Source organism: Taurulus bubalis (assembly GCF_910589615.1).
Source record: "Taurulus bubalis genome assembly, chromosome: 4".
Lineage (NCBI taxonomy): Eukaryota > Metazoa > Chordata > Actinopteri > Perciformes > Cottidae > Taurulus > Taurulus bubalis.
Genome location: NC_136592.1, coordinates 16,896,846 through 17,041,024, shown reverse-complemented (window position 1 = coordinate 17,041,024; position 144,179 = coordinate 16,896,846). Strand labels below are relative to the sequence as shown.

The 144,179-nt window shown below is 39.9% G+C and overlaps 3 protein-coding genes across 3 annotated transcripts in view; all 3 read left to right on the top strand.

Moving 5' to 3' along the window:
• Window positions 1–18,499, top strand: part of kiaa1549lb (KIAA1549-like b) — a gene marked incomplete at both ends in the record, with an annotated part of 52,352 nt that extends 33,853 nt beyond the window's left edge. Inside the window, 15 exons of the mRNA XM_079216601.1 lie at window positions 1,430–1,489; window positions 2,359–2,510; window positions 3,008–3,179; window positions 3,652–3,815; window positions 4,708–4,743; window positions 6,576–6,766; window positions 9,770–9,900; window positions 10,806–10,930; window positions 11,491–11,720; window positions 12,771–12,903; window positions 15,316–15,690; window positions 15,776–15,870; window positions 16,194–16,342; window positions 16,883–17,034; window positions 18,236–18,499. Coding sequence (XP_079072727.1) covers window positions 1,430–1,489; window positions 2,359–2,510; window positions 3,008–3,179; window positions 3,652–3,815; window positions 4,708–4,743; window positions 6,576–6,766; window positions 9,770–9,900; window positions 10,806–10,930; window positions 11,491–11,720; window positions 12,771–12,903; window positions 15,316–15,690; window positions 15,776–15,870; window positions 16,194–16,342; window positions 16,883–17,034; window positions 18,236–18,499 — 2,429 coding nt within the window. The remainder of the gene's footprint in view (window positions 1–1,429; window positions 1,490–2,358; window positions 2,511–3,007; window positions 3,180–3,651; window positions 3,816–4,707; window positions 4,744–6,575; window positions 6,767–9,769; window positions 9,901–10,805; window positions 10,931–11,490; window positions 11,721–12,770; window positions 12,904–15,315; window positions 15,691–15,775; window positions 15,871–16,193; window positions 16,343–16,882; window positions 17,035–18,235) is intronic.
• Window positions 18,500–53,459: 34,960 nt separating this feature from the next.
• On the top strand, window positions 53,460–115,450 carry spon1a (spondin 1a; the record flags this gene model as incomplete). Its single annotated transcript, XM_079217116.1, has 16 exons — window positions 53,460–53,694; window positions 54,840–54,946; window positions 61,152–61,285; window positions 72,422–72,495; window positions 72,962–73,084; window positions 77,862–78,010; window positions 91,700–91,764; window positions 102,818–103,019; window positions 105,166–105,306; window positions 106,265–106,340; window positions 106,442–106,624; window positions 107,461–107,631; window positions 107,732–107,899; window positions 108,217–108,381; window positions 111,068–111,334; window positions 115,287–115,450. 16 exons carry the CDS (start codon window positions 53,460–53,462, stop codon window positions 115,448–115,450), a joined length of 2,424 nt encoding a protein of 807 aa, XP_079073242.1.
• Window positions 115,451–141,280: 25,830 nt separating this feature from the next.
• Window positions 141,281–144,179, top strand: part of syt9a (synaptotagmin IXa) — a gene marked incomplete at both ends in the record, with an annotated part of 18,983 nt that continues 16,084 nt past the window's right edge. The window contains one exon of the mRNA XM_079217357.1: window positions 141,281–141,428. Coding sequence (XP_079073483.1) covers window positions 141,281–141,428 — 148 coding nt within the window. The remainder of the gene's footprint in view (window positions 141,429–144,179) is intronic.

Here is a 144,179-nt window from a genome sequence, read left to right as displayed (position 1 = left end):
ATTCAGTTAAGGAACAGAGAAAGGATTCCAAGAGAGCATAAATTGGCACAGATAAAAATCCAGGAAGACAGCAGCGTAAAAGAATGAGAGTGTGTGAGTGTGATTTTGCTCTGTTAGTTTAGCAGGCTTGCCATTTGTAGTATTACACTGTTCACAGGAGGTGTGGGCATATGCTGGCAGCGGCTGCCGCCTCACTTCAAAAGCAATTACCGCCGCAAAAAAGGAATAGTGGGGGATTCTCATGCCACCTTGGGCTTTGCGCTGACAGAAAAGGCCAGGGATCTCGCACCACTCTGCAGTGTCCGTTTGCAGCACAGAGTACTGCGTTGTTCCTGTGGCGTTTGTGTAGGTCGGACGGCTGCACTCAGCTGTTTTACTCCCCCTCTGCTCTTCAACAATTTATCTCAGGTGGCATATGAGTGGAGCTGTTTGCAAAATGTTTCTCATTAGACCATGAGTCTATTAACATAATATTTATGTAAAATATGCAATATACTTTTAATAATAGCTTTTTGTCATGGAATTGTATGCTTTTTCCCCTTTTTGGAATGCCTTATGAATGCTGGACACATGTATCTCCCAGCTTGTCATCACACAACAGCACAGGCTCATGTGAAACCTCCTCGCCGACTAATATTCCACTTATGGAGAGACAATGTTGGACTGATTTTGCTGACAGCCCCGCAGCCCTCTCCGTAAGCACTGCTAAAGTCCTTACTGTTCCTTTCACCCTGCTCTCCTGTCATGCCTGAGTGTACATTTCTGTAGTAAGCCTGTTTTCACAGGCTAGTGATGCCGCCTTCCCCCAAACACTGCACCAGCCTCCAGCACAAGAGCTTAATCGAGCAGGAAATAGATGTAAAAAAGACAGAGACAACCAGCGTTCAGACAGCTGAAATCTCACCTTGCTTTTGTATTTGTCTGACATTTAGTGGTAATGAGGATTTCAACTGAGATTTCAACCACACACAACTGTCCCCCCTCTCCACAATAAGTTTCAGAAGCTTTTATAAATTTAGTCCAGGTTTATAAGCACTGATTTGTCAAATAACACATTTCTGGCTCGTAAGATGTGGCATTGATAACAGTTGCAGCAGTAGAAATACAATTATTGTTGCACTGACTGTTAGAAAGGCTGCAGCTCTTTGTTGACATGCTTCTTAAAATTGGAAAAGACATATGTAAGCAAAGCTGAAGTGTGAGAAGAGAATCCTGGATTTGGAATAAACTGTGCTTTTAGTTTGGCTTATGTCTTTTTTGTTTAATTTCACTTTGTAACAACTATTTTTTTTGCATTTAAATATTTAATGAAAATGTCTCCATACAATATACTTCAAGGAAATACAAGTTTTGTGAAGATTGAAAGTCAAGTTTTAAGTCATGGAGATTAATGATCGGGCAAAAATTATTATGTTTTATGTCCTCACAGCACTGGAGTATCACAATCTGAACACCTCCATTGCTACGAGAGAGTTCTGGGTTATTACAGGTAGGTGCATCATTGTTTTTTTTACTTTTTTACTTACTATTTACTATCTACTCATTAATCTCAAAAGTACACATTATTACACTGCAACAGGATGTACTGTATGTGAAATAAATGTATTTTTACAATTGGGAATTTCATACAGTGCACTATTCATGGAAAGTTTAACACATCTGCTTATGTTTATAATCTTAACTGTCTTCTTTCACTGGAGCAATTAGATGCACCTGACTCATGGATTGTTTATTGCTACAAATTTCCATATATTTCCAGCAACATTAATACATTTCACAGTTTTCAAGGGCGCACACACTTCTTTACTGTATAATGGATGGGCTTTTCAGATCAGGCAGAGTCAGTTCAAGGTCATCCCCTATATAATGGGATTTACTCACACTGAACAAGATGTACAACCAGGATTATAGCTTTTCAACTGTTGATAACACCAAACAGATTAAAGTTGCATTAGGGGATGTTTGACTAATAGGGGACAGGAAGACTCCAAAACAAGCTTTCAGGAAGCACAGGCCGGATTTGCCGTTAGTTTATCAAGTTGGTCTGGCTTATAACAACTTGCCATCAGACACAGAACAACATCAGCTTCCCATAAGGCTCCTACAGCCTGCTGTACTGCTACTGCTCAGTTGGATGGCATAGTTATTGTCCACCGTAGCTATTCTTTTACATTAAATGGGGACATATACTAGAATATGAAAACAGACGATGCTCAAATGTGTTTTCGTCTCACACACGCACATTTCTAATTTTGCCTCCAGCTTTTCTTTCGTTGTGTGACTCTCTTTCCTCCCCAACAATGTATTTTCTCTCTTAGCAACCATATGGCCATCCTCTTTTTTTGTATACATTTGCAGTGATCCAGGATGTGGATAACGCCAGCCTGGAGGGACAGTACCAAAGCTTTGCCAGTCTAATGGAGCAGCGTCTGGCAGAGCTGTTTGTGTTGGCAGGTCAGCAAGGCACTCGCTTCAGACGAGCCACGGCTGTAGGCAGCTACACTGTTCAGGTAAGAAACTGGCACGGCAGCCCATGAGGAATGCCAAGTTTAACTTTCTCTGGAAGACCAAATAGTCTGCGATGCTAAAGGTTAAAGGATGAAAACAGTAAATCATTCTTATTATGATGTTTTGCCCGAGCGCCCTGGCTTGTTCGTCAGAAGTCTAATGAACACAATAATCCAATAGTTTTGTTGGCTTATGTTTTACAGTATAAACATTTCATGAGATGTACACTTTGATGTGCCCTCATCTGCACACACTTGCATGATTACTTTTGGTCAGCCCTTGTTAATTGGGGAGCTTCTCAGCTCATCATCTGCTAATTGCTCATCAAAACAAGCCAGAGGGTGAATGTTTTACTAAACAAGTACTTTCTTCTGCCCATGTAGCTTTTCCTCTCATGAGACTCCACTCCTAAATGCATGGTTTTTGCTTTTGTTTTCTGAAATGTAAGCCTCTTCATTACAATGAAATAACAGCTGATATTGACTTCTTATCTAATCAGATGGTGAGTATCCGTAAGTTGTCAGTGTTGAAGAATCCAGCAGAGATGACCTACTACGTCCAGCACAATGGCGTTCCGCTATCAGGGGCGTCAGCTGCCAAGGTCCTGAACACAGTGGATTCTCAGACTATGGCGCTCACCCTCGGCTACTTTGTCCAGCTGCAAGCAGAACGTAAGTACTGAATCTTTCCAGCATTTGACAAGGAGGCAAATAGACAACAATGACGGACAGACATGCAAACGAAAACACATGACTGGGCTGAGGGGAGAAGAAGAAAAGGTTGAGAAAGCTCTCTGCTCTCTAATCTCTCTGAAATGCTCCAGGCAGGACCCTGTTAGTTTGGGCTGCAGTCGGCTCACTGCTAAGAGACAGGGAGGAAGGGGCAGAGGGGGAGACCGAGCTGGTCAGGAAAGAGGGTGTGCTTGTAGATTGCTGCCTACAATAGCTGAATCAGGCCCACTGTATATCAGGTTGAGCTGTTTGCAGTGTCACTTGGCATGTGTGTGACGGATGCTTATGCATGCATTAGCAGGACAGGTGTGCTGTGTATTATACTTCCAAATGGAACTGTTATCATGTAGTGTTAAGAGTCCACTGGATATGTAATGAAGTGATAATGGTGAAAATGTATTTCTGTTTTCAGCTGTGGTCAAGAACCCTCCTAATAACCTTTGGATAATCGCTGCAGTGTTGGCCCCCATCGCCGTAGTAACACTCATTATCATCATCATCACAGCTGTGCTGTGCAGGAAGAATAAAAATGACTTTAAAGCTGATGCCATCGGAAACTTAAATCCCAGAGCTAAGGTATCCATCTTTCTTTGTATATATACTGTGTATGTATTCATCTGTCTGCATCGAAGGAGGTTGTAATTGATGATCAATTCATTGTTTCAATAATTTTTCAAGCTTCTCATTTATAATAATTAAAGCTTTTCTTGGTTTTAAATCAGTGTAAACTGAATATTTTTGGATTTGGACAGGTCACTTGGAGCTCCGGGAAATTATATTTTGCATATTTCACTAGTTAATTTATAATTAAAAGGATCAATAGTAATACTTTATTATTCAAGTACTCGTAATAAGTGTTAATTGATAAGTAAGGCCCTCATAAGTCAGTATAAGCTTCTTATTAACATCATTATGTGTTAATACACATATACTATACATATTGGCTATGAAGATGCAACCTCGTTAGCTATGCTCTTCGCACCTCTCCCATCTTGAAAACACACTACATGTTGTCAAGGTTGATACAATGTGAATAAAGAAGGACATATAAATACAACAACATGTCCTAAGCAGTCTATAAACCATTAACAAGTATTTATAAAGTAAAGTAACAAGTGCTTATAAATGTCTTATAATCCAACAATAAACCTGTTTATGAGGCTATTATTAATATGTATATACCACATACAGTATGTTGTTAATAAGCATGTCTTATCACCTATTCACTTTTGATTAACATTTATTACACAGGCCTTACATAAAGGGTGAAGGACGGTATAGTGTGTAAACTGTGGTTCAGTGAGTGATGAAGATCTGCAATGATGAATGTGCAAATTACCTTTGTATACAGATTTTTTGTTGTGTTGTATTCTGATTTTTCGGCATAATGCCGTCTGTGTGACCTGTATTAACGCATTGGTAGAATCCTGAAACACACACTGTGTAAAACATTTTCTTTTGTTTTCAGATGGCATATCGGAGAGATGTGGGCTATTATCACCAGGTATCTCCCTTTCTGTATTTCCTCTCATTACCGCTCTGTGTTTTCATCTTCAGGGCTTAACTGTGCCAACAGGGGGATTTGAATGGGATTCTGGGCAGACATCACCTATGATACATTTCAATAAATCCTGCTGTGCTGATGAAAACTAATGAGTAACAAACCTTTCACAATGAGATTTTCTTGAACGAAAGGCTAGTGTAGCCTATTCTTCTTATAGTAGTCTCCAGATAGCAGACGACTAAGGTTTACAGAGAATGGTTATAATGGAGCTTGTTTTCAGTGTGTGTACCGCCACTTGTCTGTTATGTGTAGATTGAAAATAGTTTCCACCATTATTGCATCAAGGATTTCATCACAATCAAAGTTCTCTCCATCTTCATGTCTGATGTTTTTTTTCTTCTACCCAGCAGTTCTCTGCACTGTTTCATCAATATAGATAAGGGGAAATGCAAAGTATAGCATCATTTATTTATGGAATTTAATTTGAGAGAAAGTAATATAATCTTCTATATTAAGCTGTGTAAGCCACTTCGGTGATACTTTCTGAGCAGTTATGACTACTAAACATCTACAATCTTAATTTAATTTTAAAGCTTGATTTAATCAGATATGAAATATGGTTGGGTTGCTTCTGACAAACCTTCACATTATATGTGAATATCTAGCCAATTCTTCCAATAAGTAATGTAAAAGCTAAGAAAGAATTCTTGAAATGCTCAAAGATAGTGACTTCTAAAAATGTAAATGAGGCTCTTGCATTGCCTCGTCTATGTTACATTCCCTGTCTGTAAGCCTAACACTTTCATCACACTCCCTTGTTAGAGTTTCCACTTTTGAGAACAGCTAGAATAGCACCTTCACTTAGTGAGAAAACTGGATCCAAAGAAAATCTTTTCTCTATATGTGTGTGCTATAGGAAGCGAGAGGATGCATGTTCTTCAGTCAGGGGAGTTTCACATATGGAATTTTCTTCACGATTTGGCTGCATTGAGGCCGTGATGCGTGTCTGACAATTTATGAGAGTGGTCTTAAATATTTCATTGTGTCTGTATGTATTACGACTGTGGCTCAGTGGTGAGCAGGGTTGTCCTTCAGTCAGAGGATCGGCGCTTTGATCCCCGGCTCCGCTAGCCCATGTCGATGTGTCCTTGGGCAAGACACTTAACCCCAAATTGCTCCCGTAGATGTTCCTACGGTGTGTGAATGTGTGTGTGAATGTTAGCTACTCCTGATGGGCAGGTGACTCTTTAGCCACTGCCATCAGTGTATGAATTATGTCATGTAGTGCTTTGAGTGGTCGGAAGACTAGAAAAGCATCATACAAGTACAGGACTATTTGTTAGTTTGGGGGTTTTAACTCTTTTGGCCCTTTCGATAAATCCACTATAAAACACTGTTAGGTAGAACACCATGAATCGTCTTCCATCTTCTTCCTCCTCCCTGTTATCCTCAAATGTTTAACTTCACTACAATGTTTCTGTGGCAGTTGGTAGATCTTATCTTGTCACCGTCCACTGCGATTCATTTATTTGACAAGAATTTGGATGAAAATTAAAAACAGCCGCCGCTGAATCTGTGCATATCTATTTAAAGGCACAGTAGAGCAGTAATCCCAGTTCAAGTCCTTAAATCCTTCGGACATCTTCTAAAAAGATACACGTTTGAGCTATTTTGAGATGTGTTTCTACGTGACACTTCTGGTTGGCAAACATAAATATGTTTTTGTTTCTCCTCTCAACTTTATTGTACTGCAGGAATGTGAATAGAAACGAATCTTACATAAAACTGTCTCCTTTGTCTTTCTCTATTTTTACCCAACACTTGTTCATCAGCCGGTCCAGGGTTTTGACTATGCCAAGCAGCACTTGGGCCAACAGGGAGGAGATGAGGAGACCCTGCCTGCCAGTCAGGATACCTTAGTAATGTCTCTACAAATTCGGGACACACCACTTTCACTAGAAAAGGCCTTGCAGCAAGACGGAACTGCCAATAAGAAAAGCCTCACCTCTGACAAACACAAGAGGTATCATTATATTTACACGTTCTGACTTTTTCATGTTGTAATTTGTGTCACCAAAACTTACAAAAATTGTGAATTTAATCAGCCACAACAAATGTCCTATTTTCAGGTACAAAAGATTTAAATGGAGATCAAAAATACAATACTTGTATTATAAATAAAAACATATTTTGAGATTATTTTGCTGATGTTGGTCTCAGAATAAAAATGAAAGATTAGTATCTGGATGTACTATAGGTGAAGCAATAACATAATGATATTCAGTCAAACAGAGGCTGTGATTCATTTTACTTTGGTGGTAAGATTAAACTCTGTGCATGAATATAGTTTAGATGGTACACAGTTGTGTGGTGACGAGCACTGTCGCCTCGCATCAAGAGGGACCTGGGTTCGCTTCCCAGGCTGAATTTTGCATGTTCTCCCTGTGTCAGCGAGGATTGTCTTTCCAAAGACAGGTCAATTGGATGTGAGCCTGAATGGTGGTCTCCCTCTGTAAATTAGCCCTCTGATAGTCTGGCGACCTTTACAGGGTGTACCCTCCCTCCGCCCAATGTCAGCTGGGATTGGCTCCAGCCCCCCGCGTCCCTAAACAGGATTACGATTATGGATAATGCTATCAAGGACACAAAAAACATTAAACACAAGGAGACAGTTTGAATGTGTGTGTGTGTGTGTGTGTGTGTGTGTGCGTGTGTGTGTGTGTGTGTGTGTGTGTGTGTGTGTGTGTGTGTGTGTGTGTGTGTGTGTGTGTGTGTGTGTGGCGAACATCTGACTATAAATAATCCCAATATTAATTGTCTAACTTGGCATCATCGTTCCCTTTCATAACGCTATTTTCTGCATTGCTTGAAATTTGAATGGATTCATGAATAAAAGATTTAAAAAAGCTTAAATCCTTTAACATGAGGGTGGCACAGAGGTAAAGCCATGTTTTTCCCGAAATCAAAAGTATTTATCCTCACCAATTAGGATATCTCAACCTCAGTTTACCAGGCTCAGCTAAGATTGTCATGCTCAGTTTTCCTTAGTCTGAGTTGTATTTGTCTTAATACGTTAGCATGTTTCTTCAGATCGGCTGAATTATCTCAATGCATTCAAACATATTTCAAAGTTTATACTTCGGGCAATATAGTAGTACATGCTTACAGTATGTGTGTGTGTGTGTGTGTGTGTGTGTGTGTGTGTGTGTGTGTGTGTGTGTGTGTGTGTGTGTGTGTGTGTGTGTGTGTGTGTGTGTGTGTGTGTGTGTTCAACAATTGCACCACTGCTCTGTCAGAAAGCTCCTGGGTCGCATAGAGAGAGGCAGGACGATAAAACACAAAGATCCCTCAGCCCTATTGTTTGTCCTCATTCTACCCTGATGCTGAGTGATAGGCGGTAATGAACAGAGTTCTCTGTGTGGGCAGGTGAAACGGACCATTTTCCTTATCTGACAGTCAGTAGCGCTGTTTCAGGAATGAATTGCCATGTTAAATCATGCCAAATAATTTAATCGAGGAACGCAAAAGGGCGTAATTTTTTAAAGCCCTATTAGATAATGAGATCAAAATTAAATGTATGTGACAGAATAGGAAATCTATATACTGGAGGTCCTGCAGTAATGATTTTGCAGAGCCCTGAGGCAGCAAAAGTTTTTAATTTGTTATTCATCAAACTGTTGGTCCTAACGGTTCTCTTCTTGTTATGACACCAAGTCTCAAGTCATCATTCATTAGTTTATCCGGTTTTCAACCAGCCATGTGCTATTATCCCAGGACACAACTGGTGTATTCTCTTTTTCCTGAATTTTCAGAAAGCACACCGAGATCGTAACATCGTAAATGAAAACCAAGTTATAAGTTAGATATTCTGCAACATAGTATGTAGTTTAAAAAAAGCTTCAGCCTGGTTGACTTTAACTAGCTGCACACAAGTAGCCTACATCTCAAAACCTCAGATCTCATTATGAGATGATAAATAGCTTGTGGAAAAGCCGCTTTCCTGCAAGTGCAACTTCATTTTGCTGAAGTAAAGTGCTGAATCCAAGACCATTGGCAGACGAGTGAATCATTTAATCAGGTAGGCTCACAGTTCTCGTTGACATTAGAGTAAAGGTGTGACGTTATTCACCTGTTGAAATTACATCTGTCCCAAAATGCCTCTTGAGTTCTGCAAGACCGGGGAAGTTGTGGGATGATGCCGTGAGGTTACATTTTCACAAGTTAGTTTTATTCATCTTCAAAAAGATTTAGAAAAAATGACTTATGAATTCAGGGTGAGAATGCTGGTATGCAAGTTGGATGCAAACACATTTAAAAACATACATGCAGATATGTGGTACCCAAGCTTGTCTAATTTGCTTCTTCCCCTTGGAAATCCCTTCAGTTTAACACACAGGTTACACATCTGTTAGACTCTAAACAACAACATTGGATCAAACATACAATGCTCTCAAAGAGCCAATGTAAATGTAGCATTCTGTACACCTCAATTCATTATTACACATAACACGTCTTTGACTGGAGCATGCTACTAGCGCTCTGCAGCGCTGCCTCTCCGAGTGCAGGGGGAGCAGCCGCTGTTCCGCTGTCTCTCTTTGCTGTTATCATTTTTACCAGACAATTAGGGGATAGACCACGATGCTTTGATGTCACTGTCAGCCTTGTGGTCCTCTGAGCCGCTGCTTGATCAGCTCTAATTCCAACTACAGTACAGCTTTTGAAGCTAGTGAAACAAGAATTGGATAAAGCAATTGTTTGTCCAATTAATGCAAGAACTAGTTTTGCTTCACACTAGACATGAACGCACACTGGTTTTGAAACATACGACACATACGTCAGAGTACAGAATGTAGTAGAGACAAACAAAATTATGAATGAAAACTTGCAGGTAAATGTACAACATACACACACAAAAGGGAGGGAGAGGGGGAAGGTGAGGTTGTTTAAGGGGGGATGACATAACCTGGCTGAGAGCCCAGCTTCCGGAGAGCTCACCGCCTTTTTCTGTTGCTATGGTTACTTGCAGCAAGTTGCCGAGTGAGGACGGTTCCGTCATCAGCAACGAATCAGAGAAGCTGTATTCCAGCAGGGGCTTGACAGTGCTGAAAGTCACAGCACAGCAGAAACTGACAAAGGAGGAGACGCGCATGAGGGACGGTGAGAGTCACACACTGATGAAAATACAAATATTGTTTTCTCCAGCTCCTTTGCAGACGAGGTCAGATGTTTCACAAATGCCAAAAAAATCTTCTCCCTTTCTCTTTGTGTGAAACCTTTTCCTGTCTTTGTTTCTCATGGACACAGGTACCCTAAGAGAAATGCACTGCAGCTATATTTTTTTTACAGTCAGAAAGGTAGCCACTCAGCAGTAAGCAGAGATGGTACCGATGAATATGCATAAGACAGACACTCTGCTGATACAGTATATCAGATTAGTTGATGCTGTGACACTCACTCACACATTCACCAATGCAAAAAAGCAGAAAGAACATATGAAGTTAAACGTCTTGTGCCCATCTAAGATGCAAAAGCAGTTTAAGTAAAAGATGTTCAGACGTTCAACTATACTGTTTCATTATTGTTCACTGTCACTAAATGTTCCACATGTGTTGGGTGTGACTTATTAATGTATATACCCTGCTTGTAAATTGGATCGAGTTTACTAGATTAGGATTAACTTAATGGATGGATTTGAATAATTCATCAGCTGAGTTAAAGGAAACTAGAATTGAATCCAGCTTGTCTGATGTCAGATAAGAAATGAAAGTGCAAAGTCTGTTCCTTTCATCTATCACAGAGATATGTTGCCACAAGCGTTTGAAGCCAACTATCTTTGTGATCTATCTTCTCCGTCCACTACTTAATTTGCTGACACAGACGACGGATGTTTGACATAACCCCACATTGTCAGCCACAGAGAGACAAGGTGATGAGGGAGGAGGAGGGTGGGGGGAGCAGAGACAAAGAGGGAGTGTGACAGTTTGTTCCCCTTTTGACTGACAGTGCAATGATTAGAGGTATTTGTAATCTCTTTGTGAGTGAACTCCCTCTCTGTTCTTCAGATCCATATGACACCTCCTCTGGCTCCCTGCAGCTCATCTCCATAAAGCCTGTGGCGGCTCAGCCCCACAACACACACCCTGCATCCTCTGACCGCAGCCAGGACTCAGCCATCGTCAATGGAGAGGTGATGCACATGCACAAATCCATCCAGAGAGATACACAGACTAGTTGAACATTACATGGCTCATGGCATTGTATGATTTCATCTGATGAAGCTCTGAGCTCTAATGACCACATAAGGATCCAATCAGGTGTTTAAAAAGTGTTTAAGTCTCAAAATTGGCATTTCCTTGTGGTACTGTAATTATAAGCATATTCCTGCAGCTTCCTTATTTAAAATATAATATTTTTTATATATTATAAGCTCCTTCAAGTGTTATTCTCCAGAACATGATATAAAACAATCTGTACAGTCAAATGACCATTGATCACTTGATCAATGCGCAAGTGTAAACAAATTGGCTCAATACAAAATGTAATAAACATGAAAAATAACAATAGTTCTGCCTGTGATCACTGTGAACAGTTTCATTTCCAGAGCTTTTTTTTCATGTGAACCCTCTGATCTTTTATATCCTTTTTCAGACAAAGCATGATAATGCCATGCTGCAACAAGAACCATGTGCCTGTTTGTGTTCTGGTCTCCTCATGTTTGATTGCATCATGCACTTTTTCTCTCTGCAGGTGAACTTGGCTCTGAAGCAGAAGTCAGACATTGAGCACTACAGAAACAAGCTGAGACTGAAGGCTAAGAGGAAGGGCTATTATGATTTCCCCTCCACAGACGGCAGCAGCAGTGGTCGAGCTGTGGTGCAGAGACAGCGGCACGGCCATGAGAGGGCAGCCGGTGAGCATGGCAGACCACTGGAGCCTGATGATGAGCGAGGTTCCACTTATGTCAAGTCTTACAGGAGGTGAGGGGGGAAAAGCAAGTGGAACCTGGGTTTGGCTGAGGGTAAACAAGACTGAGGATACAATTTGAGCAAGAACTAAGAGATGCAAGTGACATGACAGTTCATATTGGTGGGTTGGGTTTTGAACCATGGCCAGTTATCCATCCCTGCTGCCCCCTTGCTGTGCCTAATTAACTTATAGATTATGTAACTCTGTCTCCTTTAATGCTGTCATTATCCTGTCTTATCAGTCTTGGCAGTGAGCAACCCATCAGGCCTGTCTGATTAATTTTATCCAAGTTCTGGCTAATAATGGAGATAAGAGGATTGGCATGGTGTTGGTCCTACATGCTGGTTCTGCCCTGCTTCTGCTTCACAGATGCACATACAAATGGAAAGAGTCGTTGGTTATTAGACTCAGATCAACATGCAGCTGAAAGAGATGCCATCAGAGGGGAAAGCAAGATTTTAATGTTGGCATATGTGTTGACTCAGAGTAACGAAGGGATGAGAGCGTATTTTTATATCCCACCATTGTGGGCAAGATAAAGATTTTTAGCAACTATTTGCTGTTGAAAATAGTGTGTGGCTGATCACTTACACCAACATGCTTTGCCTAACTAAGTGATCATTTCAAAGCAGGTTTGCTGAAATGCTTCTTGTCCTTTGTCATTGAGTGTACATTGTAGTTTTGTTTTACTAGATGCTTTATCAGTATTGAATTTGCTTTGCAACACCTCACGGATATCCTCATAGCTGGCATATGGTACACCATTATTATTTAAACTGTTGATTCAGCTCTCTTACTTGATGTCCTTATGAGATATCCTAACATATTGTGTGTATTTGGTCTGCACAGCAATTTTATGGACCTTTTTTGGTAACAGAGAATCAGTCAAATACATTCCCCCACCCTGTTCTCCACCCCTCCACTCCCACTTTTCCTTCACTAGCCGGCACTCTAAAACTATGGCTGAAAAGTAAGAAAGCTGAATTGAAATAATATCAAATTATAATAACTATACCCCAAGTTCGATTTGTATAAAATCCACCCTTCACTCCAATTGACAGGCACTCCCAAGTAGGGCAGCCGGCCTATCGCAGCAGACAGAGTCTGAGCAGTCCCAGTCCGGGAGGAACAGAGATGGACCTGCTTGTTATGAGGGAGAGACCCAGGAGAGGCATCCGCAACAGTGGCTACGATGTGAGTCACATGTCCTCACCAACTGACCCTGTCTCCCAACAAGATGCCAAAATAATTAACGTTTACCATTTTAAAAACATAGCACCTACTCGAGCAAAGTGATTGACAGAGACCACCTTGTTGGTGCTTTTTAAATTATATGAGGTAACATTAGATTGGTTAAGAAGTTATTATCAAATATTAATGAAGTGCTGGGGATGTAATATTCAAATACAACTATATTTATATGTTTGGTATCAAATTCAGATGACAATAAAAATAAAAAAAACTAATGCCATGGTTTTAAATCTAGTATGATGGAATATAAAAATAGAAAAGATCATTTTCAGTCAGAGCTTGTCAGTTCTATATCTGTGCCTTATTGCCCTATTTAAGTCACTGTGTAGACACTGAGCTAGAAATCAAACATATTCTACTCAGGTGTGGTAAAAACTATGCCACAGCAAGAAGGGAAGTGGTTCATTCATAATTAAGAGTTAAGATTTATACGGTCCTGTCGTTTTGATATGTAATGCGTCTTAGGATGGCTGGTTTATGCCGCCACTCTTTCATTGTTCCATTAGGGCTCTGTGTATGGCTCTTTCTGTCAAGAAGCCAGAATACTATTATGTGAGCTCACGAGAGTAATCGAGCAGACCGTTCTTAAAAAGTGTTTTCATTCTGAGCTGTCCTTTTGTAAAAAATATGAGCAGAGGTAGAAATATTTCATTGAACTGCCACTGACCTGTCAGCCATTTTGACCAGTCACAGCAGAAAAATAGCATGTCTAACTGGCTATGGTATTGTTGTGCTGGCTCATTGGCATGGCTTACTGGGACACTTAGGTGGTAAATAGATAAGTTATTACATGGTCTCGTGCTTATACCATTGCAAGTCAAATGTCTGCTGTGAAAATCTACTGCTTTTGATACAGATGTGTCAGACTCTTGGGATGATAGGGTGGTGCCATGAGCAAAAGGCCACATGTTTAAACATGACAAACGTCAGAGTCTTGACAAGCTCTACAAATGTATATTATCCAGACAAATAGTTGTTCCTTTATTCGGACCTCCGATTGTCATGACTCTCCGTTTGTATGTGCTGTAATCAGACTCTGTCCAGCTCAGTTTAAAATATGGCACAATAGCCAGTACAAGCTACAAAGTCCTTTTTCAGAAGTACTGGCCCTGTTGATTACAATGGGACTAGTGTGGCTGCAGGCCCCATCACTGCAGATGCTAGCCTCTGCCGTTCCGTGTTGCGGGGCGGGCTGATTTATGAGGTGCACTACACTAGGGCTCCTGTGGCTACCCTCTATTCACACAGGAAGTAGGGCAGCCTCAATTTGTATTAATGTATCACTAAATATAAGGACTAAATAGATGGAGAAAGAGTCCATGTTATGGAAAGATGAAGACAAAAATGTGAGAAAGAGGATGGAAAAATAGAGTGAGATAACAGGCAAATAATGAGGGAAATGTAATGATTTTATGTGGGAGACATAATGGCGTTTATACCTTATGTACTGTAGTGTAGATAAGAAAAGAGAGACAAAAAGGAAATAGATAGAATAGCATTAGCACACTGTAACGATCCCTGTTACCCCACGAGTATCGGGCAGCACACTGTAGTTGGCAGGTCCGTAACCAGCTTTATTTTTGACAGGTAAAGTGCAGGTATGTCTGGGTCGTCGTCGTTTCCTCGACTGTCAGCCGTTCCACCGTCTCTGCTACCTGTCTCTCCACTCCACCTCAGCCACTGCTTATATGAGAGACACAGCCCCCCACACCCACACACACAAACAATTGCACCCAGCTGAGGCTGATCACACTGATCACACCTCATCCTGGCACCTGTTCCCTGAGTCGCTTCTCCCCTCCCCCTCTGCAGCTGCCCTAACCACGCCCCTGCCACCACACACACATATAATAGACCTCCAGCAACTGCTTAAATAGTGTTAGAATGCATACAAAAGGATATCGGTTAGCACTCACTGAATTAAAAACTGCCTGGTTCTGGCTAAACCCACTGTGACCAAGCTGGATCAAACTCTTCCAGCTGACGTATCTGAAAAAGTCTGCGCTACATGAAGCAGCCTCTTCTAGCTCAGCCATCACATTGTCAACAACCCACTGAGAGAATGACAGGAGATATTATCGAACTTGTGTTCTGTTGATATCCTGCTAATTCACTGAGGAGAGATTTAATATTCTAATATTGATCCAGGTGTAAATCAGAACATGCCTCCCCATGTGACTGCTGCTGCAGATTTACACACACAATCCATCACTATAAAACTGCAATGAAATGTGGGTGCTTTCCTTAAAATCCTGTCTAAGTTTCATATCCTTTTTTCTTGTATCCTAAAAAATGTCTTATACTGTTTCTGTGTATTGTGTGTGTTGAGTCTCAATGTCTTTGTATACGTTTTAGACTGAGCCTGAATTGATTGAGGAGACGAATGTTGACCGACTAATGGGGCCACGGGGATTTATGTATGGCCAGGGCTTGAAAGGCCACTCGGAGACATCCACTCTGAGCTCACAGCCGTCCATTGATGAAGTGCGACAGCAGATGCACCTGCTGCTGGAGGAAGCATTCAGCCTGGCTTCAGGGGGGCAGTCCACATCCGGAAGGCACTCCCATCACCACCACCCACCTCCTGACCACTACAGTCCTGCGCCGCCTCCCCTCCCCTACGCAGACGTGGTGACCAGCGCCCCGGGTACAATGAACTATGGACGGGGAGGCTTGCAGTGGGTACCATCCTACGGTGCAGAAATGTATCAATGCAGCCTGCCCAAACCGGTAAATGGGATGAGATTATTTCCCCTCTCTTAACAACTGTGTTAGAGTTTTTGTAACCTTAAATGCCTTTCGCTATCTGTTTAAGGCCTTTCGCTTCACCCAGCTTCCTGAGATGGCCATGGGCTCTCCTCCCCCTTTACCGCCTCGTAATGGACCCCCTCCTGGGACCTCCTTAAGACGGTAAGTCTGAGTCGACCTCACACACACAGATTCAGACAGACACAAGCACACACACACTGTTTGTAGCATCTCAAAGCCCATCAAAAAGTCGTAATTTTTTCACATTCAAATTCATGTTCAGGGACTAGATATTCACCAGGTAATGTGCTGTGGCCAGGGTGATTTAAGGCCTTGTTTAAATTTGAATATTGAACTAGTGCAATGTGAAATGGCAAGAATGTTAATAAGGTACTGACTTTTCTGCGTAGAGAGTGTCTGCCATCTAGTGGTAATAATCAAGTATTTTAGTAACTCTATGTTTGTCAAATCTCTGTCCAACTTAGTTCCTCTTCTGACTTGGGGCCTAAGGCAAGGAGATCAATGACATCTGTCACGGAAATAAAGAGTCAACATGACGACAACCCATATGGGCCGACAACTAGAGCAGCACTTCCATCTATCACTGCAGAGCAGCCTGTGTCCAACTACTCAGGTAAGCATATGAAGAGATAATAATAGTAATTTATTTTATTTGTACACCTTTCATACAAGAAAAGCAGCACAAAGTGCTTGACAATAAAGCAAATAGACATAGAATGAACATAATTAATGAAAAATAAAACAAACTTGATTAAATAAGATACAAAATATGAAAAATAATACATTAATATGGAATATGGAAAATAAAACCCACTGAATAGTTATAATATTATGAAGACTAGTACCCATATGTGCAGCTTTTATAAACATCCATAAACACTACAGCAGCATCAAATGGGCTCCATTTTCTTCTAATTCTTCAGTGGTGGTGATTTTATTTTTTAGGGACAAAAACTCAAATTCCCTCCCATTTGGCACCTAGGCCTCTGAGAATGAATGAATGAACACAGAAAAAAACTTCGACGAACTCACTAGGGGTCTTGACTTTGCATTTTAAAAGAAACCCACAATGTGCTTTGCTTCCATGCCAACATACATTTTTCAAGAGTAGTAATAAATGCATCCCCTAAAGCCTCTCTTCTTTTCTCTGTAGGAAACCCAATAACAGCCGTCTATGCCATCCCAGCCACAAGGTCTGGCTACTCAGAATACTTTGTCTCAACACCAGCCACCTCCTACCACAGTCCCTCCTGGATGTCCTATCCACCTGAACCTGAGGATGTGCCGCCACAGTGGGCAGACTCTGTAAGAAAGCCTATTTTGCTTGTTTTAGGAAGCCGGCAATCCCAATAAAATAAAAGAACAGATAAATAACTGAAAAGGTAACATGACCAGATATCTGGATTAAACTAAAACAGTTCTAGTTTTGAAGCATTTGTCCCCATGCACCAACAACTCTTTGCCCTAATAATCAAACCTCAGAAAATAAACTACTCTAAGTCAGTATTGTGAAAGGTCTTGTAGAAATAGAAGTAGAAGAGCATAAAAGTGTTGTATACAGAACATACGTTATTGTCGTAAGAATAGACTCTTGCAGAAAGTCTTGTCGGGTGTTATTGAAATACCACACCCTTACATCCTCGTTGTCAGGCTATATTTCTTATAACTTCTGCTCACCCCAAGGAGCCAGAATGTGTGCTACATTACTGCAACAGCCAGGGCTAGAAAATAATAATTACTCAGAAAAATCAGTCGGGGAAATATATCTGTCATGCGTAGGTGAGATTGCCTCTCTGTATCTAAACAACGTGTTTTGCAGACCATCTCACCATGGCACTGACACAAGTATGTTTGTGCTCATGTGCCTATCTACCTTCAAACAGGACAGGGCCTCATTAAATAATAATCATCCTGCCTCCTCCTCTGTTTTTCATTCAAATAGGTTCCATTCATCCTGTCAAATCTGTTATAACCCATGTGTCCTCCCCTCCCCTGCACAGGAGTCTCCTTGTTTGGATGGAATGTTCTCCTTTTTTGTATCCCTGTCTGTTTTGCCTGTTTCAACCAGACGCCTTCACGCGGTGTCTTTTTGCAGAACCATTTAGAAACCATTTGCTGATCTGAATTGAAGGCTGGCATTGAGTGGACACAACAAAATACACATTTCCTAAATGAACACCTATTTATTTGTATTTATTTTCTTGTTATTTAAATCTGACACTTGAAGATGTGAGTAGTCTATTTCAGTATTATACACTCACTCACACAGTAGTGTCTCATTCATAAGAATCTTTCCGAGGTCCAATTGTGTATATTTTTATTTATCACCCATTTATTTTTATAATTTTATAATCTGTCTAAAATAGTGGTGCAAGAGAAAATGTTCACTCAGCAAAATAAAAAGAGATATAGTTGGATATACTGTATCCTTCTAACTAATCGGTTAGTAATTAGTAATGTTATGAAGTTGCTTTATAACTGATTTCACCTCTTCCCTGTCTTCCAGGTTCCCCTGCCTGGGTATGTAGAGGCTTTTCCTCATCCTCGCTACCCACAGGGGAGCCCCACAAGGCTGCCCCTGCAGTATAACCAGGGGCTGGAGCAGCCACCCACTGCCCCGAGCCCAGCATCCCAGCAAAGGCTGCCTCAGGTGGTGAAGGACATGGACAGCATGCCCCTGAGCAGCCTCTCCACCTCTGCACTCGTGCAGGCTATCCGGCTGGAGGTGGCCAAGCTGGCAAAGAAGCAGAACGACGTGTTTGAGTTTTAGTTTTAATTCTCCCCTCTTGTATGCAGGATATGGTTAACTGTGCATTGGTCTTCAATATAGGTACACAAAGGCAGTGCTCCTCCAGACAGTTTTTTGATGTTTGTACTGTAAAATTACCCACTGATTGATTTGTCTTCACACACCCTTGGCGTATTGCAGTTCCTGAAAAAATGCCATCCTCTATTGATGATGTCCCACGTAACTACATGCATTTCTTCTTTGTAGATATGTCAATATGGAGAATATTATTTTTTCCAATAATTCTAATTTCTTTTTTCTGAATCAGAATCAATTTAGAAGAGGAAAAAAGTAGCATTACTGTCTGTACTGAGAAGACCAACAACTTCCTGTCAGATGGTATAAGTATAAACCACAGTGTATATGAGCATGTACAGTATTTGGACATCATCTATCTTTTTTTCTTTTATGGATCGTTTGCTTCAACAAAACGATCTAAATCAATATCACTTCATTCAGGCATCCGTACCACATGAATCTACCACAAATTATTCACTTTATTTTCACATCATATACAAACACCATAATAGTTAGTTCCTGCTCATTAACAAATGCATTCAATTGAGAATATATGTATCTGTCTTTTTAGTTGAACCCAATTGAACATGAAATCTTAAATTGCATCTATGATGATGTCACAAATAGATGGACATGTTTGCATTTATATATCTGAAAATAAAGGAAAGCATTTATCTCATATATTAGTTTGGGTGTGCACAAGGTACATTGACTTGATTGACATTGCGAGAATACTTAAAAACATGAACTTTTAGAAACCCAAATGAAACAGTAAAGTTATTTAATATTTGCACAGAGTAGCAGTATTATAAATAGCCCAGGGGCGTTAGGATGCACAGATGATTTAATGCACTTTCAACTCCAAAACCTGTGTCAAAACACAATTTTCTTTGCTCTTGTTAAGTTAAGTTATAAACAAGGTTAGCATGTGTTTGTCTACTAGCCTTAAGACATCTTAATGGTCTCAATGGGTGCATTTCATGAATAAAGACAACGTTCATGTAAACTACTGACCTAATGAGAGGTCTTACATCAGTACTCCTGTTCTAAGAAGTTTTAAGTGCACAAACCATTGTGTAACATTGTGAATGTCTGCCTGAGTGTCGACTCAGATTCAGTGTACAGTACAGTACTTGTTATTTTCCCAAGAACTGTTCCAGAAGCACTATGTGTTCAGTGTGAACGCATCGTTGTAGAGCGTCAACGTGCCCTGGAATCATCCAGTTTGTAAGGTGCAAAGTTCAAATATGCTGAGGTAGACATTTACCTTCAAAAGCAAATTGATTATTGCTTCTTCACATTAGGGATCAATAATAATTATGTTTTAAATCATCTACAAAGGACATGATAGTATCAACATGTAAGAAGTGGTCAAATTAGATTAAACAAAAGACTGTAAACCTAAATAAATGCCAATGAGCCTTTCGGTAGCTATATTGGAATTAAGGAAACTCGTGCTTGCTAGTATTATTCCAGCAGCGACAAAAGCGAAGGAGGTCAACTCTTTAATTAGTGGAAGATCGGGACAGTCTTGATCCAATTAAGCTTTTTGATGACATGATTCAATTAATATCTTGAAGCTGCAAATCTTAATCAGCTTTGTCACCCTATTTTAGTTTGTCTGTTTTTGAAGTCAGACTAAAGCCCCACCATACCAGCGCAGTGCACAAAACAAGACTATAAATTATTCAATGGAACAAAAAGTCGTTAAATCACATGAAAGACTTGTATTTCACAGTGGCATACATGCCTTCAATGGTTCAAGATGAATTCTTATTGCAGAATTGCTGGCTTGGGAATGGAAAGTTGTACTGACTGCAGATGAGTACCTGTAAGCCTGTAGCAGAGTGCTGTCATGTGTTTGCATAAACATTGAGATGCTTTAGATACCTACTTTTACTATATTATTGAAAATCACATGGAATGCTTTGCTGATTAGTAAAGTCCATGCTGTCATACGATAGATGGCAGTTGTGACATAAGAAAGACAACGATGTGTGAAAATGCCTTTATATAATTTCCTTCCATGGGACAGTATTGTTGTTGCAGCAATCCTGGATGAATTTTAAACAAACCCTTGCCCTCTTCCAAGAAATGTTATTTTATACTCATGCCTGTTGGTGTCTCAGTATAAGGAATTACTGTATGTCTTAAACACAACAAGAACTTTGTTGTTGCTTGTTTTCCCAATATTCCTTTTACCCATTTTTCAGAGGAGCACGTAATGTCTTAAGAACTGTACTTAATACAGTGCATCCATTGTTGTGTATACCAGAACACCTTTCCACATTCTCATGCTGGATAATTGAGAATACTTGGCGATATTAAATAAAAGGGTTTTATTTAGATTATTGGTTTCAAAAAATGTATTTATTCTATAAAATGATACATAAAGTGAGCTAACCCTATCAAAATCAATGTCCTTTTTTGTCTTCCTGTTTCTCATTTCCTTTTTTTCATGTGCTTGATCTTGTTATGTTTGATGTTCCTCTGAAGATTGATTTAAAAGTGAGACAAATGGAGAATGAAAGAAATATTAGCCTACATGATTGAAATTAAATAAAAGATTTTCTTAGAAGAATCAATCATCAATCTGTGTCTTAAATACCTCTTTTACTTTCTGCATGTCATTTTTCCTGATAAGCAATATCAAAAGAATTGAAACAATTGCTGTGCTGATGCTCCACTTCTTAGTCTTCTCTGGTGTTTCAGTTTGCCACTTTATCATTTTGGACCTAATTAGTAGTAGAGGTGATTATTATTACCATCTATTTACACCACAGAGCCTCTACCCTTGCTCCATGAGGCAGATTAGTGGTTGAAGGTGAAGGGTTTCAGAGGTTGGTATTTGTGCACCGTTAAATGACCTGCTGTCAGCCATGATGCCAGAGCTTTAATTGAACTCTAGGCTTATATCTGTCTCTGACCCAAATGCAGAGACTGACATACTCAGTGATGGTATTGCAAAAGCATAAAGAACAAAGGAACTGCGGTTATTAGTCACTGACTAACAAGGGAAGCAAGAACAGGTGGTAAGATGAATGCATCTCATGAGGTACAGGTGAAACTGGTCAAGGTGGAGCAGACAATCAAAAAAGTGCTCAAACCAAAAGACAAGAAATTAATCCAAACACGACCTCTACATCCTACATCAATACGTTCCTATTAAAAGAAAACGGTCATCGTGGACAGCTCAGGCCTGTATTGAAGGAGAATGTCTTGGAATGAGTGCAGTAAGTAACGTTTCCCCACAAAATGACAACGTAGACCATGTTTTCACATAGAAGGCTGGGTAGACTGTTCAAGGCTGGAGGTAGGAGTCACTGCAGTTGTCCTATGCCATGAAAAGAGTGAGCTCTTGAATCAGACCTCTTGAATCAAATCAAAAGGATCCAGGGACATCAGAGCAGCTTTTTGCAGGAACATAACTTTTGTTAACAAAACAGCAAAGGGAAGACATCATTTATGGATATGGCTGTATATAGGGTAGTTCTTTTTTTGTCTGTTCTTTGGCTGCTGGTTCATTAAGTAGCAAAATCACTAGCACCACATGTGTGAACGCACTGTTAGCATGTTTTGATTATGTGCTCATTTAGTTGCCAGGTGTTAGAATTGTGTTTCATTTAAGGACAAATTGTTATCATGAGCTTTCAGATGAGTTTCTTCCAGTTTTGTGGGTGTGCAGGATAAATATGTTGCTACATGTTTAACACGTCCTTATCTAGTGTGGTTGCCATGTGCTCAAATGCCCCGGTGGGGCACAAGGGTTCATGACAATAGAGACGTCTTTTTGGTGTACTGTAATGAATAGAGGGGAAATCATTTAATGGTCAAATTGTGTATTCATAATAATCACTCTGTCCTTTGTTCTTTTGGTTAAAAATAAGCATAATTCATACACATTGATACATACTGCAGCTTCCATGTTGTAGACTGGACTGCCAGGACGACGTGGATAACCTGAGTGATTCTGATCCCTCAGGAATCTTTACTCTCAAGGAACATTGATACAGTCGCTGTCAACGCAAGCACCGCACATTTTGTTGACTTAGCTGCTGCATAACGTGTCAGCATATAATGTTAGCATGATCTTATATCAGTATGCACATGTGTTCCCTGTGTAGACCAACTCAGGCCCCGTATCAAACCTCTGACACATATTCAGAAGCTGACATCAAGAATTCTCATGTTGATTACTACTGTTAACAGTAACAAAGCAAACAAATCTGAATATCTGGCTTGACACTCCTGCAGTTCTTTGTGGATCTAATCCGTGTATCTTCTCAAATCGGAATGATGAGTTCTTTTTAAAATGGCATGTCAACTAAGTTGCTGCTGCTAACCCTCAAGGTCGCCGCTGATCTCGCCTCTACAAGGTCCTCTTTTGTACTGTAAGGTCTCAACGTAAGGAGATAATTTGACTCTTCCAATTTTGATTTAATATCAAGGTACAATCACCTGCAAGCTCAGTGCTTCATTGGTATTTTCTGAACTCTTAGTTCTTTCTGCAGTTTCACCATTTTTCTAAAGGGATTGCAGAAAATCTAGTGGAACTAATTTGACATTATCATATTTGAGAAATACCCATGAATGTCACCTCCACACTTAATATGCTAGTAATTGGGTTATTTTTTTTAATGCCCCGATATTAAAAAAGATAAATAAATACCATATAGATGAAATGATGAGGAGAAATCACTTAAAAGCTCAACATTTTTTCGAAATTTGAAACTAACCAGCCAGCCTTCAGGGGATTTTTATGTATCACAAGATCAAATTATATATGTATAAATAACAGATTTTTACAAGTGACCGACATGTGTTGTCAATACCAATGCCAGGATCAGATTGCCCCATCTTTGTTTGTCTTTTATCCGTGTCTGTGTACAAATAGAGCAGTAAATCTGTAGTTCAGCCTTTTCCCACCAGGGCTCAGCCTAAAGCCATGCAGACATGCCTTGTGAAGGCAATGATACATTATTGTTACAGCATTGCTTTCCAGTCATCTATAGTTTACACTCCTCCACTGTTGTCGACTCTTTTAACTTTGTGCTCCTTATATCTCCCTATAAGTCCTCGTTTTAAATCGTCTGTTTGTACAACACTTAAAACGACTCGTACTTTTTTCTGATAGTGTCTTTTTTCTAATAATTTCTGAAGGAGTTAGATGTGATCTAACTCTTGAGTGCCTATTATCTCTAGTAACAAATAATTAAAGTAAGTACAGTCTTCTCTTGTGCAGCAAAGGGATTAGATAATCACCACAATGGTCAGTGCAAGGACAGGTCAAGAAAAACCTACACAGAGCAAATTAAACTGACACTAAAAGTGATGTTTCCACACTCTGCATTTCTCCACACCTCTCAAACTGGATTTAGACTGAGGTGTTTCTTGGAAGTATGGGTAATCAAACAAGATTTGTGAAATGTGTCATCACACATTCTCTGTTCAGACGGTCTTGGTGAGACAAATGATGAATTACTTCACCCTTAAAGGATCGTATAATAGGTATGCCAAATGATAGCATTTTCCTCTTCTATCCAATAATTTGACATAGATGAAATTGACACCTTGTTTTCTACCGACCGAACCCTTTTAATATGTGAACTCACTGGGTGGTGGATTGAAAGTCAGACTCCAAACAAGACTGACTGAATCTCATTAGATGAGGCGCCTCTGAACTGCACAGTGGAATAAAACATTAAGATTATCTTATTCCCTGTTGTGTCTCTGCAACAGATGCTTATTTCAAATGAATCATGTGTGTACAGTAAATAAAGTGTTCCAAGTTGGTCTGTGTCAGGGCAGTTGAGCTTTAAATAGACAAACCTTAAGGGTTTTCACAACAGCAGTTGTGTGGTTCAGCCTGCTATTTGATGTAATTCTATTGATTATTTCTCTGGCTACTGCAGTTGGTGCATCTCAGCAAATTCCATTCCACATAACCTCTCCACCTCAAAAAATCATCAGACCACTGCTATGACATGATTACTGTGTAGATTCTCAGTTCTACTGCACAAAAGGAAGATAACTGTATGTACCCCTCATATGCTGCTCCCTCTCCTCACATGTGTTGCACTGGCTGTTTAAAGACACTAGATGGTCCAAGATACATTTTTTTATTTTTTTTTCAGTAGCTTTTTATATACAATTTTTACCCACCTGTCTGTTTTAGTTTTACTGTCTATTAAAAACAAGCTCTGTAGCATAACCTTTAAAAGAATTCAGTAACAAATGGGTGCTCTCTCCCCATAAAGCAATTCACTCTGGGTTTGTTGACAGGAAAGTTAAAATGTAACTGATTTCTCACAGCAGATTTGCCTTTGAACCCACTCTTTACTGAGGCTTGAAGTAGTATATGCCATTTTTGCAGAACAATATGGATGGATTATTATTGGATCATGTTGCTTAGGAAAGTGTTCACAGTTTAACATCTGGTGGTGTGGGTTGGTTAGTTAGTGGGTGGGTGGGTTTTTGTTTTTTTTAGCTTCTGACGGCGAGGGACACGGAAGGAGGCGAGGACGAAAGGGCGGGGCAGAAGAAGGTGAGTACGAGAAAACTCATTAGAGACAGTTTAAGCCTGACGTTTAGTGCAAAGAGAACCTGATCCAGATTAGTTGTATAGGTTTATACTAAAACGGAATGAAATCAAGGTGTCACACAATGTGTTTAAAATATAAATGTTGACATGACATCTGACAGCTTGGGTGGACCAATATTACAAATCCTTGTGGTTGCTGCTGAGCAGTTTGGGGTAGGACAAGTATAGACAACCAGCTCCCGCACCAACTTGTTCACTTTCACCACCACAGATGTCCTCTTCTGAGTCGACATGACGAAGATGATGGTGAAGAGAGACAGATGGCTTCTTTCCAGCTGAACTACAGGCTCATAGTCATCTTCATCAGGCTGTAAAACAATGATGAAAAAAGCTTGTTAATTTTCTGCTCAGTGTGTTCAGTTGCTTTATAAGCCACATGATGACACAGCATTCTCTTGTATCTTTGTAGTCTCTTGCTTTGTAGCCTTTGTAATTAACATGGTTGTGTTTTTCCTGCAGGTAGAACTGGACACAGATATATATTTATATTTTTCAAAGATTGGTTTGTTATGTCTCCATGTATGGCTTCATTCATCCTGAGATTAGAACTTGATGTCCTCTTATCTTCTGTGTTTTATTTGCTGACGAGATAAAACAATAAAGGTAACACAATGGGACTCTCTTTTGAAGAAGCAGTTGAACATCAAATTAATGGAAATTCATACATTTTTCATACATTTACATATTTATCTTCAAATGATGCCTGAAGAGTGAAAATTGTGGAATTGGTGGCAAACATTAAAAAAGTCACAAGATTCTGATCTCTCCACGCTCTGAGCTGCGCAATACACACCCATTATAAAGTCTGAAAAAAGCATAAAAGATAAACAGTGACAGTTCAAAAAGTATTAAAGATTTAAAACAGCTGAATCATACAGTAATAGCTGAAGGTTGTGTCAACATTTACAAGTTGAAATGCTGTCTGTAGCTGTATGCAGAACTTTTAAGCTTTTTAAAGTTGAAGAATTTTAGCAGGATTTGAAGATTTCCTCCAGTCCGGAGAAATATAAGCACAAGTATTTAGTCAGCATTGATTTAGGATGGTTGCAATTGATAACAGTGACAACCCAGTTTAATCACAACACCAATAGAAATGTTGTCATAGTATGGTGTTATACATTTATTTTCTCTTAACCTTTGTGTGTTGTTCGGGTCTGTGTTGACACGTGTCAAGCCCGCCACCTGTCTGCTCTCACGTTCCCGCACATTGTAGCCTCTGTCTAAGTTACGGGAACCAGTCTTTATTTGCTCATACTCTATCCCAGCTGCAAATTGGCTGCGGAACACAATAAATATAGCTTTGCCTGTGTGGTTCCTTATCACAACTGATCAAGGTGGCCAAAAGATTCTCTGCTCAGAGGGCCTTGCAATTGATTTTGGAAGAGAGAGAAGCTTTTGATGATGATGTTGTAGAGGAAGAGGCTTCAGAATGTGAGGATCACATTTATGAAAAGGGTTCTTTGTTCTGACCTCAAGGTTCTATGCTCTGATATTAACCATATATGTTTGTATCGCTTGTAATTGGGATGAAGTAAACATCTGTTGAGTATTTTAACATACAATTGTGTGTTTGTGTTGAATTAAAAATGAAGCGAGTCAACCAGACCCACGAACACTGGCTGAATAACAAAAAATAACCTGATTCCTGTTAACCCACTGAAAATCAAATCTAAATTTCATTTAATTTTGTTGGCAAGTAGTGTGTGACAACCAGGGACTGTGTCCGGTATAAGAAAAAGACTGATTGATGGAAGCTGATTAACTGTTCATGTACACACACACACACACACACATGATGAGGCAATTTATAATTCCTCCCGAGTTCAAACCTCTATAAAACTAGGTAAGCCCATTCTCCCAAACTTCAAATATCTGATTTGGCTCAATAGACAGTGAGACAGATGTGCATGGGCTCAAGTATTAAAAAGCTCCTGCTGGTGAAGCTATCATGTAAAGACCCTTTAATCCAGGTCCTGGTCATTACTCTTCTCCATCATTTACTTACTGTTTTTACAACTTATCCCTGCTCTGGGATTTTAACTTTTTGGCCAAACTGCAAACAGCACAGATCTATAGTTCAATAGATCAGAGGCCAGTGAGGTTACATTTTGGATTCATTTTAGAACTAGGTTGGAAGCTATTTCGTGGTGTAGCAGGCTTGGTTTCTCCTTTGCAGTATGGACATTAAATTACAACTCTGCCTCGGTTTTAATTGAAAGCATCTTTGGCTGTGTGGGATATGCAGAGCTTTGGCTAGAGCAGGAACAGAAAAGCGTAGCTCTCTTATTTAAACTAATATCTCCAACACCTGTCTTTGGAGAAATTAATGGATGTTACTGTAAGCAGCTTTCTTTCTTCCTCAAACATTTCTGCTGATTTCTTATTTTCTTGACCCCTTCTGCTAGCTCCTTTTCCGTCTCTCTGTTGTCCCTCCCATACTCGCCCTCTGTAGATGAATTGCTCAGTGATACCGTATGTTAAGGACTGCTGTGAGTTTCCCTACCCATCTGTTTGAAAGTGCAGGAGTCAGCAGGATTTGGCTGCTTGGTCCTCACTTGCTACTTCTTATGCACGCCCTCCTCTGCTAGAATTCTCCTTTAAGGCTCCTCTTCTTGTCCTTTACCCTCTCACTTTTTTGCCGGCTTTCAGTTCAATGTTCCCTGTTAGCACTGTCGTGACGTGGGGAAAAAAGGAAAGACTAAAAAAGCCCTTCAATTTGACTTTAATATTGTCACACGGATGTGTCAGGGAAGACGCCCTTCTTCAGCGTGTATTCTGGCCATTTTACAAACAAGATACACATGTGGGGTTCATTATTGGTGACCACGACAAGTACATCAAAACAAGGTCTGCCCCAACCTCTCCAGGAGCAGATTCTCATGATGTAAGACACTTAAACATGAAAATCCCAAGAAAACAACACAAATTCACCTGGATCTGATTTCCCCATGTGTATTAATCATCATCATGTGACATCACCAAAACTGTCTTCAATGAATGAGTTCATGATGTCGGTCCATATGCATTCATGCTTTACAGCTCTTGTTTGTTTTTAACAAGCCAGTGTCAACACTAACCACATCAAATATAAAAGGCAACGATGATAATGCTTTTTTGGGTCAGGACCAAATTAACAACAGTTTAGAATTTTTAAGAACACTGCATACATTTTTTTTTTTTAAAGCAATCAATACATTATTAATTATTAATGAAGCAGCTTCCTCTTCCTGATGTTCTGTGTTTCAAGTCAAAATCTGTTACTTTGAGTGTTTGCTGCCTTGCAGCCTTTTTTCTTAACCCACTGTAAAGCTGAACAACTTTGCGTGTTAAAGGTGCAAAGCCACCAAAGCAAGCTACCATTACATCAGGTTCATGGTGCAGTTGTAGTCTCACCTCCACAGGACACTTTGCTTGGCAGATTCCACTTCCCACACTGACTTTTGTCACTGCTGCTGTCAAGAATAAGGAAGTGAAATAAGGTGAAGGAGGGAATGAAAGCCAGAGAGGCTTATTGAATACATAAATCACTTCCTGGATAGAGGGTATGTTGTTTCATTGCTAATGGATCTCTGCCACTGCTCCGTAAATCACACTACACACAGCCAGACATAGTACTAGGAGGCAGGACTCTGATGATAGAAGACATTATTCTGTTGCTTTCTATTTAGTTTCCCTCCTTTCTTCTCATCCTCTTTCAGATTTTGAGTTTTCCGCAAAACAAGGAGTATTTAGGTAACTGCTATGACTCCTGCATCTCTCTTCTCTCTGGACACTGCTGGGGGCTGCAATAATCCATGATATTGAACAAGTATGGAAGCAAATAAGGGTCATACATATTTTTGTGAAAGGATTTTCTGAAGTTGTATATTATATTTTGTTTGCTAATTTAAAAAAATGCAACTATGACACCGATTGTAATAAATGCACAATGTGCATTTATTACAATCAGTGTCATAAAATGATAAAGAACTGTGTGAATTATCTGTGTGCATTGCACACAGATAATTTGCATGTGTAGATGTAGAATTATTTTGTGCATGTGAAATACAAATTTGTGCAAAAATAATTTCAACCGTGAGGTTTCCCAGAGTCTTCTCTTAGTCTGCGGCGTGTATGCGACACCAACATATCAAACTACAGGGCCCTATTCTTCGAACGTGGTTCAACAAAGTCAAGCAAATGTCCTATTATCCACCTTAAATTAGCGAGATGATTGACATCAGGCTAACTCGGTGTAACAACTCTGCGTTACCCCGTGAGTTCTGGGCGGCACACAAGGCAACACACTCGGGATGGGGTTAGTAACAAGCTTTATTGTCTGACTCGGGTGCGCTCTCGGCCTCGCCCCTGAGCGCACCTGCCTGCTTGTCTCGGGTCCTGTCGCGTCTGCGCCGTCGCCTCAGCTTACTGCTCTTCAATCAGCTGCGTCGCCTCCGCTCCTCCTTCGCTACTGCTGTTTTTTAAACAGGGAGAGACACAGACACCAATTGCTCCCAGCTGAGCCTGATTATCCCGGCACCTGTTCTCTGAATCGCTCCCGCCCTCTCTCCCTCTGCACCTGAGCATAACCGCGCCCCCGCCACCACACTCGGTTTTCTCAGATCCGTGCTGAAACTGTCTCGTTAATTTGAACCAGACGTCTGTCATCTGGATAAATGCGCGCGCGTTCCTCTTCAGAAGGGATAATAATCGAGCACTGACACCATAATGTTCGAACAGTACAATGGCAAATTAACTCAGGCATGCAGCAGGTGATAGTCTATGCAGTATGTGAGAAGGGCAATGGCCAATGTTCAATGTTCAATGTTCGTGGCTCGAGAAGCTCTTGTAAATAAGTGAGTCCTTGTCGGCAGAATCGATAGCGTTCGTATAGGTATTCATCATGATGTGAGAACGGATCTTGGCGATCTGAAAAAAAACCCCAATATAACTAATATCGCAGATTTTCCATTCCAATTAGGGCTCAAAAGGTTAAGACATATAATTTAACTTTAGATTACATTTTGGACGCCACTCAATTTTGTAAAAATAGGGACAACTTTATCATTATACCCTTTTCTTTAACTTTTAAAAGTGCATACTTTTGGAAAACCAATGTTCAATAAATAGGTCTTTGTCTTAGTGGCTTTAAGGTTTAGGTGGTAACTTAACACCAATCTGTTGTGTTTTACGCACCTGTTTGAAAGTTTCATGTCTATTGCACCTCTGACTACAACCGACAGTGATGACACGGTGTACTGACACATCATTGAGTACACTAGAGCTTTTTTGACATGCACATTTTCTTTAATCAACTTATGGCTGTGTCTGCAGTAGGGATGTAAGGAGTCTGATTCAATCGGATGTGCATAGTTGCTGCTTTTTTAAGTTTGTTGTTGACCCAGTCTGTGTACTTCTGTGAGGAGTGACTTTGGCTTTGTGCTCCTGGGCTCCTGACACCTCATGCTTCACAAGCCTTACTGCAGTGATTGCTAAAATCTCTCAGCTGAAAAAAAAGCTTCATTAGAAGAGGAAGATAGTTAATGAACTCCGATCCCATGCCCACATCAAATAACGTACCTTCCCTCCCAGCTTTTACTACCTCAGGATCTTTCTCAGATGGAAAAAAAGTAAAAGGTGATGTCTTGTTTTTTTTGGCTACAAGGCATGTGGGCAATAAGGATGTTTGAATGAAGCTACCCCCAGAGCCTTGATAGTGTTTACCTTTCTATAGTGAGATGTGGGAAGCTGTGGGAGAAATATCAGGCTTTTTTTTTTGGTATAGCTATTTCCTAATCAATTTAGTTGAGTTTGTGCTGTGTCTTCCCCACAGAGCCTGACAGGTGGCAGAGGTAAAATGTCTGATAATTTCATCCCAAATTAGTAAAATTGTGCTCTTGAATTAATTATTCCTTCCCTTAAATTACTGGTTTCTCCCTCACATAATAATCACATTAATGAAATTTTTACCAAGTCGGATTAGTGTTCAATTTTTGAAAAATGTAGGTTTAGGCCAAGCACCTCTTGCGCAATGGTGGATAATAATAATAATAATAATAATAACAATAAACATTTGAATTTCAATAGGTCCTCGACTCTGACTACGTCAGTGCTCGGGCCTTAATAAGTTGAATTATTGTTTCATGCCCCCATGTTGCTGACACAGTAGCCTCAAATTAGTCTTTGGTTGGTTGTAGTTGACGAATATTTTTAGGAGTTTAATCTGCATTGAAAACATAATTACTGTAGGCCAGTGGTTCTCAAACTTTTTTTTTGTCATACTCCACTTTGGAGGAAGAAAAATGTTCATGCCCCGCCACCGTCCCAACCAAATTGTACAAAAATTGTCCATGCTGAATTTCTATTTAGTTCTATTTGTGACTCTATTTGTGTTTTTTCAAATAATAGAGTAAAGAAAATTGCAATCACTTTCAAGTAAACCAGATTGCTCTATCAAAAAAAAGAAAGAAAAAAAAGTGCAATCACTTCGTTAGAACAATGCAAATCACGTTATATCTGTCCAAAAAATCACTAATATTTGCAATTAATCTTTTCAAGATAATAATCTTTTCAAGATAATAACAATAATATTGTGCAACCTTTTCAAAAAAACCACAATGAGTACAGATATGTATAAGCATCAAGTTTCATTCGTATTAGTGGTTGCAATCAGCCTGCTTTCCAGTACAAATCTTACTTAAACAGGTTTTTAGATTTTATACGGCCACTCAATTGTTGAGCTTAGACCAGTATTTTGTTTCGAGAGGCAACAGCAGAACACCAAGAATCGGCAACTCGCAAGAATCTTGGCCGTCGCGCATGTGCAAGCGTAACCTGTTAACGCCGTAATTTAAACATTTACACGAAAGTACAGGCATTTCGACATGTATTTATTCATGATGTTTTATGTCCGTGTTCTTTGTACTTTTGTAATATGTGAAGTTCTCAATAAAGGTCTTGAAATGAAGACATTCTGCATTTGCCCCCGCGCCCCACCTGTAATACCTCCGCACCACACTAGAGGGTCGTGCCCCACAGTTTGAGAACCACTGCTCTAGGCTAATGTTTTTTACAAAGTGAAATAAATTGTAAGAGTTAATCTCAGTTTTTGTTATTTCACTTTGTAGCATGGGCACCAATTAAGTCTAGTTGTAAAACCTTAATTTTAGTCAACCTCAATTTTTCCAGGGGTACTTTTCACATTAGAATTAGTGAATTAAATTGGAGAGAGCAACACTGAGCCTTTCCTGCCCATCATACATGTACAGGCTCTCCCCCCTTGTGTTTTTGTCAGACTGACATGCACTTTGCTCTTTCATTTATGTAGAAACAAAAGCACAAGAGAAATAGCTCCTGAGTACACCTAACATTTCAGGGCTGTCAGCTCAGCCTTTTCAAGGTACACTAACGTTATCAGCTCTTTTCAGGGTTTTAGTTTGGTTTTGAGTAGGTGTCTACTTTTGAACAGTGGCGGGCCGTCAGGGCCTTCTAAGCCTTCTCTGCTGGCCTAAACAGAATCACAAAGTTATATCTATTTTATAATGTAATTGTTTTTCACAAATACACTACATGTATTATAATTATTGTTCCCTATTAGCTTATTTTCTCATTGCACAGCTGTCTTCATCTGTTCCTCTGCTCCTTCAGGCCTCTGATATGGCTCGGCTTAGGAGCTGGTTAACAGCATCTTTATCCAATCACATTTCACCTCTCTTTCTATATGGTAGAGTAGCCTGGTTAAAATATCGCTGTTAAACAGCTGATCCACTGAAGGCGTAGGAAATCCATATTTGTGTTTTAACAAACTGTATAGCAGTGACGGGCTGTGGATTTTCTACCTGGGCCAGCTGTTCGCGGCGCTGCTGCTGCTTTTTCTCCTGCAGTTTAGTGGCGGATTGCAACCAACATGACTAGGTGCATACCGCCACCTGCTGTACCGGAGTGTGAGAGCCCATCTAGCTGGCTGTCAGCATGTAGATTAACCGTCTTCTTCTTATTTTTTTTCTTAGAAAAATGAGAGAAAACAGAGATGAAATGTGATTGGACAAGAGAGCGTCAAGCAGCACACACCAGCGCGCTTGTCAGAAGCAGAGGAACAGACAGGAGCTGTGCGGAAAAAAAAAGAGGGAAAAATAATTATAGTATATGTAGTGTATTTGTGAAAAACAATTACATTATAAAATAGATATAACTTTTAATTATAAAAAAAATTAAATTGTAAAATAGCTATAACTTTGTGATTCTGTTTAGGCCAGCAGAGAAGGCTTAGCTGGCCTTCACGGCCCGCCACTGCTGTATAGTGAATCATGTTTCCTGAAAAGTTTTGACAACATGGAGGTAGGGCTGCTTCCTGAAAGTCAATGAGTCAAATCATTCGTAGGTGACCCATCAGATCGATCACATTCTTCAAGTGGGGCCGTTGTTTATTTTTTAGAGGCTATATCTATGAAGAACTAGAGGTCCTGAGACAGGCACGCACCACCAGATGGCCATGCCCTAGTAATGCGATTGCACTGGGATCACTGCCATATGTATAAATGTGTCCATTTCACCATTATATTTGTAATGTTAGTTTGCCATGTAAGAGATGGGCTCCAATTCAAGAGGCAATTGTACGCATGACTGACTCCCTCTCTTTTTCATACACCCTTTCTGTGTGAACTGAACTAAAATGGGAGATAGCTTTGATCCCTTATGAACACCCTATTTTCATCATTCACAAACTCATTCATTTCTTTTCCCTTTCTTCAGTTTGTGAAAAAGCAGGTGTACGGTGTTCCTGTCTGAATAGTTTCATATATAGCTATCATCTCTCAGTACAATAGCATTACAGCAATTCCAGGTTCGGTGAGGCAGTGATTCGTACAATAGGTGGCCTCTTTCCATAAAGAGAGGGATGATTTCTAATGTCAGGAGCGCCTACAGCTTGGAATTTGCACTTCTATCTCACCTCCGCCCTCGCTGGTGAACACTGACATGACATGATATGACCATATCTTACACTCAAACAAACTGACATTGTTGAATAGTGTAGAGAGGAAGGCATGCAGATATGTGAGAGATTTGTTGTATAAAAGGAATGGGAGGACACTGCTTTGTCCTTGTGGTACTCTAAAGCCTGCATATTAAATGTCATTGCCCCTTAATCATCCACTGTATCCTGGTGCTGGCTCTTTATGTGCTGTCACTTTCTATCCAGGGACAACAGACTGGTTTAAAGTACCCTTCAGCCAATCTGTGAGCATATGGTCCTAAATAGTGAAACATTAGTACTTAAAGTTGAGACCATGAAATAGTACTATTGATCACACACACACACACACACACACACACACACACACACACACACACACACACACACACACACACACACACACACACACACACACACACACTTTACACACACACACACACACACACTTTATCTTATACATGGCTTAGTCATAAAAGTGTGTTTAAACTTAATGTATACTTCATTTAGGGGTGAAAGTTGTACGTAGGTCTGTTGCAATTATCACATAATCGCTTAATTACAACTTTAGGGATTCCACAATGCCAATGTTACATTACAATGTAGCAACATAAAAATGTAGCGAGTAAATTAGTAGTGTTTCAATCAGCTGGGTTCAAATCTCAGGAAAACAACATTGCGTAAGAAAACTTGGCTGTCTAGATCGTACTGCTGTAAGTCAGTTTCTCTCTAAATAAATACATTAATACTGGCTTTGTGTTTCCCTGTTGCATATTAGCTTTTAAAATCAAGCCTCCCTCTACATTAGGGAACCACTTTTTTGTTACATTAGGTCAGCCTACACAAGAGTTTTAGAACAAGCTATTTTAAATAGATATGTCTGTGCAGCAGGACAAGAGGTGAAACATTGTTTCAGCAAACAATTGATCAAATTGCATCATATTGATTAGTAGCCATTGAAATTAACAACATGGATTAGGCCTAGTTTTAAAAACCTACCTAACAGCACCTCTGTTTGGCATACAATTAACAGAAAAAGACAATTTAATCCTTAATTGCAAAATGATTTGTATGACAGTTAATTAAGTAAACTACAATTTGACAGCCTTAGTTGTAAGTTGTCAAGTTTGCTCAACACGGGCAAAAAAATAGTTGCATGAATTAACACGTACTTTACTTCAGTAAGGAACATTCTAGTCACAGTTTATTACCTTTTGATATAGTTAGATATAGTATGTATTGTTTTTCAACATTTGTACTAAAAAGCTTTGTTTAATTGCCCTGAAAATCTGTCGTATTGAATAACTGGCTTGGCACCACAGAGAAAACTTTAAAATGAACATTCACTCTTGACTGCAGTCAAGGTCATTGTGCTGTGATCCACTCATTTACCTGAGATATACACTATATAGATCCCCTGGTTAGTATGGAACAGCTGGAGTCTTTGATTGCTTTGTCCTCTGTGCTCATTTTCTCATGAATCTAATTTAGAATCTCACTGGTGAGGAGGAAGGAGGTCGTAGATGACAGGGCTCCTTTGAGCTGAACATGCTTTTTATGAGCTTAGGAATGGTACATGGAAAGAGGTGGAGTATACAATTGGTGTTTGCGTTTAAAATCCTTTATAACTAATTATTTACATCATGACTGTTTCCATATTTGCCTGCTGTTGTATTGTTGTATCAATAAGTTAACAACAACACAAGTGAAGTGCTGCTATACTGCTAAGCATCCTGGCCATCAACCAGTCAGCTTTGCCAACAGACACGTACATAATGAAATGCCAACAAATAAGAGCTTAAAGTTATTTATGGGATACTCTTCAAAGTCCTGAATGAAAATCTTTTGATTCTGGACAATACTGCACCTGACTTCTGTCCAGTATATTACAGATTTTATATACATTTGGTTCATTTTAGAGATATATAAAAACGTTTATTTTAATGCTTCGCTGAGGATCTTTCTTTTTTCTTTCATTTGTGTAAAAACACAAATAATGTCCATGTCAATAAGTTTATTTCTACAGTACAACACACACACACACACACACACTCACACACACACACACACACACACACACACACACAGAGTCTGCTTTGAGTCTGCCAATCAGCGTTAATAGTAGGGAGTTGAGATGCTGTAATTTATGCTTGCAGGCATATGTGAAACATTATTTGTCTCGGAAAAGGTTTAAATTACAGTACGTTAGTCACTAAATTACCAGTTTGGTGGAGTGCAGGGCTGAAGTTATTGTATGTTTTAGATGATGCTGTAAAACTCTATGGAGGAAAACATTTAAAGATACAAATGAAGCAAACAACACAAACTTTTCCTGTCAAAACTCCAAACAGGCTATTACATGTCACTCCCTCCAGCTGCAGCGCTCCTGATGTTTAAAAGAGCTTTGGCAACTACATACCCAGCAGGAGCACGAAATCGTGCATCAAAATGAGGCTCTGTAATGGCCACTTAGTACTCAAAAGAAAGTCAAAGCGACTCTGCTGCTGCTACTGCAGGCACCAAATGCATCCACAACTAATTTGATATGAACTTTCTCAGTACAATGACCTTAAAATATGGATGTCATGTTTTGTTTAATGACTGGTGTTTTAATGATGTTCTTTTACTTTGTATTTTTGAAGTAAACATCATGTGGTTTTCTGGTAGATTTTACAGTTTTTAAGCATAGTGATTGAGTTATCCAAACCTATTCCAAAATACCATCTTGCAGAGCTGCAGACATCATTTTTGAGTAGGCCTATCTGTCAGCACTCTACTGCCATCATGTTGGTAACAATGTTTTTCAATCAAGTTTCAGATTACAAACTTGGAGATGGCATTATGCACAATATAGGTTAAATTTGAGAGAGAATGGTAGATAAATAACTAGACTTGTGTATTTGTTTCTTGTTTCACCCAATGTCCCAAAATGTCACCACCTGGTGAAACTATAGTTTTCTCTAAATCTTCTGTATTTTTCAACAATGCACTTACTCTCCCGGTGCCACTGGCCAGTAATTCTTTACTTGGGAACAGATTCATGGGAGAACAGAAGGTACAGATCAAGAAGGTGAACTATGGGACATTTCTTCATTGTATTCAGCTGTCTTTTATTTTGTATCTTTGCCTTTGCAATCAAAGTCACAGGTGTATACTAGCAACTATGTTGTGTTGGAAGTCATCATCCTCTATAATTTATTTGTGCTATTTCATATTCAGCCGGAGCGTGTCGTATCAGCACCTGAAGCAGAAGTTAGAGCAGGGGTGGGCAAACTTGTGGGCTCAGGGGCCACATTGAATAAAACAATTTGACAGACGGGCCGGGCCAGTATCAGATGGATGGAGAGTGTTTGTGTGAACCTGTCACGGGAGGACAATGTTGCTGACCCAAATGCAGACCACATGAGAGTATGAGTATCTGGTAAAACAGATTATTGGAGCCAAAGGGAAGGTGGGGAGCCTGTGGTCCGCCACAGGGGGTGCTGGGCGGTGGGAGACCCGTGGCTCTACACTTGAGGACGGCGAGGCCGGCAGGGGGCGGTGTGAGAATATAACGTGAATGACTCAGCTTTTTTGTTCAACTCGCTGGTTAAATCTTCATCAATTTGTTCTACATGCCGAGTCACTGTTCTGCGTGATAAACTCAATTTTTCAAATTTGTTTTTGTTCTCTGGACATAAGAGACCTGCTGTTTCTACCATACATTCTTTCAAAAACTCTCCTTCAGAGAAAGGCTTGCTGGCTTTTGCCAATTTGAATGCTAGCAAAAAACTTGCCTTGGTGCTTGATTCTTGTATAGCAGTTTGGCGGAGAAAAATATTTTGCTGACTTTAAATTGGCTGCCAACTTCTTAGCAGTAGCCGCCCGTTCTGTCGTTGACTGTTGGCTAGCATAGTTAGTATGCTTGGCGGAAAAGTGGCGGCTAATATTGTATTCTTTGAATACTGCAATGGTTTCTTGGCAAATAAGACATACTGCCTCTGATCGTACTTCGGTGAAAAAATGCTGAGTAGTCCACTCATTAAAGACTCTGCACTCACTGTCGACTTTTCTTTTCCCGGGTCCACTCATTGTGACAGAAGGGATCACTGCAGGAGGATGGCAGGAGGCTGACAGACAGAACCCTATATGTCACATGACATGAGCACGCAGGGTGGCGCAGTTCCGTGGGTCTAATGTGGTTTGTTATGTTAGTTATACTGAGGAAAAATACTCTGCATGCAGCTGTCAGTTCATTTTACAACTCTAAAACTGTTGTAGTACAAACCCTGTCTCCGGCGACAGAAAGTGATTCATATTACCGTAATTCTTCTAAAGTTAACGCTTTACGACATAATAAAAAAGGATTCTGACTGCTAAGAAGTGGAGCTATTCAGTGTTTTGCGGTATATTACGGTAATAAAAAAAAATTAAAAGTGTCGCCCTTGTCTGTGGGATCAGTGGGGGAAGGGGTGGAATTGACCAGCGCAGCACAGCAAGTGTTGTGTGTGCGCTCTAGTTCAGCAGAACACGGCAGGCAGCGGTCCGCACGACGCGTACAAACTACTGTAACGCCTCTCTGTTCCCGACTTGATTTTCCCGTGCAGCAGAACACACACACGAAAAGCCTAAAAGAGCGCTGTGCAATAAATAAGCATGAAGAAACATCAACGCTGGTCTGTTGTGGTCATCGTGCTTCGGGAAACTTTACTTGGGAACGGAGAAGCGCTACAGCGGTCTTTACTATAACTTTTTTTTTTTTTTTGGAAGCGGCCCGCGGGCCGTAGTTTGCCCACCTCTGAGTTAGAGATTGTTCGGCACTTAGCCAAGTTAGAAGGAATGTTTGACTGCAGTGTTCACACTGATTACACAATTCTCCCCCTCAATGAATGAATACATCTATTAATATCGCTTTATATAATATATAAGATTGTTTAGGTGCAGTTGGTACGAAGCAGCTTTCAGTAAAAGTTTTTGCTGCTTAAAGATTAAGATATGATTTTTGTCTTTTTTTGTGGTTCCCATGTGAACACTTCTTTGGCTCTGCAAGGGAAAAACTTCCCCTGTAAATGCTTCTCTGTTTAGTTAATATTGTGCCCTTTAGCTATCAGACTTATTTATGAAATAGAAAATAAAAATATAACATGCTGGCAATAATAAATGTGTATTTCTATTTTTTTTTTATGAGACGAAAGCATGAAGGGTCATTGGTGGTTGGAACATGTACAGATTGAAGGAAAAAACGTGTCATTTTTATCAGTCGCGAGAGGATCTAGTTTTTTTTATCTATCTATGAAGTAATATTTTAAAAAAAGGTAAAAAATGTATTCCACATTCACTGGTTGAAACATTTCATCTTCACCACAATAATTGGCTTGGATTCAGTAAGAAGAAGGTGCGACATTGATAAAACTCCATGCAGCAGTCTGGTGGCTAAAGGAGAGCACTAATGTCAAGCTAGGTTTCTTGGTCTTGATGAATGTCTTTGTAATGCATGCTTTGAAACTCATTAGTGCTCTCAAATGAGTTGCATGGTAACCCCGCTGAATTGGTTTAAAGTAATTAGTTTCACCTTCAATTATTCACTAGAACCCATCAAAAGTGAGAGTGGAGAGGGAGAGACATTGAAAAGGCACACAGCCTTTATATCATTATGATCCTGAGGCTTTGGAAAGCCACGGAATGCTGGTATGCTACTGCCTGTTAAAAAAAAAGAAGCTTTACTTAGTTCAAAGACAATGCAACAGCAATTAGTTAGCAAGTAAGGTACTGTGTACAATTATATCATAATGATAGCAGTGTTAACCAAAACTATGAAAACAAGACCCAGCTTGCTCCGCCTCTCTTAATTGGACCGCACCCATCTTCGAATCTTCATCCTGATTTCAAGGATAATTTGTCATTCTACAGGTTTGCACAACATGCAGTTGTAGCACATTTGCTACACAAAAACATCATGACGACCAACAAAACAAAAACAGTGGTGCATTCCTGTGCATTTTATTTTACCTTGTATCAGGGGGATTGTAATAAGCAGCAAAATTTCACAGGGTGACATCCTCACAACATCCTTTGACTCTGTTTGACGTACATCATTGAGTCTTGTCTCACTAAGTCCTGCACTCTATCCTGTGATCTGCCCATCAAGTTGAGGTTGATTTGGGACATCACGATGGAGCCAATTATCTGTAAAGATGTGGGCACAACAGTCACCGACTTCCCATTGCTGGTTTTGGCAGAATTTATCTACAAACAGACATTAGCCAAGAGCAGATTGGGTGGTGGAATAGCCTAGGTCCTAGCTGGGTTAGCTCCGCTTACATATTGACCCTCTTGCCTCCACCTTCAGTGGCGTTTGTCCCAGCAGCTCTGGCAGGGTAATCAGCCATGGGCGTTGATAATCTCAAAATCTGCTCTCCGCAAATTAATCCAATCCCCACAATTTCTTCTCAGATTTTGATGAGTTTGATGTCCTATTCATAAACGCTCGAGAAATGAAGACGAAAAGACAACAAATTAAGGCAAAAATAAAGCAAAACTACAACCACACAACTGAAAAGATAAATGACTTCACCTTGCGACACAATCGCTCTGAGAAAATCTATTCGCAGACCAACAGACAGACAGAAAGAAAAAGATAAATATAAATACCTGACAGAGTACTGAAACGCACCTCTATGGTAGATCCTGCTACGGAAACTTATAGTATTGTACTGTATTGCTAATCATCATCAACTTTTTTATTAAATCTGTTTTATTATAACCCATCGAGTTCTGGACTTCTCTTCGCACGATCGGCCAAAGATTTTTTAATCTAACTTTGTGCACTCATAAAGTGACAAGACTGAGAGTCAATAAATGGAGCAGGTTTAGGACAAGTTCAGAGACCTCCGGCAATGACAGTCTTTTATTTCTTTTTTCATGTTCAAGGACAAGAGCTGCATACAAATTAGAGGTAGGAATAGTACAGCATAGATCGCCTGAGGTTGTTTACATCCAAATTGGTTGAATTTGGTTGTCAGATAATTCTAGTGAGCTTAGTCAGAGCAGCGGGTGTTTTATAAAACAGTTGGTGGTCGTTCAAGTTGTATACACTGTCAGGAGGCCAGCTCTTTGATTTTCTGGGTATTTTGCCTTTTGACTTTTGCTTGCTGGTCATTTCAAATAGCCAATCAGACTTTACTTGTTTTCTTCAATGATGATTTAACTGCCTCTGTGGTGATGAAACTGTATCACATGTGGAATATTCATTATTATCCATGTTACTCACTGCTGGTACACTTACAGTATAATGAACACATATGGCTTTCAGTTAATGTTTTAGGAGCTTTTTATTCTGCTGTCATACAGGGTGAGATATCTGACATGATCTTTTTATGCTGTGGGTTTCCCTTATGATTGTGATTGAGTGTTGTGTTAAAGTGATGCTACAGCTTCCTTATGTTAAACCGTGATTGGTCGCACTCGCATTGTAGATGTTATCAAACTGACAGTGTGCTTTACCGTGTGCTTTACAACTGATGCAAAATGTTTATTTTTCTGCTATTAAATTTAACGATAATGTGCTGCTTCTATTTTCTGTGAACTTGATTTGAGGATGAAAGCCACGAACAGTATGCACATCGGTCTGGGTCAAATTGATCACACAAGTAGATGATTATTAGTATATATATATATGTATATATATATATATATATATATATATATATATATATATATATATATACATATATATATATACTATATATATTTGTAATTGATGAACAGACTTGTGTACAAATTGTGTCTTTGTAAAAATTGTGGAAGCAACGGCAGACTCAATCATAGTGTGTATCTCTGCAGAGTACCAGGACTAGTATTTAATGGAGATTTGATCTGCTCAATCACATCCTGAGAAAAAAAGTATATTCTCGAGTGCAGTGAGAGTGAGTGGGAGTCAGTGTGGCCAACAATCGACATCCACGTCAAAAGACCAGGCTAAAAGAGCTGCTGGCATGTTTCTAAGCAACACACGAAATGCACAAACACACACAGATCTGACCAACAGTAGGAAATGTTTTTTCTCAAAGTGTACTGCAGCTTCCCCTGATCCCTGATAGTCCTCCATTTGTCTGTTTCTAACTACAAAACCTCTCTACTGCTCCCCACAGAGCACTACGCCTCCAGTCTCAGGGGGATCAGTCAACCCTTCACACTTTAAGTTCAAACTCCCCTCTCTCCCACTTACTTTTATGGCAATTGAATTAGAAACTAAGTTTAATTAACATACAGTTTAATTGCTGTTCAGAGTATATGGAGGGTAAAGTTATTGTTCACTGGAGGGCACATTAAGGTAAAGATAATGAAATTGTACAGTGGAAAAAGGGACAGATTCAAAAAAATAATTGCCTTATAAATAAACTGACCATAGAACAGATCTAACACACAAAGTAATATCACATGCTGCCCTTTTCCACTTGCCCACCTCACCTCACCTCACCTTCACTATTTCTCCTGTTGATCTTCCATAGCCCATTCAGACAGCCCTCTGCATGTCTCTATCTCAGACCAGCAGACAGCTTGACATTGTCTCCTCCTTGTTGTCAGGTTAAGATCATACACTCTTCATTAGTATTCAGGTGAAGGAAGGCTCCATTGAGCTGAGTGGGCTTCAACTATTAGCCAAAGTCTGGCGAAAAACAAAGAGCTGTTGAGAACTGGAAAACAACATACTGTACACATTACAATTCATTATTCATCAATGCCAGTCTGCAATATTTTTTTAATTCCTGCCAAACTTATTAATCCTAGCATTTATTTGTTTTGTTCCAAGCAAACCTTATTTTTACACAATTTAAAGGGAATTCCCATTCTAAGACTTCCATCACCCCCTATTTTAGGATTTCTGCCACCGTTTTATCACACTCAATAAGTGGAAAAATATATTTTTGTAAATTGGGTGAACTGACCGTGTAAACAGTAGGGTATGGGTAGTTCGTTAAATATAAACTAAAAATGTCTCTATTTTGACTCTTTTATTTTGATGCAACCATTTTTTTGTCTCCGTACCCTATTATCCTATGTACTGTATGTGATGCAGATAAATGGTCTCATTATAAATAATAATTAACATATGCAGTATATTTTAAAAAGTTCAGCATGTGGCCTTCATCCATTAATTTAGAAACCATGAGACCTCCTTACTTCGGAGTGTGTATCAAAGCAGAGAGAGGCAGAATAGCTGCTATTTGCACAGATGGATGGGTCAAAAAGTCCAGGAACCACAAGTAAAGAAATATTTTTGATGACAATTTGTGGCTTAGAGGCCACAATCAAATCTGGTAGCTGTGCAAAGGAAACACAAATCTCATTATGTCAGGATCAGTTCACATCTCTCTCCAACTTGACAATCTTATTGTTTGCATTGCTTTCATTTCATCCTGTTCTTTACCACATATGAGTTTTTCAGGTATGTCAGCCCTCCACCACTTTGGTGTTGCAGTCAAGAGCTGAGAAAGCCAGTAGACCTGCACTCTAATAACACATACTGTAAATATTGAGTGAAGCGAAACATCTGCTGCCATTTGAGCTTTTTCGTGACTACTTTCCTTTTATTCCCTGCATCCCACACACTGTCTGTCACACTGCCTCTACAGTCTGAACCACATTTGTACCCAGGGTATTCATTTCAAACTAATGATGCCTGGAATATAAATTTAGTCCTAATTCCGTTTTTGTTTTCCGTGTACTTCCTACTTTCTTTATCACTCTTTTAATACTATATAAATTAAAGAAAAAAAATATGGAAGATGTGACCTTATAATGTCCTTCTGACTCTTAAGTCTGACTGACCTCCGGCTGTGGAAATATAGTTGACAAATAGATCAAGATATGGACTTTATTTACCTGCTTCCTGGTCTATTCCTCCTTTGACAAATTGTAGATATTGAAGGCTGTTAATGCGATGAAACTTTGTCTTTTAATGCCTAATTTTAGAAGAAATGCAATAAATAAAGGTGAAGTGGAAAGCTACGAGGCTGTCAGCCAACTGCATCGAGCATCTAACCACTCTTTGACTGCATTTCAGCTTCAGACATGCACATCATGTGCTTCTTTTGTCCACCGTCTATTGAAACACACATCCCAACATGCCGGGCAGAAATGAGTAGTGCCCCAAGCAGAGATTATATCGGGAAAGAAGGCACCGGAAGAATGGTTTCATGCGAAGGTACTGGGATTTGGCGGATAGTATGATGGAGAGACAGAGGGAGATCATGAAGCACTATTGTGATGATCTCTGAGACCATGAGCCATCCCAACTTACATGTTCGAGAGAAATTAATCTTTTTATTGCCTGTAGGTTGGTGTGAAAACCTGAGTCTGTTTGTATTTGTGTGGGTAGGGGTGGTGGATGGATGCGTGTATATTCATCTCAGAGCCGAACACGCTTATAGCCCCGTTGCTTTTACGTCTATGACAATGTATATTGGAAAATGACTAGTGTGGGTGGTCTATGAAATGAGAATTGCTTTCTTGAAGAAGGAAGGAAGGAAGGAAGGAAGGAAGGAAGGAAGGAAGGAAGGAGAAAGACAGTAGAGGAAACTGGTTGCCGACGAACAATAATTTCATTTTGATTAAGTCTGGACAGCAATACAATATATATATATATATATATATATATATATATATATATATATATATATATATATATACATATATATATCATAGGTATAGAAATACCTGGTTTCAATTAATTCTGCCTTTAAAAACTTTAGTTTCCAGATGGAAGCGAAAAAACGTATTTGAAGCAGATTCCGTCAGTGGTTAATGCTGACAACAAGATTGAGATTTTAGTGTGTGGAAGCTAGATGTTGAAATAAGCAACATGAGCAGCAGACGACAACTCATTAGGTTTATAACAAGCATGCTGATTAGGGATTGGCCCTAGTGTGAGCAAAAGTTATTAATGGTAGTTTTGGACTAATTGATCAATGGAGTGAACAGCTGGTTGCCTTTCAAATTTGACATACAAAGAATGAGGAAAATATATGATGGTTAGGTGCAAAACAAGTGGGGTGGATACATTTTTAGAAATAAAGTAGTCTTCCTGATTGAAGTTTTATTGAACTCCATTGCCATCAGATTGATGATGTGCAGCACTCTCTGTAAACCTTTGTGTCTTTGTGTGCTTGCTCAAAACCTTTTAAATAAGACAATAAATAAATAAACACAATACAGCTGCCTCTTTCTTTTGTCTACTGCTGATCTTTGAGAGGACTGTGATACTCATTGGTTGGAGGTGGGTGTTCATGGTGTTCAAACCAACATCCTGGCTGACAGGTTTACATACCATGACCCTTTTTCAGGCTTTTTGATTCAACATCAAGAAAAGAACACTTGTGCGTCATTCGTATCTGATAGATGAATTTGTCTCAGCAGCATTGACGGTAAGACTGAAATATATCCATTAGCTCAACAAGAGCTGCCCAAGATAAGCTTCTGCTGATTCGATTGCCATAAATTGAAAAATTTGGTGGTCTGAGCATCCTTGTATTTGAGTGATCGTTGTGTTTCAAGTACTGGAAAATGTGTTCATCAAGAAAATTGGTTTTTACGTTCATATAGATTTCTATGCTACTGGCTTTCATCTTTATTGGTAGCTGGTGGTTCATTTAGAGTTTGACTCTTGTATCCAATCTGGAGGCATTTTATCTTAACTTGTCAGAAGCAAACCTATTTCAAAGGCACTTAGATACGTGCAATTATTTGGCTTTTAGCCCTTTTTCTTGCACTCTGTCCGCTGCAAGATTATTTGTTTCTAACCTACTCCTCTGTGCCTCAGGCTTTCTGCTTGCTTGTCTGCTGCTTTGACACACACTCATTCTGCCATCTCCCTTTGCTCTGCCTTATTTCACCATCACCTCCTCTCTGACCTCTGCCACCACCAGCCGGATTCTCCCCAGAACAGCCATCTTCATACTCTGCAACCTGTTGATGCACTTGGCTTCATCGTTCCACATTTAGAGTCTCAACAATATAATGCAATTCAATACAATAGCCCTGTATTAAATGCTGTTGAATGAGTATAAATGTTGCACAGGATTGAACTCAAGAGTCATTTTTGAGTCCAGTCAAGATTTGTTGTTGCTCTAGATAAAATTATAATGTTAGATGTTACTATTATTTTATCCACTCAGTCCCCACCAATAAATATGGCCTCAAGAAGTTGAATTACCTCTCTGACACAATTCATTATAAGCTTCACTAATGTAATATGTATGCAGAGTTATCATGTTGGACTGTACAATATGTATTTTTTTTTTATCATGCCTGCCCCTATTATGTAGTGGAGTCTATTGCACTGCATTGTCATGCCTCACATGATCTGTGAATTTTATTCAAATCATCGTTTGAAACATCAAAGTAACTATATATTATCCTGTCATAATTGTAACGGTGGTTTTCCAAGGTGTTTTGCACTATTCTATTATCATTGCTGTACTGATAAGTTTAGTAAGATTGTATTTAATATACATTTATAAGTGGAGACATGTTTTTAAATCACTGCTCTTCTTTAATAAGGATGTGCAGAGACTGAATCTACGCTTTGTGCCACAGTGTACAAAAAACAGTACTCCCTGCATGCTATTAAGTGAATGTTATATGTCCTCAACAGATTTCCTCCTTTTATAATGCATACATCACTTCCTGTGTGCGTTAACCTGATAACGTAATCACCACAGATACTTTTTGCTGCTACAGTTGACATTTTACACTGAAATTAAATATTGAATAATAAAACAAAAACTCATACATTTGCTAGAAATTTTAAGGCCAACAGTAGACAACAGATATTGCAGTATATGATTTATAGATTATTTTAGCATTGTTGTTTCTAGGTAATTTAACAACTTAAATAGTCAATAATCAATAACAATGACAACACATTTGTAAATGTCTTCATGAGTTTTGTTGTTAGTTTTATTGTGAGGCGCATTGGCTGATGGGTAATCTTCTTTTTAATTTACAGCCAACTGATGAACCGCTCTACACAGTTCACAGTTCCCTTTTAACTAAGTATTTTTGCTTACTATGGTTTGAATCTTACTTAGCAGCTGAATACCCTGGGCACTGGGCAGTATACTTGGGACGCATCTTGATATGTGCTGATGTATATATTGTTAAATTCTTATCTCATTTTAAGTCAAACTTGGCATTAGGTTGAAAAAAAGTAGTATGTGTTTTGAATATTAATACATTTTCCCGGACTCTTTTGTGGTCTGATAAATTAGTTTGAGTTCGGATATGGTTTTGAGCGGCAATATAGTGGGATGTGTTTAGAAGAGAGGGGCAGGACCTGAAGTAATTCCAGGTGTTACATTTGAGAAGAGAGAACACAAGTGCATCGTTTGCTAACGCGTGCGGTTTCCTATCTAAAGGTCATCAGCAAGTGGAGGCTGAGAATCAGAAAAGGTCAAAGCCTCTTTATAAATGCTGTTAACAAAATGTATCATAACCAAGTGGAAAATACAGTATCAGGTCTATGAACTCATGATGGTACAAATATTACCATTAGTTGTGAGAAAACACAATAGATTGTGAATTGATGTGATTGTACAAAAGGATAAAGTTTTTGAATGACATGCCAATGAGAATCTGTTGGCCAGACCAGTGTTAGAGAATGTCACAGCACTTATGGCACAGACCTCATAGATGTTAATGTGACATTTAAACCAGACCTCATCTCTTGTCCTTCAAATTTGTAAGGACGTTATGTGCCACAGTCCTCTAAAAGATATCAAAATAAATGTCTACTGTCATACGCATAATCTCACATGGTCAGATTTGCATAACGTCAAAGAAGTATTCCGTTTTACATCTATTATTTACATTTCAATGTTCAGACTCAACTGATGATGCAATAACTGAATTTGTATAAACTGTAAAGGTTTTGCTGGTTCCCAGGTTTTCCAAAGGACTACATCCACAATAAACAATTCCACTTGTAGGGTCAATTGCTGGCAAATTGATAGACTGAAGAACCAGGATGGTGTGTGTGTGAATAGTTTCAGTATATTACTGTTGTGTTAAACCATCTCTGCACTTCTCTGGTGAAGTGCAGAGATGGTTTATATTCATATCATTTCTGAGGTCACCTGAGTTCTGGGTTTCTCTAATGTCCCTTTGTTCATGTTGCAAGTATTTATTTGCTTTACTTTGAAGAAAGATATAGTTGAAGCACTTGACACACTACTTATTGATACCTGTCATAATTGTTTAGGGATTAGAATACTATATATTCTTAATTGGCTGTGTTATTTGTTGTAATGTCCAGGTTTTTACATATCATTGTCCAAACCCATTCAAGACAGCCAGTCGTCAGCAGTATAACTCTGTATTGTATTATAATAGACTAGTGGCAAACTTTGGCTGAGACAACTGGTTTCTGAGACAGATCCATAATAGTTCCTGACAGGGTGTGTGATTTCCTCAAAGCCATTTAGATATGGCCCAGGTCTCCTAAGAGCTAAAGACAGGATTCAATAAGTAATGCCTCAGCAGGCCCCAGAACCTGGCGATCCCGTCACCCTCTGGCTGACTGTAATCATTTGTGATAGCCCCTGTATGCTTGCTGGCCACCCAACAGCACATGTTTCACTCAGGCTTTTAGATGGGCATCAAAATGCATTACCTCCAAAGCAGTAGATGAGGGCTCGTATGCGTGAAGCCAGGGTGGATATAAAGACATTACCTCTGTCTGCAGACCAAGATTGCTGAACTGTGCTGAGTGACATCACAGCCTGTTATACCATTAATGCATTTAAGTTCAGGATGTGTCTGTCATTGTAATACATACATTTAAGCTTGTATGTGAAATATGTCTAAAACTATACATTAATGCAATAAAGCTCAATGACTACAACTTTGTGAAAATAGTTGTATTCCTTATTTCCTGTCCAGTTCATCTAACTGATTCTCTTTCTCCTTCAAATTAAGTGGAAACCACATGGCAGATCGTTCTAAGTTCTCTGCTTATAGTGCTTTTGCATGGAAAACAACAAAGCGCAAGGGATTTTTTCAAAGGCTTTGGCAGAAGTAGAGAAATTAAGAGGTCTGTAGAGAAAGAGTTAATAATGGTTTTGAAGATTTTGCTTTCCTCCAACACACATATTCACCATGTAATGCACACATGCATACATGCACACACAGGTTTCAATGGGGAAATGTATTCATTAAAAAAATGCTGAAAGGAATAGTTCGACATTTTGTGAAATCCACTTAATTGCTTTGGAAATTAGATGAGAAGATTGATACCGCTGATGTGTGTCGGTTAAATATTAAGCTACCACCAGCAGGCAGTTAGCTTACCTTAGCTTAGCACTATGACGGGAAACATTTGTCTTGACAAAAATGATACTGCAAATTAGAAATGTTACACCAAGATTTTTGTACGGCTTGTACAAATAAGATATAACAGTAGAAGGTGGACGTCCCTCATGTCCAGTATTTGTGCTAAGTTGTATCAAGCTTATCATCTAACTCTCATCAAGAGAGGGAATTCAGCATATTTACCAAAATGTTCAAATTTAGCTTTTAAGCATAGCCTGTGTTTTATATTGTGCTCGGTAGTAAAAGCAAATTAGGCACGCCAAACATCTTATTTAAAATTATAGTTGTTTTTAAGGATGTTGTGGGCAGTGATACAAATCTGAATTTGTGTTTGTTTTTTCAGAACTCCTGTTAAAAACCTATTCTATTTGATCCCTTACATGTAACAGTACAAGCGACCACTTCAGAAGAAACCATGCTGACCGTGGCATCACTACAGAGGAAAACACACAATAGGTGTCTAGACCAACTGTTACAACCTAATGTGCTGACTACCACATCCACAGACCACATGTGCTCTGTCAAACTAATGTCAGAGGCGAGAAAGATCTCTGTTTTCTAACACGAGACATGAATCCCTAAACGTCGTGCAGTATTACTAACTTTACACCAACATTTCAGCTGCATTAGGTCCATATTGCTTCCTGTTGCTACGTTTTTCAGTCCATCATTTCTTTCTACATGATTTTATTAATAAACAACTGAACTGTCACTCTTTGTCCATCTTACCTTTTGCCAATATATCACACTGTGTGCTTTAAGTTTGCATGTTTATCTGTTTTTTTCTCTTTGGAGAAAAATGAAATGCTGATTTTCTGGGGGAAATCTAGTAAGTAAGTATTTTTTATTCCTCTTTTTAGAATCCTCTCTTATGTCAAACAGCCCCAAACTTTGTATACATTGTAATTTTGTGTCACCCCTTGGATTAAATCAGTTTTAATAGAATAATGTTTAAGTAACATGTATTTGTCCAGAAAAGGTCAGCTAAAAGTCAAAGCTATTTCCAGCATTGGTGCTTTTCACATCCCTAGTTGCATGCACACGTACCGGGCAGTACATTCACAGACTCCTACTGTTGACTCTGAGTGGCTCCCTTGGAGCTGTTGGGTGCTAAGTGCCCCACTCAAGGGCAACTCAAGAATAGTTGTTCAGGAAATGACAGCTCATAACTCATTCAACTTCACCACTCAGATTTCATTGACTTGTTTGGGAATTCAAAACAGATTCACCTGGCCACAAGCTACTTCCCTAACATTGTTGGGCCAAAAACATTGAGATATTGTCATCTCTGCAGAGGGTATGAAAAAAACATGTTCTATATATATAATCCATATTCAGGAACTTCAGACTCTGGTTTGTTGGGTCATAATTGTTACTTCATATACATGTTTTTTTTCCAAAGAATGCAACAACCATCAAACTTCAAAAGGTCTCATATGCTCAGAGAGATACATCACATATGAACATTCTAAACGCAAGCTAGAGCTTTACTGTAAATCTAGAGCTATTGTTGTTGTTTTTCAGTGAAGAGTTACCACTTTTTTTAATACATGAGGTAAATATATGTTAATGATGTTATGCTTTGTGTAATTACAGCATTTATTCTCAGCTTTTTTTTTCCTGCAATTAGCAAAAGGCAGAAATTGTTCTGCTACATAGTCTATTTTGTAAAAAGGCAGTGAGTAAGAGAACTGAAGGTGAAGAGATACAACTCAGCAGGGCTGCAAGACAAAATGCTTTCATGACACCTGCTGGTGTATCGTTCTGCTACCCAGACTCTGTTCCTCTCCTCCCCCATCATCCATCAACCCAGCGGTAGATGCATAGAGCTTGCCAGTCTCAGTTTTTCAATGCTCATCAGAAGAGGTTACATTCTCATTACATGACTGCCAACCCTTTTGAAGGCTGAAATAAACTCTGTGGGTGTTCCAAGAAAATGTCACAAAGGATACAATGTATCCTTACTTCTGTGCAAGATTAGGAGACAAAGAAAAGAGAGGGATTACATCGACTTTTTTTCATTTTTGTCATTCATGTTGTGTAATGTGTCATGTCTTTATTTCAGTGACTTGAACTGTGGTGAACAGACAACTATCAAAAACACAAACTTTGGAAGACAAGTAAATATATCTGAAAAGGCAGAAAAGGTGAGGAAGATAACAGGAGAGAGGCAGTGAGCAATTGGGAGACAATAATTTATTTCTTAGCTTAATGAGACATTGAAGGTCAAAAAAAGCAAACCACAGGATAGATTATAAAGTGAGTAGTCTCCTGTAAGGTAGTTTTCTTACTGGTTAAGTCCAAACCCACTATATTTTTTTCCAGACTAATGCTTACTTCAACCCATAAGGCTTTAAATGGGCAGCAAGTGGTAGAGCTCTTGGGACCACAATTAAATCACCATGCTTCTGTTACTCAGCTAAACAATATTTAGTTGATTTTATGATTTCTACTTTAGTTGCTGAATCCAGCAATCAATACATAAATGTAGGATAATATGTTAGATAAAAGAATAATCAAAATGTCAGTCAAAACACACACATGTATTTTTCATAATTTATTAAATGACATCAAAGGACACAAAGGACCTAGTGGAGAGCACTTGGTCGTGATCACGAGTAGTACCGGAACTCTATTGACGTTCTGATTACTGATTCTGATTATTAAAAGGTGGGAAGCGTGTGTGCACATACAGTATTATGAAAAAGACAAAGGAGACAATAAAGACAAATAAGACAGCTAGCGCTTACATTTCATCCGAGGATCATATACAAACAATTCTAACAGTGCGTGTCCCTTCCAGGTGCTTGTGAATAACAATTATTCAAATAAAATTGTTGTTTGAATATGTATGAGTTTTTTAATTAGCTTTGCAAACAGTGAACATTTTCCAAAACTTGGTCTTTCCCAAAAATCTCAAACTTGATGAATTGATTCAGGACTGAGGGATTTAAAAAAGGCTTTGAATTTCAATTGTGATGTTGGTGGAAATCATAATGCAGCCGAGACCCTCCACCAGAAAGTATAAGTAAAATATATTTTAGCTGAAGATTTGGAAACCATTTATAAAACAACTGAATAATGGCATCCGTGCGTTATTCTCCAATTCCAATAAAACTTTAAAAACTTGGGAGCTATGGAAGTGCCTCTTTAAGAATGTATTTAGACACAGCAGTGCTTTTTAGATAAATACGTCACACAGTGACAATGATTGTATGCTGATGTTTAGCATTTATAATGTTTAGCATGTTCATTTTCTTAGTTTGACGTGTTAGCCTGCTATTAATTGCCAATGCACAAAACACTGTGAAATTGTATTTATTGTACTCATCTGAGGGCTTACCTCGCAGTTCCTTTGCTGGGATATGACTACAATGCATCTTCCTTCTTATTTTTCTTGATGTGTGAAATCAGGTGGACAATCACTCACATACTGGCATCAATTCTGTTGCAATGTGTACGTATTGGTTCTCTCCAGGAAGAGAGCAAAGCAGCCAGTCAACAACCAGCCGACGAGTTCAACACACATCACCTGTCGTTTATAATGAGTCACCTCGGTCCCAGACAACCGTTTGGCATGCTTTATCGAGTTCAGCCCAAGTACGTCAAACGTGTTGACTCCTCTCCGCACGCATTGGCGTGCATGTTTCTCTTTGTTCCAGAGTTGTGTTCACGGAGCCTGTTAGTAAACAGCAGTGGCCTTGGACAGCCACGCAGCGCTCATTCCTCTCTTCGCCATTTCTTCGGACCCCTGCTCTCTAGCTCAGTCCAACCAGCGGCGCACACTGTGCAGTGCTCGTAGGGAGCGAGAGTGCACAGCGCATCCCAGTCAGTCCGCCTCCTCCTCCTCCTCCTCCTCCTCCTCGCTGTCTACTCACACACCGGGATGGATCGACCCTGCTAGCAGAGCATAAGTCTACTTCACCAAGTTGAGTTCTAATCTTGGAGCGAAACGGGAGCTGAAACAAACGTCTTCTCCCGCTGACTATTTTCTTGGCGCATTAACTTGGCTGTCGGAAAACTACATGATGACACCAGCCGGGCTTCACTCGCGCCTGGTGCTCCTGCTCTGCTTGCTCTGCACCGCAGCGTGCACCATGTTTGCATTCACCGAGGAGCCCTCTGAGAGAGCCGGGAGAGGAGACGGGTACTGTAGTCGGATATTACGGGCTCAGAGCAATCGCAGGGAGGGCAACAGTGAGTTTCGCCTCCGCGTTGAGGGAGACCCGGAGAGCTACCACCCAGGGAGCACGTACAGAGGTGGGTGTTTATCCGCGAGACACTGCGCTGGGTGCCACTATGTGCCTATTGTGAAATAATCATGAATCCGCGGTCAGTAGGCTAGGCAAACTTAAAACAAGTTTTACAGTCTACTTTTGATGCGACACAAGTGTATTCAGTTTACTCTGAAAGCAGCATAAGTGGGAGAAAAGATCGTCTCTTTACGAACCAAATATATATATATATATATATATATATATATTTGGTTCGTAAAGAGACCAAATATATGCATAAAAAATGCATATTTTCCTGATATATACCAGAAAATATGCATTTGAACTGTTAAAAGCAAAAGGTGATAACAATTTAATTTCCTTTCATTTTTATTATGTTATTTTATATTATCATTTTAACTTGTGTAAAGTGTATTTGAGTACCATGTACAGCGCTTTATGAATAAAATGCATGATGATAATAATAATACTTATTATTAGTGGTATTGATAAACCTAATATGGACAGCCATGGGTAAATCCACCACGCATTAAAAGCTCTTTCATCATCAAACATTAAAAAGGTTTATATCAAGCAAAATCCCTCTGCAAACACTTCCATTTTAGTATTCTCTTTCAAACGGATTGTTTTTTAAAGCCAGCAGTCCTTGATTTCATAGCTTTTGTCAAAAGTGGAAGTTATTGAGAGCTGTTAATCTGCTCTGTGAATCTCTAAGGCTCAGGCTGTTCAGGACCCATATGTTGCATTGTGGTTAGTTCATTCTTCTCAGATCTAATCATAACTAGTTTTATATCATCCAGTGTAGTGGAGAGTTAATAATCACATTTAACATTGCACTCACCAACACTATAAATTAATCATTTTTGAAGTTTAATAGTCTCATCCTAAGAAGCTAAAGTTGTTCTTTTTTATATTTTGCTGGATTACAAAATGTATAAAAACTCTTATCTAAACATCTTTTGGAAATAATGCCAGACTGAGATCGAATCATGATAACGACTGATATCTGAGCTACATCCTCAAAAACAGGTGAAACATTTGATTGTGCACACATTCAGGAAGGTAGTTAATTAAGCCCACTTTAGTCTTGTGTTTGGCAGTAAGGATTGAAGCTCAGCTGTTTTCTCTGTCAAGTGATGCTTGTTGTCTCTCTTGTTTGATTCCATCCAGTTACTGTGATTGCGTCCAGCCCCTCCTACTTCAGAGGGTTCACCCTTATTGCCCTGAAGGAGGGAGCAGAAGGAGATATGGACGAGGACTACGCTGGAAATTTCCAGGTACGGCTGCAGCTAAAGATAAGGCTGCTTGTGCAATTGAAAAAGAAAACCAGTAGGTATGTTTTATCTATTATTGAAGTACAGTTACATACCTGTAACACTGGTGCTTAATGCCCACACTTCCTCTGGACTCCAGCACAATCACTGTGCATGAACTGTGTGAAGAAAGAAAGAAAGAAAAAAAGCAGATCTTGCTGTAGATTGGGAGGGATGGGGGTCTTGACAGATTTTCTTTGCACAGCTTTCCTGTATTCACATATCAAGGTGTGATTATTCTCACCTCACCTCCTCTAATGGGCTTGATATAGCAAATGAAAACGGCATATTCTCAGCTCAGCTTTCCAGGCTGTGGCTGCGACAGTACTGTGCACATGTGTATAATTTAGGAGTTGTGTGTCCGCAATCAGGCATACAGTTCACGTAAGTGTACAATTGGTGCAGTTGAAAGGCTAATACGTGGCAGACCAAGCTGTAGTACTTACTGTAGAATGCAAGAGAGAACAGAATGGAGCCAATTTACTGAAAAAAAGACAAGGAAACAGGTGGTGCTACACACATGTGATAATGGCCAAATATGTGAGGCCTTTGTAATTATAATACAGTGTGAGGAGTCGAGTGGGAGAGAGAAGCAGAATAGTGGTTGATGGGGTATGTGGGTGAGTTTGAATGAGGAAGGATAATAATCATGTAATATAACATTAATTTCTTGAATGCTACAAAGCAGTATACAGTGCTATACATAGAGCACCATGTAATGTGCATAGAGGCTGTTACAGCACATTGACACATATAATAGCATTGTTGATATACGTATTCATAACCTTTAAATTCATTCCACTTCACTGATTCTTGTTTAGCTTACTGTGTCATACCAATGTGTATTTCAACCAAGCCTAGGCTGCAGTTTCAAGAAATTCATAGAGCTTACAGTGCACAGGATGCCATCCTTTTTTCAAAGGTAAAAAACAACAACTGAGCTACCGAGGGATTTGTTTTAGCTATATCAAGTACCCAAAATTTTAGAGAAATACTTGAGTGTAGTTTACAACAGTAAAAGCAGTATACCATGATGCAGTGAATCTTTTCATCAGAAAATGCAAGGCATACATACATGAAGCCAAATAACTAGTTCTGCTGATAACTTCAAATTTAGGGCAAACCTCGTAAAGAAGCAGTCTTTTAATGGGTTTAACAGCATGTGTGGAGTTCTCTTATTTAGTCGGCTTCAGTCACTTCCTACATAAAACCCTATTATTTTATTGAACATGTAGTAGAATAAGTGGGGAAGTGTGCACAGCAGCCCTCAGGCTGCTCAGATCACAGCTTCTGCCATGCTGTGGCACTCTCTGTGACCTGAACCTTGAATATGGGAGAACATAAAAAACAGGAACATTCTATTTTTGTTGTCATAGCCCACTTGCAATATTTTATTTTTTATTTTTTTGTCCTTGCAATTGATTTCATGCTGTTGTTATTTAGTGGCAACCTTGATTGTGGTCTTCGGAAGTATGGCAGTGTGTGGCGTGCTGTGACAGGGCGCTAAACGTCAGGAGTGAAGAGGGGAACCACGACATCGTTTAGCCACGTTCAGTCACTTTGCTCTCCACACACGGATGAGACTGAGTGTGGAGTGCACAGCGAATGATAGATGGATGTGTGGCCATAGATGTTGGCATCTAAAGTAAAAATAATGGATATGTCTGCTAGGTTTTAAGAAGTTGAAAGTCTCTTTCACAGCTGCAGATGATCACCTGTTTCGTTACAAGCACCATGTGACATCCCTGTAAAAATAAACTGCCGTCCAAAGAGAGCACACACACTATTCCTCCATTCTGAAAGAGCCCTGGGTGGGCCGGCCCTCCAGGCATTGAGAGACGAGAAAAAAAAAAGACGTCAGGCTTTATTTAACATACAGCTCATTTGAAATCTGTTGGTGTGCCCCATCTCAGCCGTCTCAGGACAGCTCCCAACTTGATGAAAAGCACTTTTATTGAGCTCTCTGGGAAGGTCAGATGCCACTGTGTGTATGTGTGTTTGTTGGCAAGAGCGTAAACCAGCGGGCTATGCTGGCGATGTCTGATGAAACATTACTTCTCAGCAGGGTGAGATGATGGAACAAGAAAAGGCAAACGTGGCTCTGCAAAGGGTGAAATCATTGCCACTTTGATGAGAACATAACAGAGATTGTGGGTGCATTGTCTTCACGTCACATTTCTACAAAGATGATCACATAAAAGGGCAACAAAGATGTTTGACACATAACCCTTGAGAAAATGATTTCATTTTAATTTACTTTTCCAGTCCAGTCTTCATGTTATTTTAGATCATTGCTATTGTTTTGGTCTGACCAACTGCTAGAGCCAAGCACTTGTTTACTTTGATGCACACATTTCTGCATAAACCATGAAACACAATTCATTTTTTTTTCAATTATGTCTCACAATCTTCTCAACACTCAAAGCCTGTCTCTTTTGAAAATTTGCAATTATGCACAAGAAGAAACATGTCATAGTTAATTTAGCAGAACATTTGTTAATTCTGTTTGGAGATGGTGTTTAATGCATTCCCTAAGACTTCACTGGTTTTAGAATGTGTTGTAGTCCAGTCAGGCCACCCCAGGATGCCTGTTTGAAACCATGGGAACATGGAGGGGGGCTGTATAATCCGTAAGACTGCATACACATGCACCGCACGTGTACACACACACACACACACACACACACACACACACACACACACACACACACACACACACACACACACACACAAACACAATCCACTTTAAGAGGGAACTCATTCATAACATGCCATGACAAAGGAAATTCTCTGCTGACAGCTTCATGGAGTGAGAACGTTCCCTTTCTTTACTGCCCTGGGCCCTATTCCTCGTACCTGGCTTACTGAGTTAGCTGGATAATTTTCAGGATAAAATGACGCAGGTCAGGCTTTTCGGTTCCAAGAAGCAAGTTTGGAAAAATCACCATAGCAACACATCCAAATCCCTTAACCTGCTCCAGCGCAGGCTTAGTGAAATCCACTGGATGAGTTGGCCACTCCCACCGGACAAAAAAGGCAGCTCCCTTCCTCATTGATGAAGGAGCGATATTAGTTATATTAGTTTTATAGGGAGAGAGTTCTTCGAGATCGTCAAGATCCGTTCTCACGTCATCATGACTTCCTGTACGAGCGCTATCGATTCTGCCGAGACCTCCTCGAGCCCTACATTGAACATCACACGACGCAGCTGAGCATCGACCGTCTCACATACTGTATGCAGACTGGATCACAGAGTGTCTCACATACTGTATGCAGACTGGATCACAGAGTGTCTCACATACTGTATGCAGACTGGATCACAGAGTGTCTCACATACTGTATGCAGACTGTAATGTTTATTTAGCGCTTAAGAAACTTATGGATGTGTTGAAAGCACTCATAATTATATGACAGTGTTATTAGTACACCATACATATCATTATTGTAGAAAATTATTAAGGTGGACTGATAAGAAGACAGAGAATCACACACAATTTTTTTTTCACTGCGTCAATTGATTGAGTTTCTGATTATGAATAATACATACATACTGATCCGCCAATATACATATTCAAACTCCTACTTATATGTTAATCTACACATACATGTACATACACATATATAGTACATGACACATACGCACAGTCGACTCCTCCACTTTTTGAGGAGCGTGCACGTGCAATTATCCAGATGACTGACGTCTTGTTTGAATTAACGAGACTGTTTGAGGGCGGATCCGCCTTTGAGGAACCGACACAGCCTGACGTCAATCATCTCGGTAATTTAAGCTGGATAATAGGACATTTGATCGACTTTGCTGAACCAGGTACGAGAAATAGGGCCCTGGGCCCTATTTCTCGTACCTGGCTAAACAAAGTCAAGGAAATGTCCTAATCTCCAGCTTAAATTAGCGAGATGATTGACATCAGACTATCTGGGTTTCTTCACGGCTGATCCGCGCTGAAACGGTCACCACAATGTTCACAATGTTCTAACAGTACAATGGCAAATAAACTCAGAGGAACCTCTTTTTATTTCTCTAATGAGAAGCAGGAGATGATCATGAAGGCATATGAGGAAGTCAATACCGTAGTCATTCACAGCAAACGCGTTGCGAATATTCCAACGTTTTTGCAACATTGTTGCCGTGAACGCAACTTTAACAGCGCCCGATGCGAGACATAAGCGTCGCAAATATATCAGACAAGTTAAATGCGTCAGTGTTGGGAAAATGTATCGGCAAATTTGAAGTGCTTCATCACCCAAATCAATCAGATTATATTTACGAATAAATATATACTTATGAGGATATATGTACTGTTTGCACGTATAAATCATGTACTATATATGTGTATATGAGTTTGAATATGTGTATGGGCGGATCAGTATATATGTATTATTCATAATCAGAAATTCAATCAATTGAAGCAGTGAAAATAAATGATGTGTGATTCTCTGTATTCTCATCACGATCACCTTAATCATGTTCTACAATAATGATATGTATGGTGTACTAATAGCACTGTCATATAATTATGAGTGCTTTCAACACATCCATAAGTTTCTTAAGAGCTAAATAAACTTAAGAACAGCGGCATGCAGCGGCTGATAGTCAGTGTCTGAGACGGGCGATCAGCTGCGCCTGTGGTGATCAATGTCCGCGGCTCGAGAAGCTCTCGTAAATAAATTATTTCTTGCCGGAAAAATCTATAGCGCCGCGTACAGGAAGTCATGATAATGTAAAGGATGGATCCTGGCGATCTGAAAGAACTCTCTCCCTATAAAACTAATATAACTAATATCGCTCCTTCATCAATGAGGAGAGGAGCTGACGTTTTTGTCCGGTGGGAGTGTCCAGCTTATCCAGTGAAGTTCAGTAAGCCTGCCCGGGAGCAGGTTTAAATTTTTGGATGTGTTGCTATGGTGATTTATCTAAGCTTGCTTCGAGAAACCGAGAAAGCCTGACCTACGTCATATTATCCTGACAATTAGCCCGCTAACTCAGTAAGCCAGGTACGAGAAATAGGGCCCTGATGTCACTTCCTATCAAACAGATCCCTAGTCTTTGTTTGGGCAGTGAATATAAGCTCACTGGCTGAGCTCTCTCGTGCAAACCCCTCTACTAATTTCCTGACCAGTTAAAACCAATGAGATGCTAAGTGTCTCAGTTGTGCACCTGAGTAGAGTGCTGCATGCATTTGGACCATTCAGTTTGACCCAAAATGTCTCAGGGCTGTTTTTCCTTCCGATAGTGGTACAGTCATGATTGGGCATTTGGGTGTGAACTCTGATTGATCGAGCACTGACGACTTAAATTCAATTTACTTGTTAATGATATCTCAGATTCAACAATTATATAGTTTTTGGGCCAATAGGAGGGATCCTGAACTTCAGGATGTGTCAGGATTGGCTACGCAGTGAGGACCCAAAATGCCAACAACTGTTTAAAGTAAATGTATACCAAAAAAACAAGGACAGGCTTCAAAACAAATCGGGTCAAAAAGTAGCAGAGGAACGAAACAGGAATAAAAACAGGAATTGAACAGGAATCAAAAACTGGAATCTGACAGGACAAACAAGCGGTCTACACACAGTTAACACGCAGTACAATCTGACAATGGGGCAGGAGACAAACAAGGTTTAAATACAAGGGGAAGGTGCAGGTGATTGGACACAGCACGAAACAATCAGGGACAGGGCAGACAATTACAGGGGCAGGAAGTGCAGGGACACAGAGGACACACGAGACAGGACTTAAAAATAAAACAGGAAACAAGAAAAAAACCAAACCATGACAGGATGCTTTAACACATACAGTATGCACTAGTGTTTGAGCCAGTGCATGTGAGACGATTCTGTTCATCTCAGCGTATTGTTGCTCAAGTCAAATGTGTTTGTTGTACCAACAACTGATGTTGAATGTTTTGGATTTACTTTGGGTTAAATCCCATGAGGGGGTGTACAAATATGAAATTAATGTCAGTTTGAGTTTGTAATTATATTTATAGGCACTTGAGCTCACAGTAGAAGATGAAATTAATGTGGAATGGTCCAACATAATGTATACAATCACATGCAGATGTTTCAAGTGCTTTTGAGGTAAGACTTGTCAGAGGACATTTTTATTCATCATTAATCTCTTTGCATGTGTTATGTGCTTGCTTTACAGATAATTGATGAGGAGGAAACACAGTTTATGACCAACTGCCCCCCTGCAGTGACAGAGAGCACTCCTCGCAGACGCACCAGCATCCAGGTGTTTTGGACTGCGCCTCCCAGTGGCTCCGGCTGTGTCGCCATTAAGTATGTATACTGCAACTGATGCTGAGCCTGATGAAGAGAGGAGAGTCCTCAGCTCAAATGCTTAGAGATATGCTACACACTATTGATGGAGGATTAACTTGCAGCTAAACAGGTCCTTGTACTTGATGAACGATAATTAATTATGTTCTATGAGGTCTGGTCTTGTGGTGAGTAAGGCTGCCCCTTTCCATCAACATTTTAAATGCCTTTCTCCCTGCATCAATGCCCACGGATCACTGGAGAATATAAAATGCAAGCTTAGTCTACAGGTCTCAAGGATATATTTGATACGTGATTATCTCCTGCTGATCATTTTCAAAGCATACTAAAAGCTTTTAGATGGTGTATGTGTAATGCAATAGTTTCATACTCGAAAATTATCATACAAATGTATTCCTTGCTTTTTTTGTTAGACTGCATTACTTCTAGTAAGTAAACTGGCAAAGTGTATATTTATAGCAGTAACAGTTAGTTTTGTCATTATAGAGGTTGACGTACCGTCAAAGGATGGTTTTAAGCGCTTGCTTTTCAACCTTTTCACTAAACATTTCCAAGATTGGTATATGGTAAGTTTTAATCATATATTGCAGCTTTTTGTGATTGCTAGCTGTGCCTCTAGCATACATCAAGTCCACATGTACAGTACATCTGTTTCACTACATGCCTTCCCTCAAGCTAAGCAGAGTTAAATACAGAACATCTTGTTGAATTTTCATTTCTCTTGGCTTTATAAACTATTTATTTACTTTAATAATCATACGACTGATTGACACCGATCAATTCTGCTTTTGTGTGTCATTTGGGCTTGCTTGGTTTCTATGCTGGCTAGGTTACGTCTCTGCTGTTCCTATGTACAAAGGGATGATAAAAAGGTTAACTTTTTTAGTAATGCATGTGTCTGATACAGAATGTGATGAGCTTTCATTTTCTATGTAAATGACTGTACTTGTCTAGTCTTCCGACCACTCAAAGCACTTTAACGCTACATATCATCATTCACCTATTTCACACATTCACACACTGATGGCAGGAGCTACCATGCAAGGTGCCATCTGCCCATCAGGACTCTAACTAACATTCACACATATTCACACAACGCAGGCACAGTATGCAGGAGAAATGTAGGGTTAAGTGTCTTGCCCAAGGACACATTAACATGGTCTAGCGGAGCCAGGGATTGAACCGCCGATCCTCTGATTGTAGGACCACGCTGCTCTACCACAGTCACTGTGCTTTCCATTTCCTGTGTGCTTGTCTTCCTGGAGTATCTTCATGACCTGCCCTCTCAGTAACATCTGAGCTTTCCTATACTCTCTCTCAGTCCTCGCTCTCTCGTCCTCTTTGAAAACAAATTTGTTGTCATCTTTGTTTTAATCTTCTCTGTGGTGTTGTCATGATTTTGCCTTTGCACTACCGATCAAGATCTATGAGCTGATGGCAGTTAAGCACATGGATAGAGGGAAAAAGTTGAAAGAGTGACAGAGCGCTACAGCCTAGAAAGAGATACTTGAAAGTGCAGAGGTATGGATATAGTAATACCAGGGCGCAGGCAGTAGGACGAGGGATAGAGTAACACGCTCAAAAGAGATGCCTCTGAAAATCATGAATACAGGTTTGGAGTGGATATTGGCCACTCTTTACTGGCATAAAGATGACAAAGATGATGTATGCCTTTGTGTTGCAACAAAACCAAAAGTTAAATTGAGGCTTATTGATTGAGGAGGTTCAACTCCTGTAACTAACTGATGGGGCTTTTTATATGTCAACTGTTCAGAGGGAGAGACATTCTTGTCTGTGTACGGCTGTGTACTGTGCATCATACAGCACTTACCAGCAGAGAACCATGGGAATATAAACAAGAAGATACTGTGTTCTCAACAAATATGCATAAGAAGAAACAAAATAATGTTAAATGATTGCTAATTTCATAGATAAGCTTAGAGAGGACATTTTCCCTAGGCAGGTCAAATGTTTTTCTTTTTTTCAATTTATATCCCAGAAGAGCTTGGTCAGTCAGCCTGTAAAATTAGTAGTAGTCTGGCCATGAAATAAGAAGTGTGTTTGTGTGTTTGTGTTAGAAAGCGCCTGTGACTCAAATATTGTCCCAGAACTGTTTCTCCTCTCGAGTGGTTTGTTGCAGTATAATTGACATGCAGCTGATGTCTTTTAGATGGAAAGACTAGCTTGGTGGTTTGGTTTCGTCTATGGTTGGTCTGTGATGATATGTGAATCAGACAAGGATGCTCATTCAAACTCCTGAAATCAGAGCACAGACTTTGAAAATCTTACCATCCAATCCAGTTATTTTCAACTCTTATATTCAAGACCATCAGTCCAAGGTTTGTATCTTGTTGTGTTGGGCTGTGCACTGACCCAAGGGCGTAGGTTTGGTCTCAGTATTGGTAGGGACCTCCCTTTTTCCCCAAAATATGTCTGGAGCCGCAAAAGCAATTTAAAATCACAGCTTATAAAGTTGTATATATAGTCATATATATATATATAAATACAAAAACTATAGTTTGTTGTATTTATGAAATCATAGAACAAGAATAAAGACAATTATTGACATTGTGTTGCTATTTTACCTGTTATAACTATCAAACTCTTATAAAGAGGGGAACAAAAAATCCTGTCATGTGTTGACTGAGAGTACATAAAACCATACGGAGCCAAAGTCCTATCAATATTTGTGGCTAATCTGGTAGGGTGCTCGTCCTTGGACTGCAAGGTAGCAGGCTCGATCCTCACGTGAGGTTTATATTTGGAAATGGTTTTTGCTCTCTTCTAGGCATAGTATAGATAATAATACAAATACGTTTTCAAATATATTGTGCATATATTTTCCCAAACTTTGGTCGTGACTAGTCCCTATGGACCCTATGCAAACCTACGCCCTTGCACTGACCCCTGCACGACCAAAATCGTATTTAACTACACAAAATGGTCCACTACAGTAGTGTTACAGATAGATGTGTCTTTCTACTTACAAAGGATCTTTGATCAGTACAGGCAGAGAACACTGAACACAGACTTTTTGTCAACTACAACTAATCACTGCCGGTGATCCTGGTCATTTTTATCGGTAAAAGTTCACACTGGCTCAGAAGCTGCCACTTCAATTTTCTGCTCTTAAGATAAACATTTGATAAGGGATTTATTAGCCTCTTATCTTACCAAATCATGGTATTATTCTGACTAGAATCAGGATCTGAATCTTCTAAAATTCAACTGGCTATCAGAACCCAACTCTCCTCTACTCTACTTTAGTAACTCTATTGGCACAATACACTTAAACAATTACAACCTGAAGAAACCAGTTTAAGGGTTGTTTTGAATTACTACTGACCATCAGACTTTCTTCAAATCAAATGTTTAGCTTAGTGTCTAATTGGATTAACAATAATTGTCTTATATTTTGCTCATTAGTGCACTTAATGATAAAATCAAACATGACCTGTGGTGGAGCGATCAGGAGCTATTGCCACAGGTGATTCCTTTTGGTTGAAGCCAGAGTAAGTCACATCAAAATATAGTCTATGTATTGCAGATGCCATTGAACTTGACGCAATCTTTTATCTTTCCATTTGTATGTAAGCAATATATTTGCCATCCTTTTCTGACACTGTGCAATATAGGGGGAGTGTGATCTGTTCTGATGGGCTGTCTGACCAAGGAAGTGATAGATGTTACAACCACATGCAGCTGTCACAGTCTGTTAATCTCCTTCAGCACAATGATACGGACAGATCAAGGAAGACTTTAAAGGCCACTATAGTCAAGCAGACCCATGAAAATGATATGCAAATATTTGCTTTGTGCAGTTGATTTGTGTAGTGTCTCTTAGTTGTTTCTTTTTTGTAAAAGAGTTTGGAGCAGCAGATTGAACAAAATACAAATAAAAGTATGTTCTTTTACAGATCTACTGGGAATGCAAATTTAAACGTTGCCATAAAAAGACAATGTATCTTGCTCTTTTTCTTCTTGTTGTTAATATTTTCCTCTTTCTCTTTATTAAACTCTTAAACTTTCATATATATGCCTACTCAATCCCCCCACAGACATTGAAATCAGTGCACTTTTGGGGTGATTAGGATCGGTGGCGGCGTGGATACGGCAAAGTGAGATAGAATTTAAATTGGAAGTTAAATAAGCATTACTCCGCTTGATTGTCTGGCCAGCCCGGGAGAGTGGGCAAGCAGTGAGGCAGAGTGTACTCCTCTCTCAGGGAGATATGCGAAATTGGGGTGAGATTGAATTAAAGCGTGAACAATTAGAGATGTGCTGGTGGTCTCACTTACCTTGAATGATTTCATCTATGTTTTTTCTTGAGGCCGTTTTGGCCATATAACATACTTCCTTTTGGACACATCATCATAATCTCACATGGACACCCGCTAAAGTAAAATAACATTTTATGAGAGTGAATTCATTAATAATAATGTAAGAGAGTATAGTAGTGTGTTAATTTGTATAATGTGTATGAGTATGAGTGAGTGTACTGACGGTGTACTGTAGTTAGTATAATCATATAATTATGTAGATCTTTTGTGATTTTCTGTGAGAACGAATGGCAATGCATGTGGTACACATTAGTATGCAGGGGAGAGTTAAAAAGGTAATTTTACTGAAAAGGAAGGCTGTTATGGTTTAAAGCTTTGAAATCAATACCTGAATCCGATTTTTACAGTTTCTTTTTTGTACTATTTGTAATATATCTTAGAATTAAGAATGTTCATTGACAGCCCTAAAGTATAGCATGGTATTCAAATGCCAAAAAATAAATAATAATTATAGAATGCCATTTAAGTGTCAAAAACTCATAGTAAGTGAGTATAGTATGTTTATAGAAATATAAAAAATGGCATTGTAAAGTATGATATACAACAATTAAAGTGTAGTTTGATGTAAGCATGTTATAAAATGTAATTTAATAAATGTCACTGTAAAGTGTGTCTTAAAAATATCATTAAAATAACAGTGTAGTCTGTTATACAATTATCATAATAAATGCTATAGTAAAGTATGTCATTCAAATATCATAAACCAGTTATAATGTTTCATTAAAATATAATTAAAAATAGTAATTGTAAAGTATGCGCTTTACTTATATCTCATAAAGAGGTAGGGCTGGGCTGGGCGGTTGAACCGGTATACCGCACAGCCCTACACAGAGGTGACATGAAATTCACACTTCTCGGCCTGGATGAAGAGCTGGTTCTCCAGTAGGCGCTGAAGAACCTGACGGACGTGGAGACGATGTTCCTGAAGAGTGGAGAAGTAGATCAGAATGTTGTCGAGGTAGACAAACACAAACTGGTTGAGGAAGTCCCAGAGCACATCGTTCAGTAAAGCCTGGAAAACGACTGGTGGGTTGGTAAGGCCGAATGGCATGATTCAAAATGCCCCAGGGGAGTGTTGAAAGTCGTCTTCCACTCCTCCCCCTCTTCTATCCGAACCAGGTGGTAACGTTGCGGAGGTCTAGCTTGGTAAAGACCGTGGCACCGGGTAGGGATTTGAAAGTTGAGTCGAGCAGGGGGAGAGGGTACTTGTTCCGGGTGGTGATCTGGTTTAACCCTCGGTAGTCAATGCATGGACGGAGACTCTTGTCCTTCTTGGCCACGAAGAAGAACCCCGCTCCTACCGGGGAGGATGGCGGGCGGATGATTCCAGTAGCGAGGGAGTCGGTGATATAGGTCTCCATTGAATGAATGAATGAATGAATATATACTTTATTAATCCCCAAGGATCCCACAAGATAAAAGATAAAATATATAAAGAAGCAACAGGGATGAGAGATATATACAAATTAAAATAAAGTAATATATATATATATATATATATATATATATATATATATATATATATATATATATATATATATATTTAAATATACACAATAGAATAGAATACAACTAACTGGAATGAAATATATTTATATTTACAGCTGAAGAGTGTATTCATTAATTAAGTAAATAAGTAAACTAGATAAACAGATAGTGCAAAGTGCAAAATGCAAAATATATATGGTACAGTGATGAACTAATCCACGGAGGAACTAGCAAGCGGTGACTTGTTGTAAAGCCGTATAGCTGTCGGCAGGAATGTTCTCCTGTAACGGTCCTTCTTGAAGCGGAGCGTGAGGAAGCTCTTAGAGAAAGTGCTCCTCTGGCCCTGCAGCAGGTGGTAGAGAGGGTGGTCCAGGTTGTCCAATATGGACAAAAGTTTCTTCAACGTCCTCCTCTCCACCACCTGCTCCAGAAACTCCTGCTTGCAGCCGATGACGGAGCCGGCCTTCTTAACTAGCTTGTTAAGTCTGTTGGTGTCACCGGCTCCAATGCGGCTCCCCCAGCAGACAATAGCGAAGTACAGGGCGCTGGCCACAACAGACTGGTAGAACATCTCCAGCATCTTGCTGCACACATTGAAGGATCGAAGCTTCCTCAGGAAAAAGAGTCGACTCATCCCCTTCTTGTACACAGCGTTACAAGTTCGATGGGAAAGGTTGTATAGTCGACTGAAGGTTAGGTTGGCACCGCGGAACAGTTCAATGGCGCAGTCGTAGGGTTGGTGGGGTGGCAGGGAAAGGGCTTGCTCCTTGCTGAACGCCTCGCTGAGATCTGCATACTCTATGGGGACCAAGGTGAGATCAGTTCCAGAAGTTGGCATCCTGGGGGCGAGGTCTGCTGGGGAACGGCAGACTTGAGGCACCTCAAGAGACACGTGCACTGCAAAAAAGGAATTTCAAGAAAGTAAAAATAGCCTTGTATCAAGAAAATAAGTCATATTTGCCCAAAAAAAGAATATTAATCGTGTCTAGCATGTTTTGTTTAGAACAAATATCTAATTTTAGGAAAGTATGCCTTACCTTTTCTTGATTTTTGGCTTATTTTAAGAAATCTTGTCAAGCAAAAAAATCTGCCAATGGGGTAAGTTTTTTTTGCTTTGATATAGGATGATTTGATTGAATATAAGAATGTTTTGCTTCTTTCTAGAAGGGCTGTTTTTGCAGTGTGGGACTCCAACCAATTATTCTTCTTCCTGCCCAGTCGATCTGAGGGTTGTGGTCCCGGAACCAGGGATGACCCAGAACCAGAGGAGTCTGGGGCATTGGGAAGATGTAGAGACATATCTCTTGCCGGTGGTTTCCGGACACGAGCAGGGTAATAGGACAAGTCCGGTGAGTGATGTTTGTCAAGGGGCTTCCACCCAGAGTGTTCACCCGAAGGGGGCATTCTAACTCCAACGGAATCCTTTAGGTGGAGGCAAATGAGGAGTCCAAAAAACTCTGTTCTGCTCCAGTGTCAATGAGCGCCAAGACCGGGAGAGAACCGGACGGTAGGCAGAGCTTAGCCGGAAGTGTGAGACGGGGCTCTGGGCAGGAAAGCCGGGTGCAGTTGCTCGCCAGTATTTCCACTCCTACTGACGAGCCCTCTCTTTTGGGCGCACGGGGCAGACAGAGATACGGTGACCCGACTCGCCGCAGTGAAGGCAGTGAACAGATTTGGAGCTCTCTCTCCCTGTCATAGGTGGAAACGACCCAACTGCATGGGTTCATCCCGATCCTCGGAAAGGGGGACCGGAAGAGAAGAGTGCTGGGGTCCTGGGCTGCGGCGGCATAGGGGGACTGGAGACCGGTGACTGGAAGTGGTTAAGGTCTGGCGAACCGGTGCCGGGAATCTGTTGCTCCGCTCTCGGCCAGGATCTGAAAGTCAATGGAATGTTCAGCGGCGCTAGCAGAGCCCTGGTGGAGGCGGAGAAGGTGTTGAACAGCGTCCTGAGAATATGAAAGAAGGTCACCGAGTGAAATGACCCGGAAAGTCTTTAAGTTGCCGTCATGATAAGAGCTTTTGAAATTCTCTAAATATGCACAAAAGGTGCTTCAATTGTTCCTTTCTTATCTCCTTTAACAAAGGGAATACTGGCCCATCTTTTTCCAAAGAAAAAAAGATAATGCCGTCCCACAATTCCTTGCAGCAACAACATTTAAAATGAGCATCATGTGGCCGTCCATGAAAACAACCAATATGCCTATCTTGCACAGATTAAACAATTGTTTTCATACAGTCATCTAATAATGACATTTCATTGTCTTCCTATTTATTTATTAGGAAAATGTAGCAAATAAGTAAAAAACAAAACAACAATAACACATAAAATGAAAAGTAAACATAACTGTCAATAAACAAATTCTCATAAACTGGATAAATTAACAAACATTGCACATACAAAAAGGAATAGGGAGGAATACACACATATACCTTTTCTTCAGAAGTCAAACTTAATATTCATCATATAAACCTTTGTGACTGGCAGCCTTTTTTCATTTAAATTCCTACCACGGTAATGAAGTAATATTTCCCCCCCGAGTGTCCATGTTTAAGACAACACAATACTTTATTCTACAGCGGGGACATTTGCAATGTTACAGCAGCAATCAAAACAAGCACCAGTTAAAAAGTACAAGATCTATAATCAATAATTAAACAGTAAAAAGCTAAATATAAAGGTTGAATTCACATTACGCCCACAGGAAATACTGATATTGAACAGTTGAATTTATATTGCACATGAATGAATTGTCGGATTTGGTTTGTGGGATCTGCTGGAAGCAGTGTTGATGGTAAAGGGTGTGCACTGTCTTAGCCCAATGTCAACTGGGATCAGCCTCCCCAGGGACCCTGAACAGGATAAGCGGTGAAAGATAATTGATGGATGGATGAAGTCATCCATTATGCGATCTGCTGGAAGCAGTGTTGATTGTAAAGTGCGAAGGCAAGAGGAAGGAAGGACCTGCAGTATCTCTCTTTTACACACCGCAACCTGTTACTGAAGGAGCTCTTTATATAACCTGCATTGTAAATGATGTTAGACTGCACTGAGCAAAGTGTAAGATGTCCATCTACAATGTAATTTGATCAGGGCAGCCCCGCTTCCGTAACTTCCGTAGTCGCATCATAATTACATAACATGAGTGAGTGGAACTGAGCAGCATGGTTGTCTTTTCCTAGATCCTTTTTTAATTCTCCTCCACATCTTTCCTTGACCTTTAGCATACTGTATTACAACTTTTTTGACATATATATTATATATATATATTTTGACTTTTTACGACATACGACGCTTTGATTTTTTTGTACATACTTTACTAATACTTTTTTAGACTACATTATGACTAACGTTAGAAGTACATATTTAAAAAAAGTCATAGTATGTATAAAAATGTCATAAAAAATACAATATTATAGAATATTCCAGAAATATAAATTATAGTTTTAAAATAAAATGTTAAAAAAAATCACTGTATTCTATTTCATGGTGTCATTAAAATTTCAAGATGTAGTACGCAATAACATGTTGTTAAAATATCATAGTATAGCAGCCGTCGGGCTGTACACAACAGTACACAGTACAATGGACAACTAATATTTATAGTTAGGTACTCATGCAGAGCCTCTTTGGAAAGCTACAATTCATGTGCTTCGAATATGCCTTGTATAGGCGTTTTAGGCAAATCTTACAGGAACGCTAAGTAATATAAATATATATAGTAAATGACTGGTTAGGCAGTCCTGATGTGCAGTTGGCACCTTGTATGGTAGCCCCTGCAATTAGTGTGTGAAACAGTTGAATGGCATGTGGTTGGAAGACTAGAAAAAGAAGTATAGTATGCCATAAAAATGACAAAAATATGTAGTAGTAGTAATAGTATGTATGTAATAGTATAGCAGGTCATAACAAAAATTGTCGTAGTGTTAATATACAATACAAAATGAATATTATTGGGGGCGGGAAGTGGCATTCAGAGAATGGACCTGAGATTAAACAAAGTTCATCAAACATGAGGATTTAACTGACTGAAACTAGAAACTGGTTGTAATAAGTATGAGGTTGACAAACTAAAAACTAAAAAATTGAAAGTATCCTATTTACAATGTCTATGCTATATTTAAGTTCTAGTATAGTATGTCATAAAAATAACGACTAAAACACTTGGTCCTAAGATTTCATACCATGTGTCATTAAAATGTGATGGTTTAGTATGTTATCAAAATACCATTGTATAGTGTGAAATGACAATGTGATGTATGGGGTTGCAATAACCCTTACCTTGTAGAATACAAATGTAATAGTATAGTATGTCGTTATAATGCCAATGTATAGTATGCAAATTAAATGTGTCAATAAAACAGGGAATTAGATTAAGTGAAGTGCACAGCATTTTTGGGTGAATAAATATCTAATTTCCTCCAAGTCACTGTTTTTCTTGCTGTCTGGGATCAGCTCAGCTCAATAGAGCACACCACATCTCAGCTTAGTGTGATACTAAATGATATCCTAACAGTCCAGCTGGACTCGGCCCACCTGGACCACATCCATTTCGCACATCGTTGTTGGGTTTGATCCCCATGGAAACCTTCCTGCAGCCATGGCTTGTGTTTGTGAGGAAGTTAGGTGCCTGGAGGCTTGTTTTCTGTTTCAGTCTTTTGGACTGCTGAATAGGTTTATCTGTGGCTCATTTACATGTCAAGGCCCCCTCAGACCTGTGTTCTCCACCACCCGATGCAACAAGCCCCTCAAGACAGCTCAATCTAGAGAAGCTCCCCTCTGCCAGGCCTCTCATTTTGGGGAGCATGTTGACCTGTCAATCAGTTCTTATCGACATAGTGCATAGCCTAATACATACTATGTCTTTTTCTTTCTGTGGATTTTATTTACAAGGTGCCTCTGGGACTTTTGAAATGCTGTAATTACTTTGTTAGTTGTCGTCTTTCTGTTTCAATTTTCTTCTTCAGCCTTTCAATTTCTTAATGCTGATGCATGCTTTTGTGGTCTTTGTATAAGACATTGGATGCCTCTATCTGAAAGCCTGATTTCGCAATTGTTCTGTGGGCTCTGATACCTGCTTTTAGAAGTCTGCTGAAAGAACAGGAATGTGATTATGAATAACGTCTCACCTGTTCCATCTGAGACAATCCTCTGTTCAGACTTTATCACATCTTGAAAGCCAAAATGTTCCACATTTCCTGCCGCCTTGTTTTTTTTTTGTTCACTTTTCCCCCTCACATTTGCACTTGGTGCTGGTCCTAATAAACTTACTCCTCACTGCCTCCATCTCTTTTTGTTCTCTTTGTACAGGGCAAGCATTGTGCAGAAGAGGATAATCTATTTCCAGGATGAAGGCTCACTCACCAAGCGAATGTGTGAGAAAGGTTGGCTTCTTTTATTGACATTGAATAAATAATTTACCAAGCATGTCTATACCTTCAATCTCTCTGCCATTACTCTGTTTCCACCCCACTTACAGTCTTCCACCCCACTTACAGTCTTCTTTTCTATATTTTCTTGTATTCTTGATTTTGATGCAGGGATAGTCCTCTCTGCTGTTATGCTCTGGCATGTGAATGATTATAAATGAGTGTGACCCCTGACTGTGCATAGCATTGGATGTCACACTGTGCAACAGATCAAAAGACCCATGCTATATCCTCTCTTTTCTCATGCCCTCTTTCTTTTCCTCCCTTCTGCTCCCCATTTTCTTAAACCACCCAGCCCCTGTTATGATGAGCACCACTCTCATCTGCTCCTTATGCTAATGAGCAATCTCTCTACGCCTATCTCATGGTCTTCTGTATTTCTCTCTCTGGATCTTTTACTTCCCTGCTCATTACTGCACAGAATCCCTATATGGAGACGTTACCGATAAACCTCTGCTTGACTGCTGTGCCTGTGGAACAGCAAAGTACAGAGTCACCTTCTATGGGAACTGGTCAGAGAAGATTCATCCCAAAGACTATCCACGTAAGCACAAACTCATCTGCACTTTGTCATGTGACCTCAGCTCTATTACACATTTTAAGTGTGCTGATATTCTATTTTTTTCTCATGAAAAGCCTTAAACCAGCAGTGAATTAATACTGCTTGTAAGTATTCCCAATGCAGCCAAAGAATATTATAGTTCATTCTATAGAATACCACACCATAGACCAATTATTGTTTTCCAATGAGCATCTGTCTGCTATTATTACTCAAGAGTTCACCACACCTGCACCTAAAATGAGTCACCAACAAATACACTATTTACTCCTGCATGAGTAACCTTTGCTTAAAAGAGCAGTTACAACTTTTAGAAACAATATTTAACCTTTCTGAAAGGTAAAGTACACACTCATCAATATTTAAGTCTTAAATATGAATGAATGGGTTTGGGGCGATTGCCACAGACCAGAGAGGGAAGTCAGAATATAATTAACAAATTGTTAATTTTGGTCTTTTAATACAATTTGTTGACAATAACAAAAAATGACAGCTCTTTTGTTGCACCGGAGACCCAAATACTCTAGGATATGTTACCGACATATAGGTGATTTAGCCCCAGTACCTGGGCCTCAATGGTGACGTGTGGCGTTAACTCTCTTCAGTATGGCACTATGATTGAGTTTGATGTGTGTATAACCTTGAGCCACACTATCAGGATGTGAATGGACTTAAGGACTACACTGGCTTTCTTGCCTAAATCAGGCTCTCACCGGTTAGATCAATATGCTGATTAGAGTGGAATAAGATAAACCCTGAAATCGAAAGGTGCCTTAATTGACTGTCTTATGGAGAGAGTAGTTGGTGTGTGACTCACTCTCACATACTGATTCGTAAACATACCTTGAAGATAGATACACTTAAAAAAGGATGGGGCAAGTAGCGTCTGTTTCATCCTGATTTCTGAAGTGTTACAGTTGGATTTCTCCTTGTACATATCCTCGATAACCAGTTAGTATGACACACTGCATATGTTGTGATGGACAATATTATTCACTGACTACAATACTATAATCACATTATGATCTTTCTTCATTTTAATTCTGATGATGCTTACAATTGAAGAAAAATAGCTAGAAGTAAACTCGGTCTCACTTTACCTTTCTGGTCCATGTAGTACTCAGGCATGTTTCGGTACCTGGGATATACTACAAATTTGACATGTCATCCTTCTATTTTTAACACGTCCTTCAAGTCTAGAAGCCTTTGACCATTATAGTGACACACATTCCAGACCAAAAATGTGCGGTAAAACAGGGCAACAGGACTGTTTTTATTTTTACTACCGGCACGATAACCTTGACATCTTTCTCCCTTTTGTCCCCATTGTAAGTCATGCAGAAATGCATGGCTATTCAACCCAAGCACCAGGAGCTGACTTGGACAAAGAGAGTATATCGAGACAGATAATGGCCTGGTTGTCAACAAAGATTTGTCATGGGATCAGTGGGAGATAGAGGGAAAAAGAGAAAAAAGGAGTGGTGGAGAGAGGAGTTTAACTTTCATTTATTGACTAAATAAAGTACTCCATTATCATAAATTTCCTCTGACACAAGGGACACAATATATTGAAGTTCAGCCTGAAATATTATACACCAAAAACACAGCTGCCCTTTATCTCCTGTATATTTAGGCCAGCCAACACTTTATTCCCCTTGACAGAATATAAAGTGGTTTCATATGATCGCATACGAGGCTTATGATGCATTCACAAACACAAGGAGAAAGAAGAAAGATCTTCAACCCTACTGTTAAATTCCTTTTACATCAAAACATCCACATTGCCGTCTAATTAATCGAATTCATGTGCATGGTCACTTATAAATAAACAGTATACTAATACAATAAACAGCTATGTAGTTTTTAGCATTACTACAACGTTGCATCATCTGTGTAGGACATCATGTCCAAAGTCTGTTAATTTACTGGCAATAATTTACATAATTTACATCTGGCAATGCACACTACGTTAGTTTGTTACTTGATTGGCAACAGGTATGTCCAGTGTAATCCTTAATTTCGTGGACAACATTAAAGTAAAATGTCTAAGGAAAGCACAGTTTACCCCTGTCTGCATCAGCTGCAATACACTCTTATTTACCTTTTCCCAGGTGCATCACTATTTTATCAGGGTCAGGTAAACACTGTGTGAATGTTGTATGCATGTTAGTTACTTCTGATGGGCAGGTTGCACCTTGCATGGTAGCTCATGCCATCAGTGTATGCATGGGTGTGAATGGGTGAATGACATGTAATGTTAAAGTGCTTTAAGTGGTCGGAAGAGTAGAAAAGCGCTATACAAGTACAGTCAATTTACAATATTTTTTTCTCAGATCCAGCAATGAACCATGTATCAGACAGTCCTATTAACATAGAGAGGTCAAAAGGTTCAGTTATAGCATTATGAGGCTCCATATTCTTAACAGAGCACTGTAAAATTGTGGCAGATTATTGAAAGACACTTTGCAGCTCAGCACATAGCATGTCACTGCTCTATTTCTCTGACTTGATTTAAAAAAATAAAAAATAATCCACAAATTGAAGATGGTCACCAGCTTCAACACTGGCACTAATGTCTACTAAAACTGATAAATTCCACCCACCTTTGAAGAAAACTAATACTGCCTCAAGGCAAAATAACTCGATGATAGATAAACTACGAACCAAAGGCATAATGTTAAAGCTTTTTGTTACTGGCAATGACTGCCTGCCTGCCAGGGTCAGACATGTATGAAAGGTTGGGAACAAATGGCCTTAACATTTCATAAAGGGCCATCAACAATTATATTAAACAAATAATATGTTTGAAATATCATTTACAGTCATGACAAATATGGATGATTGGAAAAGGCATCCTCTGCATTGGCAATCCACCATTTAACAACATTTACTATAGTACTTACAAAGACTGACAGGCCTTTAAAAATCAAATGAAGGACAACAAAATGCCCTAAAATATTGTATTTTTATCCTGTGGCAACATGCAAGGCAGCAACCATTTCCAGTTTTTCATACTAGAACAGAGCAGAAACAGCCACCACTAATCTCCCTTCAGCTGACCACTTTTCAGGTTGCAGCTCTCAAGGTGCTTCCCATGAACTGCAAGGTAGATAAATGTAATGCACCTGGAGCACAAAAGCATTTATGAAAAAAACAACATTGGCAGCAATAAGAAAAGGGCACCTTTCCCTCTTAAAAACGCACCCAGAACAGGCCCTAAGAGATGATATTGACATTGCTAGTCCCTGTTCCTCATGCAGGTTGTTTCAAATCATGGTCATCATTAGTCCTTCACCGGAACTTCAACGAGTTTGAAAGCTTTCTTTTTCAGAATTAGACAAATTGTTACATATGTTATACTTTTCATAGTTAATATAGGTTAAAGTTGTGTAAAGTCCAGTTAAATCAACCAAGTCAATTCTCAAAGTTCACTCGTTACTGGTCAACACTGCACGAGTTATCAAGTAACACTCTGTGGTGTTATTTTCTCTTAAAATGGACACTCAACTAGTGATGAGTATACTGCGAATGGCACATGGTTCTTTGGAATTAAAACTAGACTATTAGTGTTAAAATGTACAATATGTTAGTGTAAGCATCCCACCACCCATGTGCAATAATCACTTCAAAACTACTGTAAACAAAACAAATATATATTTATTTGGAAGTCACTGAAGTTTATATACTGTTGTTCACACTTGTTTTGACAATATCAGCAATACTGTTATATCTTGTTCCATCATTCTATCCTCTGCTAACTATGTGATGTTATGCCCACCACATTGTATTTACTCTCTTGAGAACTTCAAAAGGTGTTGTAAGGGTCTAAATCTTCGGACTTTAAACAGCAGCCGGGCCCTCTAACAGATATTTGTAAAATACAATTTTGGAGAAGTAAAAAGTCATAAAAAGTAAATGTCTTATTTGAAAGGTCCTATGACATTAGCCTGCAACGTCCTATAAAACCTGTTTATGTTTTCGTAATTTGCCATTACAGGGATACTGCAAACACAGAGATTAGATTATCGGAGTGATTAATCTTGTTTAGATTTAGACTGGGAACCTCAAGTTGACTAAATAAGTTGAAATAGAAGTGTTTATACAATTGTGATGTTGGTCATGTAAAGAAAACAACAATAATCGTTCAGTTTGGTGATTATCTGTCAAAAGCAACTGAAGTTTATGTCTTCAAAACTGGGTTCCCACCAGTACAAAAGCAAATATTGATGTTGATCTGGGCTGTAAAATCACAAGTTCCTCTAAGGGTGATGTAGCTGGATGTCATTTCAGTCTATGTATATAATAAAATACAAGGCAGTGGGACAATATAGAAATAAGGGGTAATGGTGGAATATGAGACATGTCAGACCACGAATGGGCCCACAGGGAGATAGTAAGGATGCTTCAAAATGACTACTCGATGAAAAGCTGTAGTCCATGCCTTACAATGCCTTATACAACAATAGTGGAGGTTACAACAGGGCTTTAGCTTCCACCATCTTTAATTATATACGGCTCAAGTGGCTTTAGCCTGTGCTGTCCTTTCTGATGGATCATCATGTATACTATGGCAAACAAGGAGTTTGGTCTGTCAATCAACAGATCAACGTACCAATCAACTGATGGATCATAATTGGCATTTATAGAGTTGTGCCTCTACAAGTGGCAACAATTATCAGCTAATTGAATGATTAAGATATAACTTTTGGAAACAGGCTGGGATGTCCAACTGATGAGATGCTTTTTTCTCTTATTCCACCAGGTCGTGCCAATCACTGGTCAGCCATTATTGGTGCCTCTCACTCTAAGAGCTATGTGCTGTGGGAATATGGTAGCGTGTCTAGCGATGGAGTTAAACAGGTGGCTGAGCTGGGTTCCCCTGTCAAAATGGAGGAGGAGATCAGACAGAAGGTAAGATTCTCTGATGATGAATGATGTGCAGTAGATGTTGTGTGTAAAGTACAATGGAAACAGATCCACACAAAAACAAAAAGCATTGATGCACACTATACATTTTTGCAAGATACACGTCAAGGTATTTAACAAAAGGATAAGCTTCTTGTTTGTTTTTCTGGGATTATTTAGCTGTCCAAAACGAGTAAGAGGTCAGTTTCACAACACTGCAGGGCCCTAAGAGAATGTTCTCGGGTGTGCACACCTGAGTTCAGCATTGAATGAATTGCTTTGACATTGTTGTCCAGATTGATTAGTGCTTTCAAGCGTCCACGCTATTGTTAGCCTGACTCTACATCTACTGTGTACTGTGTACAAAACCAATACACACGATCTGGGGGAGGGGTGTAGTCTGCTGTCAGACCTAGTTTTGATGTTGATAGAAAAGGTTAGAAAGAAATATCACTTCCTGGTGTGTCATGAAATGAGGCCAATAATACATTACTCCAAAAGGCTCAGCATTCAATTCTTCATAATCAGTTCATTTTTGATCAGACTTTGGGGCTTGATCCTCATAATACTCAGGAGGTGCAGGAGTTAGCATCCACAGGAAGTAGCTGATATTCCGTCATTAACTCAGTGTTAATTGGTAATCCATTTCAACATCTCCCTTATTGTGCCCAAGGGAAATTTTCTCTACATTCACTTTTTAACTGCCTTTTGCATCTTTCACGTTCCTTTTAGATTATAAATTGTAATTCTTACACATTTCTTGGGCTCCACTCCTATGTTCTTACTCCCTCCTTAGCTTATCTTCAAGTTATTATTTCCACAAACAGCATGGTATATCTTTATTCTTTTCTTCATCTCCATGGCTATTTCTCTCACTCTTGGAATAACCATGCTGGCAGAGCAGATGGTCCTGCAGAGTGCTTATTGCTGGCTAATATTGAAGACCTGGAGTCACAGCAGATAATGAGTGCATAGTGTGAGCAATGGTGTCTCTATGTCATTGCTGCCTTCCCACGGCTGATACACCATACGTTTTTGTATTATTCTCATCTCGCCTGGATCATTAGAAGTGTTGTTGGGCTTGCTGTTGATTGTGATTATTTCTGGAGCGCATGAAGAATGAGACTGTACCCACAAAATCAATCATGCATGCCTACCCAGTGATCAGTGACATAAACCAAGAGGGACAACCCTCTGCTCTCTATAGGTGCGTCAAGGATTATGTACAGGACATATAACAGTTTGATTGTACAGTATCAGCAGATATAGTGGAATGATTGAACAGGACAGAGTGAGGCCTTTTCCTTGACCACCAGCAGTAATGTTACTCCAGGTGTGGCATGGCTCAAGCTATGGTTGTCCAAAATAATTGCTCAAAATTGAAGTGGGATTGGCTGACATGAATTGAGCGTGATGATTATGTTGGCGCTTTTTTTTAAATCCGCTTTTTTCAGTACATGGCTGAAGTAGTGTCATTTATGTGTGTTTGTTGCTATGTGTGTTTGTTAGTGGACATACAATATGATCTTACTGTGAATAGGTGATTGCACTGAGCTTTTGTCATGTGTTTTTGTTTCACGTGACATGTGGGTTCTCGTGATTGATGTTCACAGCTGCTTTGATACCTGGAAGCTAAACAATATTTTGTTGCTCTGAACAATTACTGCACATGTTCATTGTATTCATCTTTATGCAACTTACACATAGTCTGGCATTGTCCTTGAGGTAAGGAGGCTGGGTAAAGGAAGCTCCCTCATTTGAGACGTGCAGTGTAAACGCTGACACAAACAGAAAGCTGATTCTTTTCATGTCAGGTGGGGCGTCAGGGGGAACATCTCGCTCTGAATTCAAAATTGATATTCATAGCAAGGCTCCACTCCAGCCAAGGGGGGCACTGATCAGAAGGTTCGTATAAAGTGTCATTTGCAGAGCCAATCAGGCATGCAGACCGTGCAAACATGTGTACACTACACGCACACAAGCCATTTTTTTTATCTCGCTCATGTAAATTCAGTGAGATGGCTTTATTTTATTTCTGAGTTTGTCTCCCTTTCAGAGTTTGGACAAGAGTGTGCTGCACCATCTGTCTTGCTGTTACTGCTCATCAGCAGTTCCTGTCCTCTGGGAATAGATGCATCTTTGGAATTTATTAAACTGCATAACTGTAGTATATGTTCCACATTTGCATATTTAATTTAATTTGTCCACCCCATACAATCATGCTGCTTGGCCTGGTCATTTCAGTCCTTACTATGTGGATGGCTGGTAATAAAAATGTGATTGCATGTCAGAGCCTCCTCAAAAACAGCCTACACCCACACAATCTCAGCCCCTCTGCACTGCACATAAGCAATCATGACAGTATGCCACTCATCATATTAAAAATATATCTGAGATTATAAGTGAGACTATTACAGCCCTTTTAGGAATTCATATATGAAAATTAACAACATACATTTACAGTGTTGTGGATGAGAAGGCGTTTTGATTTGATTTATGATAGCTTTACACCAGAGATGTGGATCACATTTGTATTAGTTGAGTACCTCTATGTTAGTAAGTGTATATTGTTAAATAGGGGATATGTCATGATGTTTAGGGCATGGAAGTTACAGTTGGTAAGTTACAGAGTGTAATGGGTGAATGGTATACAAACTTGCATTTATATAGCTTCTTTCTACTTTTCTGACCGCATAAAGCACTCAACACTACAGTTCAACATTCACACACGCAGTCATACACTGATGCATGGTTCATACAGTGTTCAAACGTGCTCATGAGATTTTAAACAAATGCTCACTCACACACACTCGTCCTGGTGAGAGCCTTAAGGAGCAATTTGGGGCTTCAGAATCTTGCCCAAGAACACTTTAACATGCAATCTGAAGGATCTGGTGATCGAACCACAGATCCTCCGATTAGTGAATGACCCGCTCCAGCCCCTGAGCCTCAATAACTCCCTGATCCATACAAACAGATGTGCAGTGCTGTTACATTTGCCAAGTACAAATGCTCTTATCAGAGCACTTGGCAGCACATGGCTGCAGTCTGGGTTTGTGTTGTTGTCCCTCCTTTCATGTCTGAGGTGATTTGTATATGCATTCAGTCATTACAGAAGCTCAGTTTGTCACTAATGAGAAGTTTAATGAGACTCTCTCCATGGACTCGCGACCAGGGCAGAGGCCTCAGACAGATTATGAAATCCCCTATTTCCTTTCGCAGCATGGGGTGTTTTTCATTATTGCACAGTACGGAAGCTAACGGAATCCTCTATTATCCTGAGCTCCACAGCTGCGCCACAGAGCAGCGGCAATGCAACTCAGGCAAAAAGAGACATTACAGCTTAATGTCAAAAAATACAGATCTGTGTCACCTGTGGTCCTTATTATATTTTCTGGCATTCTTTTTTTTCTTACAAGGGTACATGTGCAGATGATACTCATAGGTCATTTAAGTGACTCCTGGCATGCCCCTTGATTTTTTTATTTTCATCTAAGAAGTCAATGAAGGATATTTCTGCACAGAATTCATATAAGGTTTTTATAAAGGTAATGCCATTTGCTTCGTATTTTCCATAGTCAATTAAAAACGGTATTTTGCAAGAAAATATAAGCTATTTGTTCATCTTTGTCCCTCTGCTCCTCTTTCTGTGCACTTTACAAGGATTCAAATGATAATTTAGCAGTTCAATTGTGGTGAGAACAGTAAGGTCTGCCATCTGTAAGTGGAAGGCCTGCATTCGGGTGTGTGGGTAGAGAATAATAGATATGCAGGTTCTTTTAGGGCCATGACTCTTACTGCATAAGCAGGTGTGTTTCTCTTTGTGCACAGATAATTACTTCACAACCATGTTTCAAAGCATACAAATCTGCATTCCCCATGTGTCTTTTAGCACACATTTTAATAACCTCTTATATTAGCGTTCACCAGTCATACATCTTATCAGAGTTTGTGATGTCGGGAGAAATGATTTCACTATTTGGTAGATGCTCAGGGAGAAGAGCTATACTGTATACTCTATTTATATTTATTCATTCGAATAATACCAATCAACTGTTACTGTTTGAAATGTAAGACTTGACATTTTGATAATGAGTCACTGAGGATTCTTACTTCTTTTTGCACATGGCTTCTTTGGCACTAAGACCTGCATAAGGCAAACAGATTAGAGAAGCCTAGATGATTTAGGTTCAGCTATTTTCCTGCATCATTAAGTTTTGCAATGTCCTTTTGACATCCAATCTCTTATCAAACAAAAGGAGATGAAACGGCTCTTCACCTTGATGTCATTCAGAATTGGTCTTTCAATCCCCACATTTCATTCATTTCTTGGCCTGGGTTTACTGTAAAAGAGAATATGTGGTGGTCCATGCAGCATGCACGCATGTATGATACATCAATGACATTTTCTTTTATCTTTTATTTTCTTTTATCTTCCATAAAACGGTTTAGTTCATGATTACCCATTTAGAAAATATTCTTATATATATGTATATGAGACAATTTACTCACAGTATGCCCCTGTGCTGTATTCAAGTGTGCTTAAGACAAGTGGTTTGTTGAAAGGGGTCAAGCTGTGTAGAGGCTGGGGGTTTAAATGCTTTATATATTCACAGTGGTTCAGATTGTTTACCTCTCTAGTGCCTCTGCACTAAATCCTCTCTTAGCTATGTTATAATATAATTAAGCATGTAAAAGGTAAACCTGTGTACTTAATCTTTGCCAGAGGTGTAATTATCTTTCAATTGCAATGTGGATTAAGAGACATAAAACATGCACAATTGCAAACATATATTTGATGCTTCACGAACAGTACAAAATAACAACATATGTTTAAGTGCAAAACATGAAATGTTGACTTTTGAAGTGTTTTTGCGTTGTATTTCTGCATTTCTGAGAATATTTGTCTAACTATTTAGATAATTGTGTAAAATGGATTCAAAATGCTACTTCAGCTCTGTGGACACAGCAGAGGGGGAAGAAGATTTTAACATGATAAGTAACATAAGCTACAGGCTCTTTTTCTACCTTTCTTTGTTGATGTTATTGTCATACACTTGTATCCTTTTATCCTCGTATTGCTACTGCACAAGGTCAGGTTTGCCACGGTTTGATACCAATTAGTTATAAAGTGGCCTCCCAGAGGGTGAAGTCTTGACCCCATCTCTGTATCCAACCTTGCCAAGCCATGGTGCACCATGCCAAACCACAGTGGGTGTAGGAGCATGCAGAAAATCCCGAGCTCTTCGCCGTCAACCCCCTCTGGGTGTCCTCTTAGAGGTAGAAAGAAGCAAATACCCATGTTTAGTAGGGACTCATTTTTCTATTTCAGCTGTAAGTCAGCTTCCTTGGTTCCCAAAACTGTTATTATGCTTACCGTAATTGAGCAGTACAGTAGGAGGCAAGCACATTTTGAAAAGCAGTAGTATGGTGTTAGTCAATCTGTGCTTTGTGTATGTGCATGAGTTTGTCTCAGTATGTACATGCACATAGTTTGGTTGTATGTGTGAGTTCTTTAGTTTCCCCATAATGAAGAAGTCAGAGTAACGTGTTACTTTATTATAATATTATATTAGTTTTCCTGTGCAGGTATTTCATGTAGATGGTACATGTTTGAGGTGTTTGAGGCCTTTAATCTTGACTTAACTGGTCCTCAGTGCAGCTGGGCTACAAACACAGTCACAGGCACACACTTGACTATTTACAATTGGGTCTACTGAATATTTAGTTGGATCTGCAGAAAATAAAAATAAAAGTTAAAAATCAAACTAAAGTACACGGAATGAAGTGATTATGTGAGTTTTATCTGAATATTTGTCAGTTTACTGGGAGGGAGAGATGACACAGTTAGAGGAAATTCTAATTATATTTTGAGTTAGCTTTGTGCTTGTAGTCTCTCATTACATATTTTATCAGTCATTAATCAAGTCTATTCAGATATTCCTTTATTCAATTAAATTTATTTTGTATAGCCCAAAATCACAAATTTGCTTCGGAGGGCTTTACAATCTGTACACATACGACATTCCTGTCCCAGGACCTCACATCGGATCAGGAAAAACTCCACAAAAATAGAAAAAAAACTTTCACAGGGAAAAAAAGGAAGAAGCCTTCGGGAGAGCAACAGAGGAGGGTCCCTCTCCCCGGATGGACAGAAGCAATATATGTCAAGTGTACAGAATGAAGAACGTAACAGTGTCACACCCCGGCTCCAAGGCTGCAACAAAACAGGGAGACATGTCAGGACTGGTTCCAGACAGCCACGATCCATGGAAACTTGAGGCGAGAAAGCACAGAGGCTCCCGGGAAGAAGTAGAGGAAAGGGATCTGCATGTCATTTTATTTGTTGCATACACCTAATAAATACCAAACTGTGTTTCAAGGCAGTTAATGTATCTTGGGTGTGTCAAAGTTAAAGAACTGTTTAAGAAAGGGTAAAATACAATTACAACACAAAATAAAAGAACTAAATAAGAGGTACAGACCTTTTATTTGACTACGTAGATTCTATTGGAGGCACCGCCAGCTATTTCAGTTTTTAGAATAAGAGATCAACGGTTGTAGGAACCATTATATTAATTCAGAAAAACAAGCCTTTGATGCCTTTCAAGCCGTCGTGGGCCACATGAATACGGCCCTCTGCTGCATTAAAAATTCCCTTCAAAATAAAAGACCCGTGACTCACTGAAAACGGGTCTGACACAAGTGCTCTACGAGGTGCCGGTGCCACGATTTAAAAACTAGTGGCACTGGCAACTGCTCCGAAAACCATGTCAGAGAAAGGGTTTTACTGGAGCAGATATAACAATACATTATGTATGACAATGCTGTATGACATATGTATGGCTCTAATATAAACAGGTTGTGTGAGATGAAAGAAAGTTTTAATAAGAATTTCCATCCCATCTGTGGAAAACTGCAGCCACTGTGATTTACTCTACATAAACGTTGGTTATCATTTGGTGTGTCTATCATACAGTATAACACAAATAATCCCCCTCAAGGTTTTTGCTGTGTCAACTCAAGGTGACTTATTTAGAGGTCACAACAGAACCTGTAAAGAGCTGATTCTCCTGAATGAGGTTTTTGGCTCGAGAATAGAGACTTCCCATATCTTTTTTTTTAAGATCTTCATAAGATCAAGGTCAGCTAAAGACAATAAACCCTCATTATAAATCTTGTGGCCTTGACAACTCTGCTTCCAATAATGGCTCTAGCTGTTATGATGTCCCTATGTAAATGAGACCATGGTTCTGAGCCCCCCCCCCTCCCCATGCAGTGTAATGTCCATATCATTTGGTAGGTTTGGGACCTGGAGTCTGTCTTGCTTGGCATGGGTCAAACAAATGAAGGAAACAGAATAGGATTGACAGTAAATGACATAATAGAGCATCCAGACATGTCTATAAGCATACTTCTGACACAATATGAAACACAATATAGTTTCATTCAATTTGTCTCATCATAGTTATATATATATATATATATTATATATACATGTATATATATAAAAGAAGGCAGCGATTTATTATCTAGAAACAGATAATATATTTTTTTACCACTACAACTTTTGTTAATTCCAAGTTATTGCTTATTCCATTACTTTATGTGCGCCATCTTTCATGTCTAATGTTGCATTAATTTGCCTCAAATGCATTAAAAAGCTCATTTCTCTCTCTCTCTCTCTCTCTCTCTCTCTCTCTCTCTCTCTCTCTTTCTCTCTCTCTCTCTCTCTCGCTTCATATTGGATGATGGACTTGAAGGGCAGTGAAGCTGCCCAGTCATTATAGCAGTGTATTCAAAAGTTGAGTCGTCAGTCATAAATACTGCGTTGTGGTTTCCATTTGATTTATTAGGGCTGACTACAGCATGTATTGGGAAAACACACACAAACATTATATATTTTGTAAAGAGATATATCTCTGACAGTCTATTGAGTCTTGCATACTGTGTATCAATGTGAAGTAACATTTTCTCTTTAATATGTTTTAGTTTTGTTTTTCCCACTTTGAGGTAATGCTGAGTTAATGCCCCCTTGTGTGTTTTGGACTGATTATGGTGCATAGCTGTTTGTGAAATAGCGCTTCAAAGAGGATATAAAAGACATCTCTGATGTTGTATGTATGATAAATGGACGGAGTATATAGCTTTAATTTGAAACATCAGGTTACAGCTAGTTGGTAGAATTGCTGTTTCATACTAGTGGTGGGCAGTTATACATTCTGCAGTGCAGTACATAGCGTCAATGGCCACTGACCTCGTTGCAGAGCAAGGTTTCTGGAAGTAAGAATGAAAGTTAGTAAAACAGAAGAAAAGCTTAGAGAGCGACAGACAGGCTAAACTGGGTCATCAAAGGCAGTTACCTCGATTCATCTCTAATAATATCCCTCAGCCCTGGGCCCAGGTCTGCTGGAGTTGCCTGTATAATGGCTCAGGCTGCTTGATGAATGAGTGTGCCAGGCAGCACTATAGGTTTCCAGACTACGCTGCAAGGCTCACAGATTGCCACTGAGGACAACTACGGTCAGCAAATCAATTCACAGCTCTCCAGAGAAGTAGTCAGCGCTTACAAACTCATCTGCCTTAAGCACGGACAGTTCTCTTGTCACCACGTTTCGTCATGACCCTGCGGAACGTTCTCCTGTTCTGTTTTGAGCAAGATCGGTGTGACTGAAGTAAATTCACCGATGCAGTATCCGATCTGCCGCTTATTCTGCAGGACAGGATATGGGTATGTCAGGGGAGATTTAATTAACACCTGAAGGCTGTGTAAGCCTTACACTGTGTGCTGATAACAGCCAGCCTGCATCACATTGGAGTTTTGAAGCAATTTTTGTATGTCTATTAATAGTTTGGAGTATGTGGTGGGACAGACAGATCATATATTCCTGGGTAGAACTTTAATAACAACATCAGAGGAGCTTTTCTTTCACCCAGGGAAAATGCTCCTTTAGACGAAGCGGGGCTTTGGCTCACAGCTCTTAATAATTTCACGTAATTGTGGTTTCCCAGGGAACAGTTTGACCAGTTTGAATACAGAATGAAGTATTCTACCATCTGTAGCCTGAGCAGAATCTTTCTGGCCGTATTTAAGTTGCTTATTATTTGTGTTCAGAAAATGTCGATAATGTAGAAAACATGGGTCATTCTCCAACTACATTTGATTTGATTCTCCATGCCACAATTGTCAAGTAACTTTGATATATTGTAGCGATGACAATGCATATGGATGGATTATTAGCATGGTTCTGCACTCAGGGGAAATTAACATTTCCAGAAATATTAATTAGGTGAAAAAAATAATATGAGGTATTTGCATGGTAATTAGCAATAATTATCTTTTTAGCATGGTGATTATACAAGTATATGCTGCTGATATTCCAATGGGATATGAAAAAAGCAGATGCTCCAGCTGTTACCGCTTCACGTGGATGTCTTCTCGCTATTGCAGAGAGTAAAGGGATGCTACCTCCCTCATTTTGTTTGCAGAGCCACCAGAAGCTGGGAATAGCCAGTATTGTTTTTTTTTTCAGAAACTTATAATAATAATAATAATAATAATAAGGCAATTAGGCTGTCTTCTCTCTTTTGTTTCATTGTCAGAATGGCTTTTTTGGCATTGGGAAAACGGTCATCTGAGCTTTCTCGTCCGTTTTCTAGAGCAAGACTCTGGGAAATCATGAATCATTCTGGATTTCAAGCTAGTCATGGTTAGACTCTATTCCTTACCCAGAGTTGCTGGACGTTTCTAAAATATTACGTTTCTATGTAAAAGCCGGTAGAGCTGACATTAGCAGAGTATGTTATCATATCATTAACTAGTGTTAGCACTGCTATGCTAGCTACTGCAGCATTCAGATGATCTTTTTGATGCTTTTTGAAGACCTACCCGGCTTTACAGAAACAGTTTTGTTCCTTAATTGTATTGCTTCTGTCTCAATCATAAGGTTATGTGGTGATTCACCGTCGTCTCCCTTTTTTAATGTATCCCCAGAAATGATCATATTTATTCAGGAGGTTCAGTTGGTGACTCTGGGTTCCGTGGTAGCTCTGCCAGCTTGACAGAGTAGCAGTGTTATTGCAGTCTTGTATCTAAATTAATGTTCTTGAGAATTCTCATTCCAAAAAAAACTTTGCTGGGTTAAAATTGGAGATTTCTTTTTTTTTTTTTAACCAGAGCAAGTAGTCGATAGCAGAACTGCTTTTATATATGTTGTAATCTCTTAATTGTTTTGCTGCTTGAAGTTATAATGAATGTTACTTACTTACATCCAAATCCGTATGAGTTCTAGTCTTAATAGAGGTGTTTGTGGATTTAATCATCAGGTATTCTTGGACATTATCTGTGTCTTTTTTTAAGCAGAGTTAAGGTAGTTGATGAGTGTAAGCAGTTTGTGATCGTTCATTCTGCAGTGCGAAAGCACAAACTACTGTATAGCTGCCTTTCCTGCCCAATGTCAGTGGAGCAAGCTGGCAATAGTAAACCATATTATCACCGGATCTCTGTTAACCATTTCCTATTTGCAATGATGCCAGTTTAAATGCCATTTCTTGCCTAACAGGGAATTACAAATGCTAAATCAAGCATTGCAAATGAAGGTTCACTGCGCTTGTCAGGATTAGATGGAAATTATTCATGCAATATGAATCTTTTCCATCCAAGATAAGAGAGCATGTCATCTGCACTGCATGCTGTGTCTTCTCTAATGGATACAAGCAGTTCTCTGTTCTGGAAATGACTCCACTGAGCCTTTTACAATAATCTTTTTTTTCACATATAAGCTGTTTGTTTGAGTAAGCAAACATATTTAAAAAAGTAGAAAAATAGTATCGAGAGGAGCTAACAGAAGTAACCTGAACTCACTGACTTCCAGGACTCGCAGGCAGGGAATAGACTGTCCACACCTTTCAACAAGTTAACAATCTTATCTTGAGGCCGGCAGCATTTTTTTGAATCATAATTATGTTTTTAGTTAAATTAGCAAACTGGGATGGGACTTGTTCGGCAACATTTTAACAGCAAGCTGATTCTCATCTGGCAGCGGTGAAGAAAAAGAGTGAATGTCGACTTGACGAATCCGGGGATTTCTTGATCTTCTTTCTGCAGGTTAAATAGGCGGAGGACAGGGCAAGTTATCCGTTTCTCCTTCAGGATCCAAGTGTGTTCTTGAACACAAAAACAGTCTATTAGGACGTTTTTTTTTCAAGGCAACATCGTGTGATGTTCATTGTGTCGGAAATAAGTAATCTTTCTGAGCATTTGCTCTCATTTTAAGATTTTATTGGCCTTGCACCTTCATTTTACATTCATGTACATTTGATTTGAGGCTTACCATCTTCAATTCTTTTTAGCAAGAACGTTTTAAATGTGCATGAAAGTGACCGAATTACTGAATAGTTATCTTAACTTATGATCTTTATGCTTGCCTTCCTTATCTCATGTCCAATTGATTTGCGCTGGCACACTTTCAGATGGATCAGTCTATCCGCAGGGCATGTATTCTCTCGCCAGTAACTGCAAGTGGTAAATAAAGCTAACTATGCTCTTTACTGTCATTATTTTCTGCTCTACCAGGTTCAAACTTATCTTCAATTTTGTTCGTGTCTCTATCTGTATTTCTCATACTAATATTGTTGCTATATATGAAGGAAATATAGGTAAATAAGGGTGGGGAAAAAGACGATGCAGCATAATATCGCAATATTTTGTGTGTCAATTCTGTATCGATACACCAATGCCAAGAATCTATCTTTTGTTTATAAACTATTAACAGGTGCAACGGATCATAAAACTTACGGTTCGTATTGTATCACTCATTGGAGCCACGAATCGGATCACAAAATAGATCAGGACAAAAGAAAAAAAGGGAGCAAATATAACTTTTAGAGATCACTGATACAGATCCCTCTGTTGTTTGATTATAGCAGCTGGTCTACAAGGCTCCAGGCTTTTTTGCCACCGATCCAATACAAATTTTCACCGAACGCCTGAACGCATCATAATGTAACTGAACGGAACCTTGGTTTGTCGTCCATTAGCCACTTTACTAGCTCTCCTCCGGTCAATTTCAACACGGATTGGTTATTTACAATGTATGTTACATTGTAAACAGTAATGTTTATCCAGCATCGGTGAACAGAAAGCATGAATCCCTATGTCTTAATTGCATATTTCACTTAACATTGCCGGATAATGATTTCAGTAAAACTTTATTTCACACTGTGATGGTTAAGTAACAACTGTGTAATTAATTTTCACATGTGCCGAACTGTGAGGGAGATTCGTACGGATCACGGATCGACAGCAATCTGTTACAACACTAATTAACACTGCAATTAGGGACCTCGGGATTAACCGATTTTGCCATAATGCTGTGGACGCTAGGAGATCTATGGTGTCCTGATTCCTGCATTGAGGCATGTTTGTGTGTCTCCTCTTGCGCAAGCCAGTAAAAATTAGTATTGGACGAAAGTAAATTATAACATAAACATGAATTGTTTAATTATAATCTTGTAAAATTTGAGAAACTTGTATAACTACATTTGTTTGAAGGACATCTTTCATAGCAATATTTCGATATTTGAGAGTGATTTTGACCATTTTCACATCTTAATATCCTAAGCAGCGTATACATAATACATAATTAAAATGACTAATGTTAATATCTTTTTTATCAATAAGAACAAAAAAAATCTTTTGAATCACCACTATAAATGACTTAAACAAAGTAAAAGTAAATTAGTTAATTGAGTTATTTGGCTATAGGCCTATTAGAAATGAACTGAAGTGAAATGAACCAAGTAAAAACTTTATCTTATTAGATAAAACAGATGTTGACAAACTGCATGATTTGCAAATGAAAATAGGTAATAAATCGCAATATATCACAATGTCACTCGTTTGCGTTAAACCGGCACACTGGCGGATCTGGCTGCAGGTTTTTTATTTTTTTTACTCAAAGTACAATGAATCAAATCACGTAGTTGGGCTGAGCCAACAACGTGATGTCGTGGTCGTAAGAGACCCAGAATGAAATAGTTTAAGGAAGAGGACGCTCTATATGCAGACGTGAAAGGAGCACTACAGCTTCCCACTGTCCCAGTATTTCATACATATTGATAAAGCAGGGTATGCTAAATGCATCCTCTACTCCAAAGGAGATCAATTACAGTAAAAAGGGCTCACATTTGGCAGATGTAAAGCATACATGTGTATGTTTTTAGTATTTGTCCAATTTTTTTAATTTTTTTTAATTATTAGCTCAGGGATGTTTAAGGAGAAACCTGTTTGTGCACTTTCAAGAAGAAGAAGAAGAAAGTATCCTTTATTAATTCCCTTTGGGAAATTCTTCTCTGCATTTGACCCATCCTTGGTTGGGGAGCAGTGGGCTGCCCTGTGGGGCGCCCGGGGGGCAGCTGGGGGTTCAGTGTCTTGCTCAGGGACACTTTGACATGTGAGCTATGGGGGGACGGGGGATCGAGCCGGCTACCTTGTGGTTACTGGACGACCACTCATCCCCCTGAGCTACAGCCGTTAAAGTGTGAAAATTGCAAGATAAATTAAAATCCACTTACCGGTATTCTTCTTATAGTAATCATTAACTCTTTAAGAGGCTGGCTCAAGAGTGAATCGTCATCTATTGCGATGGACTGAGATTGAACTTTTGTGTCTTTTTGTCTGTCCCTACTCATTAGGGTGATGACGTCCTGACAGTCATCAAAATGAAAGCACAGTGGCCAGCCTGGCAACCACCGAATGTGTAAGTAATATATCCTGATCATCATATTCTCACCACACATCTGCTTCTGATTGTGATGCTGGTTCTGCAAGTTTCATTAAACATTTTATACAAATTACAAATCATCTACTTTTCACAATTCTGCAAATTTTCCACTAACTCAGTGGTTTTCTATATTTTTAATTTTAATCACAGTATTAATTAGTCTTCCTCTGTTCTCGGTTTTATTGAAGCTATCATCGGGGTCTTCTGTATATCAATATGCTGTCCATGATATTCAAGACCATAGAGAACCGAAGACCCACTATATCCTACTTCAGATAATTAAACATCTGGTGTTGTTTTTTTTACAGACAGTGAGTTCCCATGGAAGATTAATTATATAAATAGAGTGATCGCTGGGGAGACATGCACAAGCTTTTGCCGTGCCGACCGTCTTCGGCTTGTTGGTACAAAGCTCTCCCAGTTGATGTGATGATATGATGATATAATGATGTGTTGTCCAGTCAAGCAGCAGTTTGTAGAATCCAACAGTTTCTGAGTGGAGTTCTGTTGCACATGGTCCCAATCAGGCCACCTGATGCTTGTGTCTGTTCTTTTTTTTTTAAATATATTGTTTATAGTTTGTTAAAAAGTTAAAAGGTTTGAAGCTGTACTTTGAAGTCAAGTGTTTTGTATTTATTTATTTATTTATATTTAAAGCATACTTTAAATAGTTAATATATTGTTAAATTTGAAGAAAAAAATTGCCTTGGCAATAAAAAAGTATCGGTTCAGGCACTGTTTAGGCACCGGTATCGTTTTAAAAGTATCGTTTTAGCACCGGTATTGAAAAAAACAAACGATGCCCATCCCTAATTATAATATACTGAATTATATTAATAAGATGTCCTTATTATGTCAAAGTGTTGGAATAAATGTTAAATATTTAACTGCAAAGTAGTAATGCGTGATACCTTTTTTTGCATTGAATCATACTGGGATTAGATGGCCCCACCAAAAAAAATTGCCACCAGCCGCCACTGCTTACATTGCATACAATTCTGAAGTAATGCATATGTAGAAAGAAAAGGTAGAAAGGATTACCTTTAAGTAGTTTAAAGGAAGTTGCTGATAAACAGTTTACCTTCAACAAACATCATTACCACTATAGTTCCAATGTTCCTCAAGTTAGTACTTGTCTCACCCCAGCTGTGAATTTGTAATATATTGCACTTTAATCAATCTTGAGCAACTCCGTAGCATCTGGGTTGTGGCTGTTCCTTTATTTAAATGTAACAATATTGTTTGACGTGTTTTGAATTTAAGGTTGTAGCCAATCAGTCACTTATCTGGAGCCAGATGCACTCATTAAAATGTATGGCGCAGAACATGTTCAGCATGCTCCTTGCTGGATATGTCCACTGTGATGGATTGTCCGTAGTCATACCTCAGATCCGTTGACTCCAAGCATCGGGCCTGGAGGGACGGGTCCTCCTCCACTGCCCCTCCCTCTAGAACTCTCCCCCAGCACCTCAGACATTGTCCATCACTCGCCACTTTCAAAACTGCACTTAAAACTCATCTATTTAAATCAGTTTTTAACCTGTGATGCTAGTTATGAATGTTTTTTCTAGCTGCCTTGTTTATATTGTTATTGCTTTAATTTTTCTGGTTTTAGCATGTAAAGTATATTTGAGTATCTTTTAAAGCGCTATACAAACTAATGTATTATTATTAGTAGTAGTAGTAGTATTAGTATTATCCTAAACTACTGGTAAACCACATTATCGGAATTAATTCATTCATATGATACTGTAGGCCTTAGGTTTTAGGTGTGAAAAATCTTACAGTAAGTTAGTAACCGAAGCTGGATGATCAGTAAAAAGCTCAAAGGTGCCCTGAAACTGCCAGCCACAACATGCTTACAGTGTGCATATTCATTTACTCCCAACTTCACAAGAGCCATTTAATCTCTTATTCATGAGAAAAACAAGAAGCTTGTTGGCTCAGCTGGCTCAAAAGAACTTCAGTGGCAAATGCCTATGCAGTGTTGTCTCCTCAACCACAGGGCCTCAGTGAAGGCCTTGGGTTTAGTCCCCAAAATAAAGACCACAGGAATAGAAGCAATGATATCCACTAATTGGCTTTCTCTATGCTGTACAGGGCCTTGTTCCTCCTACCTTGCTTACTGAGTTAGCCGGATATTTGTCAGGATAAGATGACGCAGGTCAGGCTTTTCGGTTCCACAAAGTTTGGAAAAATCACCATAGCATCACATCCAAATCCTTGAACCTGCTCCAGCGCAGGCTAAATGTACTTCGAGATCGGCAAGATCCGTTCTCACATCATGATGACTTCCTGTACGAGCGCAACCGATTCTGCCGACAAGGAATCATTTATTTACGAGACCTTTTCGAGCCATACATTGGTCCCCACACGGCTCAGCCGAGCATTGCCTGTCTCACAGACTATCTCACGTACTGTATGCATATACTGTCTCACAGACTGGATCACATACTGTATGCATAGGCTGTCTCACAGACTTGATCATAGACTGTATGCACAGAGTGTCTCACAGACTGGATCACAGCCTTGCGCTTTTTTGCTTTTGAGTGGTACATGTTTGTACAGTGTCGGCGATGCAATGCCGTGCTGTTCGTAACGTTTATTTAGTGCTTAAGAAACGTATGGATGTGTTGAAAGCATAATTATATGACAGTGTTATTAGTACAGCATACATATAATTATGGTAGAAAATGATTAGGGTGGACTTGTGATAAGAATAGAGAGAATCACACAGAATTTCTTATCACTGCTTCAATTGATTGAATTTCTGATTATGAATAATACATACATACTGATCCGCCCATACACATATTCAAACTCCTAGTTATATGGTCATCTACACATACATGTACATACATACATGCTCACCTTAACTCACGCAGTGAAACGCCGCAGGAGAGGGATACGTGCTGGTGCGCTTGTGCTTCTTGGAGACCTGGCTCTGTGGATCGATACCGGACTCCACGTTCCAGCTGGTTGGCTTCCAGCTGTTCAGAGCGGACCACGACACGAAGCTCTCCGGCAAGACAAAGGGTGGAGGAATCCGTTTCTACTTCAACAACGGCTGGTGCAACGACGTTACAGTGATTCTATAGCACTGTTCGCCAGACCTGGAATCCCTCATCATTCACTGCAAACCCTTCTACTCCCCATGTGAGTTCGCCTCATTCATCCTGGTCAGTGTTTACATGCCGCCGCAGGCCAACGTGCAGGACGCACAGCGGACACTCGCCGAGCAGATACGGTGTGTGGAGCGGACCTACCCGGACTTTTTAGTTATTGTCCATGGGGACTTTAACAAAAGACAACATCAGCCATGAACTCCCTAAATACAGACAGTTTATTAAATGCCCTACTAGAGAGAAGAGCATTCTGGACCACTGCTACACCATAATCCGAGGGGCCTATCACGCTGTTCCTCGTGCTGCTCTGGGAAACTCTGACCACACCATAGTTCACCTGATTCCCTCATACAGGCAGAAACTAAAGCTCTGCAAACCTGTGGTGAGGAAATTCAAGAAGTGGACCAGTGAGGCTCTGGAGGATCTTCGGGCGTGCCTGGACTGTACAGACTGGGATGTCTTCAGGACTGCTACTAATAGTCTGGATGAGTTCACAGAGGCTGTAACTTCATACATCAGCTTCTGTGAGGACAGCTGTGTTCCAACCAGCTCCAGGGTGAGTTATAACAATGACAAACCCTGGTTTACAGTGCAACTCAAAAAGCTAAGACTGCAAAAGGACCAGGCGTTCAGGAGTGGGGACAAAGACTTCTACACAGAGTCAAAATACAGGTTTAGCAAGGTGGTGAGAGATGCTAAATGACTATACTCTGAGAAACTGCAACAACAGCTCTCAGCAAGTGACTCTGCTTCTGTCTGGAGAGGTCTCAGGCAGATTACCAACTACAAGCCAAAAAAAAAAACACGCCATGAATCATCTCCGCCTAGCAGATGAGCTGAACGAGTTCTACTGTCGCTTTGATAGACAATGGAGCAGTCCTGACGCCATGCCCCACAGGCCCATCAACCAGCCACATACCATCAGCTCCCCGCCCGCCCCTCCCACCCTGTATGACTCCCCCGTCGACCCTGTGGAGTCCTTCCGCTTCCTGGGCTCCATCCTAACCCAGGACCTCAAGTGGGAGCTGAACATCAGCTCTATCACAAAGAAGGCCCAGCATAGGATGTTCTTCCTGAGGCAGCTGAAGAAATTAGATAAGATAATCCTTTATGAGTCAAACAATGGGGACATTACAGGCAACCTTTCTTTGGCAACCTGCCAAAGAAAATGATGGTGCAATTCTATACGGCCATCGTTGAGTCCATCCTCTGCTCCTACATCACCGTCTGGTACACCGCAGTCACTACCAAGGACAAGGGCATCCGCTCTGCTGAGAGGGTGATTGGCTGCAATCTGCCGACCCACCAGGACTTGTTCGCTTCCAAGACTCTGAAGCAAGCTAGAAAGATTGTAGCTGACCCCTCTCACCCTGGACACAAACTGTTTGAGTCCCTTCCCTCTGGCAGGAGGCTGAGGTCCATCAGGACCAAGACCTCACACCACACTAACAGTTTTTTCCCGTCAGCAGTCGGGCTCATCAACAGAGCCCGGGTCGCCCACTGACTGACCCTGTCACCCCAGGACTATTTTTCTTTCTCTTCTTTCTTCTTACCGGTCACTCCCCTGCACACTTCATATGTAAACACTCATGTCACTTTACATACACTTTAACTTAAACACACATGTCACTTTAACATACACTTACATTAACGTTATCTGTTTGTCTGAGCACTTTATCTATACTTAATTTAATACCCATTGCACTGTTGTTGTCGTTGATTGTTGTTTGTCTTGTCTAACGTCTCATTTCTAATGTATGCACCTTCCGCCTAGAAAAATTCATTGTTTGTGTAAACATTCCTGGCAAAAAAACGGTTTCTGATTTTGATGTATATACACATATATAGTACATGATACATACGTGTATACAGTACATATATCCTCATAAGTATCTATTAATTCGTATCAATTAGATACTCTTTGGGGCTTGTTTTTATCTACTTATTCTGAAAGCCTACTGCCAGCAGGTACATTTAAATCAATATAAATCTGATTGATTTGGGTGATGACGCACTTAAAATTAGCTGATACATTTTCCCAACACTTACGCATTTAACTTGTTTGATATTTTGCCACGCTTATGTCTTGCCCTCGCAGCGGTGACGGTGTTAAGCTGCGTTCACAGCAAAAGTTTTGCAAAAGCGTTGAGAATATTCACAACACTTTTGGTGTGAATGCAGCTTTAGACTTTGCCATGATTATGGTCTTGACTTCCTATGTGTTCATGATCATCTCCTGCTCGTCAGCGGAGAAAAAAATTGTCTCATCCTTTGAGTTTATTTGCCATTGTTGAGTTAGAAGATCATGGATTCAGTGATCGACTCTTCCCCCTTTTGAAGCAGACGTGCACGCGCAATTATCCTGATGACTGACGTCTGGTTCGAATTAATGAGACTGTTTGAGCGCGGATCAGCCTTTGAGAAACCGAAATAGCTAATAGGTCATTTAAGCTGGATAGTAGGACATTTGATCGACTTAGTTAAACCACGTACGAGGAATGCTGCCCAGGTAACCAATTCATTGTTTCACACAGTGATTGTGGACAGCAGAAAAGCAGCAAAAACACGACCAGAGGAAAAACACCTTTACTGAAAACTATCATCTGGTTTGTTTTCTGTGAATAAACAAGTTTTTTTTTTTTTAAGAAAAGAAAAAAGATTTGTTGAAATAAGATCCATGATGTTGGTTTGGAGCAAGAAAAAGGAAGAACATTTTGCATCGATAACCACATGAAAGTGTCCTCACCATGGAAGTAGGCGAAAGAAAGTCTTTGATTTACCAGCTGTGGTGACGGGGGCGTGGTTATGCTCAGCTGCAGAGGGGTGTGGTTGTGGGTGGCTCGGGACGGTGCCTGGAAGAGGCCTGATTGGCCTCAGCTGTACTAATTGTGTGTTAGAGTTAATAATCGTCAATTCAAACATTCAACAGTCCTTGCTTTGACAAGAGAGACAGGAAGAGAAAGACACAGCGAGAGAAAGGAAAACAGAAACCATACAGAATAAGGAAGTGGTTAAATAATGCTTTGGTTAAGACTAGGGTTTAATTACATTACTTTAATTTAGTTCAGTGCATCTTCTTAAACCAAGCTTGCCATTTCATTTGGTTATAAGGAGCAAAATGATTGCAGGAGCAAAGGGCAAAGCAGCAAATATGTAGAAGGAGAGGTAGGGAGACGAGAAAGGAATGGAGCTGAAATGAGAGCCATTATCACACTGCAGTGGCTCTCCTGAGACTCAATACATATTAGAAAAAATTGTGTACGGTAAAAAAATATTTCCCAGAAAATAAGGCGTACTAGACAAATTCTTGTAACAACAAGGAGATGACTTAATGGCTTGGCCATACATTCCAGGGTTAGAAAATAAATCAAGCCCAATAGAATGGACAAGCCCATTCATATAGGTCAGTCTGTAATTAAACAGTAAATTAAGATAAAACAATAAGCTTTGTTTAAATTTCAAAGAATGTTTCACCACTCTGTTTCTGTTGAAACTGTGGTGATCTATGTAGTTCATTACAATTACGATTGAGTTGGCACCACACTGCATATTGGCAGAAAGTAATTTTGTTGCTAAGCGAGCCTGTCCCACTTGATAGTCCATTCACTGCCACTTCCTTTTTGACTGAAGGAAATGAACATTCACTTAGTTTTTAAAATGTTTAAATCTGGTGCTATGTCTTTTTCAATCAGCAATAGTGTCCATCAGGGCCGGAGTGGGGCCACTTTTCAGCCCGGGAATTTCAGGCTCAAGACCGGCCCACTTTTTCCATGGTAGTGGAAATTTGATAAATGAAGCAACAGTTCAGCTCTTACTATCCTGTAGGTTTTTTTTTTTATTAATACCATGGTCCAACAAATAATGTAAAGGTTAAATACAACAATAATAATCCACTTAAGATGAGAAGTTAACAAAAAATATTCCACAAGGATAGGTTGATAAATTAACAAAAGCAGAAATTAATAAATAAAACATTTGAAACGTATCCCACTCTTCAACAAAGAGGCATATTGAACTAATGTTTACAGTTCAACTCACAGTCCAGTATACAGTTACATTGTGAATAGCACCAACAGCATCTACAGCATCAGTAACCGCCTAAGCAGTGCACTGGTTTCAGCCACTGTATCTATAACTGTGTCGTTGCTTATAGACATGAGGATTTCCTTCTCTGTGCACATTAACATGAATTAGGCAGTAGGCCAGATTTGTTGGAGTCAGACCTCATGGGGGCCGTCATTGTCATGGTCATTATCATTTTTCTGCATGAGTATTATATAGTGGTGATTTACTCCTTTACTACACCCACTTCTGAGCAAACAATGCATATTGGTTCATCAAGTACTGTCATATACTGCTCTTTCTTACAATATATAACTTTAATTCATATTGTTTCCTCTGTTATTCTCTCTACCTGTCCCTGTATTCATGGCCTCCTCATTGCAAATGTCGGGCTCATCATTTTCAGCAGGAGACTGTCTTATCTGCTGCTCCGAAGCTACAAAGAAAAATTAAGAGTCATATTACTCCATACTTCAATATCAATGTCAATATTATATATCAATATTTGCAAAGTCTATGGATCGCCATATTTTGGGTGATATAAAAAGGCTAATATTTTAATTCAATGTAATATTTTGCTTGGGAATTGGTTGACAACGCTACAAGGATATTAATCAAGGCTACAACGTTAGCCGAATAGTTACGTTGCTAATCATTAGGCCTTTGTCTCTCTTTACCAGTTGCCACTTGTGTTTGTCCTCTTGAAAATAAATCGGTAAGCTTGGCACATTTGGCAGCATCCTCCTCCAATGCCTTTCTGTTTTTCAACCTGGCTTTTTCAGCCCCTCCTGCCCTCTTCCTCCCGTCCATCCTCCCTGACGCGTATCGCTGCGGTCGGGCCGGCCCAGCTATCGGTATCCTATCTGAGAAAACGTTTTGGAAAAGACGGGCTACGGACCGAACCAACTCTATTTGGGAGGGGTGAACTTCCTCGCATGGTACAACCCATGCAGAGGCTGCGGTGTCAGAATGCGGAACGTGTGTAGCCCACTTTAAGAGAAGATGGACTAACGTGACAAATGTCAACAAATAAAATTCTCGACCGGCCCAGAAGTGAAGCGGCCCACCGGGAACTCTCCTGATTCTCCCGATTAAACACCCCGGGCCTGGTGTCCAACTGATCTCAGTCAAATCATGCACATTACTCAGTCGGTAGTCCTAGAACTTGTGATTATAAAATAGGTCAGGCAACCATTAAATGTCACAATCATCATCACATCCTCCTGACCACACAGGGGTCTGAGTCAGTTGTTTTTCTTGCCTACTCTCAAACAAACTCATAATAGCACTGTTGACTGGTATAATTATTATGCTTCTTCAAAGATACACATTACCTTCCTCGTGGACCAACAAAGAGAAGTAGATTGCAGAGGAGCCGGAGTGCTCTTCCACAAACCTCAAGTGGAACAATAATTGTCCTGTAATAAAATCAAATATAACTTGGAACCAAGTTACAAGTTAGTAGGCTACATGGGAAAAAATACCCTACCCTAACTGAAAGACATCCTCAGGACAGTTTATTAGGTTAATGTTTGTGGAAACCCAGAATTCAAACACAAAATCCAGAAATTGCATCCTTTCTTAATCAAACTCAATCAAACACTCTGTCACTAATTACCAACAAAAACAGATTGTAATGCAAAAACACCAAGTGAATAGTGTAGTTTCTTATAGGCCATGTTACAATAGATAACTTTCAAGTCCTTACAAAGTCCGTGTTGCACTGTATCCTCCCATGCTCTACTATCCACTATCAAAACTAATATTTGTGGCTGATAGCAATGGTGTATGTGTCGTATGTGTGTGGTGTAGAAGTGTAAGTTTGCATGCTAAAAATGTAATATAATTTGAAAAATAATAGGTTGGCTAAATGTACCAGCTTTTAACAAAATACTTTAATTGAATGAAAAAATGTGTCTATATTTTTGTACTTGTTAACCATTTAAAAAGAGTCTTGCCGTTTAAATACACATCAGTCTATTACATTATTGACCACAAACTGGTAAAAGATTGGTATAAGTATCAGCACATCAGTGGCGGGCCGTGCGTTTTCGACTTAGGCCTTCAGTGAGTGACGTATAGTCCACATCACGGGCGGATTGGGGGAAAAAAGGGTCCCGGTAGTTACTGTCACATACCGACCCACTCAATACACGGCGCGTTCATACACTCCACCATGTGTGGACAGCAGACACCCACTCCGCCACATGGCACCACAACGAGCATAAAGGGAGGTCACACGGGGACCGACCCACGAAGCCACTTCAACCACCAGCGGACTGCCCTGCACACACAAGACATCGAAGGCTAAGCTGCGCACCTTGGCACTTTGTGATTCTGTTTAGGCCAGCATAGAAGGCTTATAAGGCCCTGACGGCCCGCCATTGCAGCACATACCCAATAATAATGGACCCAGGCAATGTTCCCTTTAATTTTTTTCAGCACTGAGCAATTTTTTTTTTCATGAGCGCACATTTCAGCACTGTGAGCAATTCGCAACCACGCGACCTGCCGAAAATGACCACAAGCCTGCGTTAGTCATAGGGGATTCAAAGAGATGACAGCAAATGCATAAATATGTATACAAGGTTGATATTTATTCAATATCCTTTATAATGGCTGGCCTTTAATGATGGTGTTTTACCAGTCAGTTTAGTTGAACTTAAAGGATCTTTGTTGAACTTCAATAAGGGGAGGTTATGACTGGTTCACTGGTTATGACTGATCATGACATATATAACAAAATAAAAGTCATTTCTCAGCAGGTACAACATTTAAGTGGAACTTCATTGAAAGAAAAATACTAATGCAGTGCTTAACAATAATTATAGGCCTATTAAATTGAAATGGTGTCATTTTTCCTAAAGGTAGCCTATATAAACAATTTAATAACTTCCTATTCATATTTAAATATGTCTGAAAGTTTCATCATACCTGTGTCAGTTTGGACTATTTCATCTAGCCCCTCATGTTTGAACGTTAGGCAGACCTTTTTCTGGGGCACCTGCTCTGCCTTTCTTTTCGCCATGGTAGCCTATAACTGCTGGAGCAGGGCCCGCCAAGAGGAGCCTAAACAGCGCCGGTCCTAGCTCATGTGGCGCTCTGGGCGAGCTTCACTCCTTGCGCCCGGAGGAGGACAGCGGGTGGGGGGTGCTAACGGAGGCAGAGCGCTAGCAGAGGTACAGAGAGCGCATGTCGAGGAACGGGACGCTGATTGGCCAAGAAGACTCGACACGTCACATCAAAGATCTTATTATTGCGCAGATGGCTCACTCCTATCTCAGAAACACTGGCGCAAAAAAGATTTATAACCCATGGAAAAAAAATTGTTTGTGCGGTCTGAAAAATGTGCGCGGTCTGAAAAATCTATTGCGCGGCCACTTCGACTGGCCTGCGCGGCCGCACACGCGCGCAGCTTAGAGGGAACACTGGACCCCACAATTCTTTACAACCTCCTTCAGAGTCTGATTTTGAATTGTCAGTATACTGGTTTTGTTGTTGTTTACTGTTAACCCAATACACTGTCAGTAAATGTCATAACTTGCATCAGAAACTTTTCCTCCTACACTTTATTGTCCGTTTGAGGTTAATCTGCTGGTGAATCAATTGGAAATATCTGACTTTACAAATTCACGACGGGCAACCAAATGAGTCATTATGCTTGCTTTTGTTCAGGCTCGACATCTCATTTAAGGTGGAACAGGTGCAGACTAGCCTCAGGTCTTTTGAAGGACACACCTTTGTAGACCAGTTGGGATACAGCTAACACAACTCTCTTTCCCTTACTCACATTTACATAGTGCTTCGAATCACACAGACCTCATGCTCAATCTCTTCCTCAGACGGGCCGCCCCCTCCGCTGAATTCTCAGTGGACCGGACCCGTCACCTCATGTCCTTCCTGACTATGTTGGGGCCCAGTCCAGACTGGAATGTGGGTATGTCTGCTGAGGACTTGTGTACTAAGGAGTGTGGTTGGGTCCAGAAGGTCGTCCAGGACCTGATCCCCTGGGATGCTGGCACTGACAGTGGGGTGACGTATGAGGTCAGTGAGAACTTTGAAACATTTTGATATTAATTAGTTTTTCACCACAGTAATTTTCTCCTAAATCCAAAATCAAGAATGTTTCCTCTTTACGTTATGTGTGCTTCTGTTATGTACAATGACTGATTCTATCTTTTTAAAGTATTGTGATTTTAAAATCTCAATACTTTAAAAAGTAGAAAGAAAAGATTTCCATCCCTCAGATTTTTGGTGTAGAATGCACAAACTGAAATATCCTTTTACGAATAGTTATATTGAAACTTGTAGTTTTCTGAAAGGCCTATAGACCTTGAAAGTGTCTTAATACAGACTTATTACAATTAGATTTGAAACTTGCCACCTGTCCCTGAAATATTTTGTGAAACAGCCTTTTTAAATGTTTTACATTTAAAATGTTCCAAGTGATAATTATTTTAGTTTAAAAACTAGGACGAAAAGGAACTCTCAATCATCATCATCATGCAACGCAAATACAATTCTCAACTCAGGTTACAATCCCACAGCAATCACAGCATTCTGCAAAGTGCTATTCTCTCCACCTTTTAGCATCTGGATCACCTTCCTCCTCACTAGCTGAGTCTTCCCTTCACACTTGCGTTTTGACCTTGTCTTTACGCCAACCTTTTCCTCTTCAACTGCCTGTCTGCTCACAATCACTCCCTCTCTCACCTCCTCACATACTGCCACTTTGCAATAATTCAAGTGTCATCACCCATTCAATTCTCCTTGAACAGCCTTTAACGCCTTCCCCTCACACCCTCCCCCTGATATACTGCATGCTCAGTGTCTCCAGTCAGCACTAACTTTTTAGGCTGTGCGAGTTTGACCAAACTCTATGACGACACGTGTGAAACCTTTGTATGAAGCTCACCGATGAACCTACTGAATTGCATTGCACTCTCTGGTTTGTTTTGGTCGTCCCAAGAAATAATTTCACTCATCTTCCTCTCTCTTTTCTGTCTCTGTCTTTCTCTCTCTCTCTCTCTCTCTCTCTCTCTCTCTCTCACGCACACACACGCACATACGCACGCGCACACACACTCCTTTGTACACCACGCCTGTCCCTGCTTACAGACACTTTGTGGCTCACACTGATTAAATCGAACTGTACTGCAAGCGCAAGTCAAGCATATTCTTTGTAACTCTGACTACAATGACGAGCTTGACTTTGTCCACTGTTATGAGACTGAAAGGAACTCAAAAGGTCTGTTCACACTGGTATTTCATTTTCACAGCAAACACAGCTTCAGCCTGCCATCTACCGTCTGATGCATACACTTTTGGACAACTCTATAATCCTTTAAAACAACAAAAACGTGTCACAGGAAATCATCTGTAAAACCATTTGTAAACTGCAGAATTTTAATTGTATACAGCTGGGGTTTTCAAACTGTGAGGTGTGCCTCCCACGCGAGGAAGAGATGTATCCACAAAAAGAGTCATCAGGCTTTTAAGTTTTATTTGACCAAAAATATTACCATATCTTTGGTCAAATGATAATGTATCTGATAATAACGAGTGAACACACAAATATCATGTTAATATTTTTTAGAACTGTTAATGAAAGAAACCCTCTTTCCAAACATTGTGCAGCAGGGGGTAGTGGAACAAAGGCTATTCTTGAAGGGAGGTGGGAATTTGGCTCTCTCTGACAACATTTTTAAAGCCACAGGCCTATTGCAGAGTAATGAGATCCATTCTCTGTGCCATTACTTTTACTGTATCTTTTAATTAGTGACCTCTCATTACCCTAACCCCTATCTACCTCTCTCTCACAAACATAAACAGAACTGCTGTTTTTTTTTCTTTCTGTTTGGTCTCAGTGGGGGTTGAAGGATGAGCTGGTCTTCTGCCACCAGACAGCCTCTGGCGGTGGTATTTTCTATCAACCCCATGCTGGCAGACCTTTGCTGTTGACTAATAAGAGCATTTCCTGTATACAATACACCTCTCCTCAACAGCTGCTTTCCAACTTTGTGACTTGTCCTCTGTATGACTTGCGCTTTGTGTAACTTTGAGTGACTTTGCACTCACTGCAATGAATAAAAAAAAAAGAAATGATGACAGTGGGTTATTTTTTAAATTCCAAAGATCCATAGCTTTATATTTTTTTCGCTTCTTCTGTCTTTTTGTGTGCTTATTTTAGTCTCCCAACAAGCCAATTGTAACCCAGGAAAAGATCCGTCCCCTGACCAGTCTGGATCATCCACAAAGCCCTTTCTATGACCCTGAAGGGGGCGCCATCATTCCAGTGGCCAGGGTGATGGTGGAACGCATTGCCAGAAAGGTTGGTCTAATTTACCAGCCAGCTGTTGATGCCAATATAGATATATATGTTTCTTCAGTAGGATAATGATCATAATGATAATGATCATCATTGAAGCATACAGGTACAAATTCAGTGTTGCGATTGGTAACAATAATGAAATACTAACAAGACTTGAACATAGTACATTGTCAATCCAGCAATACAGCAATTGATCAATGCTGGATGTACATGTATTTGTGGTGTGTGGGGTGGGAGTAGTGTTTCACAAGGTGAAAAGAAATCATTGGGACACTGGTCCACACGTTTGTTTGCTGCTTTCCCAATTGACCAAAAATGTTATACGTATAAACTCACGAAAATGTAATTTAGTAGTTGTAGATAGTAGTAGTTAATGTGCATTGGATATTTCACATTTGTCTTTAAGATTACCTACTGGGTATGTTATGATAGTTGAGAGGGTTAGGAAATGGCCAAACAAGAGTAGGATAATGACATCCAGAAAACTGCCGCCCTGATGTGTAATATCTTGACCAGCAGTATCACTTATTCTTGAGCCAATAAAAATGACACAAAGCATAACAAAAAAAAGAAGAAAAAAAAGAAGATAATTAAAACATGTTTGGCTGGTTATACAATTCCTTGCTATAAGATATAGACTTTTAAAATGATAATTTGATGGCTGAAACATCCCCTTGGTACTCTGACTTCAAATCAGAGAGGGATAAAAGGTTAGCAGTCCTTCAGTGGCATCTAGAGGCAGCTGTGGGGAGTTAATTCCAATATCCCATTTGTCATCATTTACTTACACACATGCACACATAATACTTTCCCTGTGGGTTTGATACCACAATTAAGATTATTTCTAAGCGTATGCTGACCATGTCATTTACCAGCTGTGAATCTTTCCTAAAATAGCAGAGCACCTACAGAGCGTTGGTGTCTGTCCCAACATTATTGTGTTTTTGTGTGTCCACAGGGCGAACAGTGCAACATTGTGCCGGACAATGTGGATGACATTGTAGCAGATATTGCCCAGGAGGAGAAAGAGGAAGGTCTGGATCCTGCTCCCATTTCACTCACTTACTCACTCACTCACACGATCAAAAGCATAGTTAACAGTGTAAAAACGTGTATTCCCTTTGACATATTACAGATGATACCCCTGAGACGTGTATTTACTCCAACTGGTCTCCGTGGTCTGCCTGCAGTTCGGCCACTTGTGAAAAGGGCAAGCGGATGAGACAGAGGATGCTAAAGGCCCAGTTGGACCTTAGTGTGCCCTGCCCCCACACCCAAGATTTCGAGCCTTGCATGGGGCCTGGATGCAGTGACGAGGGTGAGTATTTATCTCAAGACTGAGAATAACTGTGTTCATGGGGTAGCTGATGATACAAAAATAGTTTTCTTGAGGTTTAACTTCCACCGAGCATTTCTAATCTTGATTTTTCATCATTTTGATCTTTAACATTTTTATTGAAAAGTTATGACTATTACTTCTGTTTATATTGTTGACATTTTTTTATTGCAATAGACCATCGATAATGCCCAAGATACCATTATACTGCAGCAAGGAAGTGAGAGCAGAAGGAGAGGCAAGGAGAGCACTTTGTTTATATGGCAGGTTTTTATATTTTATAACAAGGCGTGTTAAATTGCATGAAAGGCAAAAAATAAAAATAGTTTCTGCTGGTTGTTCAAGGTTGATTTCTTTTAACTTTTTCATTTTCTCTCCCTACAATAATTTTTGCCTCGGGGGCACCAGGTTGGGTGTCCATGTAGATCAGTCAATCTGTGATAAATTGTTGAGCTGTGAGAGCTGTAATCAGTCATTAGATTTGACCAAAGTGTTGTCATCAGTATGACACCACTTTGTGATGTTCATTTGTGAAGATTATCTTGCGGATCAAATCTTGTAAGTATATCATAAACTAGTGTTTATCACAGAACCTATTTTCTGCAATAAGCGAATGGAAAAATAGGACTGGCTTTTCAGGGAACCAGAGTGATGCTTACAAGCACTCTACAGGTGACATTTATAAGAGCCACATAAGTAACACTTATTAAACTACAAGTTCACTATTTTGAGTTTCCTGTGCCTAAATAATTTTGTCATTTACCAAAATCTCAAAACCGCTGGTAAAGCTTGCTTCCTCTTTGTCATTTGAATCTTAGATGCTTCAACCTGCATGTTGTCTGAGTGGATCACCTGGTCTCCCTGTAGTTTGTCCTGCGGGATGGGCACACGTTCCCGGGAGCGTTATGTGAAGCAGTTCCCTGATGATGGCTCAGTCTGCATCCAGCCCACAGAGGAGACAGACAACTGTGTGGTCAACGAGGAGTGCTGTGAGTTTTCCCTTTTCCCTGCCGAGTGGTTCTGTTCATACTAAAGATCTAATGCAGCATTGTAGGTTTACTGTGCCATGTCTTTCCCTCTTGGCCTCAGCTCCCAGCAGTTGTCTGGTTACAGAGTGGGGTGAATGGGATGTCTGCAGTGCCACTTGTGGTCTGGGCATGAAGAGGAGAGAACGCATGGTGAAGATGCCTCCTGCTGACGGCTCCATTTGTGGGGCAGAGGTGTTAGAAGTGGAAAAGTGCATGATGCCAGAATGTCGTGAGTAGCAGCATATTCAGGACCACAACTGTCCTGACACTTCCTACACTTTACACAGTAGCTGTAGATTCATGTAAGGAGCACTGATGAGACAGTCTTACATTTAGAATTCCTGTAGCACCTCTCTGAACTTTAATCATACACGACTTTCGTTCAGATTTAACTCTTCAACAATGAACTTAGAACAATGACGCTTTTAAATCAGCTGGTGCTGTTTTGCTGCTACTATTCATGATGAAACAACTGTTAATTCATTTGAGTTCAAATATTTCACACATGTATGCGTTTGATGTTACTGTGACTCCTGTTGTGTACAGACACAATCCCCTGCATGCTGACTCCATGGTCTGACTGGAGCGACTGCAGTGTGACTTGTGGAAAGGGTGCGAGGACACGACAGCGCATGCTTAAGTCCCCCGTGGAGCTGGGAGAGTGTACAGAAGATTTAGAACAGGTGGAGAAGTGCATGCTACCAGAGTGTCGTAAGTATTTTTTATCGACACACTCACATACTCTACATGTATAATTCATGAGAATTTATGAGAATTTAAGCTTTGATATGCAATCTGGTTCCTTTATGCGGCTACATTCACTGCTGATGAAGGTTACTTCGCAGCACACAGTGCAGAGAAAGAAAGTCAACGACCTCTTTACTGTGTTCCTATTCTATAGGTACAGTAATGTGGTGTTTGCTGGTACACAAACAAAGTAACAGTTGAGCTAATGCACTGTGTTCATATTAAAGCTTACATTTAAAACTGTAATGCATGAGATTATTTGCAGGAGTGCATTGAATATGACATTCAAGTTTTATATCAGACATCATAAGCATATTAATAAGCAAAGATTTTGGTTTTATATAAAATACCCCAGTAAAAGGAATTGAAAGGTGTTTGAGATACAATGTCTCCATTACATATTTTGTCCTGACAAGTTACATTTTAAAATGTGTTTGGTTGAGATATGGTTAATGGATTTTAAACTCTAAAATGAATGGATTATACTTTACATTCACCGTCTTTGTTTTCCAAGTTAAATGATGTTACGATTACACACAGGATGAGAGGGGCGGGTGGGGCTGCATTCTTTCTGAAGTCTACAACCATCTCCACTGTCTTCAGGGCGTTGAGCTCCAGGTTGTTCTGGCTGCACCAGGTCGCCAGGTGGTCAGTCTCCCACCTGTAGGCAGACTCGTCCCCACCAGCGATGAGTCCGATGAGGGTGGTGTCATCCGCGAACTTCAGGAGCTTGACGGACTGGTGACTGGAGGTGCAGCTGTTGGTGTACAGGGAGAAGAGCAGCGGGGAAAGAACGTAGCTTTGGGGGGAACCGGTGCTGATGGTCCGAGAGCCTGAGACGTGTTTCCCCAGCTTCACGTGCTGCTTCCTGTCAGTCAGGAAGTCTGTGATCCACCTGCAGGTGGAGTCGGGCACGTGCAGCTGGGAGAGCTTGTCCTGCAGCAGAGACGGGATGATGGTATTAAAGGCAGAGCTGAAGTCCACGAACAGGATCCTGGCGTAGGTTCCTGGGGAGTCCAGATGCTGGAGGATGTGGTGGAGGGCCATGTTGACAGCATCGTCTACAGACCTGTTGGCCCTATAGGCGAACTGCAGAGGGTCCAGGAGTGCGTCAGTCAGGGTTTTGAGGTGGGACAGGACCAGGCGCTCAAAGGACTTCATGACCACAGAGGTCAGGGCGACGGGCCTGTAGTCATTGAGTCCTGTGATCCTGGGTTTCTTGGGGACGGGGATGATGGTGGAGGTCTTGAAGCAGGCTGGAACGTGACATGTCTCCAGGGAGGTGTTGAAGATCTCAGTGAACACCGGAGACAGCTGATCAGCGCAGTGCTTCAGGGTGGAGGGGGAGACTGAGACTGTGTGACTCCCCCGTCGACACTGTGGAGTCCTTCCGCTTCCTGGGCTCCATCATTTCCCAGGACCTCAAATGGGAGCTGAACATCAGCTCCATCACTAAGAAGGCCCAGCAGAGGATGTTCTTCCTGAGGCAGCTGAGGAAATTCAACCTGCCAAAGAAAATGATGGTGCAGTTCTACACCGCCATCGTTGAGTCCATCCTCTTCTCCTCCATCACTGTCTGGCATGCCGCAGCCACTGCCAAGGACAAGGCCGGGCTGCAGCGCATCATCCGCTCTGCGGAGAGGGTGATTGGCTGCAATTTGCCATCCCTCCAGGTCCTGTCCACTTCCAGGTCACTGAAGCGGGCAAGAAAGATCGCAGCTGACCCCTCTCACCCTGGATACAACCTGTTCGTGTCCCTTCCCTCTGGCAGGAGGTTGAGGTCCATCAGGACTAAGACCTCACCCCACACAAACAGTTTCTTCCTGTCGGCAGTCGGGCTCATCAACAGAGCCCGAGTTCCCCACTGACTGACTATCACTGACTATTCACAGACCATTCTTTCATTCGGACCATTTATTTTTATTTTTATTTTTATTCCTTTCTCTCCTCCTACCGGTCACTCCACTGCACAATTCATATTTAAACACTCATGCCACATACACTTAACTTTAACTTTAACTTAAACGCACACGTCACTTTAACATGCCACATACACTTAACTTTAATACGCTTAATACATACACTTAACTTTAACTTAAACACACACGTCACTTTAACATGCCACATACACTTAACTTTAATACACTTAATACATACACTTAACTTTAACTTAAACACACACGTCACTTTAACATACACTTACATTAATGTTATCTGTTGTCTGAGCACTTTATCCTTATCTTATTTAGACTTTTTGCACTGTTGCTGTCGTTGATTGTTGTTTGTCTCGTCTAATGTCTAATGTCTAATGTATGCACCTTCCGCCCAACTAAATTCCTCGTCTGTGCAAACATTCCTGGCAATAAACGGTTTCTGATTCTGATTCTGATTATCCCATGAGGAAGTGTGTGGTTATTAAAAAAGAATGTTTATAACAAATGCATATTTTAAAACCAGACACTCTTTATTTTAATATAAATGTGTTTTCCCTCGATGTAGATGTATATATAATCCACAACAGTAGATACAGTACCCTAAACAATAAATCAAACCCTATCTATTTATCTCCTCATAAGATACTGTACCACTCTCATGTCTGTTTTCACATTTTCCGCTAAAACCAATTTGTTGTTCAATTCTGTCTCCTCAGCCATAGACTGTGCCATGTCAGAGTGGACTGAGTGGTCCGAGTGCAATACGTCCTGCGGGAAGGGTCATACAATCCGGACACGCATAGTAAAGCTTGAGTCTCAGTTTGGAGGAGACACCTGTCCTGAAACCATCCAGAGGAAAAAGTGTAAGATCAGGAAGTGCAACCGAGGACAAGCCGACAGTGACGAAAAAAAACGACGCAAGGAACAGCGTGAAAAGAGGAGGAGCAAACAGGGCAGAGCTGAGGTCGCCTCAGAGCATCCGGGTTGGTATTACCCCTTACATTAACAACTATGTCACACAGATCACAGTCAGTCAATCAAGTACCCTAAATCTACAAAACCGTCTAAAATGGCCCAATCATTATCCCTTATTATGGATCAAATAGGAAGCGTCGACCCGTGGCGTTTTTTATTTCCACTGAGTCAATCCTTCTCTTATTTCTCCCCAGTGCACCATTCATACAGCAGAATAGACTATTTCTTTATTGATCGAACCCTTCTTCCCTATGTTAGTAGAGATGAATATTCAACTATAGTTGAATCTAATCACGCCCCAGTGATACTAGACCTCACATGCGCTTTTAATAATTCGGAACGCCCTTCTTGGAAATTAGACAAAACCTTGCTGGCCGACGCTTCTTTCTGTGAATTGATAAACAAAAAAATGTATGACTTTTTAGAACCTAATAAAAAAGATAACGTCTCCCCTTCCTTGCTTTGGGAAACATTGAAGGCTGTGATCAGAGGTGAGATTATATCATATTCATCAATAACCAACAAGATGAGGAGGAATGAACAGGAGCAGCTTATTAAATCAATAAACACAGTGGATGCTCAGTACTCTATGTCACCATCCCCTGAACTCTATAAAAAGAAGCTAGACCTGCAAACTCAATACAATTTGTTATCAACTGGAAAAACTGAAAAAAAAAAATTAAAATCACGTGGATACATTTATGAGCATGGAGAAAAAGCTGGCCGTCTTTTGGCACACCAAAACGTCAAACTGCTGCCCAACAAATTCCACAAATAAGGAAAGTGAATGGTGACTTAACTAGTAACCCAGGAGAAATTAATGAAACATTTACCTCATTCTACTCAAACCTGTATATGTCAGAAATGACAAATGATAGAACTGACATGGAACTTTTTTTTAATAACCTCCAGGCCCCTTCTATAAACATGATACATTAGTCTAAGACTGAACTTCCATTACAACATTTTAAAATTAAATTAAAATTAAAAGCAATAATGGCAATGCAAAGTGGGAAGGCGCCTGGCCCAGACGGTTACCCAATAGAATTTTTTTAAACTTTTCTGAACAAATGAACCCCAATTCTACTAGATATGTTTATAGATTATTTGTCCCGTGGGTCACTACCACAAACACTAACTGAGGCATCAATTACTCTCCTTCTTAAGCCAGGTAAAGATAGCACAGAATGTGGCTCGTACAGTCCCATCTCTCTCCTAAACAGCGATGTTAAGATCCTGGCCAAAGCTCTTGCCCTACGCACAATGAGTGATGTGATCTCTGCTGACCAAACCGGTTTCATTTTGGGGCGACACTCATTTACCAATGTCTGTCAGCTTTTAAACATTATACACTCCCTTATGTCCAGTAGGGTACCAGAAGTAGTCATCTCGCTGGATGCAGAGAAAGCTTTTGACATTGTTGAATGGGAATACTTATTTACATGTTTGGAGAAATTTGGCTATGGCCCTAATTTAATTTCATGGATTAAACTACTATACAACTCACCCAAGGCCTCTGTAGTTACAAATGGTAAGAAATCACAGAACTTCACATTGGAGAACCCAATAGGGTTGTCCCATCAGCCCGCTGCTATTTGCTTTGGCTATAGAGCCCTTATCTATCACACTCAAGTCGTTAACGACAATAAGTGGAATTATTAGGGGAGAGGAGTACAAACTATCTTTATATGCTGATGATTTATTATTGTACATATCAGACCCTGTTCCAAGTGTACCTCACATTACCCACACTTTGTTAAGATTTGGTAAATGTTCTGGGTATAAACTGAATTTTAGTAAAAGTGAATGCTACCCTGTTAATAACTTAGCGCTTCAAATTCAGGATAACGTATTGCCTTTCAAAATGGCAAGAAATGGTTTTAAATACCTGGGCATTAACATCACAAGAGATATGCAGAACGTTTACAAAGAAAACTTTTCTTCTCTACTTGAGAAAGTTCAATTGGATCTTAAAAAATGGAAAACAATTCACTTATCCTTAGCAGGGAAAGTAAATTGTATAAAGATGAATGTGCTCCCCAAATTTCTTTACCTGTTTCAATGCCTTCCACTCTACCTTCCTAAGTCTTATTTTAAATGTATTGACAAAGCTTTCACCTCATTTATATGGCATGGCAAGAACCCTAGAATACGTATAGAGCTCCTACAGAGGCCTAAACTACAGGGAGGGCTTGCTCTTCCTAATCTTTGCTACTACTATTGGGCAACAAATGTCCAAAAAAATTACCGATTGGCTTCATGCTCCAGATACGAACTGGTGTCACTATGAGGCTAGATCTTGCAGTTCAACATCTCTTACAGCTCTGGTCACCTCCAGTCTTACAGTTTCTATATCACATTTCACAAATAACCTAATCGTCATCAACACCCTCAACATATGGTTTCAATTTAGACGGAACTTTGGTTTTAAATATCTTCTTAACATAAGCCCTATATGCAATAACCACCTCTTCCACCCAGCTAGATTGGATGCTAAATTCTCTCTCTGGCGAAGAAAAGGCATCGCCAGATTTAAGGATATGTACATAAACAGGGTATTTGCCAGCTTTGAGGATTTATCACACACATTTAATCTTCCTCGGTCAAGTTTATTTCGATATTTCCAAGTCCGCCACTTCCTGAAGTGTCAAGACCCCAACTTTCCAAATATCTCTTCAGTGGCAGGCTTGGATGATATGCTCGAACTTCCATCCGACTCAAAGCGGCTAATTTCAAGAATACATGACTGTATATCATCTCTTAAAAACGTGACCTTGGCGAAGATAAAGGCGGACTGGGAAGGTGAACTGGGGCCTGACATAGAAGAAGACGTGTGGAACTGTGCTCTACAAAGAGTGAATGACAGCTCGTTTTGTGCAAAACTCGGCAGAATCCAATTCAAAGTTCTGCATCGAGCTCATTTTTCAAAAGCAAGATTAGTTAAAATATACCCTAACTCGGATGCTAGTTGTAGCAGATGCCATCACACCCCAGCCAACTTAACTCATATGTTCTGGTCATGCCCTGCTCTGACATCTTACTGGTGTACGATCTTTAAAACACTTTCTGAGGCTCTTATTATAGATCTCCAACCCAACGCAACTTCAGCTATATTTGGTGTCACAGACAGACAACACTGCACAATGACAAAAAAACATAAAAACATCATGGCGTTTATGACACTTCTTGCATGTAGAAGAATATTGTTGCACTGGAAATCAACGAACCCACCCAAGACATCTATGTGGTTTGGTGATCTGATGCAATTCATTAATCTCGAGAAAATTAAATACTCGCTGAGGGGGTCAAGGAACAAATTTGTTTCCACCTGGGACCCTGTTCTGACATACTTGGGTAAACTCAAAACTATGCCTGATTCCCCCTAGCAGTATCTTTTGGTATAGTCCCTAAATCATTAGGCACACAATAGACATAACCCTTTTTCTTTCTCTTTTTTCTCTTGTTTTTTTTCTTTTCTTTTTTCTTGTTTTAATCTGATTGTTGGATAGGCGATAATTTAGGCCAGAACTGGCCAGAACTGCTGCCAATCAGTTTGTGGATATGATTGTGTGATATGATGATGTTTGATGTGCAGAGTGAAGCAGGTGTGTTTACGTTCAGATGTACCAGAGATACGTGTGTTTAGGTGCGTGTATGTGTGCAGACGTCTGGCTCGGTGAAATGGCTCTTTTTTATTTATTTTTATGTATTAATTTTCCTATACTCTAGGTGGGTGTACCGGTGGGAGGGGTGGGTGGGGTGGGTATGTTGTATGTTTGTATATGTCAAGAAAAAGATGGAAGTGTCAGTTGAAATGCATGTTTTCCATGTTATGTGTCTACTGACATTTCCAAATAAAAAAATTGATCTATAATGTCACACAGATAATAAAAGATATGTTCAGAGAAGCATTATTGTAATGACCTCTCTCTTTTCCTTTTCCTTGCTTTCAATCTTTAGGGTGTAAAATGAGACCTTGGTCGAGTTGGACAGACTGTACCAAGCTGTGTGGTGGAGGTATTCAAGAACGACTCATGACAGTTAAGCAGAGGTTTAAGACGACCCAGCTGTCCAGCTGCAAGGACAGGAAGGAGATCAGGGCTTGTAATGTGCAACCCTGCTAGGAAGGAGTAGGAAACGTGGGAGATGTTGAAGGGAGGGAGGAAGGACTATAGGGCTGGGAACAGAACAGGGCATAGCACACTGTCACACAATGATTCAATGCACTCTGTTCAGGGCTGAAACATCACATGCTTGAAGCTGTCTTGGTTAAATCCAGAGCTCAGGTCGATTGTCACCAAGAGAAGATGAAATTAAAACTGGAAACTCAGTGGAAAACTCTGGATTTACACTAGGCTGATTGTTCTGTGCTTTTAAATTAGCTCTTTTGAAAGATACTGTAAACTTGTTGTGGTATAATATATCTTGAAAAATATGATTATGAAATATAAATTGATTTAATAATAAGATAAAGAACTGTTATATCTTGTGGTTTCCTTAAGTAGTACAGTATATTCCAGACTTTAAAGCACAGGTGCCCAGCCCTTTCAGTGTTTTATACGCCTTCAAATGTTCAGTTGTTTTTAGGACACAAATTCCCAGTTGGCTTTTTACACAGCTGTATTGTTGTACATGTAGATGCACCACGATTGAGATCTATATGATTTTGAGCATTGTTAGAACATTTTGTCATTTTTGCTGTTGAATTTTTTGATAAGAATGTGTCCCAAGATTCTTACCAAAGTCTTGTGTAGATGTTTTCTATATGTCTTATCCTCTTTGTCTTTATCTCTGTTCCTCTAACATATTAATATTTTGGAATAATATCACCTTTACAATAAAAGTAATTGTGCCAACTTGTCACCTGGATCTGCATTTTTTATTTAAGAGGATAAAGGTGTAAGGTAGACAGTCGAGGGTTTACACTTCTGCTGCCACTAGATGGCGATACCTAGCTTAAAACATTTGCTGTTCGAAAGGAAACTGTTCGTTCCTGAGGCTGCATGTTCTTCTAATGTCATACTGCACTAACTGACCTATACACCGTGACAGCCCCAATAAAGTATTGCATCAAAATATATACAATATCAAAAGTAAAGTTGGCCTGCTTATGAGCTTCTAAGCCAAAATTGAAGAGCATTCAAAGATCTTTTGTCACTTTAGAGAGAGGAGGACGTCTTACTTTAAAGGAAAAGTGAATTGAGTGCACTGAATTTAATGTGCATGTGCTGGCTGAGATCTTTAAAGAATCTGCCCCCCTGCACTCTGGTGTGGGGGAGGGGATGGTGTAAGGCTTCCCTCACTGTTGCGACAGGGGTGAACAATTAAGTACACACATCACAATGATATTCCTGTTTATATGCCAACACAATCACACATGGGGGAAGCCTACACACTTCACACGCGTTGGAAACATGGAAAAGGAATTATTATGGTCGTAATTGAGCTGTTAAAACATAAATTGCTGCAGAGACTGTGAAAAGAGGGGTTGCAGGGGTTTAGATTTTTAATTTTGTTTTAGTGGCCGAAGGATGTGTTTGTTTATCTTTGTATGTGATCTGCTTGGAAAATCCATTTAGCCCTGGGTAATGCAAGGCAGACTGGTGGTTATGTAGCCATTCTGAGCTCAGATCACTCAGACTGGATCACCAGTCCTTTTGAGCATATCCTTTTAAAGATAATGACCTAAATAATCGGAATCTGTAAGAACAATCTAAATAAATCAAAGCCTTGGGGAATTACCATGGAGTTTTAGTCAAAAAACTGTGTCGTTCGGCTCAAACATTTAAAAGTTATAACCTTTATGTCTAAACACCATTGGTTTGGGGCATGCTGAGTATTACAATTTGCATAAATCTCTGCTTAAGACGTGTGACGTGTTTGAAGAAACCTCCCACTGTCACGGAAGCCTCCAGAGTGGAAATGTCGAAGCGAGTAGAAGAAGAAAGAACAGTCCGGCCGCATTTGGATTTTACAGGTACTAATATACTACACACAAGGATCTAGCATACTGTATTAGATTCATACAAGCTCGTAGGGTTACAGAGAGGTGTCTTTTATTGAAATCTCACTACGTAAAGTGTACTTATCAACGTTCTAGTGAAATGTTACAGCCGCGGCCGGAAATGACGGCAAGGTTAAGGGGTTTATGTAATTATTACATAAACTTAACGGTAAGTTAAAAAAATGTTCTGTTCAGATAGAACTCTTCCCACAAGGCTTTACTGTATTTCACTAATTTAAATGAAGTTAATTAACGTTGTGGTTCTGGATATCCTTTGGGAAACGTCACTTGACTTATGTTCTTCTTTCCTTGTCCGATAATGGGCGCGGGGCTAAAAAGGTTTATATATAATTTAATATTCTCCATCTTGATCAAACCCAGCGGCAGGCCGTCAGTGCCTGCTAAGCCTTCTCTGCTGGCCTAAACAGATTTTATAATTCCATTTTTTAATGATTTTTTAAAATATTTTATAATTAAGTTATATCTATTTTATAATGTAATTGTTTTTCACAAATACACTACATGTATTATAATTATTTTTCCCTATTAGCTTATTTTCCCATTGCACAGCTGCTGTCTTGTATGTTCCTCCTAGCCTGTTGGTCTGCTCCTGGTGTGCTGCAGCGTGAACAGCTGATCCACTGCTGGCCCAGTTGGAAAACCCAAGGCCCGCCACTGATCAAACCCTTGCCTCTTGGTCACAAATACTGTTCCGACCATTGACGACCACACATCTGTAACAGAGATGCAATTCCCATAATTAACATTGTTTCATTCAAAGATCTATGTGCACATTTAATAATTACGCTACAAATCGATACACTTGCAAAAAAATTCAATGTATTGTTTAAAAAGCACTTATTAAAACAGAAACTAAGAAGTAATTAGGAACAAACTGACTTAACGGCTGCTAATACTAGAAAAGTGCTACATAAATGCAGAAATGTATATCTGTTTTCTGAAATAAATAAATAGATTAATATGATACACATATGAACAGTATTTTATACATTATTCTCCTTCACATGGTCTCAGAATGACAAGACAACACTAAAATACAAGAACATGCTTCATGGTTAAGATGTGTTTGATCATGTTGTGACTGAATAAACTGACTCCATTCTCTCCCGCAGTCACACTGACAGTACCTGAGGTGCCGGCAGGTCAAACTCTGATCAGCAGCTCCTCTGGTTACTCTGTTCTGGAATTTATTGGTGAAGTGCCAAAATCTGGCCACACAAGAGTCAGTGGCTGTAAATATCCTCAAACAGGACATTGCATTCATCCAGGACACTGAGAGAGAGGTAGATTTTTGGACTTCTTCTCATGACATACAGCATGGCCTTGCTTACATTGTGTCTGCTCTATCAGATTACCTAGGAACCTCTTTGTTCCACAGGTGTCCATGTTAGAAGTCATCAGTGTCCTGAATCCAGATCACACTAACATAGTCAAGTTCTTTGAGTGTTTGAACATACAAGACAGACTTCTCTGGCATTTGAGATTCTGGACATGAGTCTTTATGACCTGGTCCAAGAACGAGACTTCGAAACCACTTGCTCTGAACGAGATCCGCCCAATTGCAAATCAGGTATGTATTATTGTTGTATTGAACCAATTTGTATTCTTCTATCAATTACTAATCAATGAAGAACAAACTAATACAGTAGCACATGGCAAGCTCAATCCCAAACTTTTTTTTTCTGCAGCGTTTGGTGGCCTTGGATGCTCCAGAAGTTGCCCTCGGCCTGCCCTTCGAGGCTATAGATGTGTGGGGAGTCGGCTGCATCCTGGCCTTCTATCTGGCTGAAAATATCTTCCCTGTCGACTGTGATTATCAGATGGTAGGTCAGCTCCCTTAGACAAACGTCCAGAACCAAGTGGATACTTTGAATGTCAGCTACTGTGATTCTGTATATTTTGCCTGCAGATGAAGTGCATGGTTGATGTTCTGGGTCAGCCCGCGGCGAGGGCCACCTACTCCGTGCTGGGGTACATATGCAGTATTTTTTCATTGAGAAACAGGCTGCTGATCGTCCATTATGGAGGTTGATGGTAGAGTAACAATGTCCTTCTTTGATTGAGTTGGTGAAAGCACTTTATTTCTTTCTCTTAAAATGATCATCTCATATATATATATATATATATATATATATATATATATATATATATATATATATATATATATATGTATAGTTTGTTTGTATAGATGCCTAAAGAATATATGGCCGCCAACCACATGATTGCAGAAGAGCGGCACAGCTGCATCGACCTTCCCCGCTCTCTGGATGAGCTTGTTAATGTAGGTACCCTTGACTTTGTTGAATGAGTAAAGACTGAATCAGTACCAGTTATTAACCAGCGTCGGAGAGGTAGAGGCTGGATCAACTAACCTGAACGTGTTTCCAAATCCAGATCTATCCAAAAAGGGGAGGCTGCTGAATTTGAGGACTGGAAGGCTTTTGTCAACCTCATCAAACGGCTATCTTGAAGGGGATCAGAGAATCTCTTCACATCGAGCTCTGCAGAACTTGTTCATCACAAAGTCCCACCTGACTGAGCACACTACCCAACTATGATAAAGATCAGGTATTCTGGTCGTCTGATGGAGCAAAACCAACAGAATATACTGCTGCATCCTCAACTGGTCGCCCTGAGTAGAATTATGGCTACCCTTTGTTGCTGTTGCCGTCCCAATGTGGAAGTCTAATCTCAAATTCATTATATGTATTTACTTGTTTTTAGGTCTTTGAAAATATGTGTTTGATTTGTTAACTTATTTTCAATAAAATTGATTGATGGATTGTAATGCAATATCTTCGGCTGCTTCATTACAGTACATTACAGCCAATAGCAGGCCCGCAGAGGTGATGCATCAGGGTTACATGCTGTCAGTCAACACAGCTTCACGTTGGTTGTGACATTACTCCCTATTTACTGCACACAGGGCACCATATTTACTGTCTGCCATTTTAATTAGTGGTTTAGTGTTACTATGTGGTAATAATCCCACAATGTGTAATGTTAAATGCATGTCACTTTACTGTATTGTCCATCACTAAAGAAATCACAGAAATACATTTTAGACAATTAACGGCCAGAGCAGTATGGAGAGTAGACACTCTACGTCTGATCGCTAACTTTAAAGGAACAGTGTCTAACATTTAGGGGGTTTAATTGGCAGAAATGCAATATAATTTGCAAAACTGTTTTCATTAATGTATAATGTACTGGAACTAAGAATGGTTATGTTTTATTTAGCTTAGAAAAAGGCCATTTATATTTACATAGGGAGTAGTCCGTCTTCCATGGAGTCCGCCATCTTTCATCACGTTGCTTCAGCAGTCCAGAACGAACACTGGCCCTTTGAGTTTTTGCATTGCCTAAAGATGTGGATAGGGGCTAAATTATTAGATTGGAGTGTTAAGGAAAGGAGGAATGACTGATACTATCTGATGTCTGTTTTGTTCATTATTGATTGTTATTAATAATAAACTTAAATTAGGAATGTTTTTTACATTTTAGATTTGTTTCCAGTAAAATATGAATGACTTAATTTAGGGACTTTGCTGTTATAAACATTTACATTGCTCCAGAAACAATACTTTATTAATTACTCCTATTCTGTTCTCAATTTAATTGTTTAAAAAAAATGCAATATATGTTTCTAAAAGCAATCATTTAGTCATGAAAAACAGAGTATTAATAAGAGTAGCTCCTTGCAGTAATACATTCCTAAAGATACCTATCCCTATCTGAAGGCGCTGTTGCTGTATGTCAAGTTATCCTGGTGTTAAAGTACATTCAGCTCAGCTCAGCCCAAACTTGAAAACGGCTTGTTCAACCCAAACAGTACAAAGGGACAACTCGGTTCTGTTCTGATGTTTTTATTTTTATGGTGTTAACAGTTGAGTATTTGTAGTAGTAGACCATAGAATAGTAGTAGGAATAGGAATATGAGTAGGAATAGGAATAGGTTGATAACCTTGAACACAAACAAAAGGAGTAGATTCAATTCTACATCAGAATGGCTTTAAACAATAATAATTTAACATCATTAAACGACACATTTTTTACCAAATAAAGCAATTGCACAGGCAAATCAAATTCAAAGATCAGATGAAATTGCCATTTGCTAGTATTTCCATTGCATATTTGCCATTAACTTAAACTCCTACTTTTCCTTCAAGTTCAAAGATCAAAATCAACTGAAAATAGCAAACAAACGATTGCCTCAAACAATATTTTAAATGAATAGAATCCATAACAGTTGCGTCTGTGGTTGAACACGAGCTGCGTTGTGGAGAAGAGCAAAGAGGGCAGCTAAGCTAACACCAAACATTTTATACTCATGCTTATTGAGGCGTACGCTGGTGAATCTGGTCCCTCCAGAAACATGGGTTGTATTTTGGGTTCGCTTTGTTTGGGTTCCGTCCCCTTCAGGCCTGGAGTTCCCAGATGCTCCTACTCAATGCATGCTCAAACTTGTTTTGACGCAACACTGTATATATATCCTCATTTAATTTAATTTGTATTGCTTTTATTTATATATTTATTGTATGTCTAAGTTAGGGGATGTGTCTGTCCATTTATCAACATGATTACGCAACTGTTACCTTACATCATCATAAAACAATTTAAGAATTTAGCTTCCTAATAATGATAATTAACTGCTCCCTTACCCTTTGGTAATCTATATCATAATATACATGTCAATCAAGCTTAATATATCAGCAATATATTTTGTATTAATCATTTTACATAGGAACAAAGCCTAGTCTTCAAATTAGTCATGCTTCATACTAGTATGCCATCTGCCTCATGACAAGCTTTTTGATTAGTTGAAACAATCATTTATTTCCTCTAACATTATTCTGAATCACAGGGGTAAAGCTCAATTGAATGGAGTTTGGTTATATAAAGTGGATTATTGTTGTAGCCAACATTTCGTGTAGCTTCGTCAAAGGCAGTGAGGTGTGCATGATAAAAAGCTCTGTGGGACGAGGATGGTGTGTGATTGAGTTGGTAAATTCTGCGCTCTTTGTTTTGATTTGCCTCTTGAGCCTTTCTGAATGTGAATAGGTTAGTTGATTAATTGACAAAAGATACAATCGGAAGGAATAGATAAATACAGCTGCCCTTCAATTTTGCAAGCAAGGAGGGAAATGCAGCGACAGTAAAGCTCTCATTTGTATTGGCATTGGAGGCAGTTCTTCAGACTGGACAGAGAGAAAATATAGGATTTCATAAACTATACACCTCGAAGGGAAAATCAATATGGTTGTTAGCCCTGCACAGGCTCTTTTCCACAAATGTATAGACCACAGCAGCAATCAATGTCCTACATTTTTTGTTGAACTTGATACAGGGGGATTATGTGAGATGTCAGTTAGCATTATAAGCATCTTCAGAACATTTAGTTGAATACACAATTAAAGTCTGTAAAGCAGAGCCGGCGCGGTGTGAAGTTTGAAGCCCTGGGCTGGGCTACAGACTGCCTCCCGGAGGAGGGTACAGCTCATTATCTGGCTCCAGTGTTATGCATGTTTAATTTCAAAACTGAAAATGATTATTCACCTTATTGTCCTGTTCATTTTTTCTCTCTCTTTAATTTGCTGTCACCCCTTTCTAGTGCTGGCAAAGACTAGGAAAACCCTTTTACAGAGATAGCGCAAGATGATTTTCCTGTCATGTTATCGTCCTGTTGCTGGGGAAACACATTTTGCAGGGATTCACAGAGCACTAATCTGAAATTGACTGGCATTCCACAGCAAGGCTATAGAGACTGACGAGGAGGCTTCTGTACAGTGTCATTGTAAATTAAAGCTTGAGTGGGTGACAACACAAATGAAAAACATAACATTGATTAATGTCAGACATGCTAGTTTAGCACCTCATTCCCACCCTAAAATGTGTTTGTACGTAACTGTATTGTTGTATTCTATTTTAATCGGATCTGACGATGTCTCTCTGTATGTCTGTATGTGGACATGTCCTTTGCATATCTTGGCAATCATTCGTCTGATCTACTTCACACTTGGTGGGTGTATTGCTGGAGACCCAAGTGAGTACTGTGACCAATCTGGTGCAATTGGGACATGCGATACAAGGCAGGGATAAGGGCTCCAGCATGTTTTCCACAGTAGGCCTCACAAACAATTACTGCACTTCCTTTTGCTGGATTTGGATGTTGGACAAAACGTTACAACCAGACTCCTTTTCCCTGAAGAGCGGATATAGCTGAAAGCAGACCAGAGTGTATATTTCACTTGTGTTTTGCAACTTGGTGTGTTTTTCCCATGAGCATAAGACTGTATTTCACTAAAAACATTGCAGACGTTTTTGACCGTGATTAACACTTGTGTTTTCAGGGGATTTTAGTGATTAAGAGGCCCTAAGCAAACACATGAGCTATTTTAGTTCAATAATCCATACAACAGTAACTCGTCCATTTACAATTCTGTATATTTAAGCAAAACCAACAACAACTACCAACAGCCATAGTCTTTATAACCCTAACTAATATGTTGTCATGGGTTAGATTGTCATAATATAAAACAATAACAGCTTCAATCCCTGAGAAACCATGCTAGCATTAGTGATGGTTGCATCCAGTAATGTTATAGTTCCCTCAAAGAAAGAGGGGAATAATGATGTGCAACAGAGGGGATTTAGAAGTGGGTGTGCAACTAAAAAATAAGATGGTATAAGTTATTCTGTATACTCTGCACTTCACCACTGCTTAGATGAGAAAGCTAAACATGACCTAAAACTAGAGACCCATTGTCCCAGACAAACAATATTTTTTCCATAGAAAAAACAGGCCCAAACAAAAGAAATTTGGACGGACGAGCCCCCACTTGTCACGAACCGGGCTGCATGGCCGTGACAAAAGAAAGGGGGGACACAGACACAATGAGTGGTTTAACATAAAATAGGTTTATTTCAACTTGCCAAACTAAAGCTGTACCGAGTTGCCGACACCAGTGGGCTGGTGTCGGCAACTCGGTACAGCTGAGGAGAGGGAGAGCGCTCAACCCGAGGCCCTTTGAGCTCATTCCACTTGAGTGCAGGTGTCCCCACTCTCCTGACGACCCTGTCTACCACGCTCACCTGCACACCTGCAGGCCAAAAATACCTTCTTGAGCCGCCCCCAAGTTTTTCCAGATGCATGCTTAAAGCCCTAAACAACAACCGACAGAGTTGTAAGATAATGAAAAATCACAATGAATCAAAGCCATGGGGAATTACCATGGAGTTTTAGTCAAAAAACGGTGTCGTTCGGTTCAAAAATGGAAAAGTTATAACCTTTATGTCTAAACACCATTGGCTTGGGGCATGCAGGGATTTAAAATTTGCATAAATCCCTGCTTAACACTGGGGTCATTTTCTCGATTTTACATAATTTTTTTAATTTCCCTTTTTAAAGTCACTTGCATGTGATACATACATGTGTTGTATATCAAAAATTACAGAACAATTTCAGCTATCTATATAATGAGGCACCATTGTCCCAAGGCACAAGTGTAAAGAGAAAATATGACTAAAGCTGAAAAACGTAATCTTTTTTAAGATTTGTTGTGAAAACATAACTTTACTCATGTGGTATATCGGTTTTGGTGATGGAAATTGGTTTACCAAAGGTCTTAGGTTCACAAAAGCAGTGGAATATATGAATAAAATGGTAGACACATGTAAATAAATGTCAAAAAACAATTATTATTATTATATGGTGAGGGAGATGAGCTGTGGCTGGCTTTGAGGCCTGCTATGGTGATGTGTTGGCAGGCAGACGGACTGGGAGACTGCTGCAGCAATGCTGCATGTTGTCCTCTGGATCCCCGCAGCTCTGAATCCACTCTGTAAAATACATTAATACAAGTCAGTATGAGTTCACTGAAATAAAGTTAACGGTGATAGGGACAACAGTTGATTACCCACCGTTCATAGCTGCAGTCAGCTATCTCCGTTAGCTCTCATTAGCTAGCGACATGTTAGCAGCACCTAACATGACTTAAACACTACTGTAATAACGATTAACGGAGATCCAACACTGCTAGGCTTACTAAGTTCACTGTAAGAAAGTTAACGGTGATATGGACAACAGTTGATTATGCACCGTTCAGTCGTAGACACGGAAGAAACATCCAACACGGCACTATATAGTGACGTGCTAATGCTACAAAGCTATCGTCAACAAACAAACGTTAGTTACGGTCTTACAAACACATAATGGAGGTCCAACACGACTAGTCATACTAAGTTCACTGTAAGAAAGTTAACGATGATAGGGACAACAATTGTTTACTCACCATTGAGTCTCACAGAAATGCTGTAGCCAGCTATCTGGCCCGTTAGCTCCGGCTAGCTCCTTGTTAGCGAATCCTTCAGGCACTGAAGCTGCACCGTCAGTCCCCTCCAATATAGCTGTGCTCAGGACTCTTTGCTTGGCATATTCTGCTTCACTGAAGCTTTGCACGCGTCGTAAGACACGTCCATGTTTAGATGCTCAGACGCGGAAGTGGAAACCATATCTCTGTGACGTATTATTGCTAAGATAGAATTTTATTAAAAACTTAAACGTCTGCCGCCGCTTCGAAGCGGGCCCCGCCCCCAAAGGGTTAAGATGTGTGACGCGTTTTCAAAAGCCTCCCACGATCACGGAAGCTTCCAGAGTGGAAAAAGTCAAAGCGAGTAGGATTTTTTTAGGTACTAATATACTACACACAAGGATCTATCATACTTTATTAGATTCATACAAGCTTCTAGGGTTACGAATAAGTGTCTTTTATTGAAATCAGACTTTGTAAAGTGTACTTATTGACGATCTAGTGAAACGTTACGACCGCCGCCAGAAATGACAGCGAGGTTACGGGGTTTATGTAATTACATAAACTTAACGTAACTTTGATCTTTTCTGTTCGGATAGAACTCTTCCCACAAGCCTTTACTGTATTTCAGCAATTTAAATGAAGTTAATCAACGTTGTGGTTCTGGAGATCCTTCAGGAAACGTCACTTGATTAATGTTCCTCTTTCCTTGTCCAATAATGGGCGCTGCGGGGCTAAAAAGGTTAAGTAATTCTGCAGAACATGGGCTGAGCTAACATACAATATTACTATTGTCTTCAAGTCTCTATTTACCTCCTGAATCTCAGCTAATCCTGTCAAATCATAAATACACAACCAAGCTATGAGTAATAGCACTTTGACAGAATTGTCAACCACTTATTGTGAAGTGAATGTAATGGAGTGGGGGAGGGAGAGGGGGACACCTAGCATATGGTTCCTACTAATGTGTTCTCACATTGTTCAATCTCTCTCTCTCTCTCTCTCTCTCTCTCTCTCTCTCTCTCTCTCTGAGGAATTATTTATCAAAGGAAACATAACTCATATAATGTTGATTTCTTCTGAATTTTATAGTATTATTCCTTTTAACCAAAAGGCATTAAGCTATTTTTATTTGATTTGCTTGGTTTTCACTTGACATTATAGGCTTGCATGGCATGGGGGAAGCGCCTATGGGTGTTTGGTTATGTCATATGCAGAATAAGCAGACTCAAAAAAAGAAACAGGGCAGTATACATTATAAAGCTATAATATGCACTATTTCCTAAAAAACAATGTAAAGATTGATAACAAAATAATTCCTCACGTAAGGCTCACTAGAGGTGTGTGGCGGTGTCTGTATCTGCTCAGACCCTGTACTTATTTTCTTCCTTTTGTAGCTGTGTTGGGGATTCTTCTTGGCAGCAGAGAGCATTGCACGTGTACGTGTGGGCCAATAAGCTTGGTGTGCGGCTCTTTCTCATTTGTACCGAGGCTCACAGACCTCACAGGCCTGACACAGACAGGCACAGAGAGAGAAGACAAGCCACAGCGGGGTGAGTGTGTCTTTGGCCGCATTAATTAAAAATCTGGCACTTTCCTGCAGGTTTGTGAAGAGGTGTGGGTGTGTTTTTGTTGTGCTTAAGAATGTAACATCCATAAAACGATCAGGAAATAATGTTTTATTCTTTTGATTCATAGCTCCGTTCTCACTCACGCCTGCCTCTCTTTTCATTCATTCTCTAGCTCGCTCGACCACTGCTGTGCTCTCCCATATCGCTCTCTTTCGCTTGATGAGCCAGAGATAAGGAACACATTTTGAATACTGCATTTACAAACAACAAACAATAATGTGACTTCATATTGTACCATTTAAGAAGTATTATCAGCAAACAAGGCTGGAAATATATTTCTTATACATTTTACTCCATCTACTCCCAGTATTCAATAAAGTGGAAGAGTGCATGAAATGTCAAGTGAACAATTAATGCAGGTCAACGCTTCAATGATGGCCATAACGTTTCTAAATGATACTGATGTGCACATGAATGTTTGGATAATTCTGAGAACCCCACACAATCTGTATTTTTGAATATGTGGTAACCTTTATTCTTTTTTTCTTCTCATGTTCCATGTTGTGGAAGTACTGTGTGGAGCATCTTCTGAACACACTGCGATGCTGCGCATCTCAATTAAAACACAAGTTTGTTCAATATTATGATACAGCTTTGGTTGCTTCTGTAAAGATGTCTTTCCCGGTGTGAACAACACAATCAGCAAGTGGGCTCTGAATAACATCACTGCCATATGAATACTTTCATAAAATGCATGAAGTATCCTTCTTCCCTAGTTTGCAGCCACTTCAGTGAAATATTTATTAAATAGAGGATTTAACTGATATTATATTATAAGAGAATGATATTAGCATGGGTTATTACTGCTCGTATGATGTGAAAATTATGTGTTATCACAACTTTTCTTTTCCTGTGAAGAGACACAGTTGTGCCTTTTGTCATGGCTATTTGCATATTAACAGGTTCAACCATCCGTGTGACTAACACTGTTATTTTATGAGTACATTGTGCTTCACAGCCATATCCCAAACACACAGTCTTCTAATTAGCTTACTTCTGTGTTGCTAAGCAATCTCAACAGTGCCAGCAGATACAAAAGCCAGAAAATGATCATTCCTAATTGATTCCACCACATTGACAGAAAATGTTGGCTACCGAACATCAGCTTTTCCAAAAGATTGCCTGCGTGAAACATGAAGCATGAAAGATCAAGTATTCACTTCTTGGAAATGTATATATAAAAATGCATTGCAACATTCAGGCTAAAACAGTGAGGGGGAATCATAATTCTGTAGTAATAACAGTCCCAAAGACACTGGCCAGCTGGGAGTCCTTGTGCCCCATTTCCAAGTGGATGGAACAGATTTCTCCCTGAAGAAATCTGTGTTTTCATCAGGTTTTCAGCCATAACCAGGGCTACAGAGGTACTTGCCACACTGTTACCACGGCAACAGGCTGTGTGTCATCATCGCCTCTGAGATTGGCTGTTGGTGGTTTGATGCAATGGTTAAGCTTAGTTGGTTGTTCTGCCCTCCGGGAGACACAGAAAGTGGTTCACTGGTTTCCAGTCTACCTTGATCTGGTTTGACTCTGGTGGATTTATAGTGGAAAGATGGGGAGGACTGTAGATCTGAGATAGTTACATGCAACAGTAACATGTCTGATTCAAATACATAAAAACATAACAGAATTGTTATATTTATTTCCATACAGTTTTATGTTCCCAAATGTCACCACTTTCAGATCTAGAGCATGTAGTTGTGTAACTCTCTCCATACTCACAGATTCTATTCGTTAAATTATTACTGACACAAGAACGTAGTGAACATGAGATAGCTTACTGTCCCCAGATGCTGTATGTTCAATATAACATGAGCACAGGACACATGCTGTAATGAAGGATTTAGCTCGCTCAGGCCATTTCAGCTCCATAGTGTTTGGTTAGGACACAGAGACTATACTTTCGGTCATCTACGCACACAACAGGTAAGGTTTACATGGATAAAGTCCTTCAATGGGAGATTGGACTGGCATTGCTATGGTGATTAATTGGCTTGTGAAAGTGCACATTGCCAGAGCCTTTTCTACACATACATTATTCATTACATGTAAGTGCACACATTAAAACAAACAGATGAATCCTTGCACACACACACACAAGCAAACACACCACTGCTCACCTGAGTCTATTTTAAGAGCTCTCTCACGAAGATGCCATGAGCCTGCTGATGCTCTGGGAATGTGTAAGACTGACTGAAAGGATAGTTACTACACTGGTCACAGTGGTTACCACCCTCAGGACGCGGATATCACGATAATCAATCATATGATATTACACACAAAACATTTCAACATTATTTTGTGTTCGCAACTGTCCATGCACACCAACAACAATGTGCAACCATCCTACTACTGAATGTAACACCTCCATTTGCTCACAGCATTTCATATTTTATTTCATCATTTAATTATTCTTTGCAGATAAAATGCCCGTTTGTAGTGCGTGGTCTTTCGGGATATGCGCCCGTTAAGAGCAGGCTGATTGCTCGGCCACCGGATGTGCTTCTTGCAGCGTTGTCGAGAACCAATCATTGCTAATTGACTCCAGGGGAGTGAGGAAGAGTTTGGTTGTAACATTAGTATATCCAGCATCCATGCAGCACAAGTTTACAGACAACGCGTGTTGTTGCTATAAGTGGCACTTAAGTGGCCACAATGTCTAGATGGTAAGCTATATTTTACACAAAGGCAAGCTTAGATCAATAAATCAGATCAATCCACTGGTAGTAACTGCCCACGAATAGTCTCGTCAACATTGACTGTCATGTTTATATTTCGCTGACTTTGCAAAAGTCCCCATGATTGAGGGTTGATTGCTCTCAGTGGAAGGAGGAGTTTTGGTCTAGCTGCTATTTGTGAACGTAGCGGATGACAGATGTATTCTGTTGGAGGGTGAGCTTTTAGATGGGAGCGGATATTCGTGGGGTTTCTATTTTAGTCCGACTTGTTTATCGCATAGTTTACGGTAAAGCGGTGAAGCAAAGAAAAAGCAAAAGGAAAAAGAGAAAGCGACTGAATACAGCACAAAACTGATAACAGGTTTGCATAATTGAATATCGTTCTGTTATCATGAACATGTGAGGACCATTATTGTGGCCTACCAATATCGTGTTGAACAATAATCTCGTCATATTGCCCAAGCCTAACGTAATACGTACCAACTATGACACTGCATGTCCTTAGGATCCCAGGAATACACCTACCAACACACAGGCAGAGATCCCTTTCTCCACAGTTGCATGAAATGACAACTGTCAACATTAAATATATTTTTTTCTCCGAGAAGGAAATAACTTTAAGGGAGCTTTTAATCAATTCCTGATTATTTCATCAAACTGCACACATTTAATCTAGTAATGTCAGCTCAATTGTTTCCTAATGTTTAGGCAAATTATTTTCCTTTAATTGCAATGACCAAATGTGGAACATCTGGGAGTGTGCTGCAGACTATGTGACTACTCGCAATTCAAATTGCGATAATGATTAGCAAAGCAAAAACATTCCCCATACCAGTGCCTCTTGGCCGAATGAAACAGTGAGCAACTAAGCACTAAGCACTGCAAAATGGTCCCATTATTTAAAATTTAAATTCAATGTATTATCTACAAATAAAATAATTGTATTTCACAGCTTTGGGGCTGTGTAGAAGCAGTACAGCAATATAAACAATACAGTGTTAATAGAGGAGGAAACTTTGCACTTTTGATGTAAATATGCTATTTATATCAACAGGTGTTATATATACATTTGAGGTTTAAGCATTTGCATTTGGTATACAGCAGGTATAGTGCTGGTAATTACTGAGATATATTGTAGACTTAGCCCCAGAGATTTATTACAATAACAAGTTGCCTGGCATCAATTCTAGACTTATTTCTCCATTCTAAGGCTCACACTTTGAACCTGTGCTTGAGATGGAAGTCAAATACCCTGTATAACATAGACATCTGGCCGAAAAAAATAGATACACTGAGATGTCAACAATTATTTAGACTATCTTGATTTCATACGAAGTCCAATTTAATATATGTGTCCAGTACAGCAGACATGTCAATTGGAGCTGAAAGCAGCATGCATGTTGACCTTCCTCCGTCTCAACTAAATCCTTTTTATAGGAGTGTCCTCCCGCGAGCCTCAGCAGGTTTAGCAGGTGTTCACCTCTCTCTGGGAGGCTCCCTTCTGAGGCAACACAGAGTCTAGCAGAGCAACACTTCTCATTCCCTACGCAGCTTGCAGTCTGCCAATCATACAGGTGGAGATGATGGAAAGGGAGATGAGTCTCCCTCGGCCCTAAGTAATATATACTAAACCCACACTAGCAAGTTCATGGAGTGGCTCAACAACAACTTGTTCATTAGATCACTTTTGATTTGCTTTGTGTTCTCTTTCTTGTGTAGTCATCCATCTGCATTGAATAACTATGCACACCCTTCAGTAAAATAGTTGCTTTTCCTACTGCCACTAGAAGGAAGGAGTTCAGCTGCAGATGCATTGGGCTTTCAGACTGTGCATTTGCATGCTTTGTACTTTAGGACTAACCAGTGAGCATGGATTTCCACAGCATTACTCTACAGATGGGCCTTCATGTAATCATTGAAAGGGTATTTTACTTGGGGGCCTCTTGCTACATTAGCTGTTAGCAGATACTATTTATTTTATTCACTTAACAGAGGGCTAGATCTAATTAATGGTAATTTTTGAGACAGTGGTTTGTGGCACTGTTGGGTGATTATTTTGTAAGTCTCTTGGGATATAACATATTAACAATGGGCTGTTGTGTTCTGAACAATGTTGTGAATCCTGGCTGGGACTATGATTCAACTCTGGAGTATAGCATAACTATTTATGCTCATTGATAGCCTAATTACGTGAAAACAAATCTGACACCAAAATCATATTTTTTTTTCCCTACTAAAACTTACCCACATTTTGGCTTTGGCTGTGACTGTGTCAGCTCTCTGTCTTGTTATTTTCTGACAACTGCAGTAATGATGGTTAATATTTGTGGGAGGACATTCTTACTAACTACTGTCTTGGGAGTCTTCAGAAAGCGCCTACTGCACAGAAAGTAAGACAAATCAGAGCAGTGCTCATAGTTAAAGATGCTTTATGTTATGTCATAATACAGGGACATGCAATACAACCAGCACCACAATGCAGCTGTAGAGATTCTGTAAGGTCTGTAATCATGGTCATATTAGATGAGAACTATTGTAATTTTTTCCTTTGCTTTACTTTCTTTATGTCCTCCCTCGTAGCCAAAATGACCTGGACCAGCTCCGGCTTAAGCTCAGCATGCCAGAAGAAACATGTCGGGCCGAGTCCAGTTGCCGACTCGGCTGGCGACTCGGGATGAATGACACCCTTGAATCGGACCGAAAGAAACGGTCCGATTCTGGTGGACGACACTGCAATCATTCGTCCATAATCAAAAATAACCGGACCCAGCATCGACCCGAATTCGGCACGCCAATCGGACTGAATATACTTGCCCGATTCCGGCTGGGGACTCTAAACTGGCAACGCCCTCAGTCAATCACAATCACACAAACAAAATGCCATAACTGCACCAGCTAGCATCATGCCCAGGTGCATATAGTGGGCACACTATTACAAGTGGGTATAAAGCCCAGTGTTCCTGACCTCTACAGGTCCTTAAAAAATAACAAAATTAGTATGGTCCTACAATATTGACTTGCCAAAACTGGACCCATGACTATACTCATGCATGCAGAATAATTACACATGGTGAAAGCGGCAGTAACAAACCAAGAGTCATATGGCGACTGTGGCTCAGTGGTTAGCATGCCTGTCTTTCAATCAGAGGGTCTGTGATCGAACCCCGGCCTTGCTAGTCCATGTCGTTGTGTCCTTGAGCAAGACACTTAACCCCTAATTGCTCCCCGTTGCTGTGTCTGCAGTGTATAGAGCAAACATGTAAGTCACTTGGGATAAAAGCGTCATCTTAATGTAATATGTTTCTATAAAACACATTTTTACAGCCAGGTTAGAAGAACATATGTTTATGATGTTAATAAAGAATAAACATCTGGGAATATGTATTGAATACTGAATAAAATTCAGTTTCTTTATATTAAGTATAAAAATTACATAATTACAATATAACAATAAACACACACAGAAAAAAACAATCCCCCAGTGCATATCTGCCTTAGAAAACATTTATCTTTTGCTCCTTCTGGTTCTTCCACCAACCAACCGTCTGACATTGCGGAGCCATTCTTTATTGAAGCTTCCACCTCTGATTCCATGGCCCGGCCTCTTTTCGTCACAGCAGAATTGTGATGTTAAATATATTGGTCGTAGTAGTAATTAGTATTAGTATTTAGTAAAAACGGAACACTTAACTGTAATAATTAGAGGCGAAAATGTTGCAGTTCTTGTACTTTACTTGAGTAATTCTACTGTATGGCACTTTATACTTCTACTATTTTAGCACTTTTGCTCCTACATTTATTTAAATAAATGTAATTACTTTGCAGATTCAATTATTATTAAAAAATCTAATCAACTAATACATTGATGTACAATATTATTATATATATATCTTATTTGTTTAGCATCATTCACATATTATTCTGCATATAGGCTTGCAGATATGTTTGTGTTAACTCTGAGTTTGTCAAATTGATGTTTTCGTGGCTAAAATTAACTTCCTATTTTTTTATTAGCAAACCACACCCTCTATCCCCACTTATATTTAAATCAGATGATTAGATTATTTTTTTTCATGGCCAGTTTATTGCACACTTGGGAATATGGTTGGATCAGTGTACACATAATTGCACGGAGCTTTGGAAGTTGTGGAATACGATTCAGTGGTGTGGTACTGCTTTGACAACCCATGGCCATTGGTGCACTATTGGCACCAATGTTGTTCTTTTATTAAACCAACTAAACGGCCGTATGTTATTGATCGTATCTTATTGTAATTTCTCTACTTTTCACAATGGGATTTACTGCTTTTTTTAAGCTATCAGCTATCACTTTTAAAGCCTAACAGTTAATGTATTTGCAGGTCAAGACAAACATCAGCAACAGGCTGCAGCCTGCAGAGCTCCATAAATGGACGTTTCTGACGCATATCGAGAGGCTCTGGAAATATTCTTCCAAAAGCCCGAAAAATGCACTGCAGTGACACAGCCTGCACACTTTGTGGTTGTCATTAACATAAATGAACACCATGTTTCCTTTAAGTCAGTATTTATCAAACTGGAGCGGTATTTATTACAGGTGGGGCGCAAGAAGAAATGCTGATTTTAAATGTTTACCATATGCCGTTAACAGGTTACACTTGTGCATGCGACTCGCCAATTCTTGGCATTTTGCCATTTTCTGCTGTTGTGTCTCTCATCAGCATACAGATCTAAGCTCAACAAAAAAGCAGCTCATTGCAGCCACTAATACTGATACAACATGATGGCTCACATATATGCACTCATTCTGTTTTGTTTTGCAAAAAATAGCTAATTGTTTTCCACAAAAACATACTTAGTAGTAAGTCAATATTAGTTATATTTTACACGCATATTACTTTATTTTAATTTTTCTAACAGTGATAGCACTTTTTTTGTCTTAAGGAGCGATCTGGTTTACTTGCAAGGGATTGCAATGTTCTTTATTCTATTATTTATAAAAGCACAGATGAAGTCACTAGTAGTACTGTGAGGTACCCCTATGTAGTATGTCCGTCTGTCTGTCCGTCCATGTCTTTTTAGTTTTAATTCTAGTTTTAATTATCATGATACGTGGGTTGAAACCCTATTGGCTTCATGGTGAATATGTATCGGCAGGGGCGTTGTTAGGCCATTTGAGGCCATTTTAGGGGGGCAAAGGCCCCACTCTTTTTTTATTTTTATTTTTTTATTTTGTTATTTATAACTCTAACATGCTAAACATGTGCGTGTGTTCTGGTTTGTATGTTTTCTCCACCTTCAAATTACAATCCAATAATAGCCTATCAACATACTTAACTATAGGGCACTTGGACCTTGGGGAGGCTGCTGCGCTGGCTTTCTCTGCCAAGTAACGTCTCTCTTCAACGACAGGATTATAGCCGAGGAGTTTAGCTCAAAGTAAATGATGCAGTACAGGTAGTTACAGAAGGTGGCTATCTATAGTTGTTAATGATGGTTACCTGCTTACATTTAGGTTTTCTTGAGGCAAATGAACGGGAATATTGTAGTGGGCTATGTTAACACTAAGCTAGCTATTTTTGTGTTTTTTGTTTTTTGCCTCTAATGCTATCCTGGATCTACTCCAATGGTGTTTTTCTCTACACATTGCAATCCTAGTTTGACTTGATTAAAGTGAATGCATTGGGTGCCTTCCATTTCAGCCCATCATACAATATGTATTATTCGATAATCAAGATGTACTTGAAATGTGTTTTTTATTTTATTTTATTACATTGAATGGTATATTTGACACTGAACTAGTTCATCTATATCTCAGTGATAGTGTCCAAATGAGCATAACATATCGCTGGTATGTAAAAACTACACGGACAACAAAATAGATGTAAATGTCAATCAAAATCGTATTCCCTTCTGCTCATAATAAAACAAGTAAATAATTCAAAGGTTGACACTGTCAGGTCCATTCTCCATCCATTGTGTGCGGTCCCTTTAAGAATCAGGAGTGGGAGTGACGCGGATATGAAAGCTAGTTTATCCGTCTTTCCTTTACAAGCAGGAAAATTATTTCTCTTTCTTTATTTGAGAAAAGTTCATATTTGTGTTGTCAAATTTCACTATGACCCTTACATGCTGTCTCTCGTGTTATCTTATACTGAATGCAAGCAAAACTACAGAGCAAAATCACACTCTTTCTGATTGATCCAATCTATGAAATGTCTGAAACAATGGATATTCACGGCCCCAAAAAAAATTGCTGCGTGCATGCATGCCACTTCCCTTGGGGCTAAGCCCCCCTTTCTTTGATTCCTAGAAACGCCCCTGTGTCTCGGTATTGCCTGAGTGTATTTTTTTCTCCTATCCCCTCTCCCCACACACTAACACCCTACATTATTCTGTGCTTTATATACACAGCACAATATCTCACTCTCTCTCACACACTGTCTCTCACACACAAACAAAAATATCTTGAATTGGCTCTGACTTTGTGCTTTTTGTTTTTTGAGACCCGTTGCTCAAACCCTCAAGGCCTCTCTTGTAGCCAAAGAGAAAGATAGAGGCACAGAAAGAGCAATTGAGATGAGAGAAAATTCAATCCCGTCCTCCATCCTCTTCTCTGCACAGCTTCTCTCTCGAACCACACGTTGTATGATTCAAAGAATGCTGAGAGGCTTGGGCAGCAGATGTGAGATTTCGGGGAAAATAACGAGTAATGAATCCATTCAACACTCATAGTCACATATATGCTGTTCTCGCTATGGCTGATGGACCCATTTATAAAAAGAGGTGCTTCCTATTCTCCCTCGCATGTCTGCACATCAAACAAACATTCAGGAAACTCCATCTATGTCATTCACTGTTGTGAGTCAGTATTCTTCACATTAAAATTACTTTGTATCCGACAATTGATTATATTCATACGTTATCTGATAATCTAGTGGATACAATGGAACTGGGAGTTTCTTTTGGTGTTTGTGTGATAATGATCCTCTAGGTGTTGAGCATTTTGAAAACCAAAGGAAACATTTTTGATATCTTCATTCACTCAATGTGAAGGGGATAATTACTATCAGAGCCTGGAAACAAATAAATGTAATTCTACAGCAGCAACAGCAGCAAGGGAAAGCCACAGTTTAATTGAGATTATCTTCTCAGGATTGCAAAGCAGAAAGCAGACACTCCCAAAGGAAACATGGGAGCAAAGAGGGATAACACAATAATACAATAACAATAAATATCACTCAAGGTCCTCATTCCCAAACATCATGGTATATGTCGGGATAAACCAAGGGAACTGGGCCATCTACATTTGAACTAACACTAATACAAAATGGAAAAGAGGGCATCACAACTCTACTTAAGCAAACCATCATGTCAGGTGAAATCAAACATATACTATAGCAAACAAACATATATCATGCATATACATATATATATATATATATATATATACATATATATATATATATATATATATATATATATATATATATATATGTATATATATATATATATCCTCACCTTCTATATTTAACTCAACTACATATTGAAGATGCATTAGTGGAGAATGCAGTGTTTGCTGCATCATATGCATGTGTGTACACACTTAAATCTTAAGTTTGAAAGTCCAAACACCGTCTCAAGAGTCCAAACCAATTATCGTTCAAAACAGCACACTAACAAAAATAAAGATTCTTCACTCTCCCAAACAGCTGGCCCTGATTTGTCTATTCTTCTCCCTCTGAAAGGTAACATTGCAAGTGTCTGCATGGGAGATGTTGACTACTTGATGATGGCTCAACAAATGGAGCCAAAATAGTTGCTTCTCATGAAAAAATGTATATTCTTCTTTTAATCTCTTTATTTCAGAGGAGGTTGCCATGGCCACCCAAATGTACCAATGGATTAATCGAATAGCTGATTGATTGGCTGATTCATATTGGGCATGAGTAGTGTAGCTTTCAGATTTTCCTTTACCTCATTTGCATCACTATCCTCATCCCACTTAAGGACAAGAGGCAGTCCACTCTGAGGTGGGGCATCTTTGCGGTACATGCAGTGTCTGTAAGCATTCTTCATTTTGGCCTTTTTTCACTGCTCCAATGATGTTGATCTATTGAGCAACCGGTTGGTAAACCAAAAACACATTGATCCATGAGCAAAAGAAAAGCAGTTAGAGATGAGAAAAATGATGATAGAAAATGAAAATGATGATAGAATAAAAATGATGGTGTGGAGGAGGCTGGCAGAATGGAGTTGAAGAGAAGAAATGGGCTAAGAAGAGTGCCTTCTGTCTTTTACAGTTGCCATGGATACCAAGAAAGCTGACTTACTGCTGTGTTTTTTTATGGAAAAAACACACACTCACTCACTCACTCACTCACTCACTCACATGCGTACCACATATTTACTGTCACCATTACCACCATCACCTACTTGTCTCTCCACTCACAAAACTCCCACCTCCTTAACTCTTCAAAGAAAACCAAAGTACATGTATTTTATAGCAGGCACACCCCCAATGCTATGTTTTCTTTGGGGCTCGCTTGGAAAACAAGGGCTTAAAAGTAGCCTGATGTGATCAGAGAAACATTTAGACTATTGGAACCTTCTGCTCCCCCAACCTAGAGTTCATCGTGCATTGGGGCTGGCCCTTTTGGTTTACCCCGGTAGTTTACATTGGTTCCAAATCACCGCTGTTTATTTTAAGTCAGGCCGACAAGGACAGAGCGCTCAGAGGATGACACAGGAGGAGACTGTGCATCGGGAGATCACATTTACTGTCGCAGGGAACTTTATCCAGGCCAATCTCGGTAAAGTATTGCCAAAACTGCACCAACACATTTTGTTTAATACACTCGTGGTGAAAACATACTGGAAGACTGCTACATCCCCTTCCACTGCCTCTCCCCTGCATCCACCTGAGTTGCCTCACTACCCTCTTCCGCCACCACTGCAGACCAGGACTGCCCGTTCTCCATCACTGAGGCTGATGTTTTCCATTCATTCATGCGGATCAACCCACACAAGGCAACCTGGTCTTTCTAAAAGTCTGCGCCAACGAACTGCCGTAAGTATTCATAGAGATATTCAACTTGTTCCTGTCCCTGTGCTTTAAATCCTCCACCATTATTGCTATTCTTCAACAACAAAAGGTGGCCAGTCAGACTGGCACCCCAAACATTGTATCCTCACAGAAGAGCCCACCCCATAGCCAGCCCCCATATTTTGAGAGACTGGTTGGATCCCTCATCTTCCCCATGCTGCCCCCCACTCATCACCCACTGCACTTTGTGACTGGATACTAGACTTTGGTGAGGTTGGTCAACCGCACCTCTTCACCGCTGACCCTCAGCACAGGAATTCCACAGGGCTGAGACATCAACCCCTTTGTGTATTCTGTCTACACCCACAACTGCCTGGTGACACAGGCAAGCACCGTTGTTACACTTGTGGGTTACACAGCAGTTCTGGGGCTGATATAGTAAAACAGCCTACAGGTAGGAGGGGACAGCCCTGGAAAAGTGGTACCAGGACAACCGCCTCTCCCTGAACATTACTAAAACCACAGAGTTCATTGAGGATTACAGGAAATATATGTCATATTTGATGTATTTTTATGTACATTTATTTTTTTCTTGAGAGAGGCCTCTCAGCAAAGGTGTTTAACACAATGGTACTTATATGACAATACACATCTTACATCTTGGGCAGAGAATAATCTTTTAGGATGCATGCTAGGCTTTCATTATTATAAGGTACGAGAGCACAATACGCCATTTGTGAGACAGCGGAGCAAAGAGATGAATGAACAAAGACACAGCTCAATAGAAGACATGTACATCTTTAATGGAAGATGACTGCTGGGCATAGAATCACCAGCACAGATTTCCCATTTATCTGTAATTTGGTGTCTTCTCGTCCGTTATCTCTTTCTCCCTTTTGAAATCATCAGAACATGTGGGACATCCTTGAATAAAAGGGTATTTGCATGAGAAAATTATGTTTGTTCCCTTTATTTGCATCCTCTTTGAACTTTCTTTCTTCCAGTAACCTCATTAATGATTTCTATACTTCTCCATTATATCAAAGGATACTTTTACTGGATACCATATAAGAGAGCCAACAACATACAGTCTCAGACTGCCTGGTTTCACTTATGGTATGGTGATGCGCACACTCGGGCTATTACCTTTTCCACTCAAGTGTGATGGTATATGCAGTCTGAAATCACATAGAGTCCATGCCGTAATGTGTTAAGGACTGAAATGAATTCAGTGAAGGTGAAATAGAGAGGGCCTTCAGAGACAACTGATCGGTCGAGTAAATGCATAACAGGAATGACAGCACAACAATGTGTCTTTGAAATATTGACATTGATTCTCCCAAGAGAAATATAAGGAGATGTTGATTATAATTATGCCCCAAGCAATCAAAAGACATCTCTCTCTCTCTCTCTCTCTCTCTCTCTCTCTCTCTCTCTCTCTCTCTCTCTCTCTCTCTCTCTGCATGTGCCTATTTGTAATTAGTTCAGGATATGGTAAGACAAATCATGAATGTCACTACAAATGAAACCTGCCGTTCTCACAGCTGGGTAGTGACACAGATTCCAGTCATTCCACTGGTTTTAATGGTGCGGTTCTTATAAATTAATTTACAAAAAACTAAAATGCAACATTGGATGTCATGGCTTCTGAGTGATGGCTTGCTTTGTGTTTGAAAAAAAGAGAGACTATTTCACAAAACGAAAAATTAAATCATGTCATCCTCTGATTGGCCACGTGCACAAAACCACACCAGGCTCATTTTAGCTTTTTCCTACAGGTTGTACCGCTCTCAAATCCAGCTATCCCTTCCTATAGTAAAACGCTGCTCAACTTTGCCTGAGCATGTTACTGCCTGAAGGCGTAAAGGCAACGTGACAAGCCGCCTGGTGCAAAGATTCAATGTAGCGAGAGTCCGGCTCTGAAGCGCGCGCACATTTCAGCACCCTGGACAGCGCACGACGCCGCAGTGGCGATATGCGTGGATTCAACCGGTGGCTTTCAACCAGAGCATCAGTGTGAGGGGATCGATACATAAACTCGCTGTGTTCCACATCTGGAAAACGCTGTTTGCACTCTGGATCACTTGGATTAGTGTTTTTTTCTCGTTCTTTCTAATACAGAGCGTCTCCATCGACCATCGTGTGGGTAGGCGTGCCACTGCCGGATGCGTGCTTGGCTCCAGAAGCCGTGCTGAGTAGCGTGGAATAGTAACTGTCAGGCGTGCGGAGTGCTGTGGTGGTGGTGGTGCCGAAGAGACCCTTCATTTATAAGGATGCTGGTGGGAAATGCCTGGAGACAAAGATGACGAGATTTGTCAAAAGGCACTTGAACTCCTGTCAGATCTTTGCTCGAAGGGGGAAGTGCAGAACGAACACTGCCTGGATTTTATCTACTATTTCCGAGACCTTGCCAGGCCACGCTATACGGATTCAGGTGAGGCAGCATCTGCACGCTTGATTCAACGATTCCATTTCATTGAACTGAAGTGAACGTGCAAGTGTCTTATTTCATTGGACATTCTGCACCTACAACTAAAGGGGTGTTGAAGCTATCGGTTCCAGTGCTTTGACAACCGATTGGGAGATTTCATCTTCACAATTTCCCCTCACAATACAAATGATCGTATTCAATGATTTATTTTTTCGTGCAACGAAATACATTCGCACGGCGACAGACTCTCCTTTTCACTGAGAGACAAATGAGGTCTATAGTTTGTTGAAGTGAGTGACATTTTACACGATTAAAAATGTGTGGTATTACTCCAGTTCATTCTTGACACATGTGCATGCCAGCAGTGGTATCGTGTAGTGACAGAATTACACATCATCGAGGCGACGACTGCACAACGGCTTTTTTCCGCCCCCTGCGCTCGCCGGTCGTGGCACACTAACTGCCTCCTACTTCTTTAAAAGTTTACTACAGATTGAATTCTTCGTTTTACCGTTTTGTAAAACGAGAGTCACGTTTCATCATGGCCAACACAGGCTGACCATATATCGGAATGGTATGATATGTGTGCGTGTGTGCGTGTGTGTGTGTGTGTGTGTGTGTGTGTGTGTGTGTGTGTGTGTGTGTGTGTGCGTGCGTGTGTGCAGAGACGAGGGAGGGAATGTGAAGGAGCGCCAAAGCAGTAACTGCAATCCTCCTCATACCTTCTCCATTAATTCTGCTTCCATTCATTTGGATTGTCATTAATCATTCCTCGCCACATGAGAGACCAGTGAATTCCCACTCCTTCCCTGTTTCCGTCCCTCTCTGCACCCATTTCTTTCAACCTTTCAATCTTCCTGATTTCCTCGATTCCTTAATCTACCAGCTCTCTACTCACTCCCTCATCCATATAGGCCCTATATCTTTCTTGTCTTTTCCAGTTTGAATAGTGGATTTGCTGTAGTAGAGTTAGCTATCAGGATGGCTTTCCTATATGGTTCAATTTGAGTTCCGCTTGACTTGTGTTACCCTACTAAAATGACAAATGTAGATCACAGTAGAAAAAAAACCTTAAAATACATTTGGACCAGAGTTCAGTGGGCTGGATGGGATTCAGTCTGTTAAGGGTATAATGCTTATGAACATGTGTGTGTTTTTCACAAACATTCTGGACATTCAACATAAGCATGACTTGGCAACTTCAGGAACCGATACTGGTAAAGGTTAATAGAGATTTAGCAGAAAGATAATCAGTCAGGGGCGGAGCGGATGGGTGTCTTCTGGTGCTCCTCCCCGGAATGTTTTCTTAAAAGCCCTAAATCATTTAGGTTTTAAAAATACCTTAAACTTTTTGTTATTGTTCCTCAGTTGTCTGAATCTAATATAATTGAATAATTTTTCTCTGGCCTAATGGTCAATTTAAAGTATTGAAGACCACATTTCCTTGGCAATGTCGGGGATCCTTGATTTGCAATAAGAGATGCCCAGATTATTATGGAAAAATAGATTTATCAAGAAAAACAATTGTGAACTTCTCTCCAGCATTGAATAACACAAATAGGTTTCAAGATTATTAATGCTGTATGCCAAATTCCCACCCATCATCAGAGAATTTACCTAAGGCGGAGAACAATTAGATAAAAAATATGGTTATTTTCAACCATAGCAACTATCTTGTTTTCCCCAAATGATGTACAGATTTGTTGGCATTCTTTTATCGAATGACTTGAAAAATAGTGCATATAGCTGCCTTGAATATGAAAAAAAATCTACGTTTCTAGGTTCGGGCAGAGCCCTGATTGTTTACAATGTCTGACTTTGTCCCAGATCAGAGTGAACCATTAAGAAGTAAGTTATTGGAGCATTCAGTGTGAAGATGAATCAATACATCCTACCCTTCTGTTTATGATACAAATGAATATAACTTTAGGCCGATACGCTAAAAAATGGTAAGACATCTGGGTAAATATATTTATAAACTCTCTTACTGAGGGGTTAGATTAAATTATCAGTATACCACTCTCATACCTAAAGCTGGCCTGGCCTGGTTCTGACCAAGTTGTGTTTTTTACAGGGTTATGTGCAGGATTGTTTCTTGGCCAGACTTAAATATAAATTACCAGTTTCTAAGTTATAAATAGTGGCTATGGCTAAATTTGTCGTTTTCTGAAATCTCCAATAATCCAAACACAACAAACATGAATGCTTCACGTCAGTGAACGTTTGTCGTTCAATTCAATTCAATTCAATTCAATTCAATTCAGTTTATTTTGTATAGCCCAACATCACAAATACAAGTTTGCCTCGGAGGGCTTTACAATCTGTACACATGACATGCCTGTCCCGGGACCTCACATCGGATCAGGAAAAACTCCCCCAATAAAGATAGTAAAAACCCTTTCACAGGGAAAAAAAGGGGAAGAAAACTGAGGGAGAGCAACAGAAGAGGATCCCTCTCCCCGGATGGACAGAAGCAATAGATGTCATGTGGCCAGAATGAATAACGTAACGGAGTTACAGCACATTCAATGAATGTGACAGAAATGATTCATATAATGAGTAGTATGCATAGTCCATGATCCAGATAGCCACGACCCATTAAGCAGAAGGAGGTAGAGAGGAGGGGCATCCCAGGGGCAGTGGGAGGAGAAAGCAGGGCCATGGCAGCTGGCAGGACGGCTCCAGGCCAGTTGCATCAGCAGGGCCATGGTTGTATCAGCAGGGCCATGGGGAGGACCGGGGTCCTCCCCCTGG